The sequence below is a fragment of the Mastigoproctus giganteus genome, chromosome 8 (assembly GCF_048544385.1).
Source record: "Mastigoproctus giganteus isolate SK-2022 chromosome 8, ASM4854438v1, whole genome shotgun sequence".
Taxonomy (NCBI): domain Eukaryota; kingdom Metazoa; phylum Arthropoda; class Arachnida; order Uropygi; family Thelyphonidae; genus Mastigoproctus; species Mastigoproctus giganteus.
Window position 1 is genome coordinate 21,219,286 of NC_143582.1, and position 144,179 is coordinate 21,363,464.

Below are 144,179 nucleotides of genomic sequence, written 5' to 3' on the forward strand. Positions count from 1 at the left end.
TGCTTCTTTAACCAGTGTCTCCATTAATTTTCCTGGAACAGAAGTTAAACTCACAGGTCTATAATTACTTGTGTCAGCCTTTGATCCTCCTTTGTGAATTGGGGTCACATTTGCACTTCTCCGAACTGTGGGTACCTCCCCTGAGTCCAAGGAAGCTCTCATAATTATGGCTAAGGGTTTGCTTACTTCCTCTGCTGCCTCCTTAAATATAACTGGATAGCTCCCATCCACCCCAGGTGCCTTTCTTGTACTTATCTTCAACAATTTCTCCTCCACTTTACTCTCAGTTATTACAAGATTCTCTAGCTTACTGCTAGAGTTGAATACACCTCTGGCATTCAACTCACTGAATAACTCCTCATGTGTGAATGTCGATGGAAAATATTCATTTAGTTTGTTAGCTACCTGAGCAGGATCATCACAGTTGACCCATCGATATCAAGTGGACAAATCTGGTTCATCCCCTTCCTTCTAGAATTTACATAAGTAAAGAACTCTTTGCTGTTTTTCTTTGCATCCCTTGCCAAGGATTTCTCGTAATCTGCCTTCGCCTGCCTAACCTCCTTTGTAACTTGGTTACAGATCAGCTTGTATCTATCATAGGTTTCTGTGTCATGATTTAATTTGTATGTATCCCATGCATGTTTCTTCTCTGCCATATGCCTCATCAGTTCATCTGACATCCAGTTAGGCCTAAACCTTGAACAATATTTCTTAGTTCGTATGTAAAGCCTAGTACCTTCTAAGATAAGTTCTTTGAATGCTTCCCATTTTGCATTTGCTGTTGGTAACATCATCAGTTGGTCCCACTGTATGGAATTTAAATACTGTCTCAGTCCATCGTAGTCGCCTTTACGAAAGCAATAAGTAACATAAAACTCAATAAGTCTTTGAGTAAATCCCACTTCAGCACACTATGATCACTGCCACCTAGTGGTTCACTTATCTGCAGATTCTTAATGCATGAAGAATCACTGCTGATAATCAAATCGAGAGTATTACTCCCTCTAGTTGCCTCCCGAACATGCTGATGTAGAAGACAATCATCCAATAAATCCACAAAAGCCTGGCTAGTGTGTGAGAGACCAGTCCCCAAATTACAGTCTTCTGTGTCATGCGAATATCTGGGAAATTAAAATCTCCCATTGTAAGACTCTCAGATTTACTGGCCCCCTCTATTTCCCTTTACAGTTTCTTATTATACTCATCAGAGTCATTAGGCCTATAGCACCCTCCTACTCTCAATTTTGATCTCCCAATGCTTATGTCGCACCAAACTGACTCGACACTGCACTGTCCAGCGATGTCGACTGGCTTCACTTCCTTGGATTTTATATATTTCTTAACTAATAGCATAACCCCTCCTCCCTTCCTATCCTGTCTATCCTTTCTGTAGACGTTGTACTCCCCAAATTGCAGTTCTGCATTCCTTATATCTGTGTGACACCACGTCTCTGATATCCCAACAATATCTGCCTTTGAGGTTTTGAGAAATTCCTCAAATTCATAAAATTTATTTACTAAACTCCTAGCATTGGTGTACACGCAAGTATACATGCACCTATTTCTATTCTTAGCTACCCTAACACAACCCATGTGTTTACTTGTACCGCAATGACTCCCAGCAGTCTCTGAAATATCTTGCAGCTTGTTTTTCAGGCTTCTGCTTATTCCAATAGAAGCAGTGCAAGAATCCCTTTTACCTCTGCCAGTGGCTACTGTTAATCTATTAGTCTTTGTCTCCCCCCCAAGCAAGCAGTTTTCCAACCCACCTAACACTGCCTCGATAGCATCAGCAAATATTCTTGCTCCCTTTCTGTTTAAGTGTATCCCATCCCTGTAGAAGTAATCACTCCTGTTAACAAGTACCGATCAGGCTGAAAAAAATTCTACCTCTTGAACCCTGCACAATCTTTCCAGGGCCGAATTGATCGACAAGGATCTCATCATATACTCCCTCCTATCGTGTCTGGGCAGAATTGCAGACACTTTGAAATTCCACCCTATTTCACGACTTTTGTTCAACAGTGACCTATACTTGTTAAGTAATTCTACCGGTCTCCTACTCTTGATATCATTAGTGCCAACAATATCATCTTTTTTGTGCCCTTAAAATTATTATTTTTATTTTATTTTATTTATTTATTTTTTTTCTTTTTGTTTATATATTTAATTATTTTATTTTATTTATTTATTTTTATTTATTTATTTAATTTTTTTTCTTTTTATTTATTTATTTAATTTTTTTCTTTTTATTTATTTATTTAATTTTTTATAATTTTTTTTATTTTTATTTATTTATTTAATTTTTTTTCTTTTTATTTATTTATTTAATTATTTTATTTTTTTTCTTTTTATTTATTTATTTAATTTTTTTATTATTTTTTTATTTTTATTTAATTATTTAATTTTTTTATTTATTTAATTTTTTAATTTTTTTCTTTTTATTTATTTATTTAATTTTTTTATTTTTTTTTTCATTTTATTTATTTATTTAATTTTTTTTTCTTTTTATTTATTTATTTAATTTTTTTCTTTTTTTTTTCATTTTATTTATTTATTTAATTTTTTTTTCTTTTTATTTATTTATTTAATTTATATTTTTATTTTTTTGCTCTCCCTGGGAAGCCCAGGCTAACCCCAGGATCGGCCAGCCAGAGTTCTCTTCCCACTTACCTGGTCCGGCTCCCAGTGCCAGTGACGGTAACTAGCAGTGTGTGGTGCTCCTCAGACACTAGGCTAAGCGGCCAGATGAACAACATAACCCGCACTCAGCAAACATGAACATACACTAACATATGCTATCTGGCCTTGAGAGTACTGTCTTACTTCATAAGAGATTGAAATGCGGAGTTGTGCGAAAGCACCGGTGCCGCTTGTCAAAAAACACTGTGTCACTATGTCTCCGAGTAACATTGTCTTACAATTCAGTAGTTCAAAATTTGCCAAACAGACCTTACACATTCTCGTCCTTAAATGGAACATCAAACATTCATGCAACTATCACCTCTGTAAAACTGGACGGGCAGATAACTAATTGGAATGTTGTACAATCACTTATTAACAGTGATCATAATGCTATAGTATTCAGTATCAAACCGACAGTTAGAAATGCGGATCTACAGCTGGTGGATTTAAGAAGATATTCCAGGGAAAAATTGAATGGGACAAGTTTAAGAATTTTCTGAATTTGTTCTTTCGTCCTGAGGTGGCTTCTACTTTAAATTCCATATCTGCCATAGAATATTCAAACTATGTTCAGTCACACTTATTCCTTGCTGTGAGCTACTCTGCTAAACGTAAACAATCCAGACGCCCGTCTGTCCTCTGGTGCACTTCGGAACTTACTGCATTAAGAACCCAAACCAGGAATGCTAGGAAAACTTACCAACGAAACAGGCACCTGGCAGACACTGAAACAACAATATAGTGATCTAAGGAAAAGGTTACATAAAGCCGTCGCATATGCAAAAATTGAATGTTGGCAAAACTTTGTTCGTAACATGGGGATACCGAACCGTGGAGACTAGTGTACAAGATTTCCAGGAACAAGTTAATCTCCGGAGACATATATAACACTGTTATAGTGGAGACAAGAAACTACCGACTGGTATTCTACTGTTGATACTATTGTAAATAAGCTTTTTCCTCAAGACAATCCAGAGGATGATTCTCCCGAACAGGCGGAAATTAGGAGAGACAATCAACAATATATTGGAATATGTGACGTCAATCCTTTTACTCTTGTTGAACTAGGAACAGCTGTTTCCAAACTAAACAGTAAAAAATGTCCAGGGATGGATTTGATAGAAAACGAGATAATAGTCAAATTTTATGAGCTATTTCCCAATATCCTCCTCAATCTCATGAACAAGTGTTATATCGAGGGAGTCTTTCCAAGACTGGGGAAGATTGCCCTACTTAAAGATTTACATAAGCCTGGGAAATCGACATCTAATCCCAGAGCATACAGACCAATCTCCCTATTGGCAAACTTAGGGAAACATTTAGAAAAGCTGCTCTCTCCAAGAATACAAAAAACGTTGCAGGATAACCATCTATGTTCAAGTAATCAGTTCGGGTTTAAAAAAGGTTCTTCAACAGAAGATGCCATTGCCACCCTCAAGAACTACTGAGAAAACTCCCATGCTAAGTATGCGTTGTCAGTGTTTATTGACTTTGAGGGGGCTTTTGACACGGTATGGTGGGAGAGTGCCCTTGTGTCATTGCGCTTGGGAGGATGTGACAACTATACTTATAGAATCATCAAGTCCTACTTCCAAGACAGATCCATCAGAATTTGTGCAAAATATATTTATGCAATATATTTTTGCCCATAGCTATGTATGTTTCTATGCTGGCTCCATCTGGTGGCCCTATCTGCAAGTTGAAAGCTGTGAATCTGAAATTAATTATATTCTTTCATTGTATGAACTTTGACGTTTAAATAAATATTTTTACCCATAGCTATGCAAGTTAGTATCGTGGCGCCATCTTCTGTTTCTATCTGCAAGCTGAGAATCTGAAATTAATGATTTTTATTTCATTTTATGTCCTTTTGTTTAATGTTATGTGTTTTTTTTTTTTTTTTTTTTGATGGCTAAATTTATATGTATATATTTTTACCCATAACTATTTATGATGGCTCCATTTACCTCTGCAAGTTGAATTTGTATCTCGATGTTTAGAAACACATTCTTGTCTTGGAAAAAACCTGAAAAGTAAATGTCTTGATGCGTATATTTATTTATTTTACCGTCATCGTGAAACAATGGCACCATCTACAGGTCCAATCTGTAACTTGAATTTTTTCTCTATATTTGAAATAATTTAATGCCTTTTACATTTCTAAAAAGTAACTTCTCAAAAAAAAATAATAAATTTAAGGTTATTGATTAATGGTAAAAATTAAAAACTTATTTTCTAGTATCTAAGAAAAAAAGACAGACAATATTTTTACAAATAGATATGTTTTTATTTATAAGTTTTTACAGAGCTAGTAACAAATCACAAAAAAAAATTAACACAAACACTTGCCTAGGTACATTGCCTTTATCAGAACGGATACTTCGTATATTTCAACGTGTAAGCAGTTTTAAGTTCTTCGATCATCGAAATTACAGCGCTGTACAAACCATAAACGTTGACCTCTGTGACGCCTTCTTTCAAACACTTAGCAGAAAAAATTTTAACAGTTGTATATGGTTCAGCAGTTCTTACATAATAAGCATACACGTCGTTAAATGTAACATCGATAGAGCCATTAAACACGTCGTTTTTTATGCATTCTCTAACACTGTCAAGATGCTCCAGTATAACTGTTTGCATCAACAGAAATGCAGGCTTTTCGTTTTCTAGACGTTGAAGAAAAGAATCTATGTCTATGATTCTAATAGATATAACTTCAAGTTCAGAAAGGTGTAGGGTCAAGCATTGTTCTGGCGCTAGCGGGAGCTGTATCCAATAGAAATCACAAGAGCCACCATCTGTATTGATTCGGAGTCTATGTAGCTGGATTTCATCTTTAGATCTCGCTCTAACGGAAAGCAAGATATCAGCCAATTTGTCTTTGAATTCATCCCACTGTCTTCTCGATAACATCATATGTGTATTAGTGGTCTCGATCGTAACATGCGTCTCGAATTCGTAGCAATAAACACGCACTGTAGTACTGGGGCTCAAGCGTCTATAAAAAGTAACGTTCTGTTTTTTACATCGTCAAACGTTTCAGGCCGTGACATTTTGGGAAAAAAAAAGTTACAACAGTGGAAAAATTACAAACGCACAGAGAAAGTTTCAAACTGCAAATGCTAAAGTTTATTGTGCTCCGAATCTACTCAAGCGGTTACAAACGCAATCACTCGTGACGCACGGCAGCCAGTAGAATGCGTACATCGTGCAATGAAACAAAGGTTAATTTGAACTCAATCCTAAGACTTTTGCTTTAACTGTAGGGTGATAATAACAAAAGCTAGTTTAACTTCAAAGAAGGTGACCACGTTAAGATAACATGATGTTTGAACTCAGTGATAGTGCCCTAGTATCACTCCTCGCTTTAATTGTAGAGTAAACATAACATTTCTGGTTCCTCGCCCCAACCCCATGATGTTATTAACAACACCAAATGTACAATTTTTGTTTTAAAAGAATTCATTTATCGTTGAGCATATTTTCTACAATGTATATTCGTAACCAGGAGAAATGTTTCTTCCCAACCGTGAAAATAATTAAACTTCCAATGCTCCAGGGTTCATTTGACATGTACCAAATTAAGATTGCTTTTCTGATTTGTGCCATGCATTCAAACCATTCCTATTTTTCTTAGGAATAAGAAAAACAGAGAGAGAGAGACAGAGAAAAGTTTTTATTTCCAAGGCTTGATAATATTTGTATCCATCCCAATGTTTAGAGATGCTTTGTCTTGGAAAAACTTGACCGCACAGAGAAAGTTTCAAATGCAGCTGAAATGTCTGATTTCCTTTTCTTAGGAATAAAACACTACAGAGAGAGAGCGTATTTTATTTATTTCCATTTGCTGTATACATTATTTTTTAAAATTCATATCGATCCTTTTCCTAACAATATTCCAAGTATCGCTTTGAATCAAATCAAATCAAATCTGAAATAAATAAAAAAAAATGGTTTAAACTATCAAGGAAAGTTAAAAGCTTAAGTTGGCGCCATCTAGGGAGTATTTCAGCGAATTGACTTATTATTTTTGGTCTATTTTGAAATATAACGACTTTACATTATAAAGTAACTTACCAAAGATTAAGCTTAATGATTAATGGAAAAAAAATTAACTTATTTTCTAGTATCTAAGGAAAAAAAAAAAAAAAAAAGAGACAGACAGACATTATTTTTTCCAAATACAAATAGTTGATTTTATTGGTTTAACTTTACAGGCTCGAATAGTAGTAAAAAGATTTAAAATACCAAGAAAAATGTTAAACCTGACTACAGTAGCCTGTATCTGATGCTCATCACCGCTTCCATTGCTCAACATGAATGGTTCTGTAGTAGCACCTGACGTTGAAAACACACTGTCACTAGCGGCATACGGATTCCAAAATTCGATGTTATCTTCAAGCTCCAAGTCCACGTCGTTATTAGCAGCCGGAAACTGAACATAGTTTTCAATGAAGTATGAGGATTGATCTGAAAAGGATCTAGAAGTACTGGTCGATGACAGATCACCATAGCAATCAGTGCTTGAAGCTTCAGACGTTGAGCTTTCACTGAACGATACCGGTGTTGAGCATTTAACACTTGTAAAATTTAAATCAAGATCACTATTAAATTCATCGTCAAAGTCCTCTGTTTGTAAAACGTTTTCGACTTCAGAGGAACCGAGAGAGTTGTTCAAGGCAAAACTTTCACCAACCGATGTACAAGACGTGTGATGATATACCATTTTAAAGTTTAAATTGAAATTTAAGCATTGCGGTGTTTTGTGTGCGTATTTATAACCGCTCACAGTCAACACGGAGTAGAGCCAAAGTACAGATACACAATGTCGCAATAAAGCAAAGACTTGAACTAAGATAATTTTTACAACCTATAGAATGTACATGAGTGAACTTCGAACACTGGAACCCCATAGCCAACCGAGCATCAACAGCCTTCTGCGAAACTGAAGGGCTGCGGGAACGCTTTTTCTGATTTGCACCGACCATTCAAACCAAACCTAACGCGTACGAAGGATTAGATACAGACCATCAGTAACAATGACATTGGGTTCGAACCTCAGAAAGATAAAAATAGAGAAATACATGGCGCCAGCTAGGATATGAAATAAGAACTTTCGTTTTGTTTGTGTATTTACAGACGTTCAAGGGTGAACTTCGAACGATGAAACCACAACCGGCCCAAACGCGACCTTCTGCGACGCAGAAGGTCCTGTGTCTAAGAACAGGAGTGTTTGATCGAAATACAGAAAAGATCCATATAAAGGGGTTATGAAATGTATTATTCATGGCCAACGACAAAGTCCAGGGCCTGTTGGCTGTATAGAAACAAAGCAATACACAAGGGTTGAATGTTAGTGTGAAAATGGCAAATGAACCTCAAACCCATTAACTTAATGCTTTGAAGTGACCGAAGTAGAGGCTTTACTCTGCGTGGTTATTTCTTATTCCGCTGTCTGAACACCATGGGATAAACGCTAATTACGGGAAGGGTCCCAATCAATACTCTGCTCAGTTTCATAACGCCATACGCGAGAATTAAAGGTCCGCTATTCAGATGTGTTTCTCTTTAGCATGGTAATCACTCATTCCTTGCCCTTGTAGTTTTTCGTTTCAGATAAACAAAAAAAAAGGAAAAAGAAAGCCAAATCTAGCGCGATGGTCGTTAAAAACGACAATACTGTCTGTACCCAGTGTTATGCAACAAATTTGTGTATTGTAAAATAAACATATTTCTCAACGACAACAAAAAATGTAAATTAAATTCACGAACACTAAAATAAAATCAGACTGTGATTATACTTATATAGAACAATACTTGGGCAGGCTGTCACTGGGGTGGTAGAACTTGTTACATTTCATTTAAAAAAATTGCTCATTTATTAATGAAATTCGTTAATTGTCTTGAGAAATTTCACAGCCCCTTTTCAAGCTCAGCCCCAATGCAGCTGCATTGGCATAGTTATGCTACTGGGTTTGTGTCGCTTTCCAGCTCCAACTCAATAAAGAAAATATAAATTTTATTTTCTTATGTCTAGTCCCACCTTTTGTCTAATCCATATATGTGTGAAAATTAATTATTTCTAATATTTCAAGGGATGTGTAAAAACTGGCCTTGATATGATTACCCTAGATCAGTGGTTCTCAACCTTTTTTTTGCTCGTGGCCCACTTCTGATTTTCAGTCACCTCTGTGCCCCCACCTCATATTATATTTTTTAATTATAATAAATGTAATATTTATAATAAATATGTACTTTATTAAGTTCACCCTTTATTTGTAATATGTATTATTTGTTTATAATATAAGGAACATTAATAATAAAAAAGGGGTTTATAAACTACAAAAATTTATTTATAATAGAATTTTTACTAATAATATTTTGTTTATTTACAATATACAGTTATGCTCCTAACAAAAAATATTACAATAATATTATTGTCTCTTAGTTTAATGAGATCCGCAAGGAAAGGATCTCACTAATTTCTTTTTAATACCAGTAATAATTTTATTTTAGAAGTGAAAGTTTCGTGGCCCACTTAACAGTTTCCAAGGTCCCTAATTTTACGCTTTTAACCTGTGCCCCTTAGAAATACGGCATGGCCCCCTTTGAGAACCATTGCCCTAAATAATGGCCAAAATTTCCACAACATTATAAATTATACAGGCTTCCCTTTTCACATATCACGAATTTAAAAAAAAAAATATAATAAAAAATAAACAGTATTTTTGTATGCGTCCTTTGTACTCATTGATAAAATGCTAATAATTTTTTTAAACATATGAAGAAAAAAAAAAGTCATTGTTTCGGGTTTCACAGGAGTCCCGCGCGATTTGAATACATTTTAAAATCAATTCTTTAACTTTATAAAGAAAAAACTTTTTCCTTCTCTTTTAATTTATCTCTCTTTTTTCGATTTAACTTTAATTTTTGTGCCACGCTCGATTGGGTCCAACCGACTTAAGTCCGGCCCTGTCTGGTGTTGTGTACTGACTCGGAGGTTATCTTCCACTTTTCGAACTGATGGCTTTACCTAACACCTGAATGTGAGTGACTTAAGCGTGCATCACACTAGATGCAGTATACTTAATATTTCTACTTGTCATTTTATCCAGCTATGAAGTTCAACTTTAGTTCCATCACTGGAGAGGTTGATCCGATAAAGCGGCTTTCTCTATTGTTTTCCCCATTAAATTTTTTTCCGCGTCCGAAGTTTTATTTATTTTATTATTATATTGATTTATTATTTTTTTTATTGTTGGCGAACTATGATTCTCGCGCCAGTGTTGAGTGATTTTCTGTCCCAGAAGGTACATTTTCACTCTCTAAACAATGTAAGAAATCATATTCCCTAATCATTCCTAACTAATTCTACGAACACTTGACTTTAAAAAAGCAGGTTGTTAGATGGAATTATTAAATTTTTCCTTCTTTTTTTTTAAATACATTTTATCCTATACATTTGTATGGGGGCAGTGGCACGTTATCCTACAGGCAAAAAGACATCTGCCTATGGCCCTGATCAGAGAGGACCCCAAAATCATTGTGGCAAAAACTCATTGCTGTTTTTTATTAATATTTTTAAGTGATTTTTACCGGAAACTGAACTTTCTACCTGCCAAGGTAGAAAGTTTAGTGCTTTAATTGAAGTTGATAGTAATTTGAAAATTGTGTTTTTTGGTAAAATGTTTTTACCGATTTTTATGACATTTTATATTTAGTCAGGAATTATTCTTATAAGAAAATATTCCTCATATAATTTGTTTTTTTGGTGTCACAATAAAATTAAATTGTTCTTTATCAGTTTTTTTTTTTCAGATGGGGGCCCCCAAATTCCATTTTGCCTTGGGTCCTATGAAGGTATAGACGGGTCACCCAAATTCCATTTTGCCTTGGGCGCCATGAGGATATAACGTGTCACTGATTGGCTGGGCTGGTAATCTCCCACTGAGTACGAGATTCTCGTACTAGACGAGATTCTCGTACTCAGTGTGTTATCGAGTGACTTTTAAACTACAGTATTGTCTAGAGTTGGTGTTTATCGCTTTGGAAAGTTGTGTTTTTACGTTAGTAGTGATTTTATTCTGAAATCAGTGATATTTCTATATTTGTGAAAATGCCTCGTATTATGATAAAAGGAGGTGCTTGGAGAAATACTGAGGTAAGTAATACTTATAGCAGTTTACGATAATAGCATTTGTTAATTTACATGTTGTTTTTGCATCCCATAGAAAATTCAAGCGATTTTTCATATATACATATATATGTTACCGGCAAAGTGTAGAATGCCTAGACAACATATGAAATAAACTTTTATTTATTAAATATACAGTATTTATTGTAATATTTTTATACAAAATACAGTTCAGCACAAAATTAATATACAGTATAAATATGCAAATAGATAGTTTCAAAAAATTCTATGTTATGTTAGCAGTGGGAAATACATTTAAACTTAAAGCAAATGAAAAGTCCCCAAAGTTTTCATGTTATAAGCTTTTTTATATTATATTTAGTATTTATGACAAGGTATGTATTAATTTTAACAGCAAGATATGAGCAGTATTTCCCCCCCAGTATGCCTTTGTATAAAAGTGATTCACTTTATAATGGTATCACAACATAATAAAGAAAAGTTTATTTCATACGTTGTCTAGGCAATCTATACAATGCGTGTATATATATTTTTTGTTCTTTTCTTTTCTGAACTAAATTTCAGCCAAGAAGGGTAAAACAAAACCCGTAAACTGAGAAAAATAGTTGTAATTAGAAGGTAAAAAAAAAAAAAAAACAATTATAAGAGGGGTCTTGTTTTTAATCGACTGTCATTTTTGTTTAGTGAAAAAAGGTTACGTTTTTACCCGACTTCGGAGGGATTTAAGCAAAAACCGGTCGTTGGCCACAGTACCGTTTCAGTTTACGATACCCCCTGGCCGTGGCCAACGACTACAGTAAACTAAAGTTTTACCTATATAACTATCTGTTTCTTACCTTTTTCATCATGATACAGAAAATAAATTTATGTACAATAAAGTTTTATGGGTATAAAAACCTCAGAATAAGTAGGTTTTGTGTACCTATAACATACAGAACTAAAGAGAGTGAAGATGAGCTAAAGAAAAAGGGTATGTATTATTAAGACAACTAGTAGCAATAAGGACCAGTGTTACAACAAACCTCTTAAATAAACAAACAAAACATACTGATTGTTTACATGCTTTATCCATATAGTAGCACCAATTTTCACATTCATCCAATTCACCTATTTACAGTTTAGTTGTACAGTTTACTACATATATATGTAGTAAACTGTACAACTATATAATATTATAAATACAGCTCATGTGACATCTATCAAATACCATTTTTTGTTATTAAAAAATATTTTTTGGTGAATTGAAAATGGTGCTTTATTAATCATGATTTATCCCATTTTTCAATATTTACAATTTTTTTTGCCAGATGAGTTTTTTACACACCTATTATATCAACTTTTCCACAATTTCTAACATATCTTGCAAACTTTCTCTTGGCAGCAAGTTTTCATAAAAATACACATGCACACAGTATCTGCCAAGAGTCAAATTAAAAAATGCTGTTTTTGCAGATATATTACCAATCATTCATACACATCAACATGATGGGGGGAGGGCAATGCATTCCACAGTCCGAAGGGAGTACATGGCAAGGATGAATAGTTTATACAGTCCAGCTAATACTGAAAATACTTATAATCATTTAGAAAAATTATTCTTAAATTTAGAAAAAAAATTTTAAAGTAGCATCTTATCAGATGCCATATAATAGTGGGTTACATTTGGGTGGAGATAGGAATGCCACATGAAAATGTGCATTTTATTCTTCTTTGAAAAAAAGAATAAAATGTACATTTTATTCTTTTCTTCAAATTAGCCAGTGTGTACAAACACCATTTAAAGTCCAACGCTCCAATTATCAGAATGAATTATGGGTAATATGTCTATAGCAGAGAGAATGGAGGATAAGAGATCACCAAAGAGGATGTTTGGTGAAATGAAAATGGATGGTAAAAGACCAATAGGAAGGCTGAGAAAAAGAAGAGGTAGAGAGAAACTTAATGAATGTCCAATCATTCAAGGTGTGAACAGGTGTTCACACAATAAATTTTACAAGATAATGACATAAATTGTGTTATTGTCCATGTGATTTCATAACATTAAAGTTATCAGAATCAAATAAGCAATGACAAATTCATGTTAGAAAATATGGAACAAACAGTTGAGACAAATGTTACAGCTTATACAATTTGTGCTACCAGGCTGATAGTAATATGTAAGTTTTTGCATACTTAAAATTAAGAATTTAACAAATTTTCAGAATGCAAGCTTTGGCACTGAAGTTTCTGAGAGGTGTGTGGAAAGACCAGGAGATGTGAGTAAGAATTGTGTACACTTGAGAGGAAGTAGGAGTAGAATGATTATAAGAAATGATTGAGAGGAACAGACTGAGATGGTTTGGTCATGTAAAGAGACTGGAGGATAAGAGATCACCAAAGAGGATGTTTGGTGATCTCTTTGGTGAAATAAAAATGGATGGTGAAAGACCAATAGGAAGGCTGAGAAAAAGAAGAGGTGGAGAGAAATTGGGGGAAGATAGAGCTAAATAGAGAAGACTGGTTTCTTACTGACCCAGCAAGAAGCTGGATCAACGACAACAGATAAGCTAGTAATTAAGTATGGTTATATAATACAGAGTGCCACTGTATATTGTTATAACTTACTGCATTACTATAAGATAAAGGATGATTTTAATGATTTCAGGACTATTTTTAGATTGGACTCAGTTGATGTTTTCTATTCAAAGGAATTACTCATTTCAAGAAAATTCCTCATTAGGACCATTCCCCCATGTTTTAGTATGAGTATTGTTTTTTGACTGCATGATTCAGTTAAACTGTTATAACATATCTCAAAAGCATGAAACAGCATACAGTAATCCTTGCCAGCTACAGAGGATACATTCTGAAACTATCACATTTCACAAAACTGCAGTTGGCAAAACTAAGGTCCCATAGAAAATAGGGGAAATAATAAATATTTCAATAAAATATATGAAAAAATAAAAGTAAATTTCATTTTCATTTTTTTTATACTATGTAAAAGCTGTCGCTACATTATGAAAAGCGAGGACGGAACAAGTGTGGGAACAAGATATAAATATACACATTCAATTTCAGCGCTTAATGAACATTTATAGGACATAATAAATGTTAATTTACATTACTAAGTAATTATGGCAATTTTTAAAGCATTATAAAAACAATTGATACACTTGTTTTCATAATGTGCTTCTGAAACAAAATGTAAATATTAGTCAAAATTGAAAAAGGACACAGATGAGCAGTGCCACATCCACACGGAATACACAATGTATCAAGGACTAAGAGGATGATATGTCCTTATCCAGTTTAGTAGAATTTACTAAAATATAATTTGAGCATTTAAATGAAGATTAATAGATAAAAATAAATAACAATTACTAATAAATAAATAAAAAAAATGAAAATACCTGAGGTAACAGGAATAATAATTTATTTATTTTTTGTTAATGCATTTGTGTCAGTTGCTTGCTTTGTATCAGCGTAGGATGAAAATGAGGATTTTTGATGAAAGCCAGTTGGTATATGCTTCATTTTGAATTCAGACAGCCTTGACTGATTTAATTGACAGATGTTTATATAAAGGACAAGCTTATGGTAGGGTGAGAAAGTAGGGGTGTTACATTCCTACAAAAATAATTTCTGTAATGTGATCAGAATAAATATTAAGATTAAGAAATTTAAATAATAATCTAGCCAGTGAACAGAATAATAAGAATCATGAAGATCTTTGAAATTGCATGCTGTGTGGAAAGAGAAATATTCATAAAATTGTGAACTGAGGCATCTAGAAGATAGCTATCATCAGCTGTTGACCTTTGAGGAGTTATTGGATTTGTAAATACCAAATAATAGGCAAATGCATAAGTAATAATAATCTGGGCATAATAATATCAAAAGCCTCAATATGCCTAACAACTGGATCTGTTTCATTGGAATATGGATCCATTTATTATAAGGAGCTAATTTGAGATTTAAGGCTGGAGAAGGTCAAGTTCAAGAAGTAAAAACATTTTGCCTAATTTGTAGTTTGCTGATATGATAGATTTTCAGCCAGATGACATCAAAAAGAGACAGATTCTAAATTAATAAAATTCTGACAAGCAATATTAGTGTGAATGTAATGTCAACATGAAAGCAAAATTAACACTGGGTAATTTGGGGCAGTTGAGGTAAATGGCAGTTGATGAAATTAATAGTTACCTTCTGTTAGAAGATATCTTTAAGATTTATGACATTATAGACGGAAATTGGCTTCATTGAGATTTGAATTGCAACTATATATGAGATGAATTAGGAAATTTTTGGGGATTGTTAAAATTATTTTGCAGCTTCTTCCATTACTTTTTGACTCTGCATGATTTCTTGATATCATTTAATCATAAAGTCATTTTTATTAAAAGCAGACCAGAAAAAGACAGATGCTTGTCCTTTAAAAATAGGGAAACTTTTTAACAGTAGAGAATTTCCTCATCTTATTTTCTGTAGGCACTCTGCCATATTTATATGAAACTGTTATTCCTAATACATTTCATGGGTAGGCTGTCAGTCTGCTTTTCTTACTGATTATAAATGAAGAACATAATCATTTGGAAAGATTAGTATATATGGCTGGTGGATGCATACATGTGGCTTTCAACTGTTACATATAACAGGAGAAAGTTATTGAGCTCTTTTGAGAGTTAGCTGTTCTTAGGTAAGATTTTTACTCCAAAATTTTGTTGTTTATACTCCCCCATGTCAGACCTTAGAATAAGGTCTGGTGTGTGGGGGTAAACAACAAAATTCCACATCAGACCTTAAAATAAAGGTCTGATGGGGGGAGATAAACAGCAAAATTCAAATCATGAGTCATCAGAGCAATCACACAATTCTCTGATCATTCATAATTTGATTTTGCCGTGTTGCTAATTCATTAGCCCAATCCATCCTCATAGAAAGTGGTTAGTCCATGATTATCTCTATATCTTCTTAATGATAATATTCCTTTACACTGAATTTCACTATTTCCATGAAATAGTAACAAATTATGGAATTATTACTATTGCTGAGCATAGCAATGTAATCAATAAAATAAATGGTTAAAAATTGTTTTTAATTATATTTTGTGCAAGTGTGGTAAAATAACTACTAAAATATCAGCATTCTCATAGAAATTGTTTCTGGTTTTTGTATTTTAAAAAAAATAATCTCATATTCTTTATAGGATGAAATACTGAAAGCAGCTATTATGAAATATGGAAAGAATCAGTGGTCGCGAATTGCATCCTTACTGCATAGGAAATCTGCCAAACAATGTAAAGCCAGATGGTAAGTTGTGTTTACTCATATAATTGAGAGAATAAATTTAAAAATTGCAAACTATTTTAATTAACAGTTGAAAAGGTTAAAAAAAATTATTTTTTGTACACAGTATTTAACTTTTTTCAAGTACACTTTGAGCACTATTTTATGGAATATGGTTTGTAATACATGTTATCCTATAATAAGAGGGGGAAAAAAAAAAAACTACTTTTGGTTTCAGATTTGGGATTTTTTTTCTATAAGAGAAAAAAGATCATACAAGAAAATTTCTTCTGAAAGGTTCTGTTACTCCTAGAGTTTTAAGTAAAATTAAATTATTTTATTTTTTTTTCCCAGCCATACCAAAAAGAAATTGTGTACGATAAAAAAAATTCCATACACTTTTTTTTTTTCCCTTTTTTTTTTTGTATGTGAAATGTACTGTCCGTATATTATTCAGATTTTTTTTTTTTTTTTTTTTCATTTACATTAATAAAGTACTTTTGGTGCTTTATACTGTAGTTATCATTTATCATATTTAGTTTTGGTTGTTGTGACTTTGGTTAATATGTAGCTAGAATGTTAGGCTATACTTCCATATACATTTTTTTTTTTTTTTTTTAAATTTTATTTTTATTACCAGATTAAGGTCACAGTAGAACTTAAAAAATGAGTGTACTGTATTTATAAAAAATCATGTAATAGGAGTCCTGTGGTCCAATATAAAATGTGCTACTATTAAATGATGTAGTTTGTCACTCACTTCTGAACATGGAAATAGGTATGAGGATATAGTGGATCAAATTAAAGATACTAGCTGGAAGAAGATTGCCTGCTGCTGAAATTTTTCACCCTTCTAATTCCTTCCAATCAATTTTTATTGAATCAGTATATTAATATATTTCCTGGCAAACTCAATTTTTATTTTAACATCTTCAAAACTTGCCATTAGAGAGCAGTTATTTTGAGTTTTGACAGTTTCCTATTTTTTTCTCCCAGCATCTTTTACTTGGATTCATTGTATCAGTGTCATACAAACATTTTTAGCCCTGGACTCCTTAGTTCCCAGCTTTACTGAAGTACGCCCAAAATAAAATATATTTTTCTCAGTAAACAAAAAAAAAAAAATCTGTGATTGACAGGAAAAAAAAAGTTTTAATTTTCCTTCAAAGTTGCCCTTATATGTTTCAAAATATACAGACTTAAAAATACAGTCTATTTGCTAGCCTGTCTTGATACTCAGCTTATATTATGGCTTCTAGAAATATTAGAAGGAAAAATATCTCTGCTTACTCAATTTCAGAATTGGTGTTATGGATAAGCTACAGTACCTTCTTGCTGTGAACTCATTCGTGGCACATTAAGAAGTGTGATCAACAGAGTTTGGGTGCTGATTTTGTATTTGAAATTGTGGCACCATAGCAAGTTGCGAATTACAACAAATTCACTGACTCCTCTACACATTGTAAAACACAAATCACCCATTTATTTGCAATCAGTTTGAATTAGTGCACTTTGAATAGGTGTTTTTTGTTTTGTTGCATTTTAAAATGAGTGATTTATCAAGCAGCAAATTTGCATCAAATTTTGTTTCAAATTAGGGAAAATGTAAGAATCTACATTTTCCCTAATCTGCAAAATGAAAACAGCTTTTGAAGAAAATGCTGTGCATTGTTAGCACAACAATATATAACATTGTGAATATATCATAGAATGTGAATTTCTGAAAAGAAGACTTTTCAGAAATTCACATAATTAAAGAGGGCTGCTTTTCCTTTGAAGATGAACATCCCTCTGGCTACCCTTCGACTTCAAAAACCAGTGATGGAATCTGCTTATGTTTATAATCTAATCAGGGATAATCAAAGTTTAATTGTTTGTAAAGTTGCTGGAGAAAATGGTATTTCTTATGAGACATGGCAATCAATTTTATTACAAGTAGTAGTAGTAGTAGTGGCATGTGATGCAAGAAAGCAAGTGTATGAGCTTATGCAGCATCAGCCAAAAAAAAAAAAGCACACCATTCCCTTCAAATGCCTGTCCAGTCCCTCCTTAAATTTATTTAACCTATCAACTTCCACAATGACAGATGGAAGTTTGTTCCAGTAATTAACCACCCGCTGGCTAAAGGCAAATTTCCGCACGTCTATTCTACATCTGTCTTTTCTTAATTTGAATTTATGCCCACTTAGGCTTGTAATCTGAACAAGTGGAAGGATCCCATCAGAATTCAGCATGCTCAAGCAGGTGCCTAGTCTCCAGCCACTGCAATTTGCAGAACTTAAGCCTCTCTTGGTAAGAGGATCCCTTCATTCCCCTCACCAATCTTGTTGCAAGGTTTGGTAACAATGTGTTTCATTCAAGTTTGTGTCACATCCTCACTAATGATCACAGACTGGTGAGTGATCATATGTCAAGATGTACATTAATTTGCTGCCCACACTTAGTTTCTTCTAACATCAAAAAAGTGATAAACAAAGGTCCATTTCTCTCAGTTGAATACTGTCTTCTCCAAGGCCCAAAAAATCAATAAAATTTCCATCAAATTTTATTGCTTGTTTATCATATTTTTTGACTCGCAATGCATTATTCATTATGAATTTGTCCTTATGAATCAGTGAATGGGGAATACTACAAAGCAGATGTATGATGCTGTTGAATAAAATGGTCCTAAAAGTGGGCTTTGGAAAATTGGTAATTACATCATGCCAATGGTCCTGCATGTTTGGCACTTTCCATTTGAGAATTTAATGTGAATCATTCCAATCGCTGTCATCCCCTATCCACCACCACCATGCACTCAAAATTTGGCTTCCTATGTTTTTTTTTTTTTTTTTTCCTTTCCAGGCCTCCTTGAAAGGTCACAGATTTGCAATAGTTGAGGAAATTATTCAGTATATGACACTAGAACTATAAGCAACTTCAAAAGAAGCCTATCAAGAATGCTTTCAGAAGTATTGGAATTGGTGTATACAGTGTCAAGGAGCCATTTCAAAGCAGATCCATTTGAATAGCAAATATGCTTAATTTCTAAATATTACTTTTCTCTCTGAACGTTTTGATTGCACCTCGTATAACAGTGGAGTCCACCTTCACATGGACCTATACTGACTTGTCTGTGGACTCCCTCTAGATTTCCACAGATATATATATACTCTTCTATGACCTATGACAGTGTTTTACATTGCTATTTTACTGACTACTTTATGGCTGCTAACTACTTCAGTTTGACTTATCAATTATGTTCCTTCATTAATTCAGTATAACTTGTATTTTTGTTATTAGCAGTTCTTCAGGTGTTATTGTCATACATTCAGACCTTGCTTCTCTGCCTGTCCAAATTTTTCAGAAGTAACTTCCAGACTCCATATGTAGCTAATAGCTCATTTGTCCTATCCAGTTTTTCTGAGATATTCTCCAGTTCATTTTGTAGCATCAGCTACTTCCGTATTTCTCCCTTTTTTAGCAAATTTTTTGTGATCATTCCTCACAAATCTGTATCATCATTTTCTGTTTCTACATACGTTTATTAGTCATCCATATTTTGATGGTCCTTTTCAAAGTAGTCCCCATTTGATGAAATGCACTTACTCCAATGTTTCTGCCATTCTTCAAAAACATGGTGAAAACCATTTTTTGACATGTGTTCGAGAATCCTTAGATGTCTTTACAACTTTTGACAACTGGAAATGTTTTCCTCACAGCTCTTTCTTTAATTTTGGGAAAAAAACTGAAGGGTCAAGGTTGTATAGTGGATGAGGAACACATTTTACATTAATGCTGGCTAAGTACTTGATGACAGTACGAGCAGTGTGAGGTCTTGCATTGTTGTGATGTAGCATCCACCCACCTACATCCAGTTGTGGTTATTTATGATGAATGATCCTGCAAAGTATACAATACAATTTTGTAGTAAGGCCCCATAACAGGCATACGATGTGGCACAACATGCTGGTAAACTATTCCTGAATGTCAAAAAAAATATGACCATAACCTTTCCTGCAGAAGCCACAATTCTTGTTTTTTACAGTGTTTACAATGACGTAGCTTTGTTGCTTACTTTCTGGCTCGAAATGATGATGACATGTCTCATCCACTGTTATTACCTTGTGCATAACCTCACCATCTTCAGTAATCATCCATTGCAGCTCATGTAGAACCTCCATACGAACTTGCTGTTGCTCAGGTGTGAGTAGGGTTGGAACCCAGCATGCACAAACACGTGTCATATGCAAATAGTCATGAATACGGTGCATACCTCCTACTGATATTCTCAAAGCTTTGTCAGTTGCCTTACTGTTATATGACGATCTTCTCATGGTTACAGAAGCAATGTTTACGGTTTTTGTGGTACAGCAGTGGTTGGAGCTCAGAAGCCAATTTTTGAAATTGAATTATATCCATCTTTAAACATTCTAAACTATTTTTGAGCTTAGCTATATGGAAGTGTAGATTCACTATAAGCCTCTTTTAACATTTCATGATTCAGCTGATGTTTTCTTGAGATGGAAAAAAAATCTGAGAGCAGCATTTTTATTTTTTTTTATTACAATAATGTAGCAGAATGCTAATTAAGAGAGGCATCTTTGTTAATATATGGCATATACCATTTGGTCTGTTTTTAAAAAAGGCAAGATTAAAGAAGTTTGAAATACAGATTATTGGTGGGTTTTTTTTTTTCTTAATTATTTAAATTTAATATAATACAGTAAAATCTGTCAAAATGACTACCTTGCTCAAAACATCGAAGGCAGATATTGTTGGGATATCAGAGACGTGGTGTCACACAGATATAAGGGATGCAGAACTGCAATTTGGGGAGTACAACGTCTACAGAAAGGATAGACAGGATAGGAAGGGAGGAGGGGTTATGTTATTAGTTAAGAAACACATAAAAACCAAGGAAGTGAAGCTAGTCGACATCGCTGGACAGTGCAGTGTGAAGTCAGTTTGGTGTGACATAAACATTGGGAGATCAAAATTGAGAGTAGGAGTGTGCTATAGGCCTAATGACTCTGATGAGTATAATAAGGAACTGTACAGAGAAATAGAGTGGGCCAGTAAATCAGAGTGTCTTATAATGGGAGATTTTAATTTCCCAGATATTGCCTGGAATTTCGGGGCTGGTTACTCACACACTAGCAGGACTTTTGTGGATTTATTGGATGATTGTTTTCTACATCAGCATGTTCGGGAGGCAACTAGAAGGAGTAATACTCTTGATTTGATTATCAGCAGTCATTCTTCAAGCATTAAGAATCTGCAGATAAATGAACGACTAGGTGGCAGTGATCACAGTGTGCTGAAGTGGGATTTACTCAAAGAGGTAACTACCATTAGGGGTAAAGGGAAGGGTTATTGCTTCCGTAAAGGCGACTACGATGGACTGAGACAGTATTTAAATTCTATACAGTGGGACCAACTGATGATGTTACCAACAGCAAATTCAAAATGGGAAGCATTCAAAGAACTTATCTTGGAAGCTACTAGGCTTTACATACCAACTAAGAAATATTGTTCAAGGTTTAGGCCAAAATGGATGTCGGATGAACTAATGAGGCATATGGCAGAGAAGAAAAATGCATGGGATACATACAAATTAACACATGACACAGAAGCCTATGATAGATACAAGTTGATATGCAACCAAGTTACAAAGGAGGTTAGGCAGGCGAAGGCAGATTACGAGAAATCCTTGGCAAGGGATGCAAAGAAAAACAGCAAAGAGTTCTTTACTTATGTAAACTCTAGAAGGAAGGGGGTGAATCAGATTGGTCCACTTGATATTGATGGGTCAAGTGTCGATGATCCTGCTCAGGTAGCTAACAAACTAAATGAATATTTTGCATCGACATTCACACATGAGGAGTTATTCAGCGAGGGGAATGCCAGAGGTGTATTCAACTCTAGCAGTAAGCTAGAGAATCTTGAAATAACTGGGAGTAAAGTGGAGGAGAAACTGTTGAAGATAAACACAAGAAAGGCACCCGGGGTGGATGGGATCTATCCATTTATATTAAAGGAGGCAGCAAAGGAAGTAAGCAAACCCTTAGCCATAATTATGAGAGCTTCCTTGGACTCAGGGGAGGTACCCATAGACTGGAAATGTGCAAATGTGACCCCAATTCACAAAGGAGGATCAAAGGCTGACACAAGTAATTATAGACCTGTGAGCTTAACTTCTGTTCCAGGAAAATTAATGGAGGCACTGGTTAAAGAAGCACTGCAGGATCATTTAGACAAGACTTCAGTTATAGCTCAGACACAGCATGGTTTTGTTAAGGGGAAGTCTTGCCTGACCAACTTGATTGGATACTATGATGCAGTCACAAAAGAACTGGATGCAGGGAATAACTTTGATATTATATACTTGGATCTTAGAAAGGCTTTTGATACTGTTGCACATGGAAGACTGCTGCACAAATTGGAGCAGTGTGGCATTGGAGGCAAATTGCTGCTATGGATAAAGGGGTGGTTGAGGGGGAGAAGACAGAGAGTGGTAATCAATGGACACTGCTCATCGTGGACTGATGTTATTAGTGGAGTCCCTCAGGGCTCAGTGTTGGGTCCATTATTGTTTTCTGTATTTATAAATGATATTGATGATGGTATATCGGGCTTAATGTCCAAGTTTGCAGACGATACAAAGGTTGGCAGGGTTGTCAAGGACACTACTGACACTATGCTGCTGCAACAGGATCTGGAAAGGTTGAGCAGATGGGCTGAGAGGTGGCAAATGAAGTTTAACATTGATAAATGTAAAGTACTACACATGGGAAACAGCAACCCCAGAGCAACGTATCAACTCTGTGGTACTACACTGACAGTGGTAGAGAATGAAAGGGACTTGGGGGTGGTTGTGCAGGCAGATATGAAGTTCTCTGAGCAGTGCAGAAGGGCTGCAAGAGTAGCTCATGGAGTATTGTCAATGATATACAGGAATTTTTCCAGCAAGGATAAGGAGGTGATTATTCCATTGTATAATGCGATGGTCAGGCCACACTTAGAGTACTGTATACAGGTCTGGAGGCCTCATTTCAAGAAGGATGTAGAGCTGCTGGAACGAGTACAGAGAAGGTCAACAAGATTAGTGAATGGAACAAAGGGGTGCTCTTACGAAGAAAGGCTTAAGTTTTGCAAATTACAGTGTCTGGAGACTAGGCACCAGCGAGGTGATCTGATAGAGGTGTATAAAGCCTTGAATGGTTTAAGCATGCTCAATGCTGATGGGATTCTTCCTCTAGCTCAGAAAAATCACCTGAGAGGGCATAAATTCAAATTGAGGAAAGACAGATGTAGGATAGACGTGCGGAAATTTGCCTTTAGCCAGCGGGTGGTTGGTTGGTGGAACAGACTCCCATCCCTTGTGGCGGAGGTTGATAGCCTAAATAAGTTTAAGGCTCATCTGGACAGGTATTTTGAACGAACAGAGGGGTGAAGTGGAAGTGGGTTTTTTTTTTTTTTTTTGGCTGATGCTGCATAAGCTTGCTTTCTTGCATCAAATGCCTCTACTAATGCTATAGAGACAAGTATCAAATGTGATTACTCTTTGGCAGATTTTAGTGTATTATAAATTTCCTATACTATCATTGCAATTTTTTATGCACTGTCAGTCATCACTTTTCAGATAAAACTCATAAGGCAAATATATTCCCATAACATAAATTTAACAGTGAAACTACAAAATAAAATTCCACTTTTTTTTTTAATCTTTAACAATAAATTTTAATTCAAAACTTACTCCATTCCTAATTTTCAAATATTTAGTTCTTCTTTATTTTCATAAAGTAATGAGAGAGTGAACATTGCAAACATTTCATAACACTGCTGAAAAATACAATATCTTTATGCACAAAATACTGCGAAGAAACATTATGGTTCAAAAAATGATTAGTTCAGTCGGACCTCTCTTTAACGAACTTCCATATAGCGAATTTTTTTGATTTCCCCTTGGTCATTACATTCAAAGTAGTTTCTGTATAACAAAGAAAATTTCCATATAACAAACTGATTTTGAGACTTAGGTATGCATTGTTTGCATCTCTGGCCTTAGGCAATAGAGCTGATGCTGTAGAAAGCACAAATTAAGAGCTAAAATGATTAAGAATTAATCACTTTAGCTTTTAAGAGTTAAATGGTTTAATTCTTAAGTGCACAAATTAAAACTAAACATTTCACAATTTAGTGATGCACATAAAACCTATACAACTGCCTCTACTGTACCAAGAAGTTGCACCTGTCAACTGCTCTCTATGTATCCACAGCATTGGCAAAGATTAAGCCATAATCCTGACGTGGACATTGGCTCTGGTCAACCTGTTTTCTACTGTAACCCTATTAGCGAATTAGGAGAGAGTGATTTTCCTTTATCCTGGAAATTCATCTGTTGTTTCGCAGAAATGAGGCATCCACACTTTCACTAAATATCACCTGTCTCTGTTTATGTGGCATGTACAAGTGGTCCCTAAATCAGTTTTGTTTTAGCTGCTCTGCAAGTAATCTTACATTGTCTAAGAGGAAATCCTTTAATGTAGTGGAAAAAGTGGAAGTGCTTAATAGTGTAGATTGCGACATTAAAAAAAAATCATTTTAAAATTTGGTATCCCTGCTAGTTCACTACTAGTCAACCATTCTGAAAAACTGTTTTGGTTCTTAAACTGTTTGAGAAAATGGGAACCAGTTGGAAGCATGCCAAATCATGCTTGTTTGAAGATGTAGATGAAGCCGTTTTTAAGTGTGTGACGTTGATTCGAGACCAAAACATGCTGATATCGGGACATTAATAAAAGAAAAAGCTATGGAATATGCATCATTTCTCAGGCGTAAAACTTTCCAAGTCAATTCTGGTTGGCTAGACAAATTTAAAAAGCAACATGGCTTACTCAAAAAAGTTATTTCTGGCGAAAGTGGGGTTGTAATCGAAGGAGACTGTACCCATTGGAAAGAAACTGTTTTGAAAAAAAAATTGTAGAGGACTACTAGCCCCAAGACATTCAACATTGATGAAACAGGTCTATTTTTTAAATGCTTGTCAAACAAGACACTGACTTTTAAATGTGATAAATGTTTAGGTGGTAAAAATAGTAAGGAGAGAATTACAGTTTTGGTTGGAGCAAATATGGCTGGTAATGAAAAACTGAAGCTTTAATTGGCGAAAGTAAACAACCCCGATGTTTCAAAGGGTAAGGTCATTAGAGGTGGGCTTCAATAAAAAATCTTGATGACAAGTGAAATTTTTAAACAGCGGATTTTAAATTTTGATAGGAAGATGACAAAATTAAAAAGTGTGAAGCTTGTTTACTTCCCTCCGAATACCTCATCTAAACTGCAGACAAAAGACCAAGGCATTATCAAGAATTTGAAAATGCACTACCGAAGGCACATACTGAAAAAAATTATACTGAGAATAAAAACCAGTCAACTTATAGATTTGTGGATGTGCATATTAGAATTGGGGAAAGTAGAGATGTGATGGAAACAATGATAAGAATTGTTTCACAAAATCAGGTTGTGCTAAAATGCCAATGAACAGCAGTGAGAGGGATGAACTGCTACAAGATATTGATCAATCTTGGGAAGAACTCCAAGAGAGAGTTTTGATGAATGGAGAAACTGTCCTTGACGAATTTATAGGAGTTGATAATGATATCTTGGTAGCTGAATATCCAAGCGACTCCAACATTTTATAGAGTATTCAAAGTATTGTTAAAATTATATTTTAATCTCTGTTTGCCATTTCTCATATCCCATAATCATTCACTAAATTAGCAAAGTGTTTCCAGATTTTTTCTGTTCAAATTGCTAACATTTCATTTCAGGATTTCACAGCAGAAATGTGAAATCCTGAAATGAAGTTGGTTACTAATTTACCTTTTTTTGTTTTTTAGGAAGTCTAAATGTTATATTAAATGAACTATAGAGCAATAGCTATTTTCACAGATATCTTTTTATTGGTTTCACATTTAAATGAATTTATTTCATGCAATATTAACTAGTAGGTTTTGTATTTATACTAATGTTTAATTATTACACTTAATCAGGTATGAATGGTTGGATCCAAGTATCAAAAAGACTGAATGGACCAGAGAAGAAGAGGAAAAGCTTTTACATTTGGCTAAGCTGATGCCTGCTCAGTGGAGAACTATTGCACCCATTATTGGAAGGACAGCAGCACAGTGTCTGGAACATTATGAATATTTGCTGTAAGTATTATAAAAAATCTTTTTTTTTTTTTATTGTCATCAGAATAAAGCATAATAGTGATTAATATATTCATAAACATTTCTGCAGGCTGAACCCAGTCCACATGATGTCCTTTTCATGTTGGCTAGTGGTAAATCAGCTATTAAAAAAATTAGTGCAGGCTGAACCCAGTCCACATGGTGTCCTTTTCACGTTGGCTAGTGGTTAATCAGCTATTAAAAAAAATTAGTGCAGGCTGAACCCAGTCCACATGTTGTCCTTTTCATGCTGGCTAGTGGTAAATCAGCTATTAAAAAAATTAGTGCAGGCTGAACCCAGTCCACATGTTTTCCTTTTCATGTTGGCTAGTGGTAAATCAGCTATTAAAAAAATTAGTGCAGGCTGAATCCAGTCCACATGTTGTCCTTTTCATGTTGGCTAGTGGTAAATCAGCTATTAAAAAAATTAGTGGTAAACTTTATTTCTTATTGTGAAATAAAATTTTAATCCTGTAATAACTCACATGACATAAAAAAGATGTTGCCTGTCCCTCACTTCCTCTGATGTGTGAGGGAGGGGGAACACCTATAAAATATACTCTGGCATGACCACTCGGTCAGTAGAATTTACAATAAATTATCAATATAAACGTTAATCGTATTAGCGGTCATGAGCTTGAACACTGGTCCACTCAAAGACTGTGTGCTACTGAACTCATTAAGAAGACATATATGTAAGATTTTCTTTGTATTATTAAATTTGGAAATGCTAACACATTTGCTTTCAGTTGCACTATAGCCCCAGCAGCTTATGCGCCATTAAACCTCCATAACACACACACACACACACTTGCTTTCTGTTCTATATGTAGATGTGACTTTTTAGCTTCAATTGGTGGGAAACATGATGTAATCAGTAGATATTAGATTATATGCACTAGAAAACAGGTCAAATATGCACCAAAATTTTGATATATGCACTATTATTACTTTTTACTACAATTTTTACATTTATTACTTGTTTATTACAATTCATTGAACACAATTTCTTTGTATTCAACGTGTGAAATAATAAAACCATTTGTGAAAAGTTTTAACATCGTTTTTAAAAGTTTTCCCTTTTGCTTGGACATATTGTGCAGTGCTGTTTTCACACCTTGATGGATCTGGAATTTTTTTTTTTTTTTTTTCTCTTCTTCTGCTCAGAACATTCTTTTTGCAAACAACACAGAATGCATTAATGCCATCCATAGTAAAATCTTTTCCGTGATTGGCAATCCATAATTGCATACAAATTTTTGTAACAATTTAGATTAAAAGCATTTAAATTTTGGCATGTTCAATGAAAACATTTCATCTGATGTAGACAGCATGAGAACGAATAGCAAAATACCATTAAAACTGTGGAGTATTTACATGTTTATTTTTATTATTATTTTTCTTTCCTTTCATTTGTTAGCACTATTTTCTCAATTAGCACATTACCTTCTCTTATCTATATTATTTTCCCACAGAATTATTAGTTGTTTTCAATTTTCATCACCTGCTGGGCAGCACTTATCAGTGGCCCCTTTTACTGTAATTTTCAACACATCACTGTGTTCTCCTGCAACTTTAGAACAAATGTTCCCCACTGGAGACCTTTCTCCCTACCAAATTTCCACTCTCTGATAGTGTAGTAGGGTTTTTATATCATTGCGGTATGATCTGAAATTGCTCAGTCTCTTTCGTCTTGTTTTCATTATTTTCATATAATTTCTACCTCCCTTGCTTGGAGGTCCTCAGTTAGTACTATTTGGCCCAATGGCTATAATTCTCATGTTTACCATGTACTGCATGGTTTACTCTCAAAGCACTTATTTTTTCCCTCCTTTAAATTCACTCCTATTACCTACTCTTTAATGGGGGCACTCCTTCAACAACCAGAAATAAACAGATTTTCTTACATTTTCCAAAATTACAAGGACTCCGCTGATTTCCTTCCCCTAACACAAGCCTATTCTTTCTTCTACCTTACTTAAACAATAAAAAAAATAAAATACAGCCACTTCCCGATTAACGTGAGGTTTGCGTCCCGCAGAACGCTACATGAGTCGGAATTTCTCTAAATAAGCATTTAGGAAAATTCCGCACTCACAACAAAAAAGAAATGTTCGACGAGCATGTAAATAGAATTATTCAATTTTTTTATCTCATGCGCAGGAAAAATTACAAAAGTGTACAAAATTATAAAATTGCAAAAAGAGAGAGGAGACAGGCATAATTGTTGGCAAGTTTTACCTTTCGACAATCATTGCCAGAATTAACTCTCCAGCTGATAAGTAAGCTACTACGGAAGTTGAAGGCTGCGCATATTTAGAAGGGGTTTTTTCCAACACATCACAAAATTTCTCTGCAGCTGCATAATTGGCACTGGCGACTTCACTGCATACCTTTTTTTGGAAACCAGCATGATGCTTGAACCTATTAAACCACTCGTTGCTTGCCACGAGTGGTTTAATGATGGGGGGGGGGTTAGAAATGATTTTATTTGCAGAATAACTGTGACATGTGCAATTTGGCCTTAGTGCCCTTGTGTCAATAAACTCCCATTAAAACCAAACCAACCAACTGGGAAAATGAATAAAAAATAACCATCATGGCTGCATTATAATTTTCTGAAATGAGTTCTTTGCTAAACAGAAGCAATTATAGGTTATAAATGAAAAAAGTAATAATACTTTGTTTTATAATTATCACGTTGTATATATTGTATATTTTATTTAGCTGCGCTAATTAGATAAAAAAATTTCAATGAAAGAATCTGTCTTTGCAGCCATGTTAATATAAATAATTTAAAAAAACCTGCTCCAGTACTATTTATAAGTTTCAGTACATAGTAAACTGGTCATTATTTTGAATGCCTTGCAGCAGTGTTTTGTAATTGCCATTTCTTTACTTCTGCTTTTTTTTTCTACTTTGTAACTTTACATAGAATATTTTCTGTGCTTCCATTTCAAATTTACAATTTATAAGAATTACGCTAAAACTACGAATGATAATAGCTGCAATTTAGTGTAGTTTGAATTAATTATAGGAAATGGTACTTCATACCCTCATAGATTAAGAATTTATATAAAAATAAACGGTTTTCAGAGTTAAATACTTGAAAACAAGATTTCAATTGTCTAAGCTAAGTTTTTATTTATTTATTTTTTATTTTGAAAGATTTATTTCTAACTAGATCATCCACTACTTAATAATTAGTTTATAGCTTTTATATTTTGTATATTTATTGGTAACCTAGGAAATTTCATTCTCTTATCAGTGAAATTTATTTTACTATAGAGATCAAGCTCAAAGAAGAGAAGAGGATGGAGACATTATTGATGATCCTAGAAAATTGAAACCTGGCGAAATTGATCCTAATCCTGAAACAAAGCCTGCCCGTCCTGATCCTAAAGATATGGATGAAGATGGTATGTGATTTTGAATTGTTACAAATTTTTAAATTCATAAACATGAAGGTGCAAGCCAGTGGTTACCAAACTGTGTTCTTTGAGATTTGTTAAAGATTAGTTGGGTTTAATGGCAATCATCCTTCAGATGTACCATGAATATAACTTATCTTTATTCCAAGTGATAAAAGTTTGAGAACCACTGGTGTTGATCATATTAAATTATAAGTTAACATTGAACAACAAATTTTGGGTCATATCTTGTTACGGGCATGAAAGTAAGTTTTCTTTATAGATTTTGGGGTGCTGAACACAGAAATAGTTCTTAAAATCATAGATTGGATCTTGTTTTTGAAAAAAAAAAAAGTTTTTTATATTTATACAAGGTACTTTTTGTTTATATGGAAGTAAGATGTAGCTACGAACATACCTCTATCAAACACAGGACCTTTTTGCCTTTCGCGTGTATTTAGCTTTGGGAGCATCCCTTTTCACCATCTAACAATAATCAGCTAACATGTTGGCACTCTTGATGGAAGAGCTCATTGTGTTTGTCACTGACAGCACCACAGTTAATTGGATGAAATCCAGGTGTAAGTGCAAGAAATGCATCTTCAATGACATGTAGCACCCCAATTTTTTGTAAGAGGTAATGAGATTTTCCAGAAACTGCCTGTAGTTGCCGGGTTTATCATTTCTTAGAAAATCAGTGGAAACATTTCGAAAGGCTTTCCGCGCTGATTTCTTACACTTGCTAAGGACACGTTTGAACTGTTTGTCTTTCTTCACTTTCACTTCCAAAGCCTTCACAAAATTTTTCACGATCCCCAGTTTGATGTGTAGTGGTGGAAGCAAAACTTTATTTGAATCTAACAGAGATTCAAATGCTACATTCTTCATTCCTGGTGTTAATGATTTTTGTCAAGGCTAATTCCTCTTCTCGTAGATAAGAGGAGTTGGCGTTGACAAAATCCTTGGCACGCCTATCCTACTTGCAGAGAAAGCAGCAGTACTTAATGTAACCCTTTTGTAATCCTAACAAAATGGCAATTACCTTTAAATCACCAGATATCTGCCACTCATACTTCTGATAGTGTACACCTAAGAGGATGTACTCCATGTTTGCGTATGCTTCTTTTTTGTGGATGGCACACGCAAGAGGTATTGAAGGCAGCATATTCCATTGTGTAATAACGCAGCCTTAAGCCTATAAATGGTTGCCATTCTTTGGAAACGTGCCTCATGTTGATTGCTGCCATTAGACCATCAACATCCTTACAAACAGTGAGTTCACTTTTTGTTTGATAGAATTTATCATAGTCTTTATTTCGAGTACGAAATGTCACTCTCACCGAATGATCTAGAAGATTCCACTGTTGTAGCCTTGAGGCCAAAAGCTCTGCCTTATTCTTCGGCAGTTTGAGATCCCTGATGAGGTCATTAAGCTCACTTTCTATGATCTTATGTGGTTTGGACAAAAAATGGTGGTAGACAGCTGCTGTACTTTGTGCATATCAAGTTGATGTTCATCAGAGTGTACAGAAAAATGGTCGGGTGGGTCAGGAATAGGTAGTTCTTCACCGTGAGGCATGGGACAAATTTCAGATGGTATATTTGGGTACGTCTCTGTCCACTTTTTCTTCATCATCATCCCTTTTCTAATAGGAAGAACAATGCAGACGTAATAATCTGAGATGTGATTTGTTGGTTCCCTCCATATCATGGGCACTGCAAAAGGGTACGTCTGCATCCACATGTTGAGTTTTGATGAGTAGATAGTGCAGCATATGTGTGGAGCCCAGTCCTTGTCCTGGTCGTCTACTTTACACCCAAAATAAAAGAAGTAGGCCTTTTTTTACTGCTCAAGTTAAAGGACAGTTTTCTTGAAGCTAACGAGATGTTTTCACATACAAACGGAAGTTATCTGGACTATTAACACAAATAGGGGCATATTAATCTTACATGACACAAATACTGCACAAAAAATTAGAATTTCAGAGAGAACAAATCTCCCAGAACCTAGCCGTCCGTATTTAAGGATTACTGCAACAGAGTTGGAGGCGACAACAACTTATTATGTAATGTAGAGCAAGGTGACAGTTGCCAATCACATGATAAGGGTGTTGTGGTACTGAAACTGTGGTGTTGCCATGTGTTAGCCATAGTTGATAATGTAGACTAACTCACTAATATAAGACCCCAACTGTAATTTGGAAATAAGAGCTAATCGACAAATTTTAATGCGATTTCTGTGTTTAGCACATAAAATTAGTCAAGATTGGGTATTTTTGTTTTTATAAAATTTTATGTACTGACCGGTGTAATTATCAGAGTTTTCCTCTGGAAACATTTGGTGCTCCAAAAAAAAATAAGGTTAAAACAAGTGGGGTTGAAATTAATGTGTATTTTGCCTTTATTAGTTTTTACCATTCTTTAAATACATTTTATAATGTTCATTTGGACTAGGTTGTTTATACATGTCTTTTTTATTTTTCTTTATTAGAGCTTGAAATGCTTTCTGAAGCCCGTGCCAGACTTGCAAATACTCAAGGTAAGAAAGCAAAACGAAAAGCCAGGGAAAAGCAGTTAGAAGAAGCTAGAAGGTTAGCTGCTTTACAGAAACGGCGTGAGTTGCGAATGGCAGGAATAGAGTTAGAACCCCAAAGGAAAAAAAGAAAAGGAGTTGATTATAATGCAGAAATTCCATTTGAGAAGAAACCTGCTCGTGGTCTATATGACACTTCTGAGGAAGTATACGATCCCATGGAGCCAGATTATAAGAGGTTGAGGCAACAGCAGCTAGATGGAGAATTAAGAAGTGAAAAAGAAAAGGTAAGTCTTTGACAATACATGTAATTTACATTTTATTATGCTAAAGTAATAGTAAAGGATTGCGAAAGCTTAAAAAGCGGTACTCACCTTGCGATGGCTTACTTAGGCAGCGTGGTTAATATTTAGGTTCAATTGTTAAATTGAATAAAATAAAAAGAGAGGAAGTAGGTAAGTGTTGAGTGAGGTAAAATAGGTGCAAGGAGACAGAAGCATACACATCCAGTCCTTGGTTGTCATTGAAGTAAAGAAGCAAAATAATACATATTTAGTTTTCAATTATTCTTTTTCTTCTTTACTTCAATGACAACCAGGGACTGAGTACTGCTTTTTAAGCTTTCGCTATCCTTTACTAGTCTATTAACACGGTACTTGAAGATCTCTAAAACTTTGCATATGCTAAAGTAATTAAAAAAAATCTGTCCTTGTTACATGGGTCATTAATCAAAAATTAGCATATAGTTTTTGATAAGATATGCCAGGTCTGTCCACTCTTTCAGTGCAAGCAGATAACTTCACAAAAAAATTCATGGCTCTGCGAACATCTGTAATTCATAAATTTTAATATATTATTTTAAAGTAAAGTGTATACAGACAAAAATGTTATTGCACAACGCAAAATTATTTTATATTTTAAAATTATAACAAAATATAAATTAAAATTTATCAGCTAATTTCACATTTGAAGATACATATTTCACCAAACTTGTCCTCATACCATCATTCAAATATTTATAATCCAAATTTCACCCTATCTAAATTTAATAATTTTATTTAAAAAAAGCCAGATTCACTTTAAATACATTGAACCTAAAAGCGGCATCTTTTAGAAGTATTTCTCAGTTAGTATTAAAGCACACAAGTTTTGCTATGAATACTGAAATTTTTATGGAGAATCTCTCCTTATTTTAATGATTTGAAATGATTTAAAAATCAGTATTAAAAGAGCAAAATTTGTAATTACAGAACTGTAAGTTTGACTTCTGTGTCAGGATAATGTGGTAATTGAGAACATTTCCTGACAATTAAGAGAAGATTGTTAGCCAAGATCTTATCTGAGTAACTACTTAGAGTCACAAAGAGAATTGGATGCAAAAAAGAATTTTGACATTATATTCTTAGATTTCAGTAATATTTTTGATACTGTTCCACAAGAATTACTGCTGCATAAATTAGAGCAGTGTGGTATTAGAGGCAAGTTACTGCTATGGATAAAGGGATGGGTGAGTGGCAGGAAGCATAGATTGATTATTAATAGCTATTGCTCTTCATGGACCCATGAAGAGCAATAGCTATTAGTTCCTTAATTCCTATTAATTCCTTAACAGTTATTAATTTCCTTAACCCATGAAGAGCTATTGCTCTTCATGGGTTAAGGAAATAAGAATATTAAGAAGACATGCCACAATGAGATCACTAGGCAATATTTTGTCTTTGAGAATTGATTTCTTTTTGGTCCTGGCATGTTACATAACACTATCTGATCTGACTACATCGCATTCCATATTTTTCCATTGGTCTTGTTATTTTTCACTCATTTGGAGAAGTCTGAGTTCATTTCCTATCTGTGACTGGAGAAATATCTAAATTCCTCTTCATTTGAGGATGTACAAGGGCAGGTCAATAAGTAATGTACAATTTCTCACACACACAAGTGTACATCATTAATTCCCACAAGATTGGGGAATTAATGATGTACACTTGTGCTACCAATTACCCATTAACAGACCTGATATCATTTTTCTGGTGTTTTTTGATCTAAAGATATGGATGGACAAAGTGACAACCATTTCTGGCAGTGATGTGTGATGGAGTTTCTGTTCAAATCGGGTGATCAGTCAGCCACATCTATTCGTTGAAAAGTCCTTGCAGTCTATGCGGACAAGACAGTTGATTGAAGTAACGTCCAGAGGTGGCTCCGATGGTTTCAGGAAGGTAATTTTAACATCAAGAGCCAAAAGATGAAGTCTGTCACAAATATTGAAAACAAAGAACTCATCGATCAGCTTATTCGAAATGACAGGTACATAATTACCAGATGTGATGGACACTGCAAAATTGTTTAAGGGAGGTGTTTTGACTATTATCGATTCTCTATGATCGTAAAACAAAAAGCCAAAACTTTCCATATCATTGACAAAGTATATGGCCACCTACTTCTGGGATCAAATTGGCATAATTTTTATTGATTACCTGGAAAGTGAAACAACTATCAACAAAGAAATATACTATTTGTCCCTGGAAAAGTTTAATTGAACTCTGAAAACCAAAAGACCTGAACCGAATCAATAGGACATCATTTCATTGGGATTATGCAAGGCTGCACGCAACACTACATATGACACTTGACAGTGTCATATGTGGTGTTGTGCACCCACCCTATAGCCCTGACCTTGGCCCATCAGATTTTTTTTCTTTAGTAGACTGAAGGTATACCTGTGTGGTAAGGTGTTTGAGAATGATATGCAACTTATTTCTGAAATTAAACATTGGTGTAAAGTTCTCCAGTCCAAAGGAACCCCCACGAGTACAAAGATGCTCTCGTAATTAACCTCAGTGGTTCAACCCACTTCCTGCAGGTGTCTCTCAACACTATTCGGTATATGCAGCAACTCCAAGAGCCTTTAAGGTGTAAAGTTTTTCTAATAAACAGTCATCTATAATTACGAAGTCACTAATTTCATATTTCTCAGCCTCACTCACGCAGCCTCTATTCTAAGATATTGTAACCATTACATCACATGTATGTGAAGTATGGTTACAATATCTCATTTAAAGATGTTACAGCTTAGAGTAGTAGTAGTTAGAGAGTCTGAGGCAGTAGTAGTTAGAGAGTCTGAGGCAGATGGAGTATGGTTCCCTTATGAGTTATTCTAGGTTTTCAGCCTGCACAATATTCTTATTGGCCCACGAACACATATTTCTACAGACATACACATTAATGCAACATGGCCTAAGTTCCTGATGGGATTAAAACCAAACAACAATATTACATTGTTCTCCTTAATTTTATAGATATTAATTGTGATAGAACCTAATAATAGTTTTCATATGTCTATTTTTAGAAAGACTGTAAGAAGGATAAGCAGAAATTGAAGCAGCATAAAGAGAATTATATGCCAACCGCTATGTTTTCTGGTAATTCTGAACCTGCCAGAAAAAGAAGTAAATTAGTTATCCCACCGCCTCAGATATCAGATGCTGAATTAGAACAGGTAAGTAAATAATTTTATATTATTTTTCTTTTACAAACATGTTCATTTGTATTTATTATTTCATGACTTAATTTTATAATGCAATACGTGTTTAAATCTGAAATATATTCTATTAGTAATTTTCCAAATCTCAAATTAGAGAGTCTGTTCAGCAAATATTCAGTATTTCATTGAAGATAAAAGTATACTTTCCCCATCTCTTCAGCTATTAAAAAAATTAGTGCAGGCTGAACCCAGTCCACATGTTATCCTTTTCATGTTGGCTAGTGGTAAATCAGCTATTAAAAAAATTAGTGCAGGCTGAACCCAGTCCACATGTTATCCTTTTCATGTTGGCTAGTGGTAAATCAGCTATTAAAAAAATTAGTGCAGGTTGAACCCAGTCCACATGTTGTCCTTTTCATGTTGGCTAGTGGTAAATCAGCTATTAAAAAAATTAGTGCAGGCTGAACCCAGTCCACATGTTTTCCTTTTCATGTTGGCTAGTGGTAAATCAGCTATTAAAAAAATTAGTGCAGGCTGAACCCAGTCCACATGTTATCCTTTTCATGTTGGCTAGTGGTAAATCAGCTATTAAAAAAATTTGTGCGGGTTGAACCCAGTCCACATGTTATCCTTTTCATGCTGGCTAGTGGTAAATCAGCTATTAAAAAAATTAGTGCAGGGTGAACCCAGTCCACATGTTATCCTTTTCATGTTGGCTAGTGGTAAATCAGCTATTAAAAAAATTAGTGCAGGCTGAACCCAGTCCACATGTTGCCCTTTTCATGTTGGCTAGTGGTAAATCAGCTATTAAAAAAATTAGTGCAGAGTGAACCCAGTCCACATGTTATCCTTTTCATGCTGGCTAGTGGTAAATCAGCTATTAAAAAAATTAGTGCAGGCTGAACCCAGTCCACATGTTATCCTTTTCATGCTGGCTAGTGGTAAATCAGCTATTAAAAAAATTAGTGCAGGCTGAACCCAGTCCACATGTTATCCTTTTCATGTTGGCTAGTGGTAAATCAGCTATTAAAAAAAAAAGTGCAGGCTGAACCCAGTCCACATGTTATCCTTTTCATGTTGGCTAGTGGTAAATCAGCTATTAAAAAAATTAGTGCAGGCTGAACCCAGTCCACATGTTATCCTTTTCATGTTGGCTAGTGGTAAATCAGCTATTAAAAAAATTAGTGCAGGCTGAACCCAGTCCACATGTTATCCTTTTCATGTTGGCTAGTGGTAAATCAGCTATTAAAAAAATTAGTGCAGGTTGAACCCAGTCCACATGTTGGCTAGTGGTAAATCAGCTATTAAAAAAATTAGTGCAGGCTGAACCAAGTCCACATGTTATCCTTTTCATGTTGGCTAGTGGTAAATCAGCTATTAAAAAAATTAGTGCAGGCTGAACCAAGTCCACATGTTATCCTTTTCATGTTGGCTAGTGGTAAATCAGCTATTAAAAAAAATTTGTGCAGGTTGAACCCAGTCCACATGTTATCCTTTTCATGTTGGCTAGTGGCAAATCAGCTATAAAAAAAGTAGTGCAGGGTGAACCCAGTCCACATGTTATCCTTTTCATGTTGGCTAGTGGTAAATCAGCTATTAAAAAAAATTTGTGCAGGTTGAACCCAGTCCACATGTTATCCTTTTCATGTTGGCTAGTGGTAAATCAGCTATAAAAAAATTAGTGGTAAACCTTTATTTCTTATTGTGAAATAAAATTTTAATCCTCTAATAACTCACATGACACAAAAAAATGTTGCGTGCCCCTCACTTCCTCTGATGTGCGAGGGGAGGGGGAACACCTATAAAATATACTCTGGGATGACCACTAGGTCAGTAGAATTTACAATAAATTATGAATATAAACGTTAATCGTATTAGCGGTCATGAGCTTGAACACTGGTCCACTCAAAGATTGTGTGCTACTGCACTCATTAAGAAGACATATGTAAGATTTTCTTTGTATTATTAAATTTGGAACGCTAACACATTTGCTTTCAGGTGCACTATAGCCCCCAGCAGCTTATATGCCATTAAACCTCCATAACACACACACACACCCCCTTGCTTTCTATTCTATATGTAGATGTGACTTTTTAGCTTCAATTGGTGGGAAACATGATGTAATCAGTAGACATTAGATTATATTCACTAGAAAACAGGTCAAATATGCACCAAAATTTTAATATATGCACTATTATTACTTTTTACTACAATTTTTACATTTATTACTTGTTTATTACAATTCATTGAACACAATTTCTTTGTATTTAACATGTTAAATAATAAAACCATTTCTGAAAAGTTTTAACATTGTTTTTCAAAAGTTTTCCCTTTCAATCTCACACCTGGAAGAATTTTTGTTACAATATACAATAATATATTTCTCAAAGCGATCCATTGTAAATTTGTGGCCTTACAAACAAGTGAATATGGATGCGATGGTGCTGCATCTAATTGTCCACATATAAAATGTGTGGTATAGCAGCCGCAAATGTCTCGTTTCATTACAGACATCCAAATGTGGGTTTCTCTAATATCTTAATTAAAATTTTCTTAATTTCTTATATCTTAATTAAATTTTCCCTAATATTTTAATAAAAAGAAGTAAATTAGTTATGCCACCACCTCAGATATCAGATGCTGAATTAGAACAGGTAAGTAAATAATTTTGTATTATTTTTCTTTTACAAACATGTTCATTCGTATTTATTATTTCATGACTTAATTTTATAATGCAATACGTGTTTAAATCTGAAATATATTCTATTAGTAATTTTTCGAATCTCAAATTAGAGGGTCTGTTCAGCAAGTATTCAGTATTTCATTGAAGATAAAAGTATACTTTCCCCATCTCTTCTATCATGCAGTATGACTGATGTCTTTTGAGGTTATGATTGACATCATGGCAAGATCCAAACTTCCTTACATTTTGAGGGTACAGCTCTAAAACGGTGTTCGCAGGCCGGCTGCAAGTTAGTACACCAGACCGAACCTATTGGTAACTCTCTGGAAGGCTTCCAGATCAGCTATTGTATAATCTTGCTACCGCTACTCTGCCAGATAATGACTGGAGGGAGTCCGAGTAGTGTGTATTGTCTAGGCCACGTTATGTCAAGGATCTGGGTATATTCTTATGATGTGTATGCCATATCTAAAAATTTCATTACATCATACAGCATATTCCCCCAACTTTTCTTACTATTGAATACACCATGAATTGTCACACTAATAGAGTAAGCTTATCAGCAAAAAGATCTAAACCTTCCAAACACTTCCTAGTTTATTTCACAAATATATGTGATTTCATTTATAATCCCAACGATGTCCACTTGCAGTCTGCCAAGCCCCATGTATTTTTTCTGACAGAATCTCAGTTATTGGTTGATTCAACCACTGCTCATCTCAGACCCCTGAGGGCATCCTCTGGAAACAGTAGCTGAATACACTAGGTGTTTTGCACAAATTCTGATGGATCTGTGTTGGAAGTAGGACCTGATGATTCTATAAGTATAGTTGTCACATCCTCCCAAGCGCAGTGACACGAGGGCACTCTTCAACCATACCGTGTCTAAAGCCCCCTGAAAAATCAATAAACACTGTCAGCACATACTTAGCTGGGGAGTTTTCTACATAGTTCTTGAGGGTGGCAATGGCATCTTCTGTTGAAAAACCTTTTTTAAACCCCAACTGATTAATTGAACATAGATGATTATCCTGTAACTTTTTTTGTATTCTTCGAGAGCGCTGCCTTTCAAAAAGTTTTCCAATAGGGAGATTGGTCTGTATGCCCTAGGGGGTCGGTACTGGGGCCTCTCCTCTGGAACGCAGTCTTAGATCAGTGGATGAAAAATACCACAAGCAGACTATGAAAATCGCTTACGCCGACGACTTAGTAATTGCTGTTGTGGGCTGTTCGAGGAGGATACTCAAGGAAAAAATGCAAATTATATTAAATGATCTATTTGTATGGACCAAACTTAACAAACTAAAAATATCACCAACAAAGACCAAATTTATGACCTTCAAACTCATTTTAACTATAATGGACATCCTAAGATCTTGATAGAAAACTCTCAAATCCCATATGTATCCCAAAACAAATATTTAGGCATCCTAAATAAATTAAGCTTTCTGCCACATTTATGTAAGCTTAGAGATAAAATAAGTAATTTTACTGCCTCAAAAATAAGAATACCAAGAAAAGAATGGGGACTTAGTAAAAGGATCTAGTTTTTATATTATAAAACAATATTTCTGCCAATAGTGTCATATGCTGCAACGATTCAGAGAGTCATAACGGCTAAAATGAAAATTATTTCTCTTTAAAGATCCTTAAAAAATCTTTAACAATTTCTCTATAAAGGTTTGGCTTTGGAACTAATGGGAATAACATCTGATCCAGTGAACGAGGTCAAACAAGAAAAGAAAAGATTCTGGGAACATCTGACATCGGTGGAATAGTTACGAGGCAATTTATAACCAAAGTGGACTTTACTGCTGCCAAAGAAATAAATCCTTGGTTGCTCCTTCGATGAATACAACGTGCTTATTAGCAGGACGTCGCTCCCTCAGAGCCAAGTTACATGAACGTGGATTTGAGCCAGACCCTTACTGCACTTGTGGGGGTGTGGAAATTTGGTCTCGTGTTTTATTTGACTGCCCACAGTATATCTTCACTTTACAAAATAAGATACAATTTTTTTTTAACGTATACAGAAGATAACCAATATACAACTGATAGCAACCAAATGACAGCAAAAATCATTAAACGCCAACTATTTTACAAACGATAAGACCGAACAACACCATCCTAAGTCAAAACGTTTGATTTAGTGAAAAGGTGAGGTGCATTTTAACCCTGTGGGCTCACATCCGGTGAGTATGGGCTTGGCACAACCGGGGTCCTGAGCTGGATATCATTCTTCTTTTTCTTGGTGATTCCCTTCTACTTTTGACTCTCTCTCAGGGTAACTTGAATTTTTTTTTTCCTAGTGCAGCAGAAGCCTTAGGCTTCCTTGCACCATTATTATTATTATTATTAATAATAATAATAAGGAACAACCTTAAAACGACCAACCAACCTGCACCACAAAATGATTTTATTTTAATAAAATAATTGCTCCTTTGTGATGAGCTATTTTTGCTGTTATTGGTTGCCATCAGAATCCAATACTGTAAGTATTATTTATAATATTTGAATTTTGAACTTTAGTTTACCTGTTTAATAAAAATTCATTTTTCAGAATATTCGGTTTTTTTTTTTCGACTAATGATAGTTAAGAATAGAAATAAGTTGGAATGCTTTCTATTGCTATTTTTTCATGGTAACAAGGCGGTTTTGAAATCACACAAAGTTATTGTTTATCGATTAAGTTTTTATTACAAATCAAATTCCGCGTTCTGTAACGGTCAAATCGTTAATCTATAGGATGTTGTGTATAATGTCCACCAAATTCATACGAAAAATGGGATGTGTAAAGGTGTGACTAGGGCATTTTTGATACCGTCAAGAACCTTCTAATAAGAAATTAAATTTGTTGGTTTTGAAATTTTTATAAATACAAGATCTTTATGATTCGTCATTTTAGGTTGGATTTTAGATTTATCGTAATTGAATCGCATTTTTTTTTTTTTTTTTTCCAACGTTCACAATTTTTTTTTTTTTTTTTTTTTTCGAATAATAATAGAGTAGAAATAAGTTGGGATGCTTTTTTTCTCATGGTAACGATACGGCTTTGAAAGCACAACAACGTTATTGTTTATCGATAAGTTTTAGCTGTTGAATCGTTAATGTAACCTTTCACAGAATATTGTGTATAATGCACACCAAATTCATAAAAATTGGGATGTGTAAAGGTTTGACAGGGACAATAACATTCGATATATATATTTCTTTCCAAAAAGTTAAACAGCCTGTCAATATGGTAATCTGATTCTTTCGACAGTGTTTTTTTCATATTCTTAGTTGTACCTGTGAAATTTAACAATTCGGTGTCGTTATCTTTTAGGTTATATTTGTAATAAATTACTGAAAAAATCTACAATTGTTATTAATAACCACTCTCTTTCTTTTAAGGTAATTGAACGAGTTGCCGGTGATGTTTCAAAAATCTGTATGGTTATCAACATGGACGGTTTTATGTTGAAATGTGGGACCAACGGAACATCAACTGACCACAGGCAGTTCCGGGAAATGGGTCAAAAATCAGCTGTGATTGATTTTCAAATGTTTCTAAATTCTCATGGAAATTATTTTATAAAGGAAGTTACATTTTTTGACGGTGAAAATTTATTTAGCAATGTAATGTACCCACCATGTGTGTGGAATAAATTACCAAACGCAATTAAGAGAGAAAATATTTGGATTTTTAAAAACTGTCACCAATTACCATGGAATTTGGGTTTCATTCAATATAAAGATTTAAGGATGTGGTTGGATATGTTCACTACAAAGTGTAGTATAGTTTATGTGAAAGGAGAAGAAATGAAACACATTTTGTCAAAATATACCAATGCATCTGTAATTAATTTAGAAAAAAATGGCTGTCCACAAAGAAAGGAAATTCAGCTTGAAACGGCCCCTTGTTTATGTGATCACAATAATTATTATTGTGCTCATATAAACGTGCAATTATTTTTTTATTGGCTACAAAGACAAATTAAAATAATGTAAAAAATAAACTATTTAATTAGGTTTTGTGTTCCAAGAATTATGCCAGAGGTTTATGACGTAAGACTTGTTATACCCTGTATGGGGAAGAAAACCTCTTTGAATTCCAGGAATTACCCCAAAGGATTATGACGTCATAAGACTTGTTACATCATGCAAAGGTTTTAATCATGATTGAATATGTCTAAAGTTCAACAATTTTCAGATTTAAAAAAGCTTTGGAAGTTTATACCTTTGCGCATGTTTGTATGCATCTGTTTTTGATTGGTTGAAAAGTGTTTTTGATCTGTGCTCATTTCAGTTCTCTCTCTAGCCATGGCATCTAAGTTTTGCTATTACAGTTTCTATCACTCTGTGTCTTCAAAATGGCTTGCCCGGGTTGGATTTGTAAATTTTAAACCCTGTGTCCAGTTGGAGTCCGATTCTCATGTAATTGTTATTAAGTGTGAAGAATGGAAGTTGCTTTAAAAGAAACTTTCGGAATTTACATAATATTTGAACTAAAAAGAAGACATGGGAATGGATTTTTGACTATTTTCCGTATAGAGAACAACGATATTCACGATGTTAAACTCAATGATTTCGAGGTGCAAACTTTATCAATTAAAACCACATCCATTTAAAAACGACTGCAGCTTTTACAGGAGGATGCCGCTATCTTCAAACTTATGGGTGATATTATTGTTTCACGTTTATATCAGCACATGCTCATTTTTATTATTAATTTCCATTGTGCACATTGAAGAGAAAGCGGTGTGTAAAGATTTTATCAGAATAATTGTAAATAATTTTGTTAACAGTGTTCAATAAAAGACTTTGTTCGTTATAATTCTGTGTCTTCATTAAAAATTATATTGAAAATCACTTTCAACTGACAAAATACCATTGGTTAAAAATATTGGCCATGAATACTTTAATACTTCAATTAATACCATTGATTTGTTCATGAATACTTTAAAGTAAAAGCAACAATTCTAAATAGCAGTAATTATTTTATTGCCTAAAAATAACATTAACATGTTACTTAACTTACTCTTCTCATTTAAAATTCTTTTTAAAATATACATGTTGCTGCTATCCAGCAACAACATTTAAAATAAAAATTAAACGAAATTCGGAGAGGGCAAAGCATCATGGGAAGTCAAAAGCAACACTCCTGAGAGGATTGGGAAGGATTCACCTGATTGGTGATGTCATCACATTGAAAGATTCAACATGTGTGAGACGGTGGCGCCGCCTAGCGGGAGTAGGTATGGTGCAATTCTGCCCCTGGTCAACTAAGTTCAAAGTGTTTATGGCAGCGCCACCTGGGGGTGGGGAGAGGGAGGGGGTGGTAGACCGCCCCCCTGGTCAGTTCGGGTTCAAAGTGCCTGCTATCCTAGTTACGTTTATTATTATCATTAGCTGTAAGGTGCAAGGAAGCCTAAGGCTTTTGCTGCAGCAGCCAAAAAAAAAAAAAAATCCTGAGTTACCCAAAGAGAGAGAGAGACTCAGAAGTAGAAGGGAATCACCAAGAAAAAGAAGAATGATGATATCCAGCTCAGAATCAGAGTGTGCTAAGTCCATACTCACCAGATATGAGCCCCTGTTCTCCTCCTGAATGTCATCAATGCAGCACAGTGCTTTCAGTAAAACGTATCCTTGTTGATGTCTAAAATATACAAGAGAACGCCAGAATCTTTTAACTCCAGCCACAATAGAAGACCCTCTTACACTTATTTCACTTTTAGGCAATAAAGCAATGTCTCAAGCATTTTTACCTTTCTAAAAATGATTAATGGATACTACCTCCTTTAAATAGTCAAAAACTAACTTTCTGGTACTATTTTTGCCATTAGCTCTATCTGACAGGAAATAGCATTAATACTTACCATATGTATGGAGCACTATGGCCATATTTACCGATGTGCCTAATAAATCCCTAAACCAACAACAATATGAGTGCTGGGAAAAATTAGCATTAGATAAGGGCACACGATGCAAGAAACCAACAGCTGGGGAAAATTAGCATTTGCAAGGGCACATGCAAGAAAGCAAGCTTAGAAAAAAAAAAAAAAAGAAAGCACATGCAAGAAAGCAAGCGAGAAAAAAAAAAAAAAAAAAAAAACCGTTATTTCACCCATCCCCTCGCTCCAAATGTTTGTTAAGTTCTGCCTTGATTCCATTTAAGCTAAGCTATCAACTTCTACAATGACAGATCGAAGTTTGTTCCAGCAATCAACCGGGAAATAACACAACCAAAATCTATTCATTTCGAGACCCGATTTGTTTACTGTTTTGTAATAGCTTTCTGAAAATGACCTGTTGCTTTGATTTTTTTGGGAACGGGTCGTTAGGTCTACAAGGTCCACGTTGTAAGATAATGTAATTCCTTGACATAACAAGTCTGTGTATGCGACGAAATCTCTTCATAGCCGTTGTTATGTTTGGAAAATTAGCGACTTCACTTGGATATTGTTCACTAACTAAAATTTTTAATAGTTCCAGTTCATTGGTGTTCGTTTGGTTTTTTTTACATCTATATATTCGTTTGTGTGGAAAAGATGATGTTGCGGATACTGAACCCGATGTTGATGCTGATTTTTCCGTTGGAGTGAATGAAAAAATTGAAGAGCTCACGTTGTTTCCTCCCGGGGGGGGGGTGGAAAGAAAACAACCTTTGGAATTTTCTGTAATTCTTTTTCTAGTGCTTCTGTGGACTATTTTCCTTTTTTATTACTATTTTTTTTTTTTTTTTTTTCATTCAAAAAAGAAATTATAAGGCAACAGACGAATTAGTAAAAATTTTCTTACACGTTTTGTTTCCAACTTACTTCTTGTCGAATAACGAACTTTTTAAAATAAAGTCCCCAGGTCATCTCAACCTTTAATTTCTTATACATCATCGTTAATACAAACCAGGAAATAAGAACTAATAATAATTTTGAGACGCAGCTTATTGCCGCTCCTGTAACACAGAAGATTTTTCTGTTTTATTAGCTTAATTTGGCATATTAACTTATTTTCTAGAGTAGTTTTATATTTCTAGTTACGATACTTAGTTTAAAGTTTAACTTAGATAGAGATTTTGTAGGTATTACTTAGTATCTGTAAGGGTATCAAATTCACGTGTTACAAGTTGCAGTTCCGTTGAACGAGAGGTATTTTAACCATATTTATCCGATTTATTAACCAATTGTTATATCAAATTATTTTCTATAAGTACCTTATAGATCTAGTCAGGATCCTTAGTTTATTCTGAATCGAGACAGCGAGATTTGGAAGTTAATCAATACTTAAGTGTCTGTAGATTTACCGTTCGCAATTTATCGCCATTGTTACACAATACAACATTATAACCCGAACTAGATAGCTAAGCTTAGTATAGTATAGTGTATAATATAATATTGTCAATTAATCAGTAAATCTATTAACCTTGTTAAACTTCATTATCAATTAAATTGTACTTTTATGTAAATACATATAACGACTTAGATTACAAACGTAACATAAATAATTAATACATAACTTGTATTAATACATACACTCGATACTCAAAAATAAATATAGCGTTATAACTGTGTTGGGATACAAGTTTAGGGTTCTAATTTTGTACTGAAATATTATTGAAATTAAATCGAAATCATGACTCAGAGCAGAGCAGCAAAGCAAAAGGCTCAAACTAATGGGAATGCTGTGGCTCAGGGAGAACTGAGGGGGCAGTTGCCCTCTGAATCACAGCCTTTTAAAATGCACTGCTTGCTTGATGTTTGTGGACAATCGGGTACAGGACATGATACTGCCATGAGGGATTTTTTTTTTTTTGTGCGCGATGTAATAAGGAGTGTAACGAAATCAGGAGACAACTCAGCGTTGTTATGGGCCTATATGAGAGTTTGAAGGACAGGGCGGATGCCCTCGAAGGATATAAATTGAGGGGCACATCAAGCTCTCAGCTGCCCACATCAACGCCAGAGTTTGCACTTGGTCATCACGCAACAAAGCGGCAACCCCCAAGGCAGAATGCGTTGATCCCACAGGAACTAGTAGTTCTTGGTGACTCTATTGTCAGGGAAACGGGGAACATGCTTTGTAAAAAGGATAGGTGGAACAGGACCAGGGTATGTCTGCCAGCGGAAAAGGTTGATGACGTTGTAGAGCGGATATCATCTTTTTAGGGCACAAAAGGTGATATAGTTGTACATGTTGGCACTAATGATATGAGTAGGAAGTCTGCATGGGTAGCACAGTGGTGCCGTCACCGTCCTCCCCACACCGGGTGGAAAAGGCCCGGGTTCGAATCCCGTCGATGACAGGAGGAACTTTAGTGGGCTTTTTTCACTCCGTGGCTGAGTTAGTCCGTCTCAGGCGTAGATAGCAAGGTTGTTGCCCTCAGAAACTGGGGTTTTTTCGTCCAGCAAAACAGGCAAATCGACCAGAGAACACACGCAATTTACAGACACGAATACGGGTTAATGTATTTAATTACGGGAAACCCTAAAAATAATAAAATTATGAGTAGGAGACCGGCGGAATTACTTAACAAGTACAGGTCACTGTTGAAAAAAACCGTGAATTAGGGTTGAATTTGAAAGTGTCTGCAGTTCTGCCCAGACACGAATTGCAACCCTAACGTGAGAAGTGAAGCTGAATCGCTAGCCAACCAGATCATACAAGATCCAGAAATAGAAGTTTCTTGTTTCATTATTACTGTATTTTGGCATGATTTGTTGTTTCAAGTAAATTTTTTTAGTAAAGAACTGCAAAGTGATTATACAGATCTTGCTACAGCTCTTTCTTCATTTAAAAAGCTTCTGCACTGGATGTCAAAGTACAGACTTTAAACAAATCTTAGTTGGTGCCACAGAACTTGCAGCAGAATTGGAAGTATCTCCTGAATTTCGAAAAAGAATATTGCAAAAAATAAAGAAACACTTCAATTACGAGCCAGCTGATGAACCTATAACAAATCCGAAGGAAGCTTACAAGGTAAACTGCTTTAATCAAATCTTAGACAAGGCTTTGCAGTTTCTAGAGCCACGTTTTGAGCAGTTAGTAAAACATAATAATCTTTTTGGTTTCTTGGGTAAATTTCTAAGAATTCCAAAGGAAGAACTAAGAAATCACGCTGCAGATTTAGAAATTGCACTTTCAGATGCCAAAATCATTGAGAGCAACGAATTGTCAAGTCTGTGAAGGCAGCATATATTGATGGCCATATGCTTATGGGAGAAATGGAAGCAATGAAACTAATTCTTCCAGAATCGTGCTTCGAAAAATCCTTTAAATATTTTAAACTTTTTCGCAACTAATGAAAGAGCCACTGGATTTCCAAATTTATTCATATGGCTAAGAATATTTTTAACGATTACAATGACTGTAGCGTCAAGAGAAAGAAACTTTTCCTGATTAAAATTAATAAAAACATCTCAGGTCGACGATGCTTCAAGAGAGCCTCAACAGCCTTGCAATTTTATCTATTGAAAGAGAAGAAGAAAAGAATTTAAAATTTGAGAAAGTTTTGAAAGATTTTATTATTGTTATTGCTCTTATATTATTTCTCTCTGATTGGGGAATTCCACTCCGTGACGGTTACTGCTACCAACTACACAGGGTGGTTGTAATGTCTGGTGTTACTGTCGGTCGAGGAAATCTCTGACTGTCCTACAGGTGTTCAGGATTGCGACTTTCTGGAGTTCCTTGTAGGTGTTCTCCGAGACACCTATTGCTGCTATGTAGAGTCGTCGGTACCATACCGGTTGTTGACACGATGGTTGATACTTCTTGCATATGCTAAATCTCCTTGATCTGATGTCTCAGGTTCGTGTACTGCTAATTTTTTCCTCATTGGTTTTCTGGACATTGCTAGTGTTCGGCACCGCTATGTTAATCAGGTAGGTGGCCTTTTCCATCTTGTCCACAATGGTTATGTCCGGTCTGTTGTGCGGGACGGTCTTATCCGTTATTATGGCGCGGTCCCAGTACAGCTTGTAGGTTCGGGTCTCTAGTACTGCCTGGGGTTCGTACTTGTAGTATGGTACACTTTAATTGGTCAACTGGTATTTTCTCGCTAGCTTCTGATGTATTATCCTGGCTACCTGGTGGTGTCTATGAGTATACTCAGTCTGGGTGATCACCTTGCACCTCACGGTGATGTGTTGGATCGTTTCTGAGACCAGGTGGCATCGTCGACATGTGTTATCTGACGTTCCGGGCTCCTTGAGATGTATTTTCTATAGTTTCTGGTGTTGATTACCTGGTCTTGGATGGCCAGCATGAATCCTTCAGTCTCGGGGAAGAGCGTCCCGCTAGTGAGCCATGCATTGGAAGCAACGTTATCGATGAGATCTTGATCATTGTAGTGTCTGCCATGGAGTGTCTTCTTTGTCCATCTTTCTATCTTCGTTCCTTGTACCGTTTGGGCGGGAGTTGAGTGGGGTATATGACTTATCTATCTGACTGGCTATATGACTTACCTTAGGTTGAGTGGCGTATATGACTTATCTATCTTCCTTATGGCCTGGTGTAGTGGTGCTGTGTTGTTCTCGAAGTAATCCTTCAGGTTAACTATCGCTGCTTTCTGTTATTCTGGCAAGTCTATCAGGCCCCTTCCTCCCTCTTTCACAGGTATTGTTATTCTCTCCACTGCTGACTTCTGGTGGTGTTGGCAACTCTTGGTCATCATTATCCTTGTCTTCGCATGATACTTCTAGCTAGGTGTTAGTCAAATCTATCACCCAGAATGTGTATGTTATTACTGGAGCTGCGTAGGTGTTTATGGCTTTAATTGTATTCCCTCCGTTCAATTTTGCTTTCAGCAGGATTCTGAGTTTCTGATGATATTTTTCTGTCAGGTACTTCTTGATTTCCTTGTGTTCCAATGCTCAGCCTGCATCATCCCTTGGTATTTGTAGGTCTCTCCTTCTGTCATAGCTCCGATCTCTTTACCAGTCAGCAGCTGGTAGTTTCGGCAAACTAATTTTCCCTGGTGCAGTGTGTGGGTCTTGCATTTTTCTAGATCAAATTCCATCCTGATGTCCTTGCTGAATTCTTCGGTAATTCGGAGTAGTTGCTCCTCGGTTGCCACGTAGAGCTTGATGTCATCCATGTACATCAGGTGGGTGGGGGTATACAGATTCTTTCTTGCTTCTTTGAGTTTATATGCATACTTGCTGCCGTTGAGAATGGTGGAAAGCGGGTTGAGTGCTAGACAGAACCATAGTGGGCTCAGAGCATCTCCCTGAAAGGTTTTCTCTTCTAATGTGGATTGGCCTGGTTGTTATGTTCTCAACCTTAATGGTGGTACTCCATTTCGGCATTGTTGCTCCTAGGAAGTTTGTCACTATCCACTGATCTAAGGAAGTTGCTCCTAGGAAGTTTGTCATCCACTGATCTAAGACAGCGTTCCTCTGGAACGCTGTCTTAGATCAGTGGATGACAAAATACCACGAGGAGGTATGCAAATTGCTTAAGCTGACGACTTAGTAATTGCCGTTGAGGGCCGTTCGAGGAGGATACTCGAGCAAAAAATGCAAATTATATTAAATGATTTATTTATATGGACCAAACTTAATAAACTAAAAATATCACCAAAAAAGACCAAATTTATGACCTTCAAAGCTCATTTTAAGTATAATCGACCTCCTAAGATCTTGACAGACAACTCTCAAATCCCATATGTATCCCAAAAAAAATATTTAGGCATCCTAATCGATGATAAATGAAGCTTTCTGCCACATGTATGTAAACTTAGAGATAAAATAAGGAATTTTACTGCCTCAATAATAAGAATATCAAGGAAAGAATTGGGACTTAGTAAAAGGATCTTGTTTTTATATTATAAAACAATATTTCTGCCAATAGTCTCATATGCTGCAACCATTTGGTATCCCAAAAAAAATATTTAGGCATCCTAATCGATGATAAATTAAGCTTTCTGCCACATGTATGTAAACTTAGAGATAAAATAAGGAATTTTACTGCCTCAATAATAACAATATCAAGGAAAGAATTGGGACTTAGTAAAAGGATCTTGTTTTTATATTATAAAACAATATTTCTGCCAATAGTCTCATATGCTGCAACCATTTGGTATCACAGAGTCATAACGGTTAAAATGAAAATCAAACTTATTACTCTTCAAAGATCCATGTTATTATCTGTTTTAAATTCCCACAGAACTGTATCAAACAACGCATTCCACACCTTGGCAGGAACCATTCCCCCTGGATCTGTATATCGTATTCAAGGGGATGACAGGTCGGCTTAGTAACTAATGGGAATAACATCTGATCCAGTGAACGAGGTCAAACAAGAAAAGAAAATATTGTGGGAACATCTTCCCTTTCCATTCCATTCCATTTATTTACACACACAATTTTATGTACATTCTCATGATATAAACAATTTATATACAAGATTATATACAGTTTTATAGACATTATCATATATATATATATATATATATATATATATATATATATATATATATATATATATATATATATATATATATGCTGTAATCAAGTAATGAAGTAATGTTAAAATGTATAGTCCTTCTGTAGTTTAAAAATCGATGCCATCCATAAGCCAACCGGATCCTAGGCAAAAATGGTTAAGCATAAATACAATAAATTCAAAAATACATACATAATACGCCTTACATGGGAAAAAATATACTTTTCAAGGGACTTTGTCGAGGGCTAAACCCTTACAAAATACCAAACCCATGTTAGGCTGAGCTATCAGTTTCTGTTGTCATCTACTTAAATTACAGAAGGTCTAAACATTTTAACATTACTTCTTTACTTAATTACTGCATATATTTAACGACGGGTGTAATGTTCTATCACTGTTGGCATTAATCCGATCGGTTAACATTATAATAATATAAAATCCCCGTTATATGATTCTATAAATAAATATAATTTCTCTGTTCAACACTTCAGTAATTTATATCTAGTCTATATAATGGTAATCAAGTTACTGTGTGTGTGTGTGTTCTTATATTCATATATCGGGGTTCTTATATCCTAGGCTCTTAGCCCATCTCCACCTTTGTACTCTGTTATGGTACACAGAAACTCTGCATAATGGGCCTCAAAAGTGTCATTGTATGTGTGCAATATTAATGTGTGTTGTTTTGTTTGTGTCAGGCTATTATGCTGCCAAGGTGCAGCCCAACGTATGGGCAGCTGCTACCTGGTGCCCATCCCTAGCATCGGGCCTGGGTCAACAGTCCTCCTGTACCGGGGTTATTACCACCGAAAATCTCCCACACGCCAGAGGAAGTGCAATACTGGCGAATGCCTACGATCCCGCTCACAGGTTGCCCTTACCGGAGAGCCAGCAATAAAAAAAAAAATCCAGTAGTTATTTACATTATGGTCTGAGTATTTCGATCAAACACTCCTGTTCTTCGGAGACAGGTAATTTTGACCCAAAGCCATAAAGACCAACCACTCCAAGGCTAGGAGGATGTTCTAGCAAAACAATTGTAACAATTATATAAACATATATACATGATTTCCTAGTCTTAGTCTTTTTCACCACAGTTCAATTATTACCAGTACATTTTCTTATTTTCAAATGAAGTCACAAGTTTAACTGTCCTGTTTGATTTCATTCAAGAAAGAAGTCAGTACCAGTAGTCTGCTCCGTTCTGAGCCTGCATGTCTTAAAACTCTTCTTCAGGTGGTTCTCTTCTAGTTGCTGAAGGCTTCTAATTATTCTTTTTCCCGAGAGTCTTAACTTGTGTATGATTTGGAATTCCAATGACAGTCCATAGGTAAGAAAATGGAGTATTTTCACTTACAAAAGTTCTCGTTGGGAAAAACACGTTTCATTAAGTTCATGTAGATTTCAAGTGTATGTATGCGGTAGTTCATATGTATACGGTCAAAGATCTAGATCAGTAGGTCAAAGGTCACTTAAGACCACACAAGGTATAACTGCATAAGTTTCAGAAGAACTTATGCTTGTAAACTGTGTTTCCATCTAGTTCCTTAGTTTTTAATTTCAGGTATCACGCCCCAGAGCCAATCAACATTCTTATGAGAATCCTCTTAACACTGAGGGTCCCTGTATATCCTCCCATTAGAACTCCATCGAGGCCTCCGATCTGCGACTTCCAACAAGCTGAGAACCTAAACAAATAATCTTAGTATATGTTTCTTTAATAATTCATCTGTACATCGAAAATCTAATTTCCTCGAGGGTAAAGAGATCTTATTTCTGGTCTTCTTTTAAAAACAGTCACTGAAAATGTCTGTAAAGCATTAAAATTCATATAGCTTTCTACCAAGGGACTTACGTTATCTTCTGTCAGATCCGATACACTGCTAAACAACTCTAAACGTGCCTGAAGATATTGTGGGCAGTCAAATAAAACATGAGACCAAGTTTCCACAACCCCACAAGTGCAGTAAGAGTCTGGTTCAAGTCCACGTTCATGTAACTTGGCTCTGAGGGAGCCATGTCCCGTTAATAAGTACGTTGTATTCATCGAAGGAGCAAACCAAGGATTTATTTCCTTGGCGGCAGTAAAGTCCACTTTGGTTATAAATTGCCTCGTAACTATTCCATGTTCGCTGGCATTCCACCGACCCTGCCACACAGATGTGCAGATGTTCGCACAATCTTTTCTTTTCTTGTTTGACCTCGTTCACTGGATCAGATGTTATTCCCATTAGTTCCGAAGCCAAACCTTTCCTAAGCCGACCTGTCATCCTCTTGAATACGATATACAAATCCAGGGAATGGTTCCTGCTAAGACTTGTAAAGCGTTGTTTGATACAGTTCTATGGGAATTTAAAACAGATAATAACATAGATCTTTGAAGATAAATAAGTTTCATTTTCATTTTAACCGTTATGACTCTGTGATACCAAATCGTTGCAGCATATGACACTATTGGCAGAAATATTGTTTTATAATATAAAAACAAGATCCTTTTACTAAGTCCCAATTCTTTCCTTGATATTCTTATTATTGAGGCAGTAAAATTCCTTATTTAACTCTAAGTTTACATACATGTGGTAGAAAGCTTAATTTATCATCGATTAGGATGCCTAAATATTTGTTTTGGGATACATATGGGATTTGAGAGTTGTCTGTCAAGATCTTAGGAAGTCGATTATAGTTAAAATCAGCTTTGAAGGTCATAAATTTGGTCTTTGTTGGTGATATTTTTAGTTTGTTAAGTTTGGTCCATACAAATAGATCATTTAATATAATTTGCATTTTTTCCGCGAGTATCCTACTCGAACGGCCCTCAACAGTAATTACTAAGTCGTCGGCGTAAGCGATATTCATAGCCTCCTCGTGATATTTTGTCAACCGCTTATCTAAGACTGCGTTCCAGAGGAGAGGCCCCAGTACAGACTCCCCAGTTCCCTGAGGACATCCTCTGGAAACGGTACCTGAATACACTAGGTGGTTTCAACAAATTCTGATGGATCTGTCTTGTAAGTAGGACCTGATGATTCTATAAGTATAGTTGTCACATCCTCCCAAGTGTAGTGACACAAGGGCACTCTCCCACCATACCTAGTCAAAAGCCCCCTCAAAGTCAATAAACTCTGCCAGCACATACTTAGCTTGGGAGTTTTCTACATAGTTCTTAAGGGTGGCAATGGCATCTTCTATTGAGAAACCTTTTTTAAACCCGAACTGATTAATTGAACATAGATGGTTATCCTGTAATGTTTTTTGTATTCTTGGAGAGCAGCCTTTCAAAAAGTTTCCCAATAGGGAGATTGGTCTGTATGCCCTGGGATTAGATGTCGACTTCCCAGGCTTATGTAAAACTTACATAAGTATGGCAATTTTCCACAGTCTTGGAAAGACCCCCTCGATATAACACTTGTTCATGAGATTGAGGAGGATATTGGGAAATAGGGCATAAAATTTGACTATTATCTGGTTTTCTATCAGATCCATCCCTGGACATTTTTTACTGTTTGGGAACATCTCACATCTATGTGGCAGGACCGGTGGAATGCCAGCGAACATGGAATAGTTACGAGGCAATTTATAACCAAAGTGGACTTTACTGCCGCCAAGGAAATAAATCCTTGGTTTGTTCTTTCGATGAATACAACGTACTTATTAACGGGACATGGCTCCCTCAGAGCCAAGTTACATGAACGTGGACTTCAACAGACCATTACTGCACTTGTGGGAGTGTGGAAACTTGGTCCCATGTTTTATTTGACTGCCCACAATATCTTCAGGCACGTTTAGAGTTGTTTAGCAGTGTATTGGATCTGACAGAAGATAACGTAAGTCCCTTGGTAGAAAGCTATATGAATTTTAATGCTTTACAGACATTTTCAGTGACTGTTTTTAAAAGAAGACCAGAAATAAGATCTCTTTACCCTCGAGGAAATTAGATTTACGATGTACAGAAGAATTATTAAAGAAACATTTACTAAGATTATTTGTTCAGGTTCTCAGCTGGTTGGAAGTCGCAGATCGGATGCTTCGATAGAGTTCTAATGGGAGGATATACAGGGATCTTCGGTGTTAAGAGGATTCTCATAAGAATGTTGATTGGTTCTGGGGCGTGATACCTGAAATTAAAAACTAAGGAACTAGATGAAAACACAGTTTACAAGCATAACTTCTTCTGAAACTTATGCAGTTATACCTTGTGTGGGCTTAAGTGACAACTAGATCTTTGACCATATAGATATGAACTACCGCATACATACATTTGAAATCTACATAAACTTAATGAAACGGGTTTTGCACAACGAGAACTTTTGTAAGTGAAAATACTCCATTTTCTTACCTATGGACTGTCATTGGAATTCCAAATCATACACAAGTTAAGACTCTCGGGAACAAGAATAATTAAAACTCTTCAGTAACTAGAAGAGAACCACCTGAAGAAGAGTTTTAAGACATTCTGGAACAGAACGGAGAAGACTACTGGGACTGACTTCTTTTTGAATGAAATCAAACTGGACAGTGCAACCTGTGACTTCATTTGAATATAAGAAAATGTACTGGGAATAATTGAACTGTGGTGAAAAAGACTAAGACTAGGAAATCATGTATATATGTTAATATAATTGTTACAATTGTTTTGCAAGAACATTCCTCCTAGCCTTGAAGTGGTTGGTCTTGGTGACTTGGAACCAAAATTACCTATCTGCTGAGAACAGGAGTGTTTGATCGAAATACTCAGACCATAATGTATATAACTACTAGTTTTTTTTTTTTTTTTTTTTTTTTTTTACTGGCTCTCCGGTAAGGGCAACCTGGCAGCGGAATTGCAGGCATTCGCCAGTATTCGCAGCATGTTCGAGAGGTAACCAGAGAAAGTAATACTCTTGGTCTGGTTATCAGCAGTGATCATTCGTGTATTAAGAATTTGCAGATAAAGGAACCACTAGATGGCAGTGATCACAGTGTACTGATGTGCGATTTACTTAAAGAGGTAACTACCATCAGGGGTAAAGGTAAAGGTTTTTGCTTCCGTAAAGGTGAGTACAGTGGTCTCAGGCAGTTTTTAAATTCTGTACAGTGGGATCAACTGACGATGTTGCCAACAGTAAATTCTGAGTGGGAAGCATTCAAGGAATTAATCGTGGATGCTACTAAAGGTTTCATACCTATTAAGAAATACTGTTCAATGTTTAGGCCTAAATGGTTATCAAATGAACTAATGAGATTCCTGACAGAGAAGAAAAATGCATGGGATGCATATAAATTATCAGGCGAGACAGAAGCCTATGGAAGATATAAGCTAGTTTGTAATCAGGTCACAAAGGAGGTTAGGCAGGCGAGGGCGGATTACGAGAAATCTTTGGCAAAAGATGCTAAGAAAAACAGCAAGGATTTCTTTACTTATATAAACTCTAAAAGGAAGGGGATGAATCTGATTCGTCCACTTGACAGCGATGGTTCGACTGTTGATGATCCTGCTCAGATAGCAAACAAACTGAATGAGTATTTTGCATCTACATTCACACGTGAGGATTATTAAGGTTTGAAAATGGAAGAAGGTTATCAAATTGTAGAAGTGTGCTTAATGATTTGTAATAACTGAGAGCACAGTGGAGGAGAAATTGTTGAAGTTAAACATAAGAAAAGCACCTGGGGTGGATGGGATCTATCCAGTTATATTAAACGAGGCGGCAAAGCAACTAAGCAAACCCTTAGCCACAATTATGAGAACATCCTTGGACTCAGGGGAAGTTCCCACGGACTGGAGATGTGCAAATGTATCCCCAATTCACAAAGGTGGATCGAAGGGTGACACGAATAATTACAGACCAGTTAGTTTAACTTCTGTTCCGGGTAAAATAATGGAGTCACTGGTTAAAGATGAATTGCAGGATCATCTCGACAAGACTGCAGCAATAATTCAGACACAGCATGGGTTTGTTAAGGGAAAGTCTTGTCTGACAAATTTGATTGGTTATTATGATGTGGTCACAAAGGAACTGGATGCAAAAAATAATTTTGATATCATATATTTGGATTTCAGGAAAGCTTTTGACACTGTTGCGCATGGAAGACTATTGTACAAATTGGAGCAGAATGGTATTAAGGGTAAGTTGCTACAATGGATAAAAGGATGTTTAAGTGCGAGAAGACAGAGGGTGTTAACCAATGGGTGCTGCTCTTCGTGGACTAATGTTATTAGTGGAGTCCCACAGGGTTCGGTGTTGGGTCCACTGTTGTTTTGTATATTTATCAATGATATCGATGAAGGTATATCAGGCTTAATGTCGAAGTTTGCAGATGATGCAAAGGTTGGCAGGGTTGTTAATGACAGTCATGGCAGTGTGCTACTGCAATAGGATCTAGATAATTTGGGCAGATGGGTTAAGAAGTGGCAACTGAAATTTAACCTTGACAAATGCAAAGTACTGCATATGGGTAGAAGTAACCCCAGAGAAATGTTCCAACTGTGTGATACTGCACTTAAGGTGGTAGAAAAAGAAAAAGACCTGGGAGTAATTGTGCAGTCCGATATGAAGTTTTCTGAGCAATGCAGACAGGCTGCCAGGGCAGGTCATAGGGTTTTGTCAATGAACTATACGAATTTTGCTAGCAGGGAAAAGGAGGTGATTGTCCCTCTGTATAAAGCAATGGTCAAGCCACGCCTTGAGTACTGCGTACAGGTCTGGAGGCCTCATTTTAGGAAGGATGTAGATTTGCTTGAGCGTGTACAGAGAAGGGCAACAAGATTGGTGAGGGGAATGAAGGGATCCTCTTACCAAGAGAGGCTTAAGTGCTGCAAATTGCAGTGGCTGGAGACAAGGCGCCTGCGCGGTGATCCGATCGAGGTGTATAAGGCCTTGAATGGGTTGAGCACGCTGAATTCTGATGGATCCTTCCAGTTGTTCAGATTACGAACCTAAGGGGGCATAAATTCAAATTAAGAAAGGACAGATGTAGAATAGATGTGCGGAAATTTGCCTTTTAACCAGCGGGTGGTTAATTGCTGGAACAAAATTCCATCTGTCGTTGTGGAAGTTGATAGGTTAAATAAATTTAAGGAGGAACTGGACAGGAATTTGGAGGGAATGGTGTGATTTTTTTTTTTTTTTTTTGGCTGATGCTGCATAAGCTCCTACGCTTGCTTTCTTGCATCACGTGCCACTGCTTGATGTCATCCATGTACATCAGGTGGGTGAGGGTGTACAGTTTCTTTCTTCCTTCTTTGAGGTTATGTCCATACTTGCTGCCGTTGAGCATGGTGGGTAGAGGATTGAGTGCTAGACAGAACCATAGTGGGCTCAGAGCATCTCCCTGAAAGATTCCTCTTCAAATGGGGATTGGCCTGGTTGTGATGTTCTCAACCTTAATGTGGTACTCTATTTCGCCAGTTGCTCGTAGGAAGTTTGTCACTATCGGATTGAACTTGTAGATCTTCAGGGTCTCTATTAGCCAGTTATGAGGTACGGAGTCGAAGGCCTTGCGGTAATCGATGTAGGCCGTGTATAGGTTGCGGGCTTATTATTATTATTAGCCATGTGGTGCAAGGAAGCCTGAGGCTTATGCTGCATCAGCCAAAAAAAAAAAAAAAATTTTCGTGTTACCCTGAGAGAGAGAGAGAGAGAGAGAGAGAGAGAGAGAGAGAGAGAGAGAGAGAGAGAGAGAGAGAGAGAGAGAGAGAGAGAGAGAGAGAGAGAGAGAGAGGAATCACCCAGAAAGAGAAGAATTATGATTACCAGGTCAGGACCGTTTGTTTGCCAAGCCCATACTCCCCAGATGTGAGCCCCTGGGGTAGAAGGCAAGAAAAATATCTTTCTGACTAGTTTTGTTTATATTATCAAAATGTTTGGTCAATTATTAACAAATTGCAATAATAAAAATAATAAAGAATTTTTAATAGTTTTAGTTTTTCATTATGAGGTGTTAATGTTGAATTTTTCAAGGCGGCCCCTCCAGCTTGCTACAATTGGGTCCTACATTTGCTAAGGCCGGCACTGCTTGTAGCCTCTTATAAATCTAACAATTTCGAATATTGTTACATAATACAAGTACTAGATAATTTTTTGAGTTGTATAGATTCTAAAATAGCATGTAATAATACACAATGTCAAATTTGTTTAAAATGGGATGGAAATTTAATTTATATTATATATATTTTATTTCTGGTATTCTACAATTTTTGTATATGGGAACCCCGAACAGGCGTGGTTTAAATCGGAAGAGGTGGCAACTCTACTAAAGCAATATGAATTAAATAGTAATTAAATGGTGCAAATAAATACAGTTCTTTCTAAGGAAAATTGAAAAGAAATGACTTTTCTTTTCATATATATATATATACCGTATATATATATATATATTATTATTTTTTTTTTAATTATTAATGTTTCGTTTAGAACAATTTCACTGAGAGCAAAACTCCTAGGGGGTGTGTTTTAAACCATGCTGCCGCTTCATTGTCAGTTGCGATGGTAGCGTCTGGGCAGTTTTGTGTGTGATTTGCATTTTTTTTATTTTCTGATTGTGATTAGAAGCATACGTTTACACCATGACTTATGCCCAGAAAATGTTAACAATAATTCGGAATATTCCATATTCACAAAAATTGCTAAAAGTTATTAATTCTCTATGGACTGAGAAAGGAATATTTACATTTTTTTTATCATTTTCATGGGTAATGTACGCATGGGAGACCTATCTTTCATACAGACAGGTAAATAGTTTGTATGTGCAATATCTTTACAGTGTACTTCCTGTTTGGGGCTTAATGGTAATGAAGTCGGAATGAATGAGGCATATGGAACTTGATAAAGCCATTTTTCGCTAAAACATTTGAGTGAAAAAGATATCCTCTTTGAAGAAAGATAGGAACAAAAATAATACCGCTACAAAATAAAATGTGGAGGCTGTAATTTACTTCGTAATATTTGATATAAGAATATTGCAAATTCCATGTCTCTTCATTCTGGCAAAATTTTCTATTGTTATATCCTGTTATTATTATCATTAGCTATATGGTGCAAGTAAGCCTCAGGCTTTTGCCGCACCGCCCAAAAAAAAAAAAATAATAATAAATTCCCGAGCTACCCAGAGAGAGAGAGTCAGTCAGTCAGAAGTAGAAGGGAATCACCAGAAAAGATAATGATATCCAGCTCCGGACCCTAGGTATGCCAAGACCATACTAACCAGATATGAGCCCCTGTTACCACAGGCTACGAACGTAATTCAAACAACAAGAAATATTCTAATATCCCTTGTGAGAAAAGTAAAAATGTTAACTGTATTGTGCTGGAAACATGTTTCAAGGACAAAATATGTACATAATCATCAGTACTGTTTTGTTTTAGAAGGAATTCATATACAAACTTGTGTCAAAGAATGAGCCACACTGTGTGGAAGAATGAGCCTTTTTGTGCTATTGAACAATGTGACTAAAAATAAAATTTAAAAAGTATATATGTAATGTTTAAATACATATTTTGAAAATTTTCTGGCTTTCTGTAAGCTACTTTTATTCATTGCAGTTCTAAGGGCTGTACGCTTGGATGCATCATTCCCATACATTTTTGAATCTAGTCATGGTCTTCTTACCACCGATTTGCATGAATATCATATTTGACCAAAGTATTGCACTTTCTAGTGTATTCTGACTTTCATTTGGATCTTTTGGTATACATTTTTTTGAGTTCTTTTGTGTTCAATTCTTTGTTGATAGTAGTGATGGAATCATTCACATGATATGTTTCGTGTGTATTGTAACATGAATCAGTTTGTGTTTTCTGTGCTTAATGCAGTCGTGGTCAACCAGATCTAGATTCATCTCTGATAACTCCATAATCCCTTTTGTATATAGTAACTCAGTTCTTGATGATGCTGTACAAAGCAATCATGTTTCTATAATATTCTAACAAGTTTGCTTCCCAGATAGTTTAAAAAAAAGAGAGAGATATTATTCTAAAAAATTGCTATTGCGTATAAATGGTTGAAATTTAATATTATCACATTTATTTAATTTTCAAATAAGGAAATATGTCATTATTTGAAAGAAAGAAAACATATGTATTGTTAGAAAACAGACAGTTGGTTAAGTGGAAGGGGTGTATCTAGTGGTTGGGAGAGAAAGATGGATAGATTAGAGAAACCCTAAAGGGTTCAGTGATGTTTCTCTTCTTCTGGTCTTTCTCTACTATTATAATTAATGGGAATATCAGGTTGAAGCCATAGCTGTGGGCGATGCTATGGAATGCCATGTTGTGGGAGGCTGGGTTACTGAGCCCATGTGACCAAACAGAGTCAGTAACTTAGCAATAGGGAAACACCAGAAGAAACCTCAATGAAGCCATCGAGACTCTCTCCAGTCTATCCATTGTAAACAGAAACAGGGCAAGAACTACTGTCCCTCCACTGAATAACCTCTTCCACTTTCCTTACTGTCCCCATTCCTTCTATTCAGCTTCCTTTCCTCACCAGATCCTCTGACACTACCAGCACTTCTGCTCTTTTTCTCATCCTCTTCCCAACAGTTTTAGTGCCAGCATCAACAACAATGGGAATCACAGTTTGATCTACCAGCATGGCAGAAAGACAAACGCACTTCATGTTGAATACAAGCTTCTGATCCCCATCCACTATGGCCCTGAACCAGCAGCTATGCTGTGACCTCTCCAAGAACAACTGACTATGTCCAATAAAATACACCTTGTTCAGACTTTTGTTCGCGCTGTATTCTTTATCAGCTATTGCCCTTGCTCTACAGCAGTGGTTCCCAAACTACTGAGATCTATGGACTCCTTCAAAAATCAAAGAAAGTTTGCATACCCTTATATATATATAACATATGCATATATTATATATCTGTATGTGGTGGTCGACCATATATATACAGCCACTCCCCAATTAACGTAAGGGTTGCGTTCCGCAGAACTCTATGTCAGTCGGATTTTACGTGTCTGAATTTCCCCCATGCTTGTGCATCACTCACAACTGTGCTTTGAATTAAAAAAGAAATGTTTGACGACCATGTGAATAGAATTATTTACTGTATTTATTCAATTTTTTTATCTCGTGCAGGAAAAATTACAAAAGTGTGCAATTTAAAAATTTTCAAAATTATAAAATTACAAAAAAAGAAAGGAGACAGGCATAATGTCAGTAAGTTTTACCTCTCAAGCATTGTTGCCAGAATCGATGTCTTCAGCTGTGATAAGTACACTACTACGGAGATTGAGGCTGTGGAGATTTAGAAGGGGTCAGCCGCTCAACCTTACGAAAGAACATATGGATGACTGGATGGTGTGGTGGCTTTTTCTTTTAATCATAGATTTCTTTGTAGCAAGCAAGCATATCATTCATCCATCTGTTAACTTTTAAGAATTGTTTGCTGTCAGGATCCATCTTCTCAAACCTCACCATTGCCGATGCAATTTCACGAAATGCCATTGCCATCTCTCTGTGATGAAGCACCTCGGTTCCTCATTTGGTTCATCTTGAGCTTCGTCAGCATTTTCTTCTTTCACTATCGCTGCATGCAAGTCAATAAGTTCTTCATTAGATAATTCTTTCTCTTCTTCCTCTGTTAACTCCTCCATGTCTTTGGCATCAACCTCCAACTGCAACCTTTACAGTCTTATCTCTAATCTCTTCATATGATTCATCTTTTTCGAAGCCTTTTACGTGTGATGGGCATATTTTCTTCCATGCGCCATTTAAACAACTTTTAGTAATTTCCGCCCACTCCTTATAAATGTGGTAAATATTATAAGATTTCCAAGTCTCTTAACGTAAACTTTTTCTCACCATCTACATTTGCTCAGACAATGCCTGAGCAAATGTTGTGCGTAAATAGTATGCTTTTAAATTTGAAATAACACCTTCACTCATCCAACCTGATCCTGGTTGGATGAGTGAAGTCTTGTTTGGCTATAGAAATATGACTCTCACATTTGAATTGAAATCATCTAGATGCATAGGATGTCCAGAGCATTATCTAATAGAAGCAAAATCTTGAAAGGAACGTCGTTGTCTTTACAATATTTTTCAACCTCGGGAATGAAGCAGCATTTAAATCAATCCTCAAAGAGAGATATTGTTACCCATGCTTTCTGGTTCTATCGGAAATACACGGGTAGGGTGATGTTATTGATGCCCTTAAATGCACGAGGATTTCCAGAATGGTACACATTCTGGAAATCCTCAATTACAGATTAATACCAGAGTGGTATTAATCTGTAATCTCCTGCTGCATTAGCCCCAAGCAAGAACATGGTCCTATCTTTTGAAGCCTTGAAACCTGGCATTGTCTTATCCTCTTTGGCAATGTATGTTCGATCCGGCATTTTTTTTCCAATACAGAGCAGTTTCGTCAACATTGAAAATTTGCTGCATTGAATAGTCAGTCACCTTCATCAATAATTTTTTTCAACACATCATAAAATTTCTCTGCAGCTGCAGAATCGGCACTGGCGACTTCAATGCATACTTTAATGTTTTGGAAACTAGCGCAGTGTTTGAACCTATTAAATCACCCATTGCTTGCCACGAACTTGGCTTGGGGTTTGCCATACTTACCCTTAATATCCTCATAAATACTTGGTGCTTTTGGGTGATTCCACATCGTGGCCTAATTTTGAAGATGGTCCCGCTTGACCATCTTCAGTATTGTTTTAAACTTGGTGTAGATGTTTAAACAGGTTTCCAAAGAAGTTGTGCAAAAATTCAGTTCAAAATATAGTATGCTTGAGGCACCAGCACCTTTTTTGTGAAGGTCACTTGTGTTACGCAGAGCAAATCACAAAAAATTTTCAAAGTTTTAAGTGTTACTGTTGCACAACATTGAGAGTTAGTGCTCTGAAACTTGGTATACCTAGTTAACTTTTGGCAGAGAATGCAAAACTTTTGGTGTCTAGGCTCAAAAACCTTCACAATTTTTACAGTGCGGTCTAAAATTGGCACCAAAAATTTGTTGCAACAAATTTAAGCAAGATTTTGAAAGTCATAACTTTGAAATAAAAACCTTTGGTACCTTCTTCTTTGAGCATTCCATTTAACAGCTGCATGAATTCAGCCTAACTAAATATGAGCTCTTATACTTGTTTGATGGCTGAGATATTTTCCTTCAAAGATGGTCTCAAAATTTTACCTATTTTTAGGGAAAATATCTTAATGTGGGACACCTTCAATTCTCTTGTTTTTGCCACCATTGGAAAGAGCAGATTTTAAGCAACAAGAATCGTAGTTTTTCAGTTTTGTATCTTGCTACTTAAGGCCTAAAAAATGGCCTTAAACATTTTATATTTTCCTCATAATATTTTTGGAAAAAATATTTATCAATAAGGACAGAACTATTGCATTTACAAGAGTGAAATTTTCTGCAGTTACTCTGCCCTTTGGTTTAAGGAGAAAGGATATATATTGCCAATGCACAAAAAGATCTGTATTTTTACAGTGGGTATGCAAATGGCAAGAAAAGAAATTCCATGTGTTTCTTTAGTGCAAGTTTCCAAGCCTGAAAAGTGGTCTTTATTCAGGATTCCAAGCATAAAGGTGATGTTCTATTGGTGTTTAAGCTTGAAAGAAGTTATAACTGCAACAAAATTTATTTAAAACACAATACAATTTGAAATAAGCAAGTGAGTGTGAAGATATTGAATAACTGCTTCATAATGGACTGGAATTTTTCATTGATGGTTGATATTACTACTTCAGGCAAGCTATATTGTCATCCCATTGTTGTTGTTTTTGGAGCTGGAAGATTGGCAATAATTTGTTCAGTAATCTAGCAGACATCTTGTCTAGCAGGCCAGTGAAATGAGTGAGCTGCTCCATGAGGATGCATTAAATTTACCAATACATCATGTTCTTCAAATGAAATTTCACAAATATTTCCAGTCCACCAATTAATGTCATAAACACGGGCAATGTATTGGCCAGGTTGTAAATTAACAATTGTCACATATTGAATATTGGTTTCAATAGTCTGATCTAGATGAGCTACAAATGATGATGGTTTCTCATTTAATACTCTGCAAACACAAATTTGTCTTGCATCAATAGGAATGAAGTAATGATTTTCTTTTGTTCCAGCAATAGATGATCTCTGTGAATCTCTCTTAAAATGGCTTTACTTGCTCAATTTCCTCTTTAGAAACAAAACAGGATTTTATTCTAGTCACCTGCTTGTCACAAAATTCAAACATGTTTCTTGGTGCCAGGATTTGGTTTTCAATTGGGTGTTGGAGTCTTGCATGTGCTGCCAATCGTTTTATTGTTTCACCAATTCCATCACATGGTGACTTGCCATGGCTAGTGCCAAAGAAATTCCATTCAGCACTGATATCAAAATCCTTCTGATGAAGACACAAGTTAATAAAATTCTTTAAATTCTTGTATTGAGCTGCAGAACCATCACTGAAGTAGTAAATGTGCCTGATTTCTGTCATGAAACTCTTCAAATATTCAGTTAAGTTGGTTAGAAAATCATGCATTGCAATTGTGCATGGCAGTCACTAATTATGCAGAAACATATTCTAAAGTTCAACATCCTTGTAATAAATGACAAATGGATGTAATGTAGCCTGGCCATTCTCCCAGTGGAACCCTTGAATAGCATCTTGCACAATAAATGAATAATTTTCTGCCAAATCCATCAAGATGACCAATTCTCTTGTCTTTAGGCTTTCCTTTGTTGACTTCAAATGGTAGCTTTAATGTTTAGTAATGTAGTGATGACAGGAAACATTAAATATCTTTGTATTCAACTCTTCAATAAAATCTGTTAATTGCTTTGTGTTCAGTGTATCTCTGTCAGTGTGTATCTGTTGTTTGAATTCAATAATATCTTCTGGTTCATTGTTTTCAAAAATATTCTCTTAACTTTTTAAATTCATCTATTCCTGGACATTTTTCACACCCATGAAGCATACTATCTTTTGACTCCAAATCAGACTGTTTTACCAATGAGAACCTTGTAATCACATTCAACAAGACTTGCTGCTAGCATTAACTTGACATTTTGATGGATTATGCATACACATACAGAATGTGTTCCTGGTGCACCAACTGTGACACACCACTTGGGTCCAAAGTTCACACGGCGCCTCCGTAGCCAGGTGGGCAGGAGCAGCAGTGCGTAGCACACGCTTCTTGATTAGACCGGGGTTCGAGCCCGTGACCACCAAATACGGAGGATGCGGAAAGGTCAGGGAATGACCACCGCATATCCCCGGAGCAATATGGCCTTAGTTGCTAATGCTCCAAAAAACAAAAACTACTCTGACCTAGGAGTTGTCTCGAAATATAAACAGAACCAAAGTTCACAAAATTTAGAAAATCCAATGTCAGATCCATTTCTATCTCGATAAGTTATAAATATTTCCTTCAAGTTGCTGAGTAGTAGTAATCTTTCTTTCCAGGGCATATCCGACTAAATTCATCATCATAAAAAAATTCCATCACCTTTTGCTTTACTTGCTCAGAAAGATTTTTTTCCTTTCTTCTTTCCAGATATGGCCATGATTCCTTCTGCTTTAAGTTTTCTAGCTTTCTTGACCATTCTTTCTGAGACACTAAATTCTTCCATTGTTTTCTTTAACTGGAGCTAGCATAATATTAGAAGTATTTCTGAATGACTTGATACCATCGACTTTTCTTTTAATTCTTTCAGCAGCTCATTGTAATCTAAGCAATTTTCAAACTGATGACTTGCACTTGGCTCCATGATGTCATTTGGGATCCAAGCCACCAATAGATGCAGTTTTACTGGCAGTTACATCTTGTACTTGACTTGCCTTCCTTTTGGCATAGCCTTGTGAATCTCTCTTAGCCATTTGCCGAAATTTCAGAGGAGAAATACCAATAGCCATCAAACTTGTGTTCAAGCTTTCAGTCACATGCATTTTGTCATCATTAGGGTTCGGATTTTTATGACCTTAAAAATGTCAAAATATGATGAAAATATGTCATTAAATTTAACCAAATACTGTATGTCATTAAATTTAACCAAATATGATCTATTTAATATGACTAAATAATTTACCTTTACGTACCGTATAAATGATATTTACTTTTTTTATTCTTTTCCCACGGTTTTTTAGAAATATATTTTAAATCAATTTGATAAATAATTTGTTGATTATCGTAAGACAAAATATGAAAGTTTCATGTCAACAAGTATAAAATAAGCTATTAAATATGATATTTCATATATTTTTTGAAAATTATGACCTAATGCAGTGGATTTAAACCCGGGGTGCTGCGGCACCCTAAGGTGCCACAACAACATTCCAGGGATGCCACGTAATTTGGGTTTAAGTTACTTAAACTTATTTATTTTTTAATTTATATGTTTATTTCATTATAAAAAGGTGTACAGTGTCTTTTTAATTTTGTGGTGATCTATATTGATGTTTACTTAGTACCTTTGTATAAAGAATAAAATTATATACTGTATATATATAATTTTTATAATTATATTATTGTAATAAATATCATATAACATATTTTTAATATTATATATATATATATATATATATATATACACACACACACACACACACAGAAAGAGAGAATCGGATCTAACAGGCAGAATATTGAGTAGGGGTGCCGCAAAATAAAATAAATTACTTAGGGGTGCCGTTATTAAAAAGAGGTTGAAAACCACTGACCTAATGTGTAAAATATGATGAAATATGAAATTATAAACACGCTTCTTTACGTTCCTCAGATCATGTAACATGGACACACTAAGTTTCATGCCTTTATGTAAACGAAAAATGAATATGATAATATATAAAAATCCGAACCCTAGTCATCATGGTCTGATCCAGATGAAGTTGATGTTTCTGTTGCTACTTTTCAGCTGTTAGACTCTTTTCGGCATGATGGATACAGCTTCTGCCCTGGTTTTATGTCTACCTTTGTTAGGTCTTTCAGGTAGTCTGCCATTGACAAATAAATTGGTTGTAAACTGTTTTTTAACCATATGATTTTTCTTCTGGGAAAGGATTGCAACATGAATGCTGCAAAAATTTAAATTTTGTCAAAAGCAAAGCTTCACAATGTAGACATTGTCTTCTTCACCCAGTTTTAATCCACAACGTTGACCTATCACCTGTTGTTCTTCAAATTCTTTAAATAATTTTAACCCAGTTTTGCATGTATAGGATAGCACATAACATTTAGAATTATCCATATGACCGATGGTGCATGAGTCCAACTTATCTCCAGCAAAATCTTCTGATTCCATGGCTTTCGTGCTGACTAATAAGTGTATGTGTCTGCAAGCAACGAAAACTTAATTAACTTTATTACAGTTAAACAATAAAAAATAGAGGAACAAAATAAATACACTATTCATCATGAAGATAAAACACATTAATAACAGCATGGTTCAAATATTAGCTATATATACTTTTATGTATGATTCTAGAATATTCCAGAGTTCTAGAATGTTGTGAAATTCTGGAATATTCTATAATTCTTGGGTGTTCTTCAGAATATTCCAGAATTCTATAATTCTTGGGTGTTCTTCAGAATATTCTAGAATTCTATAATATTCTATAATTCTTGGGTATTCTTCTAGAATATTCCAGAATTCTAGAACATACTCTATTTCTAGATTATTCTAAACATTAAGCAGGATTAAGAAAGTATTCTGCAACAAAAATAACAATACGGCACATAAAACTACTTGATGTTTAGGCTTAATTTTAAGGCCTTAAATGCAAAGACACAAAATAGATAAACCATGATCCTTGTAGTTGAAACTCTGCTCTTTCCAATGGTGGCAAAAATGAGAGAATTGAAGGTGTCCCACTTTAAGATATTTGCCCATAAAATAGGTTAAATTTTGACTTTCACATTTTGAGTCAATCTTTGAAGGAAAATATCTCAACCAGAAAACAAGTATAAGAGCTGATATTTTGTTAGGCTGAATTCATGCAGTTGATAAATGGAATGTCCAAAGAAGAAGAAGGTACCAAAGGTTTTAATTTCAAAGTTATGACTTTTAAAAGTCTTGCTTAAATTTGTCGCAAAAAATTTTTGGTGCCAGTTTTAGACCGCATTGTAAAAAATGTGAAGGTTTTTGAGCCTGAACACCAAAAGTTTTGCATTCTTTGCCAAAAGTTATCTAAGTATACCAAATTTTAGAGCATTACCTCTCACCGTTGTGCAACAGTAATACTTAAAACTTTGAAATTTTTTGTGATTTATTCTGCATAGCACAAGTGACCTCCACAAAAAAGGTGCTGGTGCTTCAAGCTTACTATATTTTGAACTGAAATTTTTCACAGCTAGATTTTAAACCTGTTTAAACATCCATGCCAAGTTTCAACAAAATTGAAGATGGGCAAGCAGGGATCCCAAGGCCACTTGACATGGAATGACCCTTTTGCCTAGGTGTTGCACTACTTCGAATAAGTAACACTTCTCTGGCAGAGAAGACTACTCCATATGGAGGAATATACTCATTGTGGAGTTGCTTCATAACTGAGTTGTCACTATTGCAACAGGGTACCTGCCCACCCACCGATGATGAAGCCAACAAGCTTTGAAACAGTGCCGTCTGGGTGATGGTGGTGCCCATCGGAGAAAATAAGTAACAGTAGTCTTCTCTACCAGAGAAGCGTTACTTATTCAAAGTAGTGCAATACCTAGGCAACCCGTTGTGAAGGTATTCACAATATGAGATATAATAAAACGATGCATGCATACTACCTGGGTAGTAGAAATGATGGAGATGCATTACCCATGCTTAAACAGCCTTTTCATGCATAACCACTGTTTTTGTTTTTTCTTGAAATAAAATGTTCATTTTAGAAGTATACCATTGATGTTTTTAGACTAAACTGAGGACAGGGAACAACTTTTCCTTTGAGAAAAAAGCAGCTGATTAGGCAAAACTGAAATTTGGAAATCATAAAATTTAAATGGTAATATTTATTCCAATTTAAACATCAAATTCAAAAATTCCAGCTGAGATGACAAATAGTAGCCTAAATCTAAAAATAAGCGAGATAGACCTCAATGTGTTTTAATTGAAACACCCTCTCTCTCTGTCTGTCTCTCTCTCTCTCTCTCTCTCTCTCTCTCTCTCTCTCTCTCTCTCTCTCTCTCTCTCTCTCTCTATATATATATATATATATATATATATATATATATATATATATATATATAAGCTAAATTAAAATAGGATATTTGCCAGTAGCATGACAAACCAGTAGAGTGAAAAAGAACTTAGCCAAATAAAATAACATAACAATGACAGAAAAGTATATGGGGGGATAAAGAAGAGGGTAGTATTGAAGCAATATTACTAAAATAATTTAGAAAATTAAGCCAATTAAAAGAAATTTAGCGATGCCCCCCCCTTGATGGCACCTGTTTCCTAATTATGTGAAATCTCACTAAGGTGGAAATGTAGACTAACAATATTACATGATGAAATAAATTGAAAATAATAATTAATAAAATTAAACAGAATAGACTGACCATTATGCCCCATCTCGACAGAGGATTCCCTGACTATTATTGACCACAAGGCCAATAATAGTCAGGGAATCACTGCATTTCGAACGCTAAACAAATCCATGAACGACTGAATGATACTAAAATCAGACTGCCGATGCAATAGATTTGCATAACAGTGGTCCTTATGCAGCGAAAAATAATAAAACAGAAGTTGAACTGAAAATATATAGAAACAAATTAGGCTATAGATGACAGTACGAACGCAGCATTAGCACATCGTCACGCTACCCCCATGTAAATATAATCCAATTAATCCCAAAATTAAATAGAGAGAGAAATTAATAAAAATATATATTAAAAATAAATAAGAAAAAATAGTAGGAAAGCTAATATCAGTGGCAGCAGAAAAGCAAAATCCACTACATGTTGTTTATAATAAGCTAAATTAAAATAGGATATTTGCCAGTAGCATGGCAAACCAGTAGAGTGAAAAAGAACTTACCCAAATAAAATAACATAACAATAACAGAAAAGTATACAGGGGAGGATAAAGAAGAGGAGGGTAGTGTTGAAGCAATGTTCCTAAAATAATTTAGAAAATTAAGCCAATTAAAAGAAATTTAGCGACACCCCCTTGATGGCACCCGTTTCTGAATTATGTGAAATCTCATTAAGGTGGAAACGTAGACTAACAACGCTACATGACCAAATAAATTGAAAATAATAATAATTAATAAAATGAAACAAAATAGACACCATATGCCCCATCTCGACAGAGGACCATGGGGCCAATAATAGTCAGGGAATCACTGCATTTCGAGTGCTGTTTTTTTTCTGCTGTTTTATTATTTTTCGCTGCATAAGGACCACCGCTGTGCAAATCTATTGTATTGGCTGTCTGATTTTAGTATCATTCCGTCGTTGCATGGATTTGTTTAGCGTTCGAAATGCAGTGATTCCCTGACTATTATTGGCCTCGTGGTCCTCTGTCAAGATGGGGCATAATGGTCAGTCTATTTTGTTTAATTTTATTAATTATTATTTTCAATTTATTTCGTCATGTAATGTTGTTAGTCTACGTTTCCACCTTAGTGAGGCGCCTCCGTAGCCAGGTCGGAAGGAGCAGCAGTGCGTAGCACACGCTTCTTGATTAGACCGGGGTTCGAGCCCGTCGCCACCAAATACGGAGGGTGCAGAAAGGTCAAGGAATGGCCACTGCATATTCCCGGAGCAATATGGCCTTAGTTGCTAATGCTCCTAAAAACCAAACAACCACCTTAGTGAGATTTCACATAATTCGGAAACAGGTGCCATCAAGGGGGCGTCGCTAAATTTCTTTTAATTGGCTTAATTTTCTAAATTATTTTAGGAACATTGCTTCAATACTACCCTCTTCTTCTTTATCCCCCCCTGTATACTTTTCTGTTATTGTTATGTTATTTTATTTGGCTAAGTTCTTTTTCACTCTACTGGTTTGCCATGCTACTGGCAAATATCCTATTTTAATTTAGCGTATTATAAGCAACATGTAGTGGATTATGCTTTTCTGCTGCCACTGATGTTAGCTTTCCTACTATTTTTAATATATATTTTTATTAATTTCTATTTCTCTATTCAATTTTTGGATTAATTGAATTATATATATATATCATGTAATTTCAAAATTATTGAATAATGTAACTATAAATAAACTAATCTTCTTATATTAACTTGTGAAGTTCATAAAATGGGGTTGTGGTCTGAATATCTTTTTCAATCTGATTGTACAGGAAGCTATTACTTAGTAGATGTTTTACTTCAACACAACAAATAGTTGCTTCATTCTGATTATGGTCTACCTGCATTTAACTATGCCCATCACTGAACACAGAAATTCTAGTTCGTGTGTGTGTGGGGGCTGGATGAAGATTTTATAAGTTACCACAGGCTGGTGTCAAAGTTATAACTGTAGACCAATTGATTTTGAATGTACAGTGGATGCTGCTTATTGTGATCACTTTGGAACTCAGCTAAAGTGATAACAATAACTGATGAAACAAGGATGCTGCTGTTCGGCATTGTTTACTGGTGCAGAGTGGAACTGTGTGCATAAAAAGGTGGAAGTGAACAGAAATAAAACATGAAAACAAGCCTTTGGTCATTGAGGTTGTCACAGACAAACTGTACTTGCTACCTGGGAGTCTTAAACACTGATGGAACTGATATTCAGGTGACATTCAAGTCAAGTGGACCCAATTTCGGCAAAGTCCGGACGGTATGTGACAGCCAAATCCTCTGTTTGTACATACACGATGGTGGGACTGTTAGTAATCCTGGGTATAACCTCGGTGCACAAGCACACTGTGGGTGAACACCCAAGTGTGAACCAACGTAAGCAGGGGTCGAGGTGTGGTGCCTACACCACACGGAGGAATGCCACCCCTCTGTGTTACCAGGCAATACTAGGTGGTAGATGACTCTCATCAACTGGTGCAATACCACCACTTTGCTTATTGGAGACTTGAAGTTGTAAAACCCGTGTTTAGTCTCTAGAGCTAAGTTCTGGTCAACCCTTCCCATCTCTCTTCCATCATGTAGTTGACTGATGACTTTTGAGGTTATGATGAACATCATGGCGAGATCCAATCTTCCTTACATTTCGAGGGTACAGCTCTAATACGGTGTTCTCAGGCTGGCCGCTAGTTAGTACGCTGAACTGAACCTATTGGTAACTCTTTAGGAGGCTTCTGGATCAGTTAGTGTATAATCTTGCTACCTCTACTCTGCCAGCTACTGACCTGAGTTAGTCCGAGTAGTGTGTATGCGGAGGCCATTGTCGAGGCCGTGCTATGTCAAGGATCTGGGTATATTCTTACCATGTATATGTCCTATTCAAAAATTTCATTATTTCATACAGCATGCCCCCCCCCCCACTTTTTCTTACTGTTGAATATACAGTAAACCCCCGCTATTCGCGGTCGCTGATTTAATATAAAATGAAACCTAAAAAAATGTGAATTTTAAAGTGCCGTGAACATTTTCCGCCATAAAAAGCATAGCTGTGGCTAAAATTATCTTTCCCGGTAAAAAAGCGCTCGGTGGGTGGGTGGGTGGGGGGTTGACAAAATCGCGAGCGTGGATGTTTCTCGCTAATCTTTGTTCAGTATGTGTTATGCGCTTGTCATGGTAGGTTTCGTCGTTTGCTTTTAATTTATATGCTTATAAATTGAATAAACTTATCAATTTATAAATTGATATGTTTAAAAGTGATAAATCTACCATTTTGCAGTGTAAAACAGACTTTTTCTAGTGTGTGAATAGAAGAAAGTGATTTTATTGTGGAGAAATTCTTTCTAACCCATACAAAAATATGGCTATGAATAACAAGGGAAATGTGAAAAGATCAAAGAAGGTGATGACATTAGCGAATAAAAATGAGTTATTAGATAAAATTTCTAATGGTGAAAGTGTCTTCTCGGTGGCAAAACATGAAATTAATGAGTCAACGGTACGATCAATCAAGAAATTGGAAGAAAACATCCGCCGTAGTGTCCGTGAAAATGCGCTAATTGCTTCAAAAATTTGCTCTGTAACTCGTGATATTAAATTAGAAAAAAATGGAAAAGGTTTTAAATCTGTGGATAGCAGACCGAACTCATAATAAAACTCCTTTAAGTTCACTCATCATTCGTGAAAAGGCAAAACTCCTTTATCAACACTTTAGCGAAACTGGTGATAACACTGGTGGGATAAGTTTTTTAGCTAGCAAAGTTTGAAAGATTTGTTTGAAATTTCTAATAAATATTACATTTAATATTAAATTGTTTCTTATTTTCATTTTGATGCCATATGCTTGCATTTCACAATGTACTGTCTATGTACATAGTCATATTATGAAGGCACATATAATACATACATAGACAAAATTTTAGACTAGTTTTTCTTGTATATTTCATACTTTGGAACGGAACCCCTTTATTACTATGGGAGCCATAACTCAATTTTCGTGTTTTCGGTATTCGCTGCATTTCTCAGGAACGTAACCCTGTTACTGTACCATGAATTGTCAAACTAATAGAGTAAGCTTATCTGCGAAAAGATCTAAACCTCCCAAACAATTCCTAGTTCATTTCACAAATATATGTGGTCTCAATTCTAATCTCAACAATGTCCATTTCCACTTACAGTCTGCCAAACCCCATGAACTTTTTCTGACTGCTCATCTCAGTTGTCCAAATTATTCGCTGTATATTTCCTTTCGCCTAAAAGGTGGTACTTGCACATATGTCCGTTCTGATATTCCCTGTCAAAGACTTGGCAATTTGAACTCTCCTCTCTTTGATCTTCTCTGGCTTAAAATCTCTCTACCTCATTGTGTCAAAAATCATCTGTTGTCTCTACCATTCTCCAAACTCCACTAATCACTTGGAGCTCTTTGACTTCCTCTCTTTGCAACTTGACTTTCATCAGTCCCACTTTCCTAACAGTGATGTAATTTTCCTTGGTGATTTTAATGTTCACAACAGCACCTGGCTTCCGTTTTCTAGTCACACCGACCCAGCAGGTCGAGATGCTGACGCTTTTATAATTACTAATGACCTTGCACAGATTGTTCATTTACCTTCAAGAATACCGGACAATCCTAACTATACAGCCAGCACGCTTGATCTTTTTCTCAGAAACAACTCGTCTAAGTACACAGTCAAAGTGAGTGGTCCTTTACGGCTCAGATCACAACTTGGTGATTGTCTCTTCTCCAATGGAGCCTTTATCTCATTGCTATTCCCAACCTCGTGTTGTTTGGCATTACAAGAATGCAAATGGGATGACATGTGAGATTTCTTTTCCTTCGTCGGATTACTGTTTCAAATAACTCTGATGTCAACATTTGCTCAGATCGTGTCAGTGAAATTATTTTTGTAGGAATGCAATCCTTTCTTCCACACTCCACTTTAAAATCTCATCTTTTATCTAAACCTTGGTTTTCCAATAAATGTGCTAAGGCTGTTCAAGAGAAGAACATCATTTATCGTAATTGGCTTGTTTCCAATTCTTCAGTTTCATTTTCTACCTACACCAAAGCTCACAACAAATGTAAAGCAGTTATTTATCAATCCAAACTAGACTTTGAACAGGCTAAGGGTAGCCGAGCATTCTGGTCTCTTACCAAAGCTATTGGCTGCAACTTTTGCCTGTCTCTGCTAGCATTCTATTTTTCTTCCAACTCATGTATTAATAATCTTGGTAAAACACCTTCCACCATTCCCAATATGCTCCATTCAATGCCTCCTGTGGTCTTCCATCAAAAGCATGTCAAAAGGATTTTGACGAATCTTGATGCTAAGAAAGTTCCAGTTCCTGATGGTATTTCTCCACTTATTCTCAAAACCTGTGCTCCTGAACTTACTCCTGCTCTTTGCCACCTTTTTTCACTTTCTTATTCCAAAGGTGTTTTTCTTCTGCTTGGAAATTTGCTCAAATCCCTCCCATCCGATTATCGCCCCATTGCAATTACTTCTACTCTTTCTAAAGTAATGGGGAAATCAATTAACTGCCAACTCTTAAAACTATCAAGAAACCTTCCATCTGATCAACGATCGCCAGTCAATATAGATTCTGTCAGTGTCAATTCACTGGTGATATTCTGGTTTATGTTACCCATTTATGGACAAATTCAGTGGAAAAGTTCGGTGAAACACAAGTAGTTGCTCTTGACATCTCAAAGGCTTTCGATCGTGTTTGGCATAAAGGTCTTCTAAACAAGCTTCCATCTTATGGTTTTCCAACTGTTTTTAGTAATTGGTTATCCAGTTTTCTCTCTGATCACTCACTGAGGATGATTGTAGATGGCTCTCTGTCTTTTAACTTCTCCACTAATGCTGTTGTCCCCCAAGGTTCAGTTTTTCCCCCCACTCTTTTCATCTTGTATATTAATGACCTTCTTCCATTGAATGGAAATCCTATCCATAGTTTTGCCGATGATAGCACATTGCATTCCACTTTCCATTTTGAGAAACCTTGCCCTGCTTAATCAGCTTCAACTTCTTGAATATCCGCTACAAATTCCTTAAATGCCGATCTTCAGGTAATTCTCCAGTGGGGCAAAGCCAACTCAATTGATTTCAATCCTTCTAATACTCAGTCCTGTCTTATATCTTGCAAAAAGTATTCTTCTGCTCCTATGCTTATCTTTGGTGACATTCTGGGCAAAACGATATATCTCTTTTGGGGATTACCCTGACTTCTAATCTCTCTTGGCACAAGCACATTATAAATATTGCTTCCTCTGCATCTAAAAAACTTGGTTTTCTCTTTTTGCTCTTGGCGTTACTTTTCTTCTAAACTGCTGTTCACTCTGTACAAATCGCAAATCCGCCCTACCATGGAATATTGATCCCACATCTGGGGCGGTGCCCCCAAAACCTCTCTCAGCCTTCTAGATTCCATTCAGAAGAGGGCAGTTAGGTAAATTAATGACTTATCTCTAACAGAGTTTCTCCACTCACTGTCTCATAGACGTACTGTTTCTGCTGCATGCCTTTTCTACAGATATTTCCACGGGCACTGTTCTTCTGAATTGGCTTCTATAATATATTTGACCACATATATTTGTGAAATGAATTAGGAAGTGTTTGGGAGGTTTAGATCTTTTTGCAGATAAGCTTGCTCTATTAGTTTGAGAATTCATGGTGTATTCAATAGTAAGAAAAAGTGGGTGGGACATGCTGTATGAAGTAATGAAACTTTTGCATATGGTGTACACATGGTAAGAATATACCCAGATCCTTGACATAATGTGGCCTCGATAATGCTCCCCGCATACACTACTTGGACTCCCTCCAGTCACTATCTGGCAGAGTAGAGGTAGCAAGATTATACACTAGCTGATCCGGAAGCCTCCTAGAGAGTTACCAATAGGTTCGGTCTGGTGTACTAACTAGCGGCTGGCCTGCGAACACCGTTTTAGAGCTGTACCCTCGAAATGTAAGGAATATTGGATCTCGCCACGATGTTCATCATAACCTCAAAAGTTGTCAATCACACTGCATGATGGAAGAGATGGGGAAGGGTTGACCAGAATTTAGCTCTGGAGACTAAGCATGGGTTCCACCAATTCGTCTCCAATAAGCAAAGTGGTGGTATTGCACCGGCTGATGAGAGTCATCTACTACCTAGTACTGCCTGGTAATATAGAGAGGCGGCATTCCTCCATGTGGTGTGGGTGCCACACCTCGACCCCTGCTTATGTTGGTTCACACCTGGGTGGTCACCCACCATGTACTTGTGCATGGAGGTTATACCCAGGATTACTAACAGTCCCACCATCGTGAAGGTGCAAGCAGAGGATTTGGCTGTCACAGACCGTCTGGACTTCGCCAAAATTGGGTCCACTTGACTTGAGTGTCACCCGAATATTAGTTCCATCAGCATTTTAGACTGCCAGGTAGCAAGTACAGCTTGTCTGGCATATCTGAGAGATGTCTTGTGACAGCCTCAAGGACCAAGTTTACTTTGGCAGCATACAGGCACTTTTTGATTTATTTTGGAATGCCTCTGTCATTATCCCATTATGTCAATGAGAGATAAAAGAACATTGCCATATTTAGTGGTCATGCAGGCTTGAACCAGGGTCACTCAAAGTGCATGCACTTAGAATGTTGTGCACTCCACTGCAAAAAAAAAAAAAAAAAGCTTGGCCTGTATCAACAAGATAATGCACTCCATCACAAAAGAAAAATTGTTTAGAGTAACAGGTTGCAACGCTAGACTTCAACCCAATAGATGTGTGATGTGAACACTAGAAGCCACCAAAATCAGCAGTCCACTGAGTTCAAAGATTATGGAAAAAAAGGTTTTTTTGGGGAAACTTAGATTGGGAATGGGCAACCTATGGCTCGCAGCAACCTGCAAAAAAAAAAAAAAAAAGTGTCAATTCTTCATTTCTTTATCTCAATAAACCTTTTAACTTTCCATGACTCACATGCCAAGTAAAATTACACAAAACAGGTTACCCAATACGTCTGATTGTGTCATATAAGAATTCTGCCTTTGCTTCATTAGCCATGTTTATCTATCCAATTCTAAAATCATTTAGAGAACATTTAACATATAACATTAAAAATGACGATGCATTATACATGTCCCTTAAAGACCTTCATATTAAAAAAGATAAGTTATATTCATTGGATGTGGATTCACTATATAAAAATGTAAATGTTCCATATGCTTTAGACATAGTTTGGATCCTTTTAAATGATGACAATATAAAGATTAATAACACTAGACTTCCCAATGATAGAATCTTTGAACTAACGAAATTATTAGTAAATGCCAATTATATTCTCTTTCAAGACAAAATCTATTGACAGATTTTTGGTCTACCAATGGGCCTAGACATCAGTGGACTCATTGCTGAGTTATACTTGGATAACTCAGCAATACGGAGGAAACAGCCTCCGTAGCCGAGTGGTCAGAGCAGGAGTGCAGTAGCACACGCTCTTTCATGCAATAAATGAACAACATGTATTCGGTTTTAATGAAGCAAAAATAATAAATATCCAACACAATTACTATAAATTACTTATTGCGGAAACCCTCAAGATGAAGTTATGTTTCAATTAATATTCGTAGACCATTCCTACTATCTGATGATTGGTCATTTATGTGCATGCGTGAAGAACAAAAAAGTACTACTTAAGACAAATTTTTCTGGTTAACTTTTTTGGTTTCTCTTATTCCTGTGAACATTGTAGTTAAAAAGCCTTAGTCCATCGTAAGGAATGAAGAGAATATTGCTCTAAATGCAGTTAAGCTTTTTATATCGATTTTAATTTTAATGATGTTGGACCTGATGTTTTCCTTACTAGCAGGGGGGTGGTGGTTGGAACCCTGGGTTGAGTTGGGAATTCCAATATTAATACCATGGGGTTGTCGCGCTACTGTTCTGACAGTGGGGAAGATGTTTAATTAATCGTTAAATGTTGGACTAGGAGAGTTGTTCGAAAGAAGCCATCCTATAGCAGAAAAATAAAGGTAATCCCTGTTGCATCTCATATGACTCACAGGGAATCTGACAGATTCCCCTCCAATCCCTTTTCTGTCAATTCTTTGATTGCAGAGGTGTCAATGAGAGATAAAAGAACATTGCCATATTTAGTGGTCATTACCTGGGAGGATATGGTGGCACCATATCCTCCCAGGTAATCTACCTCTGACTTAAAGAACATAAATAAATAACTATATTTATTATTTATAACTTGATAACTTTATGAATAAAAATCAGGAAAATTGCTGAATCCAAGGATGCAGCATGGGAGAAAAGATGCCAATAAATTGCCAGCTCATTAGGAAAAACACAGTCATCCGAAGCATGGTGAAGCTTGAGAGCACTGAAAACAAATGAATCTCGATCGAATAAGAACTTTATAGATATGCCAACATGGGAAAATCATTATAATAACCTCTTATAATGAAAGACAATCACAGTATCAGAGCATAATTACTCCTCCACCAGTAGATAATAGGGAGATAAAAAATTACAAAACATCAAGTTCTTGACTGTGCAAAATTAATGAAAAACAAAAAATCTCCGGGCCCTAGGAACATAGCGATGAAACTAATTAAATATGGACCACCAAGTCTTTTCGATCTGATAGCACAGCCGATTAACAGATGTATACAGCTAAGGAAAACTCCAAATGAATGGAAAGTAAGTTATATTTCATCCGTATATAAAAAAGGAAAAAAGCTGGATCCGGGGAACTATAGAGGCTTAAATGTTAATTGCACTATGTCCAGACTATACACTAAAGTGCTTCAGTTAAAATTACGAGAAGAGGTAAAAGATAAGATAAGCGAAGAACAAAGTGGATTTAGGTCAGGTCATTCTTGTGTGGACAATTTGTTTGTACTATAATAGCTGCTGGAGAAAAAGAAAAGCAGAGAATAAAGATACCTTCTTTGCCTTCATCGATTTAGAAAAAGCTTGACTCCGTTCCAAGAAAGGAATTATGGAAAGCCCTTCAAAATATGTCTAACCCAATCTATCCAACAAAGGGACTGAGACAAGGATGTAGCCTATCACCTTTATTGTTTGTTTTCTTGGAATGTGCTTTACAAGAATGGGAAAGAAACTGTTATGGAAAGGAAGTACCAATTAATGACAGATACCTTTGTAGTCTAAATTTTGCAGATGATCAGGTTATCATTGCACAAGAAGCTTATGATTTAGAATACATGTTGACAAAATTGAATCTTACATATGACCAATGGGACCTCAATATTAATTTTACAAAGACAGAATATCTAAGCACAACAGAACATCCTGATGAATTGAAAGTTACACAGTCTTTACAACTAAAACCTGTTCACTTTTTCAAATATCTTGGATGTAAATTAACTAGGGAAGGATTGGGGAAAGAGGAAGTTTACTCAAGAATTCATCAAAGTAGGAAGATTCTTAGTGCCTTAAACTCTATATGGTGGGACAACAATATCTCCCGTAGAACTAAAAAACATATCAGACAGTCGTTAATGGAATCGGTACTTTGCTACAAATGTGAGGTGTGGACACTGAAAGAGGGTGACAAAAAAAAGCTTAAAGCTCTAGAGATGGACTACCCATGTCGGAGTGCTAGGGTTTCTAGGCGAGAGAGGATAATGAATGAGGAAATAAGAAAACATATGCATGCAGATGAAGATATTATAGAACGATTAGAAAATAGGAGGTTGAGATGGTTTGGACATCTGCTGTGCATGAATGAAGTGAGATGGCCTAAAATTATATGAAGGTAATTCAAAAAATAAGTTACACTTGACCTTTGTGGGCCAAGAGACATTTATTGAGGTATGTAACATTATGCAATAGAAAGCACATACCCTGCACTACTTTTCCAGTCACCGAGTTGGTGTAAGCACTTCTTGGAACATGTGACTAAACGTTCGATTCCCTGATGATAGAAATCCACTCCTTGGTCATTCAGCCACCATCGAACTGCCGTTTGCACCTGCTCATCGTTTGAAAATCATTGTTCCCTCCCCCCCAGATGTTCTTTCAGCTTGCCAAAGATGTGATAGTCACAAGGCGAAAGGTCAGGACTGTACGGCAGATGTTGCCATACCTCCCATCCAAAACTTTGGAGCAAGTGTCGTGTTGTGCATGCATTGTGTGGTGTTGTCCTTAATGAGAACATCATCTTTACTTAACTTTCCAGGCCTCTTGTTTTTCACGGCTGGTCGCAAAGACTGTAATATTTGGCAGTATGAGGCAGCATTAATTGTTGTGCCATTTGCCAAAAATTCCATGTAAACAACTTCATAGTCGAAAAACACAGTGGCCATGACCTTTCCTGCGGATGGTGCAACTTTGAATTTCTTCAACACAGGTGATGTTGTGCATCTCCATTCCATAGACGCTCTCTTTGTTTCTGGGATGAAATGGTGCACCCATGTTTCATCGCCAGTGATGATGCAGCATAAGAAGTCATGGCCTTCCACAGAATAGCATTGAAGGAAGGCTAGAGAAGACACAAAACGTTGACCTTTGCATTCGTCTGTCAGTGAACGAGGAACCCATCGTGCACACAATATGCGATAGTCAAGATGTTCACGGACGATGGAATGAATGCTGCCTATCGAAATATATAATTCCTTTGCCATTTCCGTGACTGTCAATCTTCAATTATTGCAAATCATTTCACCAACCTGCATCATGTTGTCTGCAGTGGTTGACATTGATGGCCTTCCTTTTTCGATCAGCATCCGTCAATTTTGTGCAACCACTTTCAAACTGCTGGATGCGACATTTCATTTTTCCCATACACTGTCGTTATTTTATGATGAATCTTGGAACAATTCAGATGTTTCACCCACAAAAATCAAACTGTTCCACGTACCTTGAACTTGGAGCAACATTCTAGCTGACGTGTCATTACGAATGCTTGCTCCTACACAACTGTTACCATTACATCAACGAAACTCACTCGCCGGGGGGGGGGGGTATATGATATGAACTCCATTCTGCACAGGTGCCACATTTGTTGCACAATTATGCCAATTATAGCACAATTAAACTTATTTTTTGAATGCCCCTCATATATGAGTGAATACCACAAGGGAAGAGAAGGCGAGGACGCCCTAGAAAAACATGGAAGGAAGGAAGGTGCGCCATCAGCCATGAGAAAGAGAAATTTGAAAGCTGAAGATGCCCACATCTGGCAGCTTTGGAAAATGGGAATGACAATGTGGCGATCTGCTGTATTAAGTCAAACATAGATAACTTGATAACTAAATAAAGTACTAATATAAGTTTGTAACTACATTATCTTTCTCTATTTAAAAAAAAGGGGAGAGAAGCTACCAAGTACTACCACAATAATGACAGAACCTTCCAACCAGATGTTTATATATCATTAATGACAGACCTTTAAGAACAAACTACAGATGGCAAAAACCACTAAAACACTTTGTCGAATCATTCTTTCGTGCACAGTAATTATTTGAAATGGTGACTATACTAGAGCAATATGCCTGTGAATAAGTACAATAAGTTGTTTTCTGTAAGTCAAAGGCTCAATCCCAATAAAAATTCATGAACTTGTGCCTGTTCAAGGGCTTCACCATAAATGGCCAGGTATTTTTAACACATTCACTGCTGCTTATATTTGCAAGCATCCTTCTCTTGGGGCACATAAACAAGCAGACACTGCTTTTTAGTAATTGGATTTCGTCTGTGAAGAATCATCACTCCAAGTAATGCTGGCATCCATTGTTTGTAGTGTTCTAACGTCAAGAGATGCATTTGAACAAGATTCAGGATCTGCATCATTCGAACATAATTCTATTTCAGTATCAGATGACATATTATAAAGAGCTGCTTCAACATACTGTCCACTCCAGTTCTTTTTCATTCCAGATGCCTTAGGATATGGATCCATTATAACCCTTTAGGGTAAAATTTTATAGGAAAACACTTTTTACACAAAATTTTATTAGCAGACACACACTTAAGGATGATGTTTTATTTTTCACAAACTAAAGAATTAAAATTCAGCAAGCATTATCTTCAAAAAAAATCTAAAAATCTTCATAATCTAAAAAAAAAAAAAAAAATTACTTTTCTTCTTGTGGAAAATACTAAACTAGATAAAATAACTTCAGCATAACCAAAGAACATCTAAAACTGTGAACCAACCATACAGCTTTTATAGCACTTTCTAGATAGTGTGATTGATGCTAAGCAAAATATTAGCCATAATGCAATAGCCTATGGTTCAATCAGTGTGCTGTTACTGCTCAATTATTTAATTCATGTGTTTTTCCTTTTAGAGTACTCAATTATTGAATGGATGCATATTTGCATTAAGGCACAAAAATTGCAATTCAATTTGGTGCAAGTCTGCATTCTGGCTGCAAATGTGTTAATGGGTATTGCACTGCTCTGTGACATTGCATGATCTCATACGGAGCACTAAAATACAGGTTCTGAAAACCTATATACAGTAAACCCCCACTATTCGTGGTATCTGTATTTGCATATTCGCGGTCGCTGATTTAATATAAAATGAAACCTAAACAAATGTGAATTTTAAAGCGCCGTGAACATTTTCCGCCATAAAAAAACATGGTCGTGGCTAAAATTTCTCGGTCAAAACAGCGCTTAGTGGGTGGGGGACAGGAGTGACAAAATCGCGAGTGTGGATGTTTCTCGCTAATCCTTTTTCAGTATGTGTTATGCGCTTGTCATGGAAGGTTTCGTCGTTTGCTTTTAATTTATATGCTTATAAATTTATCAATTTATAAATTGATATGCTTACAAAAGTGATAAATCTACCGTTTTGCAGTGTAAAACATACTTTTTCGAGTGTGTTAATGGAATAAAGTGACTTTATTGTGGACAAGTTCTTTCTAACCCGTACAAAAATATGGCTATGAATAACAAGGGAAATGTGAAAAGATCAAAGAAGGTGATAACATTAGCAAATAAAATTGAGTTATTAGATAAAATTTCTAATGGTGAAAGTGTCTCCTCAGTGGCAAAACATTATAAAATCAATGAGTCAATGGCACGATCAATCAAGAAGTCGGAAGAAAAAATCCGCCGTAGTGTCCGTGAAAATGCGCTAATTGCTTCAAAAATTTGCTCTGTAACTCATGATGTTAAATTAGAAAAAATGGAAAAGGCTTTAAATCTGGATAGAAGACCGAACTCAAAATAAAATTCTGTTAAGTTCACTCATTTCACAAATATATACTTTTTCTGACAGAATCTCAGTTATCGGTTGATTCAACTACTGCTCATCTCAGATGCCCAAATTATTCGCTGTACGATTCATTTCGCCTCAAAGGTGGTACTTGTGCATATGTCTGTTCTGATATTCCCTGTCAGAGACTTGGCAATTTGGAATCTCCTCTGTTTGATCTTCTCTGGCTTAAAATCTCTCTACCTCATTATGTCAGGCGCCTCCGTAGCCAGGTGGGAAGGAGCAGCTGTGCGTAGCATACGCTTCTTGATTAGACCGGGGTTCGAGCCCGTCACCACCAAATACGGAGGATGCGGAAAGGTCAGTGAATGACCACCGCATATCCACGGGCAATATGGCCTTAGTTGCTAATGCTCCTAACAAACAAACAAACAACAACCTCATTATGTCAAATTCATCTGCTGTCTCTACCGTTCTCTCAACCAACTCTACTAATCACTTGGAGCTCTTTGACTTCCTCTCTTTGCAACTTGACTTTCTCCAGTCCAACTTTCTTAACAGTGAGGCAATTTTCCTTGGTGATTTTAATGTTCACAACTCCATCTGGCTTCCATTTTCTAGTCACTTCGACCCAGCTGGTCGAGATGCTGAGGCTTTTGCCAATTACTAATGACCTTGTGCAGATTGTTCATTTACCTACAAGAATACCGCACAATCCTAATCATACAGCCAACACGCTTGATCTTTTTCTCACAAACAACCCTTCTAAGTACACGGTCGAAGTGAGAGGTCCTTTAGGCACTTCAGACCACAACTTGGTGATTGTCTCTTCTCCAATGGAACCTTTATCTCATGGCTATTCCCAACCTCTTGTTGTTTAGCATTACAAGAATGCAAAATGGGATGACCTGTGAGATTTCTTTTCCTTGGTCGGATTACTGTTTCAAAACTTCTGATGTCAAAGTTTGCTCAGATCATGTAAGCAAAATTATTCTTGCAGGAATGGAAACCTTTATCCCACACTCCACTTTAAAATCTCGTCCTTTATCTAAACCTTGGTTTTCCAATAAATGTGCTAAGGCTGTTCAAGAGAAGAATGTTGCATATCATAATTGGCTTGTTTCTAATTCTTCAGTTTCATTTTCTGCCTACACCAAAGCTCGCAACAATTGTAAAGCAGTCATTAATCAGTCCAAACTAGAGTTTGAACAGGCTAAGAGTAGAAAACTTGCTTCTTGCCCTAATGGTAGCCGAGCAATCTGGTCTCTTGCCAAAGCTATTGGCCGCAACTTTTGCCGATCTCTGTCCAAACCAGATGGTTCTGTTGTCACTTCAGCCAAGGATAAAGCTGACTTGCTACCATCCCATTTTTCTTCCAGCTCATGTATTAATGATCTTGGTAAAACACCTCCCACCATTCCTAACATGTTCCATTCAATGCCTCCTGTGGTCTTCCATCAAAAGGGTGTCAGAAGGATTTTGACGAATCTTGATGCTAAGAAACTCCAGGTCCTGATGGTATTTCTCCACTTGTTCTCAAAATCCACTCCTGAACTTACTCCTATTCTTTGCCGCCTTTTTTCACTTTCTTATTCCAAAGGTGTTTTTCCTTCTGTTTGGAAATTTGCTCATATCCAGCCAGTTCCTAAAAGGGGTGACAAATCCCTCCCATCCAATTATCGTCCCATTGCAATTACTTCTACTCTTTCTAAAGTAATGGAGAAATCAATTAACCGCCAACTTTTAAAACTACCTAGAAACCTTCCATCTGATCAACGATCGCCAGTATGGATTCTGTCAGTGTTGATCCACTGGTGATATTCTGGCTTGTGTTACTCATTTATGGACTAATTCAATGGAAAAGTTCGGTGAAACAAGTAGTTGCTCTTGACATCTCAAAGGCTTTCGATCGTGTTTGGCATAAAGGTCTTCTAAACAAGCTTCCATCTTATGGTTTACCAACTGTTTTTTGTAATTGGTTATCCAGTTTTCTCTCTAATCAGTCACGTCACTGAGGGTGATGCATATGGCACCTTTACCCATTATACAACCAAGCAAGCACATTTCTCTCTCTCTCTCTCTCTCTCTTTTTTTTTTTTTTTTTTTCTCCTTTTTAACTGTAAATTCTTATGCTCATTTTAATACTTTAATTTCCATAGCCCAGTTGTATGCGACAGTTTTGTTATGTTAAGTGAAGTTTGTTTAAATTTCCAAAAGTGACAAGTTAGTAGGAATGCATTCATATTTCATACAAATAAGCAGTTTTCCATAAAAATAAACTCGGTCTGCAACTGTTTTTATTTTACTTTCCTAACCTAACAACAGATTTGCTGTATGTTAAGATAACTTTACATTAGGAACATCTACTGAATACCTGGTTGAGCCACATTTAGCAAGTAGCACATCCTGGATGCATCACCTATATATATATATATATATATATAGGTACTAGATGTCCACAGATATAGCAATATCCAAGCCCACCACATTGCATCTCATTGGTCCCAGATATTCGGTGGCTCTGGATCTAAGCACTGAGTGGTTCCATGACATCCAAACCATTTTAATATAGTGTTGTTTCTAATGAAAGCCATGACCATGTTAAAATGGTTTGAATCCTTCATTTCTAAACATTTTTCAAATATTAAAAATAGCTGAAAATAATTTTTTTGTTTCTTGAAGCATAAAATAGCTAAGAAGACACCATCAGTTCCTCCAGAATTAGCAGGAGTAATGGACCAAGAGACATATAGCAAAGCTAGAGCCTACCATTTGGACAAAAGTACATTTGGCTTCTTTTCAAATTTGTGGGAACAAATTTTACAAACAGTGAGTAGTTGTTAAAGCAAATTTTTAGTATTCCCTATTTAAACTGTATGATTATTTAAAACTAGCTGAAACTGATATAATTTTTCTAGAAGAATCATATTTTTGTTATGTTTATATATATATATATATATATATATATATATAGATATATATCTGAAAGTACCTTGCTAGATTTCAGTTGCATTTCATTAGAAAAGAGCAAATGCCACCCCAATAATCAAACTCATGTCCATTGGATGAAATGTAGGGGCTTCCATTGTTACCACATCTTATAAAAAAATATATGCTAAACTGTTGTTACTCTCATATAGCTCCTACTTGTGATTTCTGCTGTTTTCAGTATCTTCTTTAGCTAGATCTTTTTTTTTTTTTTTTTTTTTTTTTCATTTGCTATTTCATGTATATATACAAAACAAATTAGTTTTAATATAATACTATACAGGTACACTCATGAGCCAAAAAATCATGACCTCCTACCTAATAGCATGTTAGGCTACCTTTTGCCATGAAACCACACCCATTATGGCCTTGCTGCCCTTGCACCATAAAGCCCATAAGCAAACAAACGAAACCACTCCCACCTGGTGTAGCATCAACTCCACGAGACCACAGGTGTCCTTGGATATCCTAGACCAGCTGGACAGAAGGATGCCCCAGAGTACGGCACTGGTATGGTTTGGCAAATGCTGCATCTCACGGATGTTTGATGGAATTGGTGTTGGGGGATTTGGCAGCCAGGGGAGCACACAAAATGCTTGAACATGATCCTTGAACCATTCCTGCACAATGTGGGCCTTGTGACATGTGGTGTTGTCTTGTTGAAAGAGTCTAGTACCATCTGGATACATGGTCACCATGTAAGGTCCAATAAAACTTGGTCCACAACAATGCTGAAGTAGGATCTGGCAGGGAGGGCATGTTCATTGGGGAAGAGAGGACCCATTGATGTTCATCGTACCACCCCCGCCAGTCTGTTTTCATCCAGTCCTGCAGTCTGGTTGCAGGTGTTTACCTGCTTGCCGTCAAAAGTGCACCCATCCATTGGCATGACTGGCACCTTGATTCATCAGATTAAGCAACTCTTCAAGTTGTCCAATATCCAGAAATGCTGTTCCCATGCCCACTGCAGGTGGAGGCATTGATGACAGTCGGTCAACATGAACAGATCACCTACTCCATAGACCTATCTGCAAGAGCATCCACTGGATGGTTTGCTCAGAAATGTTTCTCTGTGTGCCCCGATTGTAGTCTGCTGTTAATTGAGGTAGTATAAGTTATTTGTTGACAGCATGTGCCAACCGTGTTTACCTTTCCTGTAAACCAGTGGTGGTCTTCCCATCCTGACACGTTGAGTGGTTATGATGTGTACCTATTTGGACCATTCCCATCACACCTTCACTGTGGCTGCCCTCGAACAACCGACAATATCTGCAGTTGCTGAGATGCTGGCCCTGCCTTCCCAGCACTGCAAAAGCGTTACCTACCCATTCCAGCTCTGTTGGTGCTTCCCTTATCCTATTGCATAGGCTTTATATTGACTGGTGCTATCACTATATGTGCTGTGACGTCAATCCTAGGTGTTGTGGGATGCATCCACTGGTAGAGATAGGGGTGATCATACATTTTGGTTCATGAATATATAGGCAGTACATGCTGTTTGCTTTAACTAAGAATTTGAAATTGCCAGTGTTATTAATATAATATAATAATCATTTTTCATAATGATTTTTCAGTTTGATAAATGTAATAGTTACTTGTGATTGTTTAAAAAGGTACATTTTTTTTTAACAATCTCAAGAGAACATGATTTCTGTTTGTTAAAAAATACTTTAAATGAATATTTGATGGATAAATTATTCTTTACTGAAATGTATAAGTAGTTCATAAAGAATATTTTATATGCTTCCGCTTCACAGAGTTCCATGCCCTTTCATGATTCTTTGCATGATTCAGCACACAAATCAAAAGTTTATTCCTGTATTGCTTAACCCACTCAATCTCTGGTGAGTTGCTTAATGTTGACTTGGCACATTGTCGCCTTAGTTGCCATTGCACGATAAAACAGCAAATAACCAACTGTTGCTGAATGGAAAAACTCCAGTTTTCATCCAGTAAACTGGATTTACATCTAGCAATCCATCCTTTTCCACCATTGCAATAGATGCAATTTGACCATAGTAGCCCTTGTCCAAAAGAAGCCACTATTAGTACAATCTTCCTTATCAAGTTGTTTCTTCATTTATCAGCTTTTTGAATTAAAATTTTGGTATGAGTTTTTTCTGTACGAGGTTTGACAATAAAGTTTCAAGAATAATTTTGTTTCCGTCAAAGTGGCCACACCTTAAACCGTTACATAAACCTGAACCCCCCCTACCTGCATGCAAAGGGTAAACATCGCCAGTTGTTTCAGTCATTGTACAAGTTGGTTCGTGTAAAGGCGTTGTTTCAGTTCCGTGAAAAATGGAACTCAGTTTAGAGCAAAGAGTTGTGATAAAATTTTTGATGAAAAGTGGCGAATCGTCAACGGATATTTATGAAAAGTTGACCACAGTTTATGGAAATGATACCATGTCAAAACTACACATTTTCAATTGGGCAAAAGAGTTTTTGAGAAGGATGTGAATCCGTTGAAGATGCTGAGCGTTCAGGGCATCCTTCCATGACTCAACCTGATAAAAACATTGTTTGTGTACGTGATCTTGTTCGAAGCTATAGGTGGTTAACCACAAGAATGATTGCCAAAACACTAAACATTAATCGGGAAAGTGTTAGATTAATTTTGATTGAAAATTTGTTGATGAGAAAAGTGTGTGCAAAGCTGGTACCAAAAAACCTCTCTCGTGAGCAGAAAGAAATTCGGTTGTGACATTCTCAGATGTTGGAAAACATTGAAGATGTTACCAATTTGCTTTCTTGTGTGATTACAGAGGATGAAAGCTGAGTATTTTCTTATGACCCCGAAACAAAAAGGCAAAGTCAACAATGAAAGGGAGCTTCCTTGCCAAGACCCAAAAAAGCGAGAATGTCAAAGTCAAAAGTGAAAACAATGTTAATTTGCTTTTTTGATTGAAAAGGAATCTTCCACAAAGAGTTTGTTTCACCTAATGAAACTGTCAATCGACAATTTTACCCTCAAGTTTTGGAAATGCTTTGCAAGCTAGTCAACCGGGTTCGACCTGAAATTGCTTTGTCGTGGATTTTGCATCATGACAATGCTCGTGCACATTCCATCATTGTAGTGAAAGAGTTTTTAACTAAAAACTCGATCACAACGTTCCAGCACCATTCGCCTGATTTGTCTCCTTGTGACTTCTTTTTATTTCCTTGACTAAAAGGAGCCATGAAAGGAATGCATTTTCTATAAAATGCATTCCTTTGTCTATAATTTTATAGCATTTTTTATAAAATGCTATAATTTATCTATAATTTAAGAAAGTCATCAGTAATATGACACTGGCATAATGTTTCTGGAAATCCATACAGGGTTGAATTTGAAAGTGTCTGCAATTCTGTCCAGAGCCGATAGGAGGGAGTTATGATGAGAACCTTGTCGATCAGTTAGGGCCTGGAGAGATTGTGCAAGGCTGAAGGGGTAGAATTTTTCTCAGCCTAGTCTGTGCTTGTTAACAGGAGAGACTGCTCCTACAGGGATACACTTAAATAGAAAGAGTGCAAGAATATTTGCTGATGCTATCGAGGCAGAGTTAGATGGGTCGGAAAACTGCTAGCTTGGGGGGGATGCACGGACTAATAGATTAACAGTAGCCGCTGGCAGAGGTAAAAGTGATTCTTGCACTACTTCTATTGAAATGCATTTGAGCAGCAGCCTGGAAAGCAAAGCAATGGGAATTTCCAGGACTGCTGAGAGTCATAGTGGAACAAGTAAATACATGGACTGTGTTAGGGTAACTAAGAGTAGAAACAGGTGCATGTATACTTGCATGTACACCAATGCTAGGAGTATAGTTAATAAATTTGATGAGCTTGAAGTGCTAGTCAAGACATCAAAGGCAGATATTGTTGGGATATCAGAGTCATGGTGTCACACAGACATAAGCAGTGCAGAACTAGAAATTGGGGAGTACAGTGTGTACAGAAAGGATAGACAGGACAGGAAGGGAGGAGGGGTTATGCTATTAGTTAAGAAACACATAAAATCTAAGGAAGTGCATCCAATTGATGTTGGTGGACAATACAATGTTGAGTATGTTTGGTGTTACATAAGCACTGGGAAAGGAAAAATGAGAGTAGGTGTGTGTTATAGGCCTAATGAATCTGATGAGTGCAGAGAAATAGAGTGGGCCGGTAAATTAGAGTGTCTTATAATGGGGGATTTTAATTTCCTGGATATTAACTGGAATTTGTGGGTTGGTCACTCATACACTAGCAAGGCTTTTGTGGATTTATTGGATGATTGTTTTCTTCAGCAGCATGTTCGGGAGGCAACTAGAGGGAGTAATACTCTTGATCTGATTATCAGTAGTGATTCTTCATGCATCAAGAATCTGCAGATAAAGGAACCACTAGGTGGCAGTGATCACAGTGTGCTGAAGTGGGATTTACTTAAAGAGGTAACTACCATCAAGGGTAAAGGAAAGGGTTTTTGCTTTCGTAAAGGTGACTTCGGTGGACTGAGACAGTATTTAAATTGTATATGGTGGAACCAACCGATGATGTTACCAACAACAAATTCAAAATGGGAAGCATTCAAAGAATTAATCTTGGAAGCTACTAGGCTTTTCATACCAACAAAGAAATATTGTTCAAGATTTAGGCCTAAATGAATGTCAGATGAACTAATTAGACACGTGACAGAGAAGAAAAATGCTTGGGATACATATAAATTAACACGTAACACAGAAGCCTATGATAGATACAAGTTGATCTGTAACCAAGTTGCAAAGGAGGCTAGGCAGGCAAAGGCAGATTACGAGAAATCTTTGGCAAGGGATGCAAAGAGTTCTTTACTTATGTAAACTCTAGAAGGAAGAGGATGGATCAGATTGGTCCACTTGATATCGATGGTTCAACTGTTGATGATCCTGCTCAGGTAGCTAACAAACTAAATGAATATTTTGCATCGACATTTGCACATGAGGAGTTATTCAGGGAGGGGAATGCCAGAGGTGTATTCAACTCTGGCAAATCTTGTAATAACTGAGAGTAAAGTGGAGGAGAAATTGTTGAAGATAAACACAAGAAAGGCACCTGGGATGGATGGAATCTATCCAGTTATATTAAAGGAAGTAAGCCATAATTATGAGAGCTTCCCTGGACTCGTGACAGATGAACTCATAAGTTGAGCAGATGGGCTGAGAGGTGGCAAATGAAGTTTAACATTGACAAATGTAAAGTACTACATATGGGAAAGAGCAACGTATGAACTCTGTGGTACTACACTGACTGTAGTAGAGAATGAAAAGGACCTGGGGGTAATTGTGCAGGCAGATATGAAGTTTTCTGAGCAGTGCAGACAGTCTGCAAGAGTAGCTCATGGTGTCTTGTCAATGATATACAGGAATTTTTCTAGCTGGGATAAGGAGGTGATTATTCCCTTGTATAAGGAAATGGTCAGGCCACACCTTGAGTACTGTATACAGGTCTGGAGGCCTTATTTCAAGAAGGATGTAGAGCTGCTGGAATGAGTACAGAGAAGGGCAACAAGATTAGTGAATGGAACAAAGGGTTGCTCTTATGAAGAAAGGCTTAAGTTTTGCAAATTACAGTGTCTGGAGACTAGGCACCTGCGAGGTGATCTGATTGAGATGTATAAAGCCATAAATGGTGCTGAACATGCTCAGAATAATCACCTGAGAGGGCATAAATTCAAATTGAGGAAAGACGGTTGTAGGATAGATGTGCGGAAGTTTGCCTTTAGCCAGCTGGCGGTTGATGCCCGCTGGAACAAACTTCCATCTGTCGTAGAAGTTGATAGCTTTAAATAGATTCATGGCAGAATTTGACAAACATTTGGAGCAGGTGGATGGGTGAAATAAGGGTTTGTTTTTTTTTTTTTTTTGGCTGATGCTATATAAGCTTGCTTTCTTGCATTATGTGCCCTTGCTAATGCTAATGAAGAAAGGCTTAAGTGTCTGGAGACTAGGCACCTGCGAGGTGATCTGATTGAGATGTATAAAGCCATAAATGGTTTGAGCATGCTTAGTGCTGAACATGCTCAAAATATGCTCAGAATAATCACCTGAGAGGGCATAAATTCAAATTGAGGAAAGACGGTTGTAGGATAGATGTGCGGAAGTTTGCCTTTAGCCAGCGGGCGGTTGATACCCGCTGGAACAAACTTCCATCTGTCGTAGAAGTTGATAGCTTTAAATAGATTCATGGCAGAATTTGACAAACATTTGGAGCAGGTGGATGGGTGAAATAAAGGGGTTTTTTTTTTTTTTTTTTTTTTTTGGCTGATGCTATATAAGCTTGCTTTCTTGCACATGTGCCTATGCTAATGCTAAATGATTAATCTGTAAATTAGCAATTTTCACATTGATAAAAGTTATAAAAAGTGTATTTCCAGCAAAGCTTTTGGTTTTCTGTACTGTTTGTTTTTTTCGTAACTCATCAGAATTCAGCAGTAACTTTTTTTTATTAATGTCACTCCCTTCTACTCACCATTTTGGTTAAACTGTAAGTGCTCGTGTCCAAGTTCAGATTAATTATTTAATAAAACTCTGTAGTACATATAAAATAATTTTTCTTTGCTTTGGAAAACTCTTATAATCCAGAGATTTTTTTTTTTTTTTTTCTTAGTAGTAGATTGTGTGTTATTTATTGTACTGTCTGTCCTTTAGTAATTATGAATACTGTTTGTTTCAGTTAATCCTGATATATGGAGGTATTCCACTGTTGTGGTCATTGAGTGGCAGTATAATGGCAAGATATGGTTATGGTTCAGATCATGAGGTATATTTTAAAAAGAACCCTCTCATTTATCTTTGTAATAAAATTAATTTTATTTTTTTTGTTTTAATGGTAAATGATATAATAACATGAGTAAAATGTGTAAGTATCAATCATTAGAGTAGCAGAATTAGATTGATAGAATCATTTTTGGATGTGGATATCAAAAATTGATTCCACCAATTTAAAAAGTAATTGGAAGGTACTAAAAATAACAGCATAATAATAATATAAAAATATTGTTACAAAATGAATTATAGTAAGGCAACTGTATTCAGATTTTACTTTATTGCTGACAGTATTTATAGTAATTATTTATTTATTATTATTTATTATATTATTATTTATTTATATTATTATAAGTATTATTTATAATTTTGCTTGCTGCTCTGTACTGAAAATTTTCAGTAATCAATTTCAAATATTTCTATAAGGTTGTTTTTTTATTATTTATTATTTTTTTTTATTTATTTATTTATTTTTTTTTTTTTTTGTACGTTCAGATTTAATGCAGATCTCAAATATTTTTGAGGTGTAACTCATTAATTAGTGATGCAAATAAAGTAAAATGAAAGTTATCTGCATTATAATAATTCTATCTTGCGCATTTATTATATAATTTAAAATACTTTTATGTATACTATAAAACATTTATACTAATGTTTTCAACTATTTTAGATTCTCCAGACTGCAGTATTTACAGTAGTAGGATCATTAATCAACACATTGATTGACCTTCCATGGACTGTGTATCTCATCTTTGTTATTGAGCAGCGACATGGATTCAATAAACAGGTATTGTATTAAAAATTATCTTATCTTTTTATTAGAAATATTGCATCCTTAATAAGCAGAATAATTTCTGAAATAAGTAAATGTACCTATCATCTAGGAACATTTACTTATTTCTGAAATAAGTAAATGTTCTTAGATGATAGGTACAATTTCAAATGATAAATAGTATATTCAGTTACAGAAGCTGTATTGTCAGACAGAAATTTTCTCTTTTATTTTATATTATAAATCAGTTCTTTCCAACCTTTTTCAGCTGTAGAACTTTTTTTTTTTTTTTTTTTCAAACCCATATTTTCTCCAGATTCTAGCATCTTTAAGAATAGTAACATATATATGTGTCACAGGTAAAGCCTGAAATATGTCATCAGAAATGACCACCCAATATCAGAAAAGTCTAAACATTTATCAAAATTGAAATGGAAAATAATATTTTTTAGACATTTATCATTCAGTATCAATCAAGACCATGCCCAATGCACTCATGTTGTTTTTGCCTGCTCGTTAACTCCTGTTTTAGTTAGTATCTTATTATTTAATTGTTTTTTTTATTACTTATTATTTCATTATAGGTATTATCTTCTAGGAGTTATTCCCATACTTTCCATACAGATGAACTCACTGCCTCCTTCTCCAGACTGTCACCTCTCTGGACCATTAAAGGATCACATTGAAAGACAATAGCTGTAAAACAGATGGGTTGAACAAAAAGTTGGTTGTTGGTTGTGAAGTACAAAAGCCAATTTCTGCTTCAGTAATATTTTGAACTTGTACAATTCTGACATTTTATGTTTCCGATATGGATCATTCTGTGATTTTTATGAACAGTTGCAATATGGAAGTTATACTTATCACCAGTGCCCTGATATACTTATTACCATGTCTATCTGTGTCAGGTTGATACAGTTACCATCCTCTCCACACCTGGGGGGGGGATTGAATCCTGTCAATGAAGCAAAGAATTTTTATGGGCTTTTTCACAATGTGGCGGAGTTAATTGGTCTCGGTAGAGGGTAGTGTGGTTTTTTTCTTCCAGAAACTCATATTTCTTTCAGAAAACAGGCAAATCGACAACAGAGTACATTCAGTTTACAGACATAATATACTGATGTCTTGTAGCCTTAGTTGCCGTGGTACATTACATTAGATTAGAAAACCATATGTGAAATATATACTAACAATATTCTTTTTATTTCGTTCAACTCTGTTTTTAACAAAAATGTGCTCAATACTTTTGATATGTCTTGTATATAAATATATAGACCATACATGAAAAAAATTAAATAAACATCAGTAATAAAGAAATTCATGGGACATTTGCAGAACTTGGGAGAACAATATACTGATGCCTTAGTTGCTTTGGTACGTACATTACATTACATTACATTAGTAGTAGTAGTAGTGGCATGTGATGCAAGAAAGCAATTGTATGAGCTTATGCAGCATCAGCCAAAAAAAAAAAAAAAAAAAAATCACACCATTCCCTCCAAACGCCTGTCCAATTCCTCCTTAAATTTATTCAACCTATCAACTTCCACAATGACAGATGGAAGTTTGTTCCAGCAATTAACCACCCGCTGGCTAAAGGCAAATTTCCGCACATCTATTCTACCTCTGTCCTTTCTTAATTTGAATTTATGCCCTCTTAGGTTCATAATCTGATCAAGTGGAAGGATCCCATCAGAATTCAGCGTGCTCAACCCATTCAAGGCCTTACACACCTCAATCAGATCACCGCACAGGTGCCTAGTCTCCAGCCACTGCAATTTGCAGAACTCAAGCCTATCTTGGTAAGAGGATCCCTTCATTCCCCTAACCAATCTTGTTACCCTTCTCTGTACACGCTCAAGCAAATCTACATCCTTCCTAAAATGAGGCCTCCAGACCTGTACGCAGTACTCAAGGCGTGGCCTGACCATTGCCCTATACAGAGGGACAATCACCTCCTTTTCCCTGCTAGCAAAATTCCTATATATCATTGACAAAACCCCATGACCTGCCCTGGCAGCCTGTCTGCATTGCCCAGAAAACTTCATATCTGACTGCACAATTACTCTCAGATCTTTTTCATTTTCAACCACCTTAAGTGTAGTACCACACAGTTGGTATGTTTCTCTGGGGTTACTTCTACCCATATGGCAGTACCTTGCATTTGTCAAGGTTAAACTTCAGTTGCCACTTCTTAGCCCATTTGCCCAAGTTATCTAGATCCTGTTGCAGTAGCATACTGTCATTAACAACCCTGGCAACCTTTGTATCATCTGCAAACTTCGACATTAAGCCCGATATACCTTCATCAATATCATTGATAAATATACAAAACAGCAGTGGACCCAACACTGAACCCTGTGATACTCCACTAATAACATTAGTCCACGAAGAGCAGCACCCATTGATTACCACCCTCTGTCTTCTCCCACTTAACCATCCTTTTATCCATTGTAGCAACTTACCCTTAATACCATTCTGCTCCAATTTGTTACAATAGTCTTCCATGCGCAACAGTGTCAAAAGCTTTCCTGAAATCCAAATATATGATATCAAAATTATTTTTTGCATCCAGTTCCTTTGTAACCACATCATAATATCCTATCAAATTTGTCAGACAAGACTTTCCCTTAACAAACCCATGCTGTGTCTGAATTATTGTTGCAGTCTTGTCTAGATGATCCTGCAATGCATCTTTAACCAGTGACTCCATTATTTTACCGGGAACAGAAGTTAAACTAATTGGTCTGTAATTACTCGATACACGAGTAATTACAGACCATCGGCCATATGTGAAATACTTATTAACAATATCCTTTTTATTCCATCTAACTCTGTTTTTGGCATTAGCATTAGTAGAGGCATTAGCATGCTTGCTTTCTTGCATCATATGATGCAAGAAAACAAGCTTATACAGCATCAGCAAAAAAAAAAAAAAAAAAAAAATGCTTCCTGTTTCACCCATCCATCCATTCACTCCAAAAGCTTGTCTAGTTCACCCATGAATTTATTTAAGCTCTCAACTTCCACAACAGATGGAAGTTTGTTCCAGCAATCAAATGCCTGCTGGTTAAAGGCAAATTTTCACACCTCTATTCTACAACTGTCTTTCCTTAGTTTGAATTTATGCCCTCTCAGGTGTGGAATCTGAGCAAGAGGAAGAATTCCATCAGCATTGAGCTTGCTCAGACTATTCAAAGCTATATACACCTCAATCAGATCACCTTGCAGGTGCATAGTCTGCAGACTCTGCAAATTGCAGAACTTAAACCAATCTTAGTAACAGCAACCCTGTGTTCCACTCACTAATCTCATTGCCCTTCTCTGTACTCATTCTAGTAGCTCAACATTTTTCCTAAATTGAGGCCTCCAGACCTGTATGCAGTATTCAATGTGTGGCCTGACCACTGCCTTATATAAGGGGATAATCACCTCCTTATCCCTGCATGCAAAATTCCTATATATCATTGACAAGACACCATGAGCAACTCTTGCAGATTGTCTGCACTGCTCAGAAAACTTCATATCTGACTGCACAATTATTCCTAGGTCTTTTTCATTCTCCACTACCCTGTGTGTGTAGTACTACACAGTTGGTATGTTACTCTGTGTTACTGCTACCCACATGCAGTATTTTGCATTTTTCAATGTTAAACTTCAGTTGCCACCTCTTAGCCCATCTTCTCAACTTTTCTAGATCCTGTTGCATCAGCGTACCGTCCTTGCTTCATTAAGAGCCCTACCAACCTTTGTATCATCTGCAAACTTGAACATTAAGCCTGATATACCTTAATCAATATTATCATTGATAAATACAGAAAACAACAATGGGCCCAACACAGATCCCCGGGGAACTCCACTGATGACATTAGTCCATGAAAAGCAATGTCCATTTATTACTATTCTGTCTTCTCCCACTCAACCATCCTTTTATCCATTGTAGCAACTTGCCCTTAATGCCATACTGCTACAACTTGTATATTTGTCTTCCATGTGCAACAGTATCAAAAGCTATCCTAAAATCCAAGTATATGATATCAAAATTATTTTTTGCATTCAGTTCCTTTGTGACCACATCATAGTATCCAATCAAAATGGTCAGACAAAACTTCACCTTAACAAACCCACACTCTGTTCGAACTGTAACTGCAGTCTTGCCTAGATGATCCTGCACTGCTGCTTTAACCAGTAATTCCATTATTTTCCCCAGAACAGAAGTTAAACTAATAGTACTGTAATTACTCATGTCATCTTTCAATCCCCCTTTGTGAATTGGGGATACATTTACACATCTCCAGTCCGTGGGGTCCCTCCCCTGAGTTCAGGGATGCCCTCATAATCATGCTAAAGGCCTGCTTACTTTCTTTGCTACCTACTTTAATATAACTGGATAGATACCCCCCCCCCCCCAGGTGCCTTCCTTATGTTTAACTTCAGCAGTTTCTCCTCCACTATGCTCTCAGTTATTACAAAATCATTTAGCTCCCTGCCAGAGTTTGATAAACTTCTGGCATTCCCCTCCCTGAATAACTCCTCATGTGTGAATCAGGTAGCTGACAAACTCATTCAGTTTGTCAGCTATCTGAGCAGAATCCTCAACAATCGAACCATCAATATCAAGTAGACCAATCTGATTCATCCCCTTTCTTTTAGAGCTTACATAAGTAGTCTTTACTGTTTTTCTTACTACTTTCATACTTTTTAACAAAAGTGTTCTCAATACTTTTGATATGTCTTAAATATAAATGTGTAGACCACACACACACACACACACACCACACAAATGGAAAAATTAAATGAAAAGTAGTAATAAAGAAATTTTCAGGACTTAGGAATCCTTAGTATTTGCATAAGAATAGTAGTTTTAAACTATAGACGAAATAGTTTTTGTCTCGGTAATTTTCTTTAATTAATATTGTCTTTTAAATATTTATAGACACCAGGATTCTTTGTTAAGGACAGAATAAAAAAGTTTGTTGTGATGCAAGCAATACTTCTTCCAGTTGTAGCCTGTATTGTTCAGATAGTGAAATTCGGTGGAGATTACTTTTTTGTATACCTTTGGCTCTTCTGTGTTATAGTTTCTTTGGTAAGTTATTCTTTACCTAGTATGCCATTCTGTGTTAATTAATAAACCTTCTAGGTGATAAAAGATTCATCTAACTTTTTAGATGTTTTCTGCTTTTCGTTCTATTTTTAGTTGGTCAACTGATGTAAAATCATATTTATTAAAATATATCTTTCTTTTTTTTTTTTTTGCATACTTCATTTTGAGAAGTCATTATGTATAAAGTCCAGACATCTTATATTGTGTGAATAAATTTTATGATATTTCTAATAGCATTAGTTTTATTTTAAAATTACTGCAATTTTATATCCCATTAAAAAAAAAAAAAAAAGGTCAAATATTAGCACCTCTTAATGTAAAACATATAAATCCTGCTTACATTGGTTTTGTTCCCAGCTCTGAAAATCTCTCAGAAATTCTAATTTAAAGTTTCTCTTTTGCTGCTTATCTGCTTATTTTATTATGGTACAGTGAAATGAAAGCAGAAATTTGTGAACAATTTCGCTTTTCTACTAATTATCATTTGCTTTTCATTTTTGAGCTCTCTAGACTTTCTATTTTGTTATTTTTTGATTGTATTAATCTGTTCTTTTTTGTTTATAGATTTTGATCACAATTTATGCTGACTACATTGCACCATTATTTGATAAGTTCACACCACTTGCTGAAGGAGAACTTAGAACTCTGATTGAAAAATTAGCAGCAAGCATTAATTTTCCACTCAAGAAGCTTTATGTAGTTGAAGGTAAGTAATAATGACCAAATTAGGCATATAGATGAAGAAAATAAATTTTTGATTTTATAGATTTTCACATGTACTGAATTTTAATTATTTTATTATATGCCATTTTATAAAGAAAGTAGTTTTATATTGGATTATGATTTTTGGAAAAAATACATTCAGTAGATTCAATACCTAAATTTTCTATAATATATAAAATATAATGATATGTTCAAATGATGCAGAAGCATACCTTAAGAATGTAAGAAAAATATTTGTGTTTAAATATAAATTGAAGGATACATACTATCTTACACTTAAGAACAAATGCTACTTCAAAACTTTTGAGTGGGTTTTTAGAGTAAATTTTGTTATTCAATACAATATTGATAGTCACTTTCATTTCCAGATTTCAGGAGAAATAAAACAACAGATTGGTTTCTTGGTCGAGAACAATTGGATTACACCTTAACGTTTTATGATATATTGTGTCGGTTGAAGGTTTTTAAGTTTGCAGTTTCCCAAAAACAAATTATAGTTCCTGCTGTATTATAGGAATTCCCAAAAACAGGAATTTTTTTAAACATTAATAACATTATAAATAAACTAATTTCTGTTGATTTTAAGCTTTCATTGCTGGAAATCTTAGCTCCTAATTCCATAGAAGAAAATGCTGATCAACCCTTGCTTTGACTGTTGCAAGTAATGTGTTCCTGGAAAAATGTACATTATTTGAACCACTTTTTTTTCCAGTAGGCACAATATGTAATGTGATATCAAAAGAACTTTTATCATAGAATACAGATTTTAACAGTAAATTAATATGTAAATAGTATAATAAACTGTTTACATGTAGTAAATAATATAATATAATAAAACCACTTTTGTTATATGTTTTATAATATATAAATATTATTAAAATTTTACTTTTTATTTAATTTAATTTTAATTTAACTTTTGCATAAATAAAGTATAATAAAGATTTTTTTCCAGTAGTCACAATATTATAATGGGAAATTACATTCCTTTTTTTTTTTTTTTTTTTTATGTGAACCCCAAACATGAGAGGTATTAGAACCTATAGTACTTGGTACCGTGCTTGGGTTGGAGGTTGAGAAGACGAAAGAAGATATTTGTTGACATTGGACTTGAACTTCTGTAGATTGTAATTTTCAGGAAATACGTATGAAGGAAGGTTGTTCCAGAAAACGGCAGTTGAATGAATAATCGAGGAAGATGAAAAGTTGGTTCTGTGGGTTTGAAGTTGGACAGTAAATGGATGTTGGCTGGTGGCAGCACGTGTTTGAACTGTTTTGAAAGAGAGAGCCAGAATTATAGAAGCCAATTCAGAAGAACAGTGCCCATGGAAGTATCTGTAGAAGAGGCATGCAGCAGAAACAGTACGTCTATGAGACAGCGAGTGGAAAGACTCTGTTAGAGATGAATCATTAATTAACCTAACTGCCCTCTTCTGAATGGAATCAAGAAGCCTGAGAGAGGTTTTGGGGGCACCACCCCAGATGTGGGAACAATATTCCGTGGCAGGGCGGATTTGCGATTTATACAGAGTGAGCAGCTGTTTGGAAGAAAAGTAACGCCGAGAGTGAAAGAGAAAACCAAGTTTTTTAGATGCAGAGGAAGCAATATTTGTAATGTGCTTGTGCCAAGAGAGATTTGAAGTCAGGGTAATCCCCAAAAGAGATATATCATTTTGCCTAGAAATCGGAGTGTCACTAAAGATAAGCATAGGAGCAGAAGAATCCTTTTTGCGAGATATAAGACAAGACTGAGTTTTAGAAGGGTTGAAGTCAACTAAGTTGTCTTTGCCCCACTGGAGAATTACCTGAAGATCGGCATTTAAGGAATTGGTAGCAGATTTTCGAGAAGTTGAAGCTGTTTGAGCAGGACAAGGTTTCTGAAAATGAAAAGTAGAATGCAATGTGCTATCATCACCAAAACTATGCATAGGATTTCCAGTCAATGGAAGAAGGTCATTGATATACAAGAGGAAAAGAGTGGGGGAAAGAACTGAACCTTGGGGGACACCGGCATTAATGGAGAAGTTAGAAGACAGAGAGAGCCATCTACCATCACCCTCAGTGAGCGATCAGAGAGAAAACTGGATAACCAATTACTAAAAACAGTTGGCAAACCATAAGATGGAAGCTTGTTTAGAAGACCTTTATGCCAAACACGATCAAAAGCCTTTGAGATGTCAAGAGCAACTACTTGTGTTTCACCAAACCTTTCCATTGAATTAGTCCATAAATGAGTAACATAAGCCAGAATATCACCAGTGGATCGACACTGTCGGAATCCATACTGGCAGTCGTTGATCAGACGGAAGGTTTCTATGTAGTTTAAGAGTTGGCAGTTAATTGATTTCTCCATTACTTTAGAAAGAGTAGAAGTAATTGCAATGGGACGATAATTGGATGGGAGGTATTTGTCACCCTTTTTAGGAACTGGCTGGATATGAGCAAATTTCCAAACAGAAGGAAAAACACCTTTGGAATAAGAAAGTGAAAAAAGGCACCAAAGAATAGGAGTAAGTTCAGGAGCACAGGTTTTGAGAACAAGTGGAGAAATACCATCAGGACCTGGAGCTTTCTTAGCATCAAGATTCATCAAAATCCTTCTGATATCCGTTTGCCGGAAGCTCACAGGAGGCATTGAATGGAGCATGTTGGGAATGGTGGGAGGTGTTTTACCAAGATCATTAATACATGAGCTGGAAGAAAAATGGAATGCTAGCAGGTCAGCTTTATCCTTGGCTGAAGTGACAACAGAACCATCTGGTTTGGACAGAGGTGGGAGCAGAGATGGGCAAAAGTTAAGGCCAATAGCTTTGGCAAGAGACCAGAATGCTCGCCTACCATTAGGGCAAGAATCAAGTTTTCTACTCTTAGCCTGTTCAAACTGTAGTTTGGACTGATTAATAACTGCTTTACAATTGTTGCGAGCTTTGGTGTAGGCAGAAAATGAAACTGAAGAATTAGAAACAAGCCAATTACGATATGCAACATTCTTCTCTTGAACAGCCTTAGCACATTTATTGGAAAACCAAGGTTTAGATAAAGGAAGAAATTTTAAAGGGAGTGTGGGATAAAGGATTCCATTTCTGCAAGAATAATTTCACTCACACGATCTGAGCAAACGTTGACATCAGAAGTTTTGAAACAGTAATCCGACCAAGGAAAGGAGGAAAAGAAGTCTCGCAGGTCATCCCATTTTGCATTCATGTAATGCCAAACAACACGAGGTTGGGAATAGCCATGAGATAAAGGTTCCATTGGAGAAGAGACAATCACCAAGTTGTGATCTGAAGTGCCTAAAGGACCTCTCACTTCGACCGTGTACTTAGAAGGGTTGTTTGTGAGAAAAAGATCAAGCGTATTGGCTGTATGATTAGGACTGTCCGGTATTCTTGTAGGTAAATGGACAATCTGTGTTAGGTCATTAGTAATTGCAAATGCCTCAGCATCTCGACCTGCTGGATCGGTGTGACTAGAAAACGGAAGCCAGCTGCAGTTGTGAACATTAAAATCACCAAGGAAAATTACCTCACTGTTAGGAAAGTTGGACTGGGGAAAGTCAAGTTGCAAAGAGAGGAAGTCAAAGAGCTCCAAGTGATTAGTGGAGTTTGGAGAACGGTAGAGACAACAGATGAATTTGACACAATGAGGTAGAGAGATTTTAAGCCAGAGAAGATCAAAGAGAGGAGATTCCAAATTGCCAAGTCTCTGACAGGGAATATCAGAATGGACATATGCACAAGTACCACCTTTGAGGCGAAAGGAATCATACAGCGAATAATTTGGGCATCTGAGATGAGCAGTATTTGAATCAACTGATAACTGGGATTCTGTCAGAAAAAGTACATGGGGTTTGGCAGATTGCAAGTGGAAATGGACATCGTTGAGATTAGAATTGAGCCCACGTGTATTTGTGAAATGAATTAGGAAGTGCTTGGGAGGTTCGGATCTTTTTGCAGATAAGCTTGCTCTACTAATTTGACATGGTGTATTCAATAGTAAGAAAAAGTGGGTGGGACATGCTGTATGAAGTAATGAAATTTTTGGATATGGCGTACACGTGGTAAGAATATACCCAGATCCTTGACATAACGTGGCCTCGACAATGCTCCCCGCATACACACTACTCGGACTCCCTCCAGTCACTATCTGGCAGAGTAGAGGTAGCATGATTATACACTATCTGATCCGGAAGCTTCCTAGAGAGTTACCAATAGGTTCAGTCCGGTGTACTAACTAGCGGCCGGCCTGCGAACACTGTTTTAGAGCTGTACCCTCAAAATGTAAGGAATATTGGATCTCGCCACAACGTTCATCATAACCTCAAAAGTCACCAATCATACTGCATGATGGAAGAGATAGGGAAGGGTTGATCGGAACTTAGCTCTAGAGACTAAACATGGGTTCCACCACTTCAAGCCTCCAATAAGCAAAGTGGTGGTATTTCACCGGCTGATGAGAGTCATCTACCACCCAGTACTGCCTGGTAACATAGAGGGGCGGTGTTCCTCCATGTGGTGTGGGCGCCACACCTCGACCCCTGCTTACGTTGGTTCACACCTGGGTGGTCACCCACCATGTACTTGTGCATGGAGGTTATACCCGGGATTACTAACAGTCCCACCATCATGAAGGTGCAAGCAGAGGATTTGGCTGTCACAGACCATCCGGACTTCGCCGAAATTGGGTCCACTAGACTTGAGTGTCACCCGAATATCAGTTCCATCAGCATTTTAGACTCCCAGGTAGCAAGTACAGCTTGTCTGACATATCTGAGAGAATGTCTGTGACAACCTCAAGGACCCAAATCCCAAATTTTAGATCCTGATGGATCTAAAAAAAAAAAACATTTTTATCATAGAAAACAGATTTGAACAATGAATTAACACGTAAATATTATATTAAACATATAGAAATATAAAGTCAAGTTTAAATAAGAAGATTTAGCATAGTAAGATGTTACTATAAAGTGTTGATTTAATATCCTTGCCCAGTGATTCTTAACCTTTGTCCAGCTGTGGACTCCAAAGTTTATTTAAAATTCAAACTTTGAATTAAAAATTGTTAAACTTATTTTAAATTCAATTTTATTCACTGCATGCATTCCTTAAAAAGGAAAAGCTGTCATACAGAAATAAGTTCTAGTTTTTTATAAATAAGCTTATTTTTAATAAACTTATAATAATAAACTTATTTTTAAATAAGTTTTTTACCCTTTTAAACTGTAATTACAAGGGAATCTATATATTATTTAATAACCATAAATAAATGAGTTACTCATTTGTGCACTACTTTGCATTTAAACAGTTTGGCAATTTTTCAATTCTAATGTAAGTTTTAGATTTCACACTATAAAATTTCATTAAGAATTTGCAATACCTCTGGAGATCCAGGACAACAGGTGAAGAAACATTGCTCTAGATTAAATGCACAGTAGTGCACACAGATGAGTAACTCATTTATTTATGGTTATTAAATAATATATAGATTCACTTATAATTACAGTTTAAAAGGGTAAAAAACCTAGAACTTATTTTTTTTTCTGCATGACCGCTTTTCCTGTTTAAGGATGCATGCAGTGAATAAAATAGAATTATCCAAGCATTGTTATAAAATATAGAAATTCCATTCAGCATGAAAATATTGTTACATAACTGCAGACTATTGCTAGTGCATTATCGTTTCTTAGTTTACTGAACTTTTCCCCCGCTATGCTCAGTGCTAAGTTTAGCTTTCAGTAAAACAAATTCTTTTGCTATGCCCTTGATTCAAAAATTCCAGATTACTTATGCTTCCAGAGTTTATGTAATAATCATGATGCACCTACTCTTCAACAAATATTAGGTAGCTCTGAAATCTAGAAAACTGTTTAATTTCTTCAGCAAATCCAGTTTAATAAACAAATCTAATAAAGCACGAGTTACATTAAGAAACCTGGAAAGACACATCTTGGCCTTTGATGCCCTTGTGTCATAAAACCCTTAAGCAACAAAACAATATTGCCAGTATTGTTAAGCTCTCTCAGAGCCTTATAAACCTCAGAGAGATTTCCTATTGAAGTATCTAGTTACTAAGTTTTGTTGTCCATATATTTGAAGTCTCTCCTCATATGGCATTCCTTTTCCAATCACACTAGGTAGTGCATTGTTTGCAGTCTGACATATTAAAGAAGTTTGATTTTTTTTTTTGCATGTCTACTATACTTGGATACTACACCATTCCAGTTCAGTAAATCACCAAAAAACATCATGGGTTCTCTACGCTGCATGTCTGCACTGCACAGGGAACCCTTTCTTTTACTGTTTTTAATTCAAACCCTCTGGATGTATAATTTTTTTTTTTGTTATTTCCCAAATGCAGTACCTTGAATTTTGCAGTATTAAAACATTATTGTCACTAGTTTACCTTTCCTGAAGCCAATCCATGTTCTGAAGTAGTGCTGTGTGATTACTGTAAATGGTAGAGAAATCTGCAGATTTTGGCATTACATCTTATATCCCTGAGTGACCCTGCTTCTGACCTAGCTTTGAGAAGCTCTGAGATTGTAAAAATCCATTCTTAATAGCTGCCATTAATTACAACCCTTTGCCTTGTGTTGTGTAGCCATTCCATAATCCATTTAAGGACCTGTGATCTCAGGACGTCCTGACTTATACAATAGTTTCTTGGTAAAACAAAGTCAAATGCCTCACTATAATCCAAATAAACATTATCAGTTAACCCTGCAATAACTCTGACATATTAGTTTATCAAGTTAGCTAAACAAAATATTCCATTTACAAAACAGCACTGTATTCTGCTTAAGAAATCTGTTTCTAACTATATGACCCTATATTACATTCTTAAATTCACCTTCATGTTTTTTTTCTATCACTTAAAGCTGACCAATTTTTAGTTACCATTCTTAGAATTACCCTTATGAATTGATGATACACTTTATGGATAGATAATACACTTACCCAGCCATTGAGACCAATGAAACCTCTCATAATTACCTTATTCCATACTCTAATGAGTTTCTGAATAGCACATATGCCACCTGGAGTGAGTTGGAAATGTACGTAAATGCCACCTTTGTGTTGAACATTAGAGAAAGATTATTGTTAAAAATAAAATTAAAATCAAAATTTCATAAAAAGAAGTTGCTAAAAAATTTAAAAAGTAAAAAAAAATTGCTTTTTTTTTTTTTTTTTTTTTTTTTTCTTTCTTTTGCTTGTATAATCCCATATGGAATATTGTTGAAAGGTTGTGCCTTCTTATGGCGATTAGTCTTTTGAGTTCAATTTGTGTCCATCTTTACTTGTTGCTTCAAAATTTAGGAAATTTTTTACACAGGCCTCAGCTAGTTACAGTAAATTTGTCACTTAAATTTTGATTCAAATAATTATAAAAAACAAAAAAAGAATTGAAATACGTGCCACTATGTTTAACATTTGAATGAAGAATTGTTTTCCATTTTTTAATTATTTTACAAATTATTTTATGTTCTAGGTTCAAAAAGATCTGCTCATAGTAATGCCTATTTTTATGGATTTTTTAAAAACAAAAGAATAGTTTTGTTTGATACCCTACTTCAAGATTATTCTCCTCTTAATAAAGAAAAAGAAGAAAATGAGTCAGGTGATAATGAAGAAAAAACAAAGGTATACTATTTATGTATATAATACATTTCTTAACTTCTTTCCTTTAATAGCTAGTGTATCTTTGTGATAAATATTAAATGTCTAAAAATTTATTTCTCTGTGTGCACCAGGATGTTGAGTGGAGTTCAAGGTTCAGTACTGTGTCCCTTGTTGGTCATTATATTTTTTTAATGACCTTGTTGAAGGTATTACAGACCTGATATCCAAGTTTCTGATAATTTGGAAGGTGGGAAATGATTAACCAGGTTATGCTTCTTCAACAAGATAAGATAAATTATTCAGTCAGTCTGAAAAGTAGCAGTTAAAGTGTAATATTGGAAATTAAGTATTTAAGGCTTTAAAGAATGGTTTGAGTAAATTTATGTTTATCATTTTTCTTTCACAGGTGGCACAAGCCAGAGAATATGCAAAGAATACTGAAATTAAGGAAGGATGGTTGTACATTGAATGTAAGGAATTGTTGGAGAGGTATGAGATCACGTGATACAACTCATATGCAATCTGCCCATATTTATGGTTTACTTATCTCTTTCTCCTTTCCTCCATTTCTTTTAAATCTTACACTGGCAGATGAAAATATTCCATCCCAAAAACACGTGGTTTTTGGAATGGAATACAAACTGCTCTATTAATTGTTCATTAATTTTATATTTGCATATTATAACCTTCCCCTTATGTCTATTGCTGAGTTTAATTACAAAACATTTTTGGTAATTACTTGTAAGGTAATTTTCTGTTAACCAGGCTATAATTCTGAAACAAGTTAAATCTAGTAGCCAACAATCTCATACATAAGTGCTTTCTGTACAAATCATAAGGTCATTGATGTTTGTCAGTTGGCCAGTATCCAAATCTTCAATACATGATACAGTATAATTTAAAAATACATTAAATAAGGTGGGCCAAGAGTTTATCCCTGAAAAACTCACTTAAATATATTGAATACTTAAATTTGATCAAAAGTGCTCCAAGTACAGCCCATGGGGCAGGTCTGGCTTTTGGCAGGATTTTTTGCAGCCCATAGAAAAATGTTGAAAGTAATTACTAATAAAATTAGACATCCTAGAATAAAAATATGGAACTGTAGCTCTGCATTGGTCTGCTTCAAAGCTGGTCAGATATGAGCATGCACTCTAATGTTTTGATAATACATGGCTACAAGCACTTCAAGATCATTTCTAGAAATTTAAATAGTAAGTATTTTCTTTTATAGATATTCATAATTAAATATAATTTTTTGCAAAATATTTTCCTGTTAAGGTTAAATACTGCAGTTTAGTTGTTTTTCAAGAAAGATGCCATGCATCTTCATTATCCCCTTATGGAACAAAATGGTATGCTAAACCAACCCCTTTGTTATCCAGCCTACAATCCCAAAAAATCCTCACTGACCAAATCTAAGACAACCTTAAAACGCGTGTATTTTTAGACAGGATGTAGAGCTGTCAGATTTAGAAAAAAGAAAGAAAGAAAGAAAGAAAAGAAAAGCTAATCAGTCAAATCCATTTCCCATTAAACTGTTGATTTAGTTTTATTAGTAGGGAATCAAATGCTTAGAAATATAGGGCATCTTTTAGATGCCCAATATATGCCCTACATACATTGCACAGGTCATTATTAGAATACTGAAAAATCTGTGTGTGTTGTCAACCAACACATACAGAAAGGAGGGTGGCAAATTACCTTGTATTTAGTTTTATATAAAATGTCAACTCTATTAATTGCACATTTGTATAACATTTTAGATTGTTAAAAAGAAACCTGGATGTAGCAATGATGAAGTTGTTGCAGTGTTAGCTCATGAACTTGGACATTGGAAATTAAATCATGTGTTAAAGAACCTCATTATTGGACAGGTAATAATTTTTTTAACTTATCACAGTTTTTAAAATAATTTTATTATATGATTAAACAAAGTTTTTCAAAAACTTTGGTTATACAATAATTTTTTATTTTTCTTAATCCCAGTGATGCATCAAATTTTTAGCAAATAAGCTAAATATTTGGCCTAAATTTGGCTAAAAATGAATGCGGCCTACAAAAATACAAATACTTTTGTAGGCTGCATTCAGCCTACAAAAATATGTTGCAATCCAAGAATTGCAAATTTTACAAGTTACAGAGCAAAATCCTAAGATGGATTTGTCAGGCTGAGCTCCTTCAGAATGATTTAAACAGGCCTTGTTAATGCAGTTTTTCAAAAACTTTGGTTATACAATAATTTTTTATTTTTCTTAATCCCAGTGATGCATCAAATTTTTAGCAAATAAGCTAAATATTTGGCCTAAATTTGGCTAAAAATGAATGCGGCCTACAAAAATACAAATACTTTTGTAGGCTGCATTCAGCCTACAAAAATATGTTGCAATCCAAGAATTGCAAATTTTACAAGTTACAGAGCAAAATCCTAAGATGGATTTGTCAGGCTGAGCTCCTTCAGAATGATTTAAACAGGCCTTGTTAATGCAGTTTTTCAAAAACTTTGGTTATACAATAATTTTTTATTTTTCTTAATCCCAGTGATGCATCAAATTTTTAGCAAATAAGCTAAATATTTGGCCTAAATTTGGCTAAAAATGAATGCGGCCTACAAAAATACAAATACTTTTGTAGGCTGCATTCAGCCTACAAAAATATGTTGCAATCCAAGAATTGCAAATTTTACAAGTTACAGAGCAAAATCCTAAGATGGATTTGTCAGGCTGAGCTCCTTCAGAATGATTTAAACAGGCCTTGTTAATGCAAAGAAATAGCAATTACATTATTGTAATCCTCCCAAATGAATTTTAAATACTGGTTTGGTTTACTGATGTTGATTTAATATTAACTGAGACTTTGTATCACCCTGATATAGAGATTGATGAGTCATTTTGATGAGTGTGTGTGTTTTTGGTAATTTTGGAAATAACCTGAGAATTTTATATGTTGGGTGGGTGAGACAGAATTTATATAATAAAGGATAACGTGTGTGTGCAACGAGGGTGCACAGTGTTTCATAAATGATTAATCAAACCTTTTCCTCTGTGAAGGTCCAGTATGTGCTGCCATATTTGTGTTTCCCAACTAATAGTAGACAGTTAGCATTAGCAAGGGCACATAATGCAAGAAAGCAAGCTTATATAGCATCAGCCCAAAAAAAACACACACACACACCCTTCTCATTTCACCCATCCACTCGCTCCAAACGTTTGTCTAGTTCTGCCTTGAATCTGTTTAAGCTATCAACTTCTACAGTGAGAGATGGAAGTTTGTACTAGCAATCAACCACCTGCTGGCTAAAGGCAAACTTCCGCACATCTATCCTACAACTGTCTTTCCTCAATTTGAATTTATGCCTTCTCAGGCAATTATTCTGAGCAAGAGGAAGAATATGTGACAACATAATCCTCCTCCTCGGATTTTTAAAGAAATTCCTTTAAAAATTGCAGGAGGATCTTGCTCTGGCCAACCTTGGTTGTCTGAAATTGATTTACAAAAGCCAAAATTGAAGACATTGCGCAATTCAGATAGAGAAGTTTGTGAAATCAAATTGAGTGATATTAAATTATAGATGTAGATGATATTATTACTTCAAAATAGTAACAAGTTTATTTTTTATGATTTTTTTAAAATTATTTTAGTTTTTATTTTTTTAGATTTTATTTATTTTTTTATTCTAGTTTGATTTTTGACAGTTTTACTCTAATGGTAGGCAATCAGATCAAAATGTGAAGAAATTTATATCTAAAAGCTTTTCAGAACTTTCACAGAATTTTCATTTTTAAAAACTTCAAAAACATCCAGAAACCACACAACTAGGAAAATACTGCATAAGGAAGGTGCCAAAAATGGATGGCAGTGGAGCTGATTACTTGATTAGATTTGTATTTATCCCATGTTTAAAAGAATTAAACATGGGATAAATACATATTTTCAGGAGATATTGATTCATATAACAAATACGAGTGTCATAATTACGGAAGAGGTTGGATAGGCAAAATGCGAATATGGAAAGTCCTTGGTAAAGTGAAATAAGAATAGGAAAAAAGTGTTCTTTTCATATGCAGATAAAAGAAAAGAGTAAATCAGATTGACCCCATCTGCCTAATAAGATGAAAATGCTAAAACTATAAGTAACACAACTGAAGTGAATACAGCCAGGCCTCGGATAACGCGAGTTCGGTTTAACACATCTTTCAGTTACCGCTATTTGAAAAAATTATACCACTTTTCAGTTAACGTGATTTTTTTTTTTTTTTTTTTAATGCGATAGTTGAAAAAGATTTGAATCGCACGTTAAGCTTACCGCACATCAGACGGGCAATAAACTTTTGCCTGCTGCCCACCTCGGTGTGTTCCATCAACCATCGGAAGAAGACGTGTTACTTGTTTGTCTCCCGCCAATAAAGTCAATGCAGATTTGCATTTAAAAATTGAAATTTTTGAAATGTTACCGCAAAGGAGATAATGGTAAAAGAACTAGATGAAATCTTTCATATCACAGAGAACCTCAAACAAAAGGTTTGAGGTTCTCTGCGATATGAAAAAAAAATTTCGTATTTTTCATTCTCAGTGATACGAAAAACAAATCAAAAATTGAGGTTCTCTGTGATATTTATTTCGCCAGGGCCCAGAGAAGATTGTTGCTGCTATCGGAAATTGATTGGTGAAAAGAGAAAGTCAACACTGTTCAAATATTTCTAGGTGCCTCCGTAGCCAGGTGGGAAGGAGCAGCAGTGCATAGCACAGGCTTCTTGATTAGACCGGGGTTCGAGCCCATCACCACCAAATACGGAGGATGGGGAAAGGTCAGGGAATGACCACCGCATATCTCGGAGCAATATGGCCTTAGTTGCTAATGTTCCTAAAAACCAAATAACTAATAAATATTTCTGCAACAGTCATTTCTTCATTATCTATTTTATGTCAGAGGTTCCCAAACTTTCTCAGTTCACGGTGCACTTAGTGTCTCTAATTTTTTCACGACGCACCCAGACCAAAAGAAATACCTAACAGTTCCGTTTAGTAGTTAAGTCCAAACAACTTAATAAGAAATGTTGAAACTGTGAACTACCTCAAGCTAGTAGTTCGCGCAGTCTCCAACAGATGTCTAGTGTGGCGCCTCCGTAGCCAGGTGGGAAGGAGCAGCAGTGCATAGCACACGCTTCTTGATTAGACCGGGGGTCGAGCCTGTCACCACCAAATACGGAGGATGCGGAAAGGTCAGGGAATGACCACCGCATATCCCGGAGCAATATGGCCTTAGTTGCTAATGCTCCTAAAAACCAAATAACTAACTAACAGATGTCTAGTATCGCTGTGTTTCCCTCAAATTTAAAACGTTCTGCGCCGCACAGTTTGGGAACCGCTGTTTTATGCAATAAACATTTAATTCCATAATTATTTTCATTATCTTTTACATTGTATATAGTTAAAAAGTTATTTAAAAGATATTTTTTAAATTCTTTATGAACATTCCAAGAAGATCAAGGACCAATTATAATTTTTCCTATTGATTATTATATTCGATTAACGCGTTTCCGTTTTGCACGATGCACTCACAGGAAGAATTAATCGTGTTAATCGAGGCCAGCCTGTAATTAGCAGATCAAGTATTTTGCATTGATCTTTGCAGCCAAAAATACGTTCATAGAAGAACTAGTGGCCGTAAAATAACTGATTACCAAGAAGAGATTGTTGGAGAAGCAAGAATGAGAGAACCTATAAAGTGACAATTGAGTAATCATTAGGATATACTGTATTTTCCCATGTATAAGGCCGACCGGGCTAGCCGAGTGGGTAAAGTACCTACCCGGCAACCCAAAGGTCGCGGGTTCGATTCCCGCCTCGGGCTTGGATCAAAGTACTGCAAAAACCTTGGGAGGTGCAATATGGCCACAGAAGCCGATGCGCCAACAACTACCAAATCAAAAAAAATCAAACCCATGTATAAGACGCACCTTAATTTTGGGGCCCGAAATTTGAAAAAAAAATGTATTACATAAAGTTATTGAACTCAAGTTTTATTTATCATAAAATTCATACAACTCGTCACTGTCAAAACTCCCATCCATTAGCTTGTCGCCGACCGGGCTAGCCGAGTGGGTAAAGTACCTGCCCGGCAACCCAAAGGTCGCGGGTTCGATTCCCGCCTCGGGCTTGGATCACTGTACTGCAAAAACCTTTGGAGGTGCAATATGGCCACAGAAGCCGATGCGCCAACAACTACCAAATCAAAAAAAAAAAAAAAAAAAAAAAAAAAAATTAGCTTGTCCTCATCTGTGTCTGATGACGAATCACTGTCTTCATATATTTCCTCGTCCTCAGTCCCATCTATGGCATTTGAAATGCCACACTTCTTAAATGACTTGACAACGATCTCAATCTTGATATTATCCCAGGATCTTTTCACCCAGGTACAAACTTCTCCTATAGTTGGTTTCTTCACTCTTCTTGCTGGTGTCAAATTGTCCCCAGAAGACTTCATCCATTAGTTCCATTCATCTCTCATGGCAGCTTTGAAGGGTTTGTTAATGCTGACATCAAGTGGTTGGAGCTGGGATGTCAAGCCTCCAGGTATGATGGCAAGTTTTGTTTTTTGCTCTACAGCAATCTTTGTATTTTTTGTTATGTGTGCCCTAAACTGATCAAGCACCAATAGGGCAGGTTTGCGTAAGAGCCCACTTGGTCTCCTGCTCCAAACTTTCTCAAACCAGATCTTCATCCCATCCTGATCCATCCAACCTTTGTCGTGAACGTGGACAATCACTCCTCAAGGAATGTCTTATTTTGGCATTGTTTTGCATTTGAAAATTATCATAGGAGGCAGCTTGGTTCTGTCGGCACAACAAGCTAGAACAACTGTATAATGACTCTTTTCATGTCCACTTGTCTTCACAGTTACAATTTTCACCCACTTCTTATCAACAGTTCTGTTACTTGGGACATCAAATTGAAGGGGGACTTCGTCCATATTTGCAATCTGTCCCACTCAAACTGATGTCTTCCGACATTGAATGACAAAACGATGAAATTCAAGGACCTTCTGCTCATAGCTTTCAGGCATCTTTTGGGCAAGTCTGGTGCATGTACGCATGCTTAGTCCATTCCGTTTCATGAACCTGAAGCACCAATTGTGTCCTCCTTTGAAATCAGTAACTTCTTTTTCATCAGCAATTCTTCTTGCCTCATGCTGAACCATCTTTGTGGACACAGGAATTCCAATTGCCATTCAATCCGTATCTTCAATTCCCTCTCTAAATCAGGTCATTTCGCTGACTTGCCTCTCATGGCCTTCTGCTGTGGCGTTTTCATTAGGGTTTCTTCTTCTTCCCGTAGCCACTCTCGGATTGTTTTCTAAGTTGGAGGAGGACCAAACTTACGTTCAGCAGCACGATTTCCGTGTACTTTTGCAGATTGGATCACTTTTAACTTGAATTCAGCACTGTACGAAAATCTTTTCTGAGCCATTTCTGGGCAGAACATGGCAAAACATAACCTAATATACTGGTAACAAGTGCGAAACAATGAGCGCAAAAACATCAAGCACAAAAAAGCGGAAAATGCAAGTAAAAAAAAATCTACAACCACTGTATAAGACGTTGGTTTTTAGACCCCAAATTTTTCGAAAAAAGGTACGTCTTATACATGGGGGAATACGGTATGCTTTATTCAACTATTCTTTAGGGCGAAATTTAAATACAACAAGAAACATTTTACGATTTTGGGGGGGGGGGTGAGAAGAACAAATGAGTGTATTAAAGCATTGTTAGAGAAGTTATAGAGCTGAAGGAGCTGGCAAATGATTACATTAAACCATTAATCATGAGGCCATGATTGGACCCAGTGGCAATCTCCTAGACGGGAGAAACACCAGCATGTCCTCAATCCATGGGGATAGAACTAAAGAGAAAATGGGCAGCTGTAGACCTTTGAATTTGACTTCTGTGGTGAGGAAAATTATGGAATCTATGATCAAGGAGACATTACCAGATTATTTTCATAGGAATGGAACACACAAGTGAACACTTTTGATAACAGCATGGATTTATTAAGGGGGGAACCATGTTTGTCTAACCTGATAAATACTATGATGTCATTACCATGCAATTGGATGCAAGAAATAATCGGCGCCTCCGTAACCAGGTGGGAAGGAGCAGCAGTGCGTAGCACACGCTTCTTGATTAGACCGGGGTTCGAGCCCGTCACCACCAAATACGGACGATGCGGAAAGGTTAAGGAATGACCACCGCATATCCTGGAGCAATATGGCCTTAGTTGCTAATGCTCCTAAAAACCAAACAACAACAACAGCAAGAAATAATCGTGGCATTGTGTTCTTGAACTTTTGTAAAACATTTGACAGTTCTTCATCATACTGGAGAAGTTGGAGCAGGGTATGCCAGAAGGATATTAGACAGTGGGTAGTTATAAATCAAAAAATCTGTAGAGTGGACCAGAGTTACAGGTGAGATTCCTTAGTGCTGGTATCCAGAATTATGTGACTAATGAAAAGTATACAGAATGTATACTTTATACTTTAACAGAAAGTATACAGTATAAAGTATGTCAGAATTGTCAAGCAACATGAAGGTTGGAAGGGCAGTAAACTCTCACAACCACATCACTCCAGAATACTCTAGGGCGCCTTCATAGCCAGGTGGGCAAGAACAGCAGTGCGTAGCACGTTTCTTGATTAGACCGGGGTTCGAGCCCGTGACCACCAAATACGAAGGATGCGGAGAGGTCAGGGAATGACCACCGCATTCCCTGAAGCAATATAGCCTTAGTTGCTAATGCTCCTAAAAATCAAATAACAACAACAAGAATACTCTGGACCAACTGCAAAGATTACCAGAAAAGTAGCCGTTGAAGTTGTCTTACCCTTAGATTATAATAATAATGCAAGGGTAAGGCAACTTAAAAATTAAAGAGGAGCAAAATTCTTCTTAATAATGATAATGATACAGACAGATAAGGAAAATTTTCAAATTTGGTATTAAAAATTTCAAAATATCCATCTAGTTTTTAATAGCAATTTAGATATTTCAATAGAAATTTCTATTGAAATTTAGAAAAATTGGAATATTCTTTCTGTTGCCTTCTAAAGATAGTTTGAAATCCTGAATTTTTTTTCCTTCTAGGTAAACCTGTTCCTGTGCTTTGCTGTATTTGCCTGCTTATTTAAAAATAAGACTCTGTATTCTGCATTTGGATTTTATAGACAACAGCCAATCATCATAGGCCTTCTTATAATATTCCAGTTTGTGTTTTCTCCATATAATGAGGTAAGGGAGCTGAATCTATTACATTTAATAACTTAGTGTTTTTTTTTTTTTTTTTTTTTTGATTTTTATCCTCTGAAATGTTTATCGCTAAAGGGGGTTTTTTTTTTTTTTTTTAAGTTATTTTTTGTAATGCCATGCATAACTTTCTTTTTGACATGATGTGACAAATTATTATATGACAAGACTACTTAGTATTAATTTGAAAGAAATAACTTTAAAACAGGGACTGGCAACCTTTTCCTCCATATGAGCTACTTAAAAATAAACAAGGTCTCCTGATTGATGAGTTTTAAGATAAACCCAGGGGGGGGAAATTCTAAAAAAAAAAAATTTTTTTTCTTTTTTTCCCCCTGGGTTTTCTTGAAATCTGCTGATTATAGAATTATTATAATGTTTTGTTATAAAACACGTATCATAAATAACAATGCTGGGTGACAAAGGAAAGAAATACAGTCGATTCCGGTTATTTGGGACACATCGGGACTAGTGCATTTTGGCCCGATTAAGCGGCTGCCCCAATTATCCGAAGTTTGACGTAAATAGTTAAAAATACAATGTGCACCCCCCCCTTTACAATTGGTTCACTGTACAATCAAATCACGTTACGACGAATTCACCACAGTAAAGTTCCGTTCACTATACGATGTGTAGTAAGCGCCGGTCATTGCGATCACGTTTGTGAATTGAATTTTAATTCTATTAAACAGATGATTCTAATTAGGGAAAATAGGAGGAATATTATCCACAGGCTATAAAAGTAAAGATATATTAAGCACAAATTTACTCTTTATTACCTTACCAATTAAAAAATTAAATGATACGTGAAAATCGGAAGAATGTACGTACGTACGTGATAATCGGAAGAATTAATACATACTAACTAAACTAGTTGACATTTCTGTTCACTGACATTTGTGGGTGGGGGTTAAAATTTAAAACAGTAAAAAGATAAGCAATCAATAACAAAGAACACGGCACACACAAATTGCAAGTAACACAACACGCGCAAGTGAGAACGGAGTAACAAATTACGAAGCTTTAAAAATACGAATGAAGAGATCTGAAAATTAATTTTTTTATTTGATTGAAGAGTTCATGGAAGTGTAAGCACATTTTACCATAATAACCCACAGAATTCCAGCTGTCGGTATTACCGCAAATTCAATAAGATCGAGTTTACTGTCCGTTTATGATAGATTTCACTAACAGAAAAGCCCAATTAACAGGTGACTGCTAATTGTTTTTATTGTTTTATGGTTGTGACCTCCAGAAATCCGGCCGAACTACGTGGTACGGTCGGAGACAATCGTAGGGTAATCTCCAGTGCTGAGGTCTCCTGCCCCGATTAAACGGCATTTTGTCCCAATTAAGCGAAGTAAACCCTGGCTATTTTCTCGATTGGTTTTTGTTTTTTAAGATTTGCCCCAAATAAACGGCTGCCCCGATTAACCGGTGGCCCAAATAACCGGAATCCACTGTATTTTTAATAATGCAGTTTGTCATTTAAGCCACGTAGAACATCAGAGCCTTTAAACTCGATAGGAAACTAAATTGTGCAGTTTTGTTTTTAAAAAAAATGCAGTGGTAACTAAAATGCACCATTTTATTCTATCTTGCACAGTTACAATATTCAAAAAATTTTTAACACTAGGTATAAGTAAAGGACAATACAGAAAATTTAGTACAGTACCATAATGTTTCAGCTGTTATGCCATAGCCTTTAACAAATGGGAAGAATGTCTGAACATTCCCTTTATATACACCAGTGATTTCAGCTGTTTTTCCCATTTGTCAAAGGCTATGGCATAACAACTGAAACATGATATTATACTAAATTTTTTCTATATTTACTTTCTTTTAATAAAGTTAAGCAAGTGCTAAATTTTTTGAATATTGTAATTATTCAAGATAGGTTAAAATAATGCATTTTAAAACTATCCAGTGAAGTGTTTAGTTGTGTCCTTTCAAATTCAAGTGTTATCAGCATTGATGTCTTACAAATCATATATAATATTACAGCCTATTGCAGTTTAAAAATATGGTAAAATTGAATCTGTTGTGAATGGACATTTTGATGTAAATTTCTGGTGGGAAGAGGGAAGGCTAGTAATGTTTTATCAGACCAGTTGGTGAATAAACACATGATTTGTTTATGTTTTGGTAAGTATGTGGTGTGTTGCAAGTTTATCATTTATCTTTTAATTTCATTTTAGGATTTTAAATCCTAAAATTAAAAAAATTTTAGTAGTCACTACTGAGTCTTGCATCAGGTCAGGTTTGTTTGTTTGATTTTTAGGAGCATTAGCAACTAAGGCCATATTGCTTCGGAGATATGCGGTGGTCATTCCCTGACCTTTCCGCATCCTCCATATTTGGTGGTCACGGGCTCGAACCCCTGTCTAATCAAGAAACGTGTGCTACACACTGCTGCTCCTGCCCACTTGGCTAGGGAGGTGCCTCAGGTCAGGTACTGGCAAGTATCTGTGAATTTCCCACAATGCAGGTTGGTTTTGTAGTTCATGGATTGGGTGCAGTTCCACTTTCTGAATGTAAATAATTTAATACAATAATATCAAAAATTATTATATTAACTCAAAGTAACTTTTTATTCTTTTTTATTCAGGAATGTTATTTGCTAAATTATCAGGTCAATATATGTATAATTTGAATTACAACACTACACCACTACTGATATCTTTATAAAGTGCATACATTTGCCTAATGCAGTTGGTATTACGATTATCAGGCAGATGGTGTAAAGTAATAACTTAAATAGATGCTTTGATTTTTGTGTATATAATGATAAAACATCCAAGGTATCATTAATTTATACTTAATTATCTTTAAATAGTAACTTAATAATATTTAACTACTATTTTCCTGCCCCATATTTTAATATGTATTGGTGTTAAGATTTGGTCAGAATACAAAGATGTTTCTCTAATTTAAGATTGCTTTTAAATTGTAAAATGATTTCTTGTTTTTAAATTTCTACCTAAAGCATAGTTGAATAAAAGAGATATCCTGATGATTACTCAATTGTCACTTTATAGGTTCTCTCGTTCTTGATGACTGTTCTTTCTCGAAGATTTGAATTCCAAGCAGATGCTTTTGCCAAAAGTTTAAACAGAGCAGCTGATTTAAGGAGTGCATTAATTAAACTAAACAGTGATAATTTAGGATTTCCAGTATATGACTGGTTGTATTCTGCATGGCATCATTCCCACCCACCTCTTTTACAAAGAATTCGGTCATTAGGCAAAATTGATTAACATTCAGCTTCGAAAGAGAAGCTTTCACAAAGCTTTATTTACCTATTTCACAAAAGACTTTTTTGTTGCAACTTCTTATACAGTGCCTTGGTTGCAGTGTGTGTGCACAATAGTTTCTTCTTTTTAATGATGTGTTAAGTTGTAATAATTACTAGTAGGTCTAAAATTTCAAGTGGATGTGTAAATGTTGCAATAAAATTTCTTTGTAAGCTGAAGATTTTAATAAAACAATTTAATTAATCTCTGAAAAGACATCAGTTTAAAGAAGCATTTAAGAATATACGAATAGCAGATGTATTAGATACAACATATTTATGGAAATTTGGTTATGCAACTGTGTACAGGATGGGGTAGTAGCAGAAATATAAATGAAGCTGTAGATACTGATTTGCAAAAATATCAGTAAATTCAGCTGTGAATGAATTAATATGTGATTTTAAGACCCGCTTACTATTTTGAAGATCTCCATTTGGAACATTTATGCATTTCTGGTTTTCCAAGATTCCAATTTGTGCCTTTTATGAAAAGTTTACTTTTAACAGATTCCACTCAAGTTTGTTATATTTTAAACTATGCTCATATGTTATGCTTTTAAATGCAGACTTTCTGAATTGATATGGGATTAATGCTACAATTAAGCGACTGTGAATTGACTCATATTTAGTTTAGAGAACAATAAATATCAAGTGTATGATTGAATATATCACATTCTAGGTATATGATATGGCTTTAATGGGCTTTTTTCATTCCATGGCTGAGTTAGTCGGTCTCAGGCATAGATAGCTAGGTTTTTCCCCAGAAATTAGGGGTTTTTTAATTCCACCAAAACAGGTAAATTGACCAGAGAACACTCACAATTTACTAACGCAAATACGGATATATGGTAAGAAGTTACCGAATGACCCTAACATAATAGTTTAGTTTTGTTTCGAGTATTGCACAGCAATGCCATCTCCACTGGTGTGGTTATAAAATGTTATAGTCATTCTCTCAATTATTTGTTTTTGAAAAAAAAAAAAAAAAAAAAAAAAATGTGTATATATATATATATATATAAAGCATCCATAAAATTACTGAGTTTAGGTTGTAAAGATGTAAAATTATAGTTAAAGTGTAATATATAGAACACCCAATTAATGCCATCAAACGATCGAACATTACATCGGACGTTATGTATATACTAAATAGATACGTTATAGTGTAAAGTTAATATCTTTAAAGTTTGAAAATCCATATAGCCATAGTCCTGCCATATCTCCAGTATACATGAAAACCAAAATATAAATCATATTAAGTAAATTAATAAAATAATAAAATAATAAGCCCAACACAGGAAAATTATTTTGCAAGGAACTTTGTCGAGGGCTAAACCCTTACAAAATAACCAACCCATGCTAGACTGAGCCATCGGTTTCTGTTATCATCTGCCTGTATACTAACGCCAAAATAATATAATAGTGGAAATGTGGAATAATTTAGTATAACATTAACGTAAGATTTGAGACAAATGTAAGTCTAGAATGCCAAAACAACAAGTGTCGTACCGTAATACATAACAACAATTTATAAATGATACAGGCTGGATGATATGCCAAAACAACAAGTGTCGTACCGTAATACATAACATCAATTTATAAATGATACAGGCTGGATGATAATATCATCCAGCCTGTATCATTTATAAATTGTTGTTATGTATTACGGTACGACACTTGTTGTTTTGGCATTCTAGACTTACATTTGTCTCAAATCTTACGTTAATGTTATACTAAATTATTCCACATTTCCACTATTATATTATTTTGGCGTTAGTATACAGGCAGATGATAACAGAAACCGATGGCTCAGTCTAGCATGGGTTGGTTATTTTGTAAGGGTTTAGCCCTCGACAAAGTTCCTTGCAAAATAATTTTCCTGTGTTGGGCTTATTATTTTATTATTTTATTAATTTACTTAATATGATTTATATTTTGGTTTTCATGTATACTGGAGATATGGCAGGACTATGGCTATATGGATTTTCAAACTTTAAAGATATTAACTTTACACTATAACGTATCTATTTAGTATATATATATATATATATATATATATATACCCAAAGATTTATTCTTCCATTCGTGCAGTTTTCTCCAAATACCAAGTGTCAAGATACTTAACCCAGATTTTATGGGCTTTATTCATGCTGTGGGCAAGTTATTCAGTCTTGGGAAAGGATTGCATGATTTTTTATTTCCTTTCTTATTTTTTATCACGTGCAAAATATTGAAATCGGCAATAGAATATATACAATTTTCAGACATGATGGCCTTAGTTTCCTTAGCACAAATTCAAAACAACCCACCAGAATAAAACAGTTTTCAGTTTTGTGTGAAATTTTAATTTCTGTTTGACGTTCTTCACCCCATTATCCTTTGCAAGTCATTCATTAACAATTTTTTTTTGTGTTGTGAAAAAAGTGAGTTTGAGGAATTTATTGTAGCTTAAACACAGAGCGTACAGATAAAGCAGAAATATATGAGCTTTCGGCTATATGGTAGCCTTCATCAGAATTAAAATACATGAATGGCAGTTGGAATGAAGATGTGCACTGCCAGGTGCGTGAGACGCGAGGTTTAATTGTTTGTTGACGTCTGTGGCTGTGACGCATGATGACGTGGCCAGCGCTTGTCCAATGACAGAACTACTGACTCTGTGATCGGGTTGACTTGGCAACCACTGTTCCTGTTTAAGGATTTATCCGAAGATTTTATATTTAGCGATTCCAACCAGGTACGCTTTAGGTAATGGTGGGATCTGTCTACCACCACGACATCGCGGTGGTAGACAGATCCTAAAGCGTACCTGGTTGGAATCACTAAATATAAAATCTTCGGATAAATCCTTAAACAGGAACAGTGGTTGCCAAGTCAACCCGATCACAGAGTCAGTAGTTCTGTCATTGGACAAGCGCTGGCCACGTCATCATGCGTCACAGCCACAGACGTCAACAAACAATTAAACCTCGCGTCTCACGCACCTGGCAGTGCACATCTTCATTCCAACTGCCATTCATGTATTTTAATTCTGATGAAGGCTACCATATAGCCGAAAGCTCATATATTTCTGCTTTATCTGTACGCTCTGTGTTTAAGCTACAATAAATTCCTCAATGAATCCAGAGCGCGTAGGCCTGTTTCGTTAAAAGTGAGTTTGCTATTGGATTCCTTGAAATGGAAAGGTGCAAACATCAAAAGGAAGAAGTATTTTGAAGAATGAAAACTATTTGGATCATCTGTGTTACGCAAAAGATTACATTTCAGGTTAAAAATGCAGAAAATTGGGTCTTGAATACATTTTGTGCAGATTTCATGTACACACACCAACAAAGTGATACAGAATCCAAAAATTTTCAGTAGCCAATAATATCTAATATAATCAAAAAAAAAAACAGAGTAGAACCTTAAAAATCCAAAACTCTTTGAATATTTCTCAGAGAAAGCCAGTCATATGAGAGCAAAGGGAAAATAGGCTTGCCGGACTTAAAAAAAAAAAAAAAAAAAAAAAACTTGAAATTTTTAAAAAATATTTAGTCATAAAATATAAACAATCTATTAGTCTCCCATTTTGAAGTTTAAAAGGCTGTTAAGCAAGCAGAATTTAAAACCAAGTGTATATCTTCCTTGTTTATTCATTCAACTGGCGTTTTCTGGAACAACTTTCCTTCATACGTATTTCCTGAAAATTACAGTCTACAGAAGTTCAAGTCCAATGTCAACAAACATCTTCTATCATCTTCTCAACCTCCAACCCAAGCATGGTACTAAGTACTATAGGTTCTAATACCTCTCGTGTTTGGAGTTTACATAATAAAATAAAATTATATATATATATATATATATCTCTTTGTTTATATATATAAATATTTTTAAATATTTAAAAAATATTATTTTCATTGTAAAAAATACCGATATTTAAGAGGACAAAATTTTTGAATTCTCCCCTCATACAGCCTCTATGCTTTTAGTAGTACTTTCTCCAGGAATTTTACTTCCAGCTTCATTCAAAATATCAATGCTATTGGTACATCTTTCCACCTCATAGGTCTCATGAGAACTCTCGAGGTCTGGATAATAATAAATATAAGGAAACTTCTATTTCATGCAAAGAAAATTTATGGTTAATTATATTTTTGCTGTAACCTGCCTCTTCCCCCAACTTTTTACAGGAATCTCTCTCATCTCACATAGTTGTATGTTACATTAAAATGTAATATACAAAATTAAGAACTATATAATACAATTATTTCTGCTCTTTAAAGTTTACATTGTGGTATTTTATTACAGTGTACAGTAAACAACGTGGTAAGCATACATGGTACTCCCTTCTGTGCCAGTCGAAGCCAAAAAGGGGTGTAGTTGGTGATATGACGTGTTTGTGGAATGCTTTGATTATATCACTGAACCATTCCTTATTGCCTAATTAGTACTGTACTGCAAATTAAGTTTTCTTTGCACACAGTGCATAAATATGACAGTACATCTGATGTAAGAAATTGACAAACTTGAAAGGTTACTTTGCAGGAAGTCAACAAGTAAACCAGAAGACATTTCTCCCTACCAAGGCTTAGATGGACCAGAGTGCTGTAGAACTCTGTTTTCGATCAACATACACTGGTAACATCATACATATTTGTTAAAAATATGTTATTTCGTTAACAAGCATTCCAGATCATAAAATTTTAAGCACTGCTCCTGACAAATTCTCTGAACTGTTTTTGACTAGTGAAGATAAATTTGTGAATTTTAAAATGTGAGTAGCAATATACATTTGTGTAAAAATATATCTAATTAATTGTAAAATATATTTTCAATAATTCATTTGTTTCTAACCATAAGCAGGTGCCATCAATTTAAGTTTAAGATTTCATACTTGATATATAAGTTGGACCTCAAATTTTAAATAGCTAAATAGCCTTGTGATTACCCTAAATAGGGTAATCACAAGATGAGGTGGCCAGAAATAATTTAATCATCTGGTGGGCATGCAAAAGGGGGGCGGGATTTGGAGTAGTCTGTTCACCAGTCTTTTTTTTTTTTTTAATAAAAGGAAAAGAAATGTGAAATAGGACACTAAAATTTTATTCTTAATTTTGATACTGTTGGATGATGTGAACAAATATTTTTAGCAACTTCAATCTTGTTATCCAAAAAAATGCTTTCTGACTGCTATGTTGTGAAATCTTTGTGTAGTGAAAGCCAGTGAAATTGAAGCCAATGCTATAGTTCTTTGGAAAAGACAGGAAAGGGTGTGTGGTGCACTTTTTGCTCAAAAACAGGTATAAAGAATTTTTTATAGCTGTACTTTTCTAATTAATAAAATATGCAGGTCAAGAGTGAATACCATACTCTACAATGCTAAATTTATGGTGGTAACATTGGGAGAGAAAAGCAACAAATACTTTCATTTAAGGGTTTCCCCAACTCACACCTTCAATATATTGTAGATTTATTAAGTAAGTATTAGCCACATGGTGCAAGGAAGACAGTTTTGTTGCACCAACCTATAAAGGGTAAAAAAAATAATAAAAATTACTTATTTGTCTCCCTCCCTCCTTTTTTTTTTTTTTTTTTTTCCTGCAATCCAGTTTAAACCTTTTATCCTGTAATTTGAATTTATTGCTTCTACTTCTGGAATCATAACTAAAAATTTTGCCTCCATTCATTTTACTTTCTCCTCTCAGAGCCTCATCTCAAGTCTCTAATTTGCCTAGTTACCAAACTCTAATATGGACTACCTTTTGGAAACCTTGCGAGGCAAATTGTTCATCTCTGGAGCCTGTCAAGCTCTATGTCCCTTTTTAGGTTGTATTCATATTTTAATGTGTGTTCTTACAGTTTTTTTATACAGTGGGATTATTATAGCCTATCTCTACAAGAAAATGTTTAATGAATCATTGATAGGACATGGGTCTTGTTGCCTGCCTACACTTCATGTCCAACTGTATGGTAACTCCTAAACACCTCTTTGCATACTGTTTTGGTTAACTCCAAGTGTGTAAGTTATTTTTAGAATGCTATTCCCTGAGTGTAAAACCTTGCATATTGCATCATTAAAATATAGCTGCCACTTCTCTGACTATCCCTAAAGACAGTCATCCTTAAGAAGCTCTGCTTGTTTGTGATAACTACTTCCCTCAACCTTCATATCTGCATTTTTAATGTCATGCCCTCTATCCTTTCAGAGATGTTATTTAAGAAAATCAGAAAGAAGAATTATTACAATTCTGAACCTTGGGGAGTGAACTCCACTTCTTATGTTAGTCTGTGCTCTTTGCAACTTTTTTCAGCAGCTTGGCCATGGCATGAAAAAAAAAAAAAAAAAAAAAAAAAAAGTCCATAAAATTTTTTTGCATCTCTGAATGGAATCCAAACCAAAGCCTTTTCCATGAGGCCTGGAGCACATCTGTGTGTTAAGCAGAAAAGCAACTAAAGCTATGAGGCAACTATTTTGAAAGTCATATTCTGTGATCGATTCTGTTTCCTGAATCAAAACTCCAAGTTTCTGGGAGAAAAAAAACTTTGCTGGTCTCAGGCAAGTAACCCTTGTCTGAGACCAGCAAAATCAACTATTTAGTGAAAAAAGGCCATAAAAATTATCTTCATTGATGGAATATGAAGGGACATTTTCCACAGTGTGGAAGGACAGTGATGGAATTATAACTACTGCACTACCTACTAATGCCTACATTAGGAGACTAAAAATTATTTTAATTATGCCGTCACTTGTTGCTCAAATCCATGTGCATTTCCTACAAAATACATGATATGGATTTACTTTCTGAATATCATGTTGTACGGGCTGAAGGACACTAAACTCAGAGGTTAAATCTACTTCCTCCACCTGAGATCAGATAATTATGCCTCAACTGGTGACTTGAAACTCCAGTTGTCGACTGGAATCGAATTCGGATCTCTCCCTGAGGGAGTGATCAATGGCTATTAGCATTAGTATCATATGATGCAAGAAAGCAAGCTTATAGAGCATCAGCCAGCAAAAAAAAAACCCATTTCACCCATCCAATCACTCCAAATGTTTATTTCAGGCTTAAATTTATTCGAGCTATCAACTTCCACAACTTCATATGGAAGTCTGTTCCAGCAATCAACCATCTGCTCTCTAAAGGCAAACTTCCAAACATCTATTCTACAGCTCTCTTTCCTCAATTTGAATCTATGCCCCCTTGCTGATTAAGAACCTGTCCTTGGACAGGTTCTTAATCAGCAAGTGGAAGTATCCCATTAGCATTGAGTCTGCTCAACACATTCAAGGCCTTGTACACCAATCAGATCACCTTGCATGTGCCTAGTCTCCAGATGCTTCAACTGACAGAATTTAAGCCTCTCCTGGTAAGAGAACCCCTTTGTTCCTCAAACAAATCTGGTTGCCCTTCTCTGTACTCATTATAGCAACTCTACATCCTAAAATCAGGCCTCCAGACCCATACGCAGTATGTACTGACCATTGCCTTATACAAAGGTATCACTTCCTTGTCTCTGCTAACAAAATTCCTATATATCGTTGACAAAACTCCATGACCTGCTCAGAGAACTTCATATGACTGCACAATAACCCCCAGGTCTTTTTCATTCTTCACATCCCTGAGCGTAGTATCATATGATACATTTCTCTTGGGTTATTGCCACCCTTATGCAGTACTTTGCATTTTTCAATATTAAACTTTGGTTGTCACTTCTCAGCCCATCTACCTAACTTTTCTAGATCCTATTGCAGTAGCATTTTGTCTTTACTATCGTTAACAACCCTGCCAACCTCTGTCATCTGCAAACTTGGACATTAAGCCTGATATACCTTCATCAATATCATTAACAAAAAACACAAAACAACAGTGGGACCAGCACTGAATCTAGGGGGACTCCGCTAATAACAGTCCACGTAGAACTATGTATCACACTAAGCTGTTTTGAAGAGCTATATTAGGAGGCAGCAGAGGTTATTTATTATTATTAGCCATATGGTGCAAGGAAGCCTGAGACTTATGTTGCACCAGCCAAAAAAAAAATTTGCACATTACCCAGAGAGAGAAAGAGTCAAAAGTAGAATGGAATCAGCAAGAAAGAGAAGAACGATGATATCCAGCTGAGGACCCTGGGTTTGCCAAGCCGATACCAGATGTGAGCATCTGAGGTGTCTCGAAAGAGTTAAAAGTGAGCTAAGATGACTGCTATACGTGTGTGTCTAATGGTGAGACCATATGAAAAATAGAGGAAACTATCTCTAGTTACAGCCAAAACTGATACAAAAACAAAACTGAAGTTCAAGACAATTGTCTCCTATAATATCAGTAGAGCAGAATTAGAATATCAGTTTCATTGAACAGATCTGTGCTGACTGTAGCAACAAACAACATGTAGTTGGAATCAGGGAATTTGAATTTGCACCAAACCTGGCAGAAATAGAATCCCCGTCTAATGCCTTGAAGTTCCTGGAAATATAGGGATCAATCGAACACCTGGACAGATTATTATTATTACTTATAGCCATATGGTGCAAGGAAGCCTGAGGTTTATGCTGCACCAAAAAAAAAAAAAAATTCCCTAAGTTACCCTGAGAGAGAGAGAAGTAGAAAGGAATCACCAAGAAAGAGAAGAACGATGATATCCAGCTCAGGACTCTGGTTTTGCCAAGCCCATACTCACCAGATGTGAGCCCCTGAGGTAAAATAACGGGGGGAAAACGGAAACATTAACCCAGATATCACCATTTTGACACACAAACAACAAAAAGATTCTTTAGTGATATTAAACTTTGAAGGAAGACTGTCAAGTCCATTACCATTGTGGGTTCACCAGATTACATGTATTTTAAGGAGGAAGTTAGCGTTATGAAATCATGACTACTGCGATATCCGAATAGCTATATGACGATATGGCCACACGGCAGTTTCAACTGCTAAGATATCTCTATCTAGCCAGGTGATAGAAAGACCCAACAAAGATGTTAGGTTGTCATGGAAACTGAAAGAGTTCTCGCCTAGCGATCAATGTTTAGCCGTTCCCAGAAAGGTTTCGTCGCTGTTTATTGTTGTGTAGCTCTTTGTGTCGAAGGGTAAGGCTTTTATAGTAAGTGATAAAAGCATCTTTGTATAAAATATATTTAATGTGAATAAACTCGTTTGGAAGGCTGTCTTAATATGAATAAACTCAGAAGGCTGTCCAATTCTTTCAGCCATTGATAGCTAGTGAATAGGTGGTGGCAAGGGCTTACCTGTGACAGTTTATTGAAGAATACGAAGCGGATAAATGAACGTATGTACACTTGTACGAAAAGAATAACAATGTTCGGATACAAACAAATCCAGAAATTTAGTATGAAATATATTTTCGAATAAGCATATGCACTTCAACGTTGCTAAGACTCATAATAACTACAATAAAATCACCAACTGTCCGTGACTGAAGCTTTATTAAAATAAAATAAAAAAAACAGGATAAAATTTATTGTAAAAATAAAAAGCACCTATAACTGTAAAGTTAAAAGAAATAAAATTATAGATAAAATTAAAATAAATGAAATAAATAAATTAATAGCGACAAACAACCGTAGCTTTCAAAGGCAACCACTTCCTTCATCAACAATAAAACTTAACTGTCACAGCACATCCTTAAAAAAACGTCAGCAGGATTATGGCTCACAGCACGTATTACCGTAGGAGCATGGGTATTATCCTCCACACATGCACGGAGACCGTAAATGGCTCGGGAGCATGCCAGGCGGAACCGTTCATCCCATCCAAGAATTACGATGGATGAATACGGATCCCATTGTCTCTATTGATGATACTATGTTCCGAAGAACCAATGCGCAAGCTCTCGAGACATTTGCGGTTCCAATACCTATGCAAACGATCAACGATGACAGCATCTGGAGAAATTTGGTGGTTCTCCCCCTGGAAGTGTTCAGCCACAGTAGAGTCGGCAGTTTTTATTGCGTTAATATGTTCCCAATAAAATCTTTGAACCTGCGTTTTGTCTTTCCAACATAACACTTCCCACAGTCCGGACATTTGATCTCATAAATAATCCCACTTGTACCCTCAATAGGTATGGGATCTTTAACCTTTGACGCGACTGTGTGCAATCTTCACCCTGCCAGCTGCACACAGCATGTCTGACAGCCGCGTAATACGGAGGGTTAATACAAAATGTACAGCCTTTTGATAACGATTTTGGCAGTCCTTTAAAACTACGAAATTCCGTGCCGCCACCACCGGTTGTGTTCTATTTAGAACACACACCACCGGTTGTGTTCTATTTGTTTTCCCTGCTCATGGACTATCGCACGGCATCACAATTTCTATTGAAGTAAAGCCCACTGCAAAACTGCCAGGTCGATCTTGTCCCATTCCTGCTGGCAGACTTTCCACAGACCTTCAACAGTTCTGGGGCAGCGGTTTCCGAGAGCTCTTTTCAAAAGTCGGAATACGCAAAAATCCATGGGTGCTGCGTCAGGTGATTTAACAGGTATATCTTCAAACGCGATCTAACGAATACCTGTCACCACTTTCATTCTCCACAAAAAAAGCACGGGTAGAACGTGACTGTGGCTGTACGCTTTATCCTGGTGCACTCAGACCTTTTCAGCGTCAGAACCGTGCAATGTGGGTATTTCACGTTCAAACGACGGCTGTAGAACTTCAGCCTGGTAATATACTGAGTTGGCTTTCACTTTTTTTTAGCGACTCTACCAACTCAAATTCGCCGTTATAACAAAAACCGGCTAGAACCATAAAACCTCGGCCAAAACTTTCCTTGCACTGATGCTCCCATGTTGGAAAGGCCTTGTCACCCTGTGGACGGTAATAAATTGCTCGAACTTTGTTGCAATAGGAGTGGTATACCCACGCTTCTTCCAATGTTGCTACGAATTTCCACCTTTCAGCTGCCAGATATTTTTCGTAGAGTTTTCGAACATTGACCCGTCACTCTGCAATGTGCCTTGCTCCTAGGTGGTGTACGAGGGCCTTGTGCTTCTTCTCCAATTGCAAATTTTCGTTGATTATGCGACAAACGGTTGACTGGGATGTTCCCACACGTGACACTATAGCTCTTTGGGTTTTTGAATTTTCACCGACAACGAGCGACTGCACTTTTCGTACTACATCTCTCGTTCGACTTGGAGCAGGTTGCAGTTTCTTCGTGTTTTCCGCCTACTTGCAGCAGCTTCGCGGAATTTTATTTTGCCATTCAAAGCCTTATGGATACCGAACTTCGACACACTAAAATTTTTCGACTTGCACCTATCAATAATTTTTGCATAACTGTACCCTTCTTCGGAAAGTGCGGTTATGTAAGCTTCCAACCATGGGTCCAATTTCCGAGGTATGTCGACATTAAAACAACTTATACACTGATACACTTGTTAATAAGGTTTGGGACTGCGCCTGCGCCTGCGGGGGGAAAAATTACATTGCTGCCATACGTCACAAGCAGAATTAATATCAAAATCGTTATCAAAAGTTGAATCAACCCTCCGTATTCTAGAGATCAACTCTGTTAAGCGCGTATAGTAGGGAATGTACCGTAATAATATTACGGTATTATTATTACCGTAATAATATTACGGTGGCGAAGAATGTATGCGATGGCCATGGGCACCGGCAGGATATTTTGCAAGTAGTGCATGTGAGAATAATTTTTTGTTCACCAAATTTTCGAATACATGCAATATCTTATGTTTCAATAAATTAATGAAAATATTAAAAATTGTGAATTACATCGAAATCCAAATGTGGCGCCCTTGCACTATTCTGCCGGCGCCCATGGCAATGGGTGAAACGTCTCTCTTTGCCCGTGTTCCGCTTCTCGAATATATTTGTCCATGATGCCTGATATATTGATGCCATGATATATTTGTCCATTTTCGCCGATCCGCTGTGACACGTTTAATATCCTGTCTTCTGTCTTGGAGGTGCTACAGTGGAACCAAGACCTGTCCAATAAGGCCCTAATGACATCGTTTTAATGATTGTTGACTTGTGCTGTGTTATAATTTTTTTATCAGTTTTTATATTATTATTTCTTTATTAATTTTATATTAGATTTTTTTTTTTTTTTTTTTTTTTTTTTTGGCCGATGCTGCATAAGCTTGCTTTCTTGCATCGTATGCCTCTACTAATGCTAATTCGGTCGCAGCCTAATCCGAGGACCCAGCTCTTTCCACAGCTGTTCAAATGGGTTGAAGTCCAGGCTTTCAGACATCAGTCCAACTTTTCAACATCATTGTCCCAACCAGGCCTGTATCACCCAGGCTCGTATAACGTATGAGCGTTGTGTTGATACTGACAGGCTCCATCTCAGGACCCTATTTCAACCATCCCATGCCGCTTACCATGGCTTCACACTGCTTTTGCCTATTTCAGTAACCTTTATAATACAAAGAGGAAAGCTTTAATTAATGGCTGTTTCCGTCTTTTGTTTAAACTATGTTAGTTGTGAGCCACAATCCATACTCGCTTCTAACGTTCTGCCACTGCACAGACAGACTCACTAGATCTATACCGGTATGTCTGAGAAGATGCACAAGCGTTGGGGAGTTCTGACACTGCTCGAAATGTTCGTTGAGAGATGTCCAATTACGTTTGGCCTTATAACGAATTTCTGATAAGTGCTAAAAGAATTTGTTCCCTAAAAGAAATTTAAAGTTTGGTAATTACATTGGATGGGTTACCAAGAGTAAATTTAGAACGGACAAGAGGCTTAAACTTTTTAATATTTCTTTTGCTATCGCTGTCATACATGAGATTTAATAAAATGAAGCCTTTCATAAGTAGACAAAAAAAAAAAAGTGTGAAATGGTGTTTGGTTTTCTTTGGTTAGCGATCGACCCTTTTGCTTACAAATCCTTTCTTTCGCCAACTATTTGAAAGCGGATGCCACCAACAAGAGATTGCAGTTTAATCTGCTGATCAATAGACCAGGCCTTTTGGCTAAGGTCAAAGTCAAAGTGTAGTAATCAATAGGTCAATGGTAATTTTAACCTATGGGGCAGGTGCCTGGGACTATAGATCTGATAAAGTGATAATAATTAAGCAATTTCAACAAGCTCAGAGAGCAGCCATGCTCCTGATGTCCAGGGCTTGCAAAATCGCTTCTACTGCAGCTCTTCAAGTGCTATTTGGTAAACTTAGGGGAAAAATTCCTGCGACAATTGGTGGCATCAGTCTTAACTTGGAGAATAGCCAAACCCAAGAAAAGAAATTGTCAATAAATGGCAATCGGATTGGGCTTCAACTGATGTCGGTATGTTCGCTAAAGGTTTTTTTTTTTTTTTTTTTTTTTTTTTAGTTGTTAGGGTGTTTGTCAAGAAATATTCCTCTGGCTAAGATTCCCGAGCCTTCACACCACGTTTTTAATTACCGGTCATAGTAGTTTAACCCCTTTTGCATCCGGTTCACCAAATACCTTTGCACGGCCCCGATACAGTCCCAGATACAAATGTATGAATTTAGGACGATATCGATTTTATAACGCTCTGTGTAATCTTCCCCCGTCTGAGGGCGCAGTAATCGCACAGCCCAGATTGGAGACGCGGAAGTAATAAGATACTCTGGGATTGAAGATTTTTGATCAAGTTACGAGCAGTTTTTGTTAGCTTTATTTTATTTACAGTACTTCAATTTTTATTTTAGTTTTTTTTTTTTCGACAGTTTTAGTTTAATTTTGCAACAGTTGTTGTTGCTGTGTAGGTAGAATTTCATGTAATATTTATCATTCACTCCTAGAGAGAAGGATAGCGCTCAAACAAATAAAAAATGATAAAATAATTTTTTTTTGTTGGGGAGCGCTTGGTTGATATCACAAGAACAGGAGAGGAAGTAACCGTTATCCAGGGGTGACAGGAGAAGGCATCCACTACTTGGGGTTTTTGGTAGGAGGGCAACATTTCTATTGAAACAATAAAATTTCGATATCTACGGAGAGATGGTCGCAAAGGTTGCCTTGGTTTTGTACGAAATAAGCATTTTCCTGTTTTTTTTTTTTTTTTTTTTATATATGAAAGATATTTTCTCTAAAAATAAGGAACCTGTGCAATCAAATTCAGAATATAAGTTGGTAGATTATTATTCTTCAATTTTGTTTCATTGCATTTTATATTAGTACATATGTGCATCTATGGGGATTCTGAGGAGAATAAAGCCCCTTAGTTTATAGAAGCTACCAGTGTGGAACATTTGAGCCTCCCCCTCCCACAGTTAATCAGCCTTGTGCAAAGGTAGCATGGTTTTTCGTCTAGAAAACGGAAAATCAATCACAGAGCATACAATTTACAGACATATATAATCGGTGCAATACTGCCTAGGTTGCTGATGCACCTAAAACCCCACAGTAACCAACAACAGAGGAGGGGGGGGGAGTAGTCAAAAGGGTACTTTTAACAAGAAGTTGGTAAGAGTGCCCATTTGTGCCCTTTTACCAAGAAAAACTAAATTGCATCATCTGGATATTAGGCATCCATGAAGAGACTTGAAGTGTTTTAAGATTTTAAATAAGTTGAGTAAACTAAACGATGATGGCTTTTTTCTTGGATGATGCATAATGAGGGGGCAAACTTAAATTGGAAAAGGATGATTGTAGGATAAATGCTGCAGAAATTAGACTTGAGCTAGAGATCAATTGGTTGTTGAAATCTTCCACCTATGGTGATTTAATAATGGGGATATATTTCTTGAGGTGGGGAAGGAGATAGTATAACTATGATGATATATGTGATTGTTTGAGCTTATTTCTAATTTTTAACCAGCCTTTATTCCACTTTAGGGAGAAATGATTGCCCCCCTCTTTCATACCCAGGGGCTCACATCTGGTGAGTATGGGCTTGGCACACCCAGGGTCCTGAGCTGGATATCATCATTCTTCTTTTTCTTGGTGATTCCCTTCTATTTCTCTCTCTCTCTCTCTGGGTAATTCAGAAAAAAAATTTTTTTTTGGCTGGTGCAGCATAAGCCTCAGGCTTCCTTACACTATATGGCTAATAATAATAATATGTCACTGCTTTTTTGCATCATTTTGCCACTACTAATAGTAATACTATCAATTGGGAGTTCAACTATGTTCAGTATTTATTTGCATTAGTGTGGCTCTTGTGTGCAGACGTCCTCACCTTTGCATTATTTATTATTGGAAATTAGCTTTTAATTCACCTTGTATCTACCACATATATTGAGAAATTACTGTAATTAGAGTACTGTAATCATTTATTGCAGGTGGGCATACTGCTCATTTAATGTACCAGCGGACACTTTTTTAAACATTTATTAAATGTATTTTTGCATTTCAAAGACATATTTAAAAAACATGACAAAGTACATAATTTTAAACTTTTTTATTTAAAAAATATTGAATGCTTACAAAAATGTGTCGTATACCTGCCTATTAAAATTTTTGACATGCTTTCCAAGATCAAAGGATCATATGTTAGTACCCTACAGAGCACATACAAGCAACGCATTTTGCTTGTTTCACAATTTATTTATGCAGTGCTATTAATCAAGAATTATATTGCAGTATAAAATTTAATTTTATGAATTTTGCCCCTGCATTCATGGAGCTAAATTCTGCAAGATCTTTGAGAAATGCCTAAATCTAGTGCTACTTATAGACTACTAATTACTTTGCCACTTAGCAAAAGAATATACAAATTATTTTATATATAGAACCTTGAGCATGCTATGTATAACTCACTTTGAGTATGATAACTCACTTTGAGCACCACCTTTGAATATGATAACTCATTTGAACACCATTATGTTTATGTATAAGTGTGTGCTCATGGGCCAATTGACACATTTCGTGGGGTAAATCCTATTCCCTCTGCCTGTAATTAGCTAATTACAGCCCCAGGTGAATATGCTTTTAGAAATTCCTCCAGTCTGTGATAGGACTCAAACCCAACTCTCGCTATATGAGCAACAAGTGGTAAAACCACTATACTGGCATGAATTATGGTGGTGAGGGGAAGAAATGTGTAAAAATCTTTAGTTTAAAATGCCTATGCATTTATTTTATTCAATATTTAAAGTATCTAATTCAGCATTTATTTGTTTAAAAATTGAAGGTTAAATATTGAAGTGAAGTTAAAGATGCCAAACTTCTTTTATTTTATTTATTTTTTTACCTTTATAGTAAATGGATAAAGATGATGATGACATTCCACATTTGTCATTTCATGCCTTACAAGCACTGGAGGAATTTTACAGAGAACAGTCAGAAAAACAAATGAAAGACCCAATCTGTGATATAGGTCAAGAGTTTGAAATTGAAGAAGATTGGGTAAAGAATATTTGTGCTTAGTTAATTTTTAATGGCTATACCCTGGGCATAACTTGAATAAATGTGACTGTTAGGGAGTTGGGTCAGTTAATTGAGAATCTAATTAGAGCTATATTTTATGGTTGGAGAAACAATAAATTAAAAAATGCATAGACTGAAAAATTATAATTAAGCATTAAGGCCATTGACAGTTGAATACTGGAGGTGAAGTATGTATGTTGCTTCTTAATTTCAACACAACACCACTAAAATAAGTGTCCCACTAATAAAAGTAGTAATCACTGTAACACTGGGACACAAAGTTTAGTGGTATTGTATAGCTGTTCAGGTATTATAACCAGAATATTTTAACTCTAAAGAACAATAAGTGATCAGCTAAAGATGCACTAAATTTTCTTGCACAATAAAAATAATTTTATGATGGTTTAACACCTCTTCCTCCATATGACAGTTGTTTCTGACTGAAAATTGTGATTCTTTCAGTTAAGTTAATATTAATATTGAATATTAAGTATCCTTTTTTAACATTTTTTGAATGTTTTTTATTCAATGGATTTTAAGAATTTTAAAGTATATTTTCCCTCTAAAATGGATTTAAATGAAAAAACTAATGTTCACATTGAAAACAACTTTGTGTGAGCTTTAAGAAAAAAAAGAAAAAAAAAAAGTGGTGGAAACACTCCATTAGTTACATCGTATAGTTTTTGATGTGTTTAATTAAAATAAAGTTTGGTTCCTGTCGTAAATTTATTTTTATATTTTTAAGAGATATTTTAGTGGCGTGTATAAATTACTCAATGTACAGTATAATATAATAATATAATATATTATGTCTTACTGTAATGTAAGATTTTCAATTTTTTTTTTTTTTTAAATTGTTTTCGTTTTAATTTCTGGAGAGTATCATACGGAAGTGTTCTACGTATCATATTGAGGTAAACTTCTCTTATTCTTTTACAAGTCTTATTCATTATAATAATATTCATACTTACTTTATTCATACTTATACATTATAATAACATCTTAATTGTACATTGTAAGGTTGTTATTAATATATGTTTTTAAAATACATTCGATTTAATGGACTTTCGGCAATAGTGGATACCCCTTCCCCCAATTAGCCCATGAGTGGGAGAAGACAGAGAGTGGTTATTATTGGACACTGCTCTTCATGGACTAATGTTATAAGTGGAGTCTCCCAGGGTTCGGTATTAGGCCTATTGTTGTTTTTGTATTTATCAATTATATTGATAAAGGTATATCAGGGTTAATGTCTAAGTTTGCAGACAATACAAAGGTTGGTAGGGTTGTTAATGACAGTAATGATAGTATGATACTGCAACAGGATCTGGAAAAGTTGATCTGATGGGCTGAGAGGTGGCAACTGAAGTTTAACATTGACAAATGTAAAGTACTGCACATGGGTAGCAGTAACCCCAGAGTAACGTATCAACTGGGTGGTACTACACTCAGGGTAGTGGAGAATGAAAAGGACCTGGGGATAATTGTGCAGTCAGATATGAAGTTTTCTGAGCAGTGCAGACAAGCTGCAAGAGTAGCTCATGGTGTCTTGTCGGTGATATATACAGGAATTTTGCTAGCAGGGATAAGTGGGTGATTGTCCCCCTTTTTTAAGATAGTACTGTACAGGCCACATCTTGAGTACTGTATACAGGTTTGGAGGCCTCATTTTTGGAAAGATGTAGAGCTGCTGGAATGAGTACAGAGAAGAGCAACGTGATTGGTGAGTGGAACAAATGGTTACTGTTACCAAGAAAGGCTTAAGTTTTGAAAATTGCAGCTTTTGGAGACTAGGCACCTGCGAGGTGATCTAATTGGGGTGTATAAGGCCTTGAATGGTTTGGGCAAGCTCAGTGCTAATGGGATTCTACTTCTTGCTCATATTACTCACCTGAGGGGACATAAATTCAAATTGAGGAAAGACAATTGTAGAAAAGATGTGCAGGTGGTCTGATAGTTGTAGTTGGAACAAACTTCCATCTATTGTAGTGGAGATCGACTTAAATAAATTCAAGGCAGAACTCAACAAAAATTTGGAGTGAATGGATGGGTATTTCACCCATCCATTCACGAAATGGGAAGGTTTTTTTTTTTTTTTTTGGCTGATGCTGTATAAGCTTGCTTTTTTGCATCACATGCCTTTGCTAATGCTAATAAAATATACTTTAAAAACTGAAAATATATACAATTTGATAGAGTATGCAACAAGAAGTTTTCAAGGCAATGAGCCTCTTTCTCTACTTAGACAAGATCAGAAACAGTGAACATAAAATACCACAGAGAGAAAACCCATGCATGCATAAAAAGCTGACAAATGTGAGTTGGACACAGTGAATTGGGGTGGGGGGGGGTGAATGATATCACGAGACATTCATTCATCAGACCCTGCAAGCATATTGCTGTTCCTATTGTACCACTGATTCACTGTCTTTCATCGTGATGTAATACAATGGCCTTCATAATAGGGTGCATGTGGTCCCCAGGCATTACGATTTATCGCGGGACCCACTGTTGCTATATGGAGGGCCCACCATATGAGATGGTATGAGTCTTGAACATAATACCATATCTTAATATTAGATTGGGGATAACAATTTAAAAATGTAGAGCTACTTGCTACTGCAAGGTGAGTGGAACTAAGGGTTGGTGTTACCAAGAAAGGCTTAAGTGCTGCAAATTTCAGCTTCTGGAGACTAGGCACCTGCGAGGTGATCTAACTGAGCTGCTTGCCCCAAGAGTTTACTATCCCTTATTTTTTGAAGATATCTGTGCACCATGTTCTGTCAACAGTCATAACTGATATATCCTTTACGATGTGGCCATTCCATTGCTACCAACAGCATAGATATTTTCATAGAAGTGTTTATGCATTACAACAGTCTTTCATATGTTATGGTAATGATGATTTAGTGCAAATCACTTTAACCCACAACATCATTGGTGAATTTAGTTCATATAGGGTTATCCGAAGAACCAGGTCATCATGGTGATATGTTTTTTTTTTTTTTTTTTTTTTAAGAAAACTCCAAACGCGAGAGGTATTAGAGCCTATAGTACTTAGTACCATGCTTGAGTTGGAGGTTGAGAAGATGAAAGAAGATATTTGTTATCGTTAGACTTGAACTTCTGTAGACTGTAATTTTCAGGAAATACGTACGAAGGAAGATTGTTCCAGAAAACGGCAGTTGAATGAATAAACGAGGAAGATGAAACGTTGGTTTTGTGAGTTTGAGGTTGGACAGTAAATGGATGTTGGCTGGTGACGGCACGTGTTTGGACTGTTTTGAAAGAGAGAGAGGGAATTATAGAAGCCAATTCAGAAGAACGGTGCTCATGGAAGTATCTGTAGAAAAGGCATGCAGCAGAAACAGTATGTCTATGAGACAGCAAGTGGAGAGAGACTGTTAGAGGTGAGTCATTAATTAACCTAACTGCCCCTCTTCTGAATGGAATCTAGAAGCCTGAGAGAGGTTTTGGGGGGCTCCACCCCAGATGTGGGAACAATATTCCATAGTAGGGCAGATTTGTGATTTGTACAGAGTGAGTAGCTGTTTGGAAGAAAAGTAAAGCCGAGAGTGAAACCGAAAACCAAGTTTTTTAGAAGCAGAGGAAGCAATATTTGTAATGAGCTTGTGCCAAGAGAGATTAGAAGTCAGGGTAATCCCCAAAAGAGTTATATCAACTTGCCTAGAAATCAGAGTATCACCAAAGGTAAGCCATAGGAGCTGAAGAATTCTTTTTGAGAGATATAAGACAGGACTGAGTTTTAGAAGGATTGAAATCAACTAAGTTGTCTTTGCCCCACTGAGAATTACCTAGAGATTGGCATTTAAGCAATTGGTAGTGGATATTACAGAAGTTGAAGCTGATTGAGCAGGGCATTTCTCAAATTGGAAAGTGGAATCCAATGTGCTATCGTCGGGAAAACTATGGATAGGATATTATGTCCCTTATCAAAATTATTCCCTGCATCCAGTTCCTTTGTGACCACATCATAGTATCCAGTCAAATTGGTCGGGCAAGACTTTCCCGTAACAAAACCATGCTGTGTCCGAGCTATAATTGAAGTCTTGTCTAGATGATCCTGCAGTGCTTTTTTTATCGGTGCCTCCATTAATTTTCCTGGAACAGAAGTTAAACTAACAGGTCTATAATTACTTGTGTCGACCTTTGATCCTCCTTTGTGAATTGGGGTCACATTTGCACATCTCCAGTCCATGGTACCTCTTCTGAGTCCAAAGAAGCTCTCATAATTTTGGCTAAGGGTTTGTTTACTTCCTTTGCTGCCTCCTTTAATATAACTGGATAGATCCCATCCACCCCAGGTGCCTTTCTTGTGTTTATCTTCAACAATTTCTCCTCCACTTTCCTCTCAGTTATTACAAAATCATCTAGCCCCACTGCCAGAGTTCAATTCACCTCTGGCATTCCCCTCCCTAAGTAACTCCTCACGTGTGAATGTAGATGCAAAATACTCATTTAGTTTGTTAGCCACCTGAGCAGGATCATCAACAGTTGAACCATCCATCAATATTCAGTGGACCAATCTGATTCATCCCTTTCCTTCTAGAGTTCATAGGTAAAGAACTCTTTGCTGTTTTTTTTTTTGCATCCTTTGCCAAAGATTTCTCATAATCTGCCTTTGCCTGCCTAATCTCCTTTGTGACTTGGTTACAGACCAGCTTATATCTATCATAAGCTTCCATGTGACATATTAATTTATATGTATCCTATGCATTTTTTTTTCTCTGCTATATGTCTCATTAGTTCATCTGACATTCATTTAGGCCTAAACCTTGAACAGTACTTCTTAATTGGTATGTAAAGCCTAGTAGATTCAAAGATAAATTCTTTGAATGCTTCCCATTTTGAATTTGCTGTTGGTAACATCATCAGTTGGTCCCACCGTGTAGAATTTAGAATTTAAACTGTCTCAGACCACCGTAGTCGCCTTTACAAAAGTAAAAACCCTTCCCTTTACCCCTGATGGTAGGTACTTCTTTGAGTAAATCCCACTTCAGCACACTGTAATCACTACCACCTAGTGGTTCCTTTATCTGCAGATTCTTAATGCATGAAGAATCACTACTGATAATCAGATCAAGAGTATTATTCCCTCTAGTTGTCTCCCAAACATGCTGATGTAGAAAACAATCATCCAATAAATCCATGAAAGCCTTGCTAGTGTGTGAGTGATCAATCCACAAATTCCAGTCAATATCTGGGAAATTAAAATCCCCCATTATAAGACATTGGGATTTACTGGCCCACTCCATTTCCCTGTACAGTTTCTTATTATACTCATCAGAGTCATCAGAACTATAACACACTCCTACTCTCAATTTTGATCTCCCAATGCTTATGTCACACCAAACTGACTCGACACTGCACTGTCCAGCGATGTCGACTGGCTTCACTTCCTTGGATTTTATGTATTTCTTAACTAATAGCATAACCCCTCCTCCCTTCCTATCCTGTCTATCCTTTCTGTAGACGTTGTACTCCCCAAATTGCAGTTCTGCATCCCTTATATTTGTTTGACACCACGTTTCTGATATCCCAACAATATCTGCCTCTGATGTTTTGAGCAATACCTCAAATTCATCAAATTTATTTACCAAACTCCTGCATTGGTGTATATGCAAATATACATGCATCTGTTCCTATTCTTAGCTACCCTAACACAACCCATGTGTTTACTTATACCGCAATGACTCTCAGCAGTCTCTGAAATACCCTGCATCTTGTTTTCCAGGCTGCTGCTCATTCCAATAGAAGCAGTGCAGGAATTACTTTCATCTCTGCCAGTGGCTACTGTTAATCTATTAGTCCTTGTATCCCCCCAAGCTAGCAGTTTTCCGACCCACTTAACACTGCCTTGATAGCATAAGCAAATATTCTTGCACCCTTTCTATTTAAGTGTATCCCATCCCTGTAGAAGCAGTCTCTCCTGTTAACAAGTACAGACCAGGCTGAAAAAAATTCTACCCCTTGAGCCTTGCACAATCCTTCCAGGGCTGAATTGATTGACAAGGCTCTCATCATATACTCCCTCCTATCATGTCTGGGCAGAATTGCAGACACTTTCAAATTCAACCCTAATTCACGGCTTTTTTTCAACAGTGACCTGTACTTGTTAAGTAATTCCACCGATCTCCTACTCTTAATGTCATTACTTCCAACGTGTACAACAATATCACCTTTTGTGCCTTGAAAAGATGATATCCGCTGTACAATGTCATCAACCTTTGTCCCTGGCAGATATACCCTGGTCCTGTTCCACCTATCCTTTTTACATACCATGTTTCCTGACAATAGAGTCACCAACAACTACTAGTTCCTGTGGGACCAGTGAATTCTGCCTTGGAGGTTGCCGCTGTGTTGCATGATGATCAAGTGCAAGCTCTGGTGTTGATGTGGGCAGCTGAGAGCTTGATGGGCCCCTCAATTTAGATCCTTCGAGGGCATGCACCTTGTCTTTCAGGCTCTCGTATAGGCCCATAACAACACTGAGTTGTCACATTTCCTCACACTCCTTACATCGCACACAGACACACACACACAAAGACATCCCCCTTGGCAATATCATGTCCCTTACCTGATTGCTCCCCAAATATCAATCAAGCAGTGCATTTTAAAAGGCTGTGATTCAGAGGGCAACTGCCCCACTCCCCTGAGCCACAGCACTCCCATTAGCTTGAGCCTTTTGCTTTGCTGCTCTGGTCTGAGTCATGATTTCAATTCAATTTCAATTCCAGTACAAAATTATAGCCCTAAACTTGTATCCCAATGCAGT

General features: G+C 36.0%; 3 protein-coding genes across 3 annotated transcripts in view; all 3 read left to right on the forward strand.

The window, feature by feature from the left end:
• Positions 1 to 10,779: 10,779 nt before the first annotated feature.
• LOC150081327 (cell division cycle 5-like protein) lies at positions 10,780 to 36,074 on the forward strand. The gene is made up of 7 exons (XM_090380169.1): positions 10,780 to 10,849; positions 16,032 to 16,135; positions 26,149 to 26,310; positions 29,617 to 29,747; positions 32,230 to 32,558; positions 35,621 to 35,770; positions 35,910 to 36,074. The coding sequence occupies exons 1-7, from the start codon at positions 10,805 to 10,807 to the stop codon at positions 36,072 to 36,074; spliced, it is 1,086 nt and encodes a 361-aa protein (XP_090236295.1). The 5' UTR covers positions 10,780 to 10,804.
• A 23,248-nt stretch (positions 36,075 to 59,322) lies between these two features.
• LOC150081328 (CAAX prenyl protease 1 homolog) lies at positions 59,323 to 121,139 on the forward strand. Its single transcript, XM_090379188.1, has 10 exons — positions 59,323 to 59,571; positions 87,188 to 87,334; positions 94,163 to 94,249; positions 94,925 to 95,041; positions 99,963 to 100,115; positions 100,698 to 100,839; positions 108,342 to 108,493; positions 110,239 to 110,349; positions 117,616 to 117,759; positions 120,813 to 121,139. Exons 1-10 carry the CDS (start codon positions 59,407 to 59,409, stop codon positions 121,029 to 121,031), a joined length of 1,437 nt encoding a protein of 478 aa, XP_090235314.1. The 5' UTR covers positions 59,323 to 59,406; the 3' UTR covers positions 121,032 to 121,139.
• A 13,467-nt stretch (positions 121,140 to 134,606) lies between these two features.
• LOC150081329 (EEF1A lysine methyltransferase 1) overlaps positions 134,607 to 144,179 on the forward strand; it is a 39,550-nt gene continuing 29,977 nt past the window's right edge. Inside the window, exons 1-2 of the mRNA XM_090379189.1 lie at positions 134,607 to 134,663; positions 137,216 to 137,362. Coding sequence (XP_090235315.1) covers positions 137,219 to 137,362 — 144 coding nt within the window. The 5' untranslated portion in view covers positions 134,607 to 134,663; positions 137,216 to 137,218. The remainder of the gene's footprint in view (positions 134,664 to 137,215; positions 137,363 to 144,179) is intronic.

Bases quoted from the DNA above. Each gene is read 5' to 3' on its own strand.
- LOC150081327 (XM_090380169.1), top strand. From the start codon at position 10,805: ATGCCTCGTATTATGATAAAAGGAGGTGCTTGGAGAAATACTGAG. The intron at 16,136-26,148 runs GTAAGTTGTGTT...ACACTTAATCAG, and splicing joins AAACAATGTAAAGCCAGATG to GTATGAATGGTTGGATCCAA. The intron at 35,771-35,909 runs GTAAGTAAATAA...ATCTCAAATTAG, and splicing joins CAGATGCTGAATTAGAACAG to AGAGTCTGTTCAGCAAATAT.
- LOC150081328 (XM_090379188.1), top strand. From the start codon at position 59,407: ATGACTTATGCCCAGAAAATGTTAACAATAATTCGGAATATTCCATAT. The intron at 95,042-99,962 runs GTATTGTATTAA...AAATATTTATAG, and splicing joins GACATGGATTCAATAAACAG to ACACCAGGATTCTTTGTTAA. The intron at 110,350-117,615 runs GTAATAATTTTT...TTTTCCTTCTAG, and splicing joins AGAACCTCATTATTGGACAG to GTAAACCTGTTCCTGTGCTT.